Source organism: Passer montanus, unplaced genomic scaffold, assembly GCF_014805655.1.
Source record: "Passer montanus isolate IOZ18808 unplaced genomic scaffold, ASM1480565v1 scaffold66, whole genome shotgun sequence".
Taxonomy (NCBI): domain Eukaryota; kingdom Metazoa; phylum Chordata; class Aves; order Passeriformes; family Passeridae; genus Passer; species Passer montanus.
In genome coordinates, this window is record NW_024371704.1 from 28,582 (window position 1) to 140,558 (window position 111,977).

The window sequence follows — 111,977 nt, forward strand, 5'->3', positions numbered from 1 at the left end:
TGTCCCTGAGGGCCACGTGCCCCTTGCTCTCAGCCTTTGCAACCCAGCTGCAGTTAAAATCCCCTGGCCTAAGGAAATCAAGGAGCTGAGCTGCTGCTCCGCTGAATGAAGCACCTATCTCATGTGTGGCACTGGACAGCTCAGTGGGAACCTGGGAGAGGGAATAAACGGGATTTGCTCTCTGTTAGTGCTCCCCACTCTCTTTCTGCCATCTCTAACCTGTGACAATGCACAGTCCTCTCAGCACTTCTGAGTGTCCTGTGGCACCTGAGAGGTGCAGCTCCCACAAATCCCTGGAAAATACAGCTCCAGGTGTGGAGGAGTTGGCATTCACAGGAGCACAGTGTTCCCAGTGAGCAGCCAGCAGTGACTGAACACAAAACTGAGATCTCCATCAAGTCCTCCTGTTCGGGAGCTGCCTCACCTCAGAAGGAGAACTTTCCATGCTGTTACAACTCCTGCACCTGGAGGAGCTGGGAGGCAGTGAGACAAGGGGTTAGAAATTTAACTTAGAGTAGAAACCAATTTTAGGTTTAAATATAATATGCTCTTGAAATTTTCTTAATCTGTTAACTTGTTGTGCTTACAAAAAGGACTGCAGAGAAAACAAAGGAGGTTCAAAGCTACTTAGAAAAGAATGCAAGCATCCAAGCTGAAGAGGGATAAAGAAGATCCAAATCCTTTAACACTGGCCTCCTTGCCGAGAAGCAGCCATGAGGATTTGACGTGACATTATGATCTTCATGAAGCTTTTGACTGGCACAGGGCGCAGGGGGCAGGTGCACCAGGGGTTTGACACAGAGCAAGATGTGGACAGAGAGATCTGTGAGTAGCTGACATGACCTGAGTAACATTTGGGAACGGTTTCCTGGTTGCTTGCTCTTGGGAAGGCTCTGTTGGCTTAACTGGAGAGATTGCTGCCTTGTGGGCTGAGTAGGAGGGGAGGATCATCCATGCAGCCTGCATCCTCTGGGCAGTGGGAAGGAGCAGTATTGCCAAGAAACATCTCTCCCTTCCCTCTTAACAGTGTAAGATGATCAGGGCAGCTGTGCTTTACAGTTTCTGGTCTAAGCCCACACCACATTTCTTTCAAAAGCGTTCCTATGTCGGGTGCTTGTGGTCCTGCCTGTAAAATGGGGCTTTCTGAGAGCCTTCCTGATAGTCCTCTCTGGTTTCTTTCCTTGTGGGCTGCTACTCTGCTGGTTTGCTTCTAGATTTGCTCTCTCCCCCTGCTTTCTGAACACCCTCTGTGGTAGCCTGAGGTGTGCTCGGGCCTCTCCCAGCTGTTGGTGTGACTGATGTCCCTCAAACATTTTGAAGTCAGTGCAGCACAGAGGGTGTGGGTGGCTTCCCCTTGCATCTGGGCCTGGTTCTGCCACCTCCGGTGACACCACAGTGGGTGCATGGCCAGGCAGTATCCGTGGATTTACTCCGTGTAAGGACAGCAATATCACAGAATCCCAGAATCATCTGGGTTGGAAGGGGCCTTAAAGCTCATCTCAGTCCACCCCCTGCCATGGGCAGGGGCACCTTCCACCAGAGCAGGTTGCTCCAAGCTCTGTCCAACGTGGGCAAGAACACTTTGGGGAAAATTTAGATTTAATGTGAAAATCTCTCTTTTGGTCAGAATACACATTTTCCACTGGAGCCAGGACAGATGGAACATTTTGCCCATTCGTGCAGCAGTGTCTCTCTCCTGACTGTTACTTTGGAAGAATAAGCTTATTTAGGGTTCAGGCTATTAAAAACATCTGCTTTCCCATGTATCCTGAAACACTGCAGGATCTGAAAATGGAGAACATGTATCATGCTTCTCCCAGCCACCATAAAACATCGGCTCCATGGTTTAAATTGTGGGATTCTAATGATGGTGTATCTGTATTATTCAGTCCTGTGTAATGCACTTTTGGTTGTGGTGCTGTGATCTCCCTTCCTGTGTTGGACCTGGGCCACCTAGCCATATTTGCAGTGTGTGGTTAAACATCAAATGCATCAGAATAAGCAAAATAATCACTTCCAGACTAAACACATTTCAGATTTGTTTAGAATATTGAACAAGTTTCATCACTAGGAGATGTCTCTTCTGTGACATCAAGCTACATCGATGTGTCTCTGCTGATGCCAATTTCTTTTTCCCTCATGTTTTTAGACTAAAAGCATAAAATCCTCTGAAAATCCTCCTTTGACTGTGGTAACTCTAGGATGAGGGTCAGTCTGAGCATCTCTGAGCAAAATATCTATCTCTTCCATGGCTCCTGTGGAGCAAAAAGTTATAGACAGTTATCCTTCTCTTTCATGTGGGAAAGCTGGATCATGAACAGAGAATAATCCTCCTCTGTTTAGCTTGGAATGGGTTGGGAGAAGCTGGTGACAGCGCTGGAGGAAAGCAGAGTTTTGGCATTGGTTGAGTTTCCTGCAAGACCCTTACTATTTTTAGCAGAGCTGCTTTCTGGAGATCAGGGCACTACAGCCCTCCTGCTTCCATCTATCCTTCATTTTTGGGAGATGATTTGTCTGTCTCCTTGCTGGCTACACTTGTGCAATTGTGGAAGGAGTTCGTAATGCATCTGTGCTCCTCAGGGATTCTCTAGCTCCCTGTTTCTCTGGAGGGAAGGGTGTCATTAAATAAGAGTCTCCCACCAAACTCCAGTGGGCAATCACACAGGGACCAAACCAGCCCTGACTCAGGCACCAACCACCCTCTGGGTACCACTGCAGGGAGATCCAGCAGGCTCCTTTCTGGACTTGAAAAACAGGGGGAATGCTAAGTAAGAGTGGGATAAACAAAAGAAAAAAGAAAAAAGAAAATAAAAAACAACCCCCCCCCAAAAAAACCCCAAAAACCCCCCAAAAAAAAAAAAAAAGGGGGGAAATGCTAAGTAAGAGTGGGATAAACAAAAGAAAAAAGAAAATAAAAAACACCCCCCCCCCAAAAAAAAAAAAAAAGGGGCCTGCCCTCAGTAGGGGTTGTCCAAAGTTAATGCTGAGCTTCCACATGGCCACGGTGAACGGTGAACGTGGATGCTCTGGAAGAGTCAGCTTCCCATTGGGAAGCTTTCCTTTGAGTTTAACAAGGCATTTAAGCACATGCCTCAGGGCAGAGAAGAGATTTTGGCAGGATCAGACATAAATCTGATCATCTGACTGGAGTCAGCCTGAGATAAGAGTTAAAAAATGAGTTCCTAATTGAGATCTTCCCCACCCAGAGATAGTTTTTATCTTGGACTTCTGAAGTTCTTTACGAATGAACCCTGGCTTCCCCTTACAAAATATTTCATCTTGGATAGCAATGTAGTCAATCATTTCAACCTGCTCTTGGAGTGTTTGTGCTTGCAGCAATTATTTTTGCAAACTCAAGTTGTCATTTTTTTTCCTCTCGTACCTAAATAGTAAAAGACACATTACCATGGATAGCACACAGGGGTTTTTTTTCCAAATCATTGCAGTACAAGAGTGAGGATGGAGAGTCTGTGACAAATTGTTGTGTTGATAAACAAATAGACTCAAAGGAATTAGTTTCCCAAAGTAACTGCAGCCATTAAAAACTCCTTCTGCATATGTTTGGCTTTTCTAAACACATTCTTATCAGTATGTTTAGTTAGAAAAATACTTTTTTATCTACAAAGAAGTGTCTATTCTGTTTTTTTTTTTTTCCAGAACGTGAAGTTTTGAAACTTAAAAAAATAAATTTAAAAGCCTCCATTAATATTTCAAGAACAATCAAGATTTTAATTCAGATGCTGCTTTCTTCATAGATTTAATGTTGTTAAGAACAGGCCATTCAGAGATGAGGTTAGATGAGTTCTTTCATATTTATGAAATCATGGAAGCGTCTGGATACAGTATGGAAATCCTCAACCAAAAACTTACTGAAGTCTCATTTTAATGTAATCATCCAGGCTTACTCCACTAAACAATGTGTTTATTGGATTTGGATGGAAGATGAGGCAAGAATCAAACTGATACTGTGGGATATTGGTTAAGACTGCATAGCTTTGGGTAAATATCCCTAATTGTGAATGTTAATTGTATGCACTTTTCAATATGTGATTGATTCACAGCCATCATGAGCATCAAACAAATCAGCTGGAGAGCAGTAGCTGCTTGATATGAAACATCGAATCAACATCGTGTTGCTTTCTGAAGTATCAGGGAGCCAAGAAACAAAGTAAACTGTGTGCCCCACACTGCAGCATCCCTGGTGCTTGGCTTATTTGGCATCAAATTACCAAGTGGGAATAATAAATAATAATAAAGAATAAAACCTGAGGCACCACTTGGGATGTGTTGTCCCGGGACAAAAAGATTCTCCCTAATTCTCTTTCTGTGTGTCCCTATTGCTGCTAAACCCCAGCAGACAGACTAATTCAGCATGTGTTATCAATGATCTATCCTAATTATTGTTTACCTCCCCACAGGTTAATTAAGGTGCTGAGTAATGTGGTTTTCACTTTTGCCACATAGCAGGGTCACAGCAGCTTTGTCTGTAATCAGATTTACCCGTCTGTGACTATTTCCAAAAGAAGTCCCTGGAGTGATTCAAGAAGTCACTTGAAATGATTCCATGAAGAGAGAATGGGATAGCTATAATATTTATTTCTTCCTGTTTGCCAGGCCAAAAGGAGCTGGAAAGGAAAGGAGGAATGCAAGCAGGTATTCAGGAGTGCTGCTCCTCATGTCAGGACATTTTCTGCCACCAGCCCACCAGGACAGCTGGTGACATTTCACTGGGGATGTTCCAGAGCCTTCTGGACACAATCCTGTGCTCTGGGATGACCTTGCTGGAGCAGGGACCATGGACCCACTGTGGCCCAGTCTGGGATTCTGTGAAACCAAGGCCAGCCAAGGACTGGAGGAGAGTTCCCATTCCCTTGAAATTCCCTCATCCTAGTCCAGGCTTGGGGGATTGCTGGACTGGAACAGGTAAGGGTGACCCGAGCTACCTGCAGAGCTGCTGTGGGAGAATGGCTTTTATTTGAGCTGGAGGCTGTTGGATCAGTTCCCAGCAGCAGCCATGGGGATGGCCTGCAGGAAGCAGCTGAAAGCAAACAAACATTGGGTTTTTACTGTTTCTGAGAACTGTCTGGGTCACCTCCTTATCTGTCATTTGTGTTTCTCAAGAATAGGCTGCTCAACCCTCGTCGTGAGAGGACTCATCGCCTTGGAATTACAGCTGGGAAATGCCTTTGGAAAAACAGAGGATGTGCTGGAGGAAGATAGTGCTGTCTCTCTGGCCTGGCAGGTTTGCATAGGTTTGGGACTTTTTTTTTCCATTAAGATGAGAAATTGATTATATTATTTGGAGGGAGGTATTCCTTGGAAAACTCATGATTTCCTCGCACGCCATGTCTGTGATGTTCTGTTGCTATGACCTCAAAAGAAACAAACAGCTCCCTTGTCAAAAAGCCTCCAGCTCTCTTGAGCAGGCTGTGTCCCAAGAGGTCTGACTGTCTCCCTCCTCCTGAGGGTGTCTCTTGCTCCTTCCTTCAGGATTTCTCCTTAGGTCTTTGTTTCCTTTCCTTTATGTAGGTCTGTGATGGTCTGGTAGATCTCAGAGTCAGGCCACAGCTTCCAAAGTAATCATGGGTTTATAATATTCTGGGAGGCAAAAGATTTTAGCTTGGGAGTAAAACAAGATGATATTTTTACTGACTTCTGTATTGTGTTTGACTTTGGACTGTGTATTGCCTTTTACGTTTCACCATGTGTTATTCCTCACCCCTTGTGGACTATAGAATAGGAGAGGCATAATTGAGGATAACTGCATCAAACCAGTATTTGATTGTGGTTGTGTGATGCTTCTTTCTGTCCTTGGTCTCTGAATTTATAACTGAGGGCCAAGCAGAGCCCAGTGTCAGGGCTGAGTGTGGGGAACAGTGCTGAATCCCAGGAGAGACAGTATCCTACAGCAGGGTGGGATAATCTGCTCCAGGTGGGAGCACGGTGTCTCGGAGCACTGTTATTCCATGCATGATGTTACACGAGAGCATTGCAGGAGTGGATTCTGCTCATTCACTTCAGCTCCAAGGGCTGACAGTAGCGAGGAATTCCGTGCCAACCACACCTCCCTGAGGATTTCTTGGCTCTGGAATTCCTTACGTGCTGGAGTAGATGATCTCCAGCAATGTGGGGATTCCCCTTCTTGGGGTGGCTACTGGGATTTCCCAGCACGTTCAGGAAGAAATTAATCTGCTTCTTGTATGGAAGGCCCATGTCTGCTCTGGATGTACAATGTGTGCACTACTCTGAGAGCTGCATTTCCTATCCCTCATCGTGCAGGTCTCTCAGACACTCAATGAAATCTCTGACTAATGCAGCAAATCTTAATGTTTTTTTTCAAACTCACCCTGTGGGCAGGAAAAAAGCACAAATGGAGAGAAATATGACCTTATCTGACAGGCTCTAAGCTGTGACTGATTTATATTCCGTGGTGCAACATGACCCTGCCCTGAGCTGCAACAGAAGGAAACTTGCCTTGCAATCAGAGAGTTGTTAAAAATGTGTCTATTTCTGTCAACCCAAGTGGGGAAACCTTTGGATCCCATTCAACAGGTTGGGATGACTCAACTCCCAGCTGAGTTGGTCACCCTGCCCCAGTACATCCAGTATGTGACACAAGGATTGATTCTTCTTGGCTCGCTCACTGGGAATTTTTTTTGTGGCATGTTGCAAAATCCTGTACTCTTAACCCCCCAGAAACCTCATGGTATGAGCTGGACCTTCATTACCCCAACATAATGATGAGGAATAGGAAGTTTCTGACCTAATTCCATCATCTCAGTCTCCTCCTTATCACCATTCCCAGGTTCTGTGGGACTTTTCTTTTGACATCTCATCTCTTGTGAGCTCATCTCTTATGGTCTGCAACAGGGAACAAGAGTTTCCTAACCCTTTAGCAGCTGTGAGATGGAGGATGGGATTTTTCCAAAGCACTCACCCTGTGAACTGCCCTTCTGTGGAAATAAGTGGTGAGCAGTCTCAATTTTTGTGGGATCAGGGTCAGAGCAACAACAGGATTTTTGTAGAATCCCACAGATCAAGCCAAGATTTGAGCACTCACCATCCTGAATTCTCTTTGAGGACAAGAAGGGAAATCCCAACAGGAGACCCCAAAGGAACATAACATTTTCCCTGCTCATTTCAGCACACAGTGTGGGAGCAGAGGCCTCTTGTGAACTTGCCTGAATGCTCCTACCTCTGTTTGTTGTGCAAAAGATGGAATCTGAACAAAAATGGGTTTTCTCAGATATATCCATGTGTGATCTTGAGTTAAATGTCTTGAAGTATCAGGGCATTTTATGAATCACCTTTGCTCTAGAGTGCAGACAGTGACATTGGTCATAGAAGGAACAGATTTCTCCCAAAATAATCACAATAACAATCATAATGAAAGGGACCTTAAAGCCCATCCCATCCCACCCCCTGCCATGGCAGGGACACCTTCCACTAGCCCAGGTTGCTCCAACCTGGCCTTGGGCACTTCCAGGAATCCAGGGGCAGCCAGAGCTTCTGTGGACAACCTGTGCCAGGGCCTCCCCACCCTCACAAGGGAGGATTCCTTCTTTTCCTGGCCCTGCAATCCATGTCACTAGGCTGCAGAGTTAAAAGAATGGGGAAAAAAACCCAAACCAAGCCAAAAAAATCCCCAAACAAACAAAAGCCAAAACCCCAACCCCAGCAAAAACAAACCAAAAAAAAAACCAAAAAAAACAAACAAAATCCCCAAAAACAAAAGCCAAAACCCCAACAACAACAAAAACAACAACAAAAAAACCCACAACAAAAAACCCAAACAAGAAAAACCCAACAAAAAACCCCAAAACTGGGTAAGTTCTATTTCTCTTAGTTATTTTAATGAAGAGATTGGGAATTTCAGCCTCTCATTAATGACATGGGAGACTGAAACTTGCAGATGAAGGCAGTGGGTGACTCCTGTCTGAAATATTTGTAATGTAGATAGATCAAGGTGGTGCTGAGGGAGGGGGGCATAAAATGATATATTTTGTTGAACTATAAGTCACCAAGTGGTTACTTGACCAGAATTTCCACCAGAATTCAGCCCAGGTTGATTCATCTGCTAAGGTTGTTTCTCCATTGGTTTGAGGAATGCTGTTTCACTTCCTTGCTGCTGGCTAGCCCAGGGGGCCAAAGCCATGTGTGACTGAGCCCATTTCTTGGAGAAAGGCTGAACTTCAGTTCCACTCCTCCAGGGGCCTCTTCTTGAGTCCCAGCTAGGAAATGTTGCATCCTCTCAGAAGGAGTTGATACAGCTCTTTCCTGCAGCTGATTAAAATAAAGCAGTGTCCTCAATATCACCTGGCTTGGCAAAAACCCACTGAAATCTGAGTGAAAAGCCAACTTTTGTTGAAGTTCTCCCTGTCCCAGATGTGAGGGCTCCAGCTGTGTCAGCAGCAGCAGCAGCACAGAGCTGCCTCTCCCAGTCTGTGCAGCTCTTGGCTCTCTGCGTGTCGGCGTGGTAAAAATAACCCTGTTTGAAATCTAAGTGGAAATATTAAGGGCTTAATTATCATCTGCTTTGGAGCTATTTTTTTTTCAGCTGAGACTGAGGAGATAGGAAGAATTTGGCTGCTGTTCCCTGCTCCTGCACCACCCAGCCACACTGGGAGCTAAAGCAGCTTGGTGGCTCCTGTATTTTTAGTGGCCCCACTGGCAGGAAGGGATTAGAGGGAATTGCAGCTTCTTCAATGCCCCCTTGTTCCAGGCAGGAGTGTGTGCCTGTCCCCAGCAGACCCCTTGGCTGTGTGCAGCTTTTTGTGAAAGAGGGAAAGTAAAATCTATTTTTAGGCAGTCTGAGTGGCCTGTTATTGGAGGCGAGGTTGTTGACTCATGCCCATCTGATATCATTTAAAGGGTTAGATATTGCCAGCTAACAAAAATAAGTGCTGTTACTCCCTCCCAGTCAATAGAATTAACTGTTCTTAGCTGACATTTGCTTTTATGGCAGAAGCTGTGCATCCCCAGGGCCCTCTTAATAATGTATACATGGCTGAGAAGGTGCAAATCTGGATTTTCTTGGGCTTGTGGTGATGGAAACAGAAATATGAAGGCAGCAGAGTTGCCAGGGAGCCTTCAGCTCTCTATTCAAAGAACCTGCAGAAATTATAAAGGAAGGAGACAAAAGGCTGCTCTGTTAACACCAAGGGCTCTTCCCTTTCCATGGTAGAGTCTTGGAAAGCTTCCTCCCTCCTTGTCTTCATCCCAGCCTGCCTCAGGAGCATTCTCTTTGTTAAATACAAACTCTTCTGCTTCCTGTCTGTCGGTTTTTGGTGTCAGTTTTGAAGGCCTGAATTTCTCCCTGGGGATGTGCACTGGAAAACTGATGGGAACTGGTTTCCTATCACCAGCTGAGATGCAATTCCTGGCTCCACTTTTCTAGGGAAAAGTGTACAGACCTGGACAGGATCATGTGCACAGTGGAAGAGACCGAGCAGCCCTCGTGGGCTGAGTGTGTGAAATCCTGAGGCAAATACTTCTTGTAAACTCAGGGCACGTGGGAGATGGGAGGGGAAAACATCAGCCCATAAAGCTTTGCCTGCTGGCTCAGGAGCAGGGAAAGAAATGCATTAAAAAGTGAATATAGTTCTGTTTCTTTTTTAGGTCACAGCTGGAATTACCCATGAGGCATTTAACACTGCAGTGGAAGAGAAGGATGAAACACCAGGAAGAGGAATTACTTGAAAACTGGTGAACCCAATGTCCCTTTTGAACAAGGAAGATGAAAGATTTGCTTGGCATAAGGTCACACTGTCCATAAGATCCTTGTCTTTCCTTCCCTCAGCTGGGATAAGGAAAGCCAGGGCTCCAGGTATCCCACCTGAAATGTGACATTAAGGGGAGATGCCACAGGCAGGTGGCTGTGAGTGAAACAAGCCTCCCAAATACACCTTCCACTGCTTCCATTGCAGCTGCTGTGGCCAGCCTGGCTCTGGGAAACCACAGAAGCAGCCAGAGAATCCCAGAAGGAATCCCAGAATGGTTTTTGTTGGGAGGGACCTGAAACCCCACCTCATTCCATCCCTGGCATGGGCACCTTCCACTGTCCCAGGTTGCTCCCAGTCCCATCCAACCTGGCCTTGGACACTTCCAGGGATCCAGGGGCAGCCACAGCTGCTCTGGGCAGTGCCAGGGCCTCAGCACCCTCACAGGGAAGGATTTCTTCCTAATAGAAAACCTTAACCTGCCCTCTGTCAGTTTAAAGAATCGTTGAATCCCAGAATCCTTTAGGTTGGAAAAACCCTCCACAGTCCAACCTGTGCCCAGTCCCCACCTTGTCCCCAGCCCAGAGCACTGAGTGCCACATCCAGGTCTTCCTTGGACACCTCCAGGGATGGGCACTCCAACACACTCCCTGGGCAGCCCCTTCCAACGCCTGACCCCCCTTTCCATGGAGAAATTCCTCCTGAACCTCTCCTGGCACAGCCTGAGGCTGATTCCTCTCATCCTGTCACTTGTTGCCTGGGCAAAGCTGCCAGTCCCTCCCTGGCTCCTGTTTTAGAGTGAGGAGGTTTCCCCTGAGCCTCTTTTCCTCAGGAGACAGAGCTGAACTCCCCCCCAGAGCTGCCCTAATCCCTCCAGCTGCCCAATTCCCAGCGTGGTGACCATTTCTCCCATTGGAGGAATGCTCAGAGCTGCTCTCTGGGTGCACTCTTTGGCTCACCATAGTGCCTTGATCACACTGTTGCTGTTCAGGCTAATAAACACCAAATGGGGTCTTGCTTTCAGAGCAGATTTTTTTCTGTACCATGATAACAGGAGTAATCTCAGAAATATTCCTGGAAAGGGCTGGTTTTTCTGCCAGATGAAAATGGGGGCAGAGAATGGCATTCCAGAGCCAATATCTGAGTCAACCCCAGCCCTTTGTGGGGTTTGGAAAGACTTCTTTAAAGTGCTGGTCAGTGTCACTGGATGGGTAAAACAAAATTCATGCTGATCCCCAGGTTAGCACTGCACGTGCTGGGATGTGTTCCCTTTCCCCTAACTAGAAAATTTATTCCAGACCTGAAAAAAAAAAAAGCTCTTCCCCAATGTAGATAAATTCCTTTCTAATAAAAACACATTTTATTTTTCTGACAAAACAAGATTTTTCACGAGGGGAGTGGGAGAAAACTTCATTCAAAAACACACAGCAAGAAAGTACATCACAGGAATACAGGCCAAGTAGTCATCAACAATTAGAATAATTTCTTGGAGAGGGCCCCAAAATAGGAAAAAACCCCCTTCTTTATTTGTGATATGTTGATTAATGATACGCTAATAGCTGAGGTATGTCTTTAATAATTATTTGTTTTTTAAAAAAACCTAAGCAGAGCCAGGATCCTCTTTGGGCTGAAGGGGCATTTGCAGTTTTCCAGCAAGGCAGACATTGGGATCACACCCAGCAGCTGCTGGGGACCACAGCCACGCTCCAACACTGCCCAGAAAGCACGTGCCTAACTTTACCCTTCCTCCATAAAACTTGTGGCACACAGTGACGAGGCACAGCAAAAGAAAAGCTGGATAAAGGGAGAAAAGATGGAGTTGGCCAAGTCAGGCAGGAGGCTGCTGCTGGAGCCAGGAGCTGAAATCACCTCTCCTGAGGACGCTCTTTACCATCACTGCCAGAGGCAGAGCTGACCTTCCCGTGGCTCCCTGTGCAAGATCCCAGGCTCCACAGGACCTGACACTCGGTTCCAGCTTCCCACTTTTATCTTTTTTGCTCCCTGGCCCTCAGGCTGCTTTCCGAGTGGACCGTGAGCATCACGGTGAATTGCTGTCAGAGGGCTTTTCCAAGTAGAAAAGAACAAACAAAACCAAACAAACACCCCAAGCTATGACCAAAAACCTTCCCTGAGGGTTTTTTAACCCAGAAATTTAATGCTCTGGTGGAGGACTGTGTTGTGCAGTGTGGTCTGAAAGGTGGGCAGGAGAAGGGAGAGCAGGAATTAGTCCTGTGGCGTGTGGTGAGCAAGATGTTCACCTTGCAGACAGATGCTTTTCAGCAGCTAGTGGGGATGCAGTCTCTGCCTGATTGCATTTAGCCAATCCCTGACCTTTTAGATCAGTGGGAAGAGTCCCAGGCAGTCAGCAGATTTGGGAAAAAAGCCCCAAATGACAGAGAAAATGAGACTTTGGGAGTTTTGAACTGTTATTGTTTGACTCATGGCTGCGGGTATTTTCCTCTCTGTGCAGCTGTTGGGAGAACTGGGGGTGGCTACTGGGAGATGATTGAATCCATGTGACTTCCCTGAGGTAAAAGAGCTCTGTGGTGAGGCCTTAAAATGTTACAGCAATCCCAAGAACCAACAATCCTGACTGGCAAGACTGAGTCTGGGAGAGCTCTGCTGTGAAATTCCTGGAGCTGTTTGGGCAGTGGTGGTGGGAGAGGCCAAAGGGATGGGTTGTTGCCCCCAAGAAACTGCTCACAAGAGAAATGAGGAGCAGAAATTGCTGTTGCAGATTTGAAACAAGAAACAGGAGGGTTGGTCAGAGGCTAATAGCTCCTCTGGCTGCTTTTAGGTGCCTCCTTGGATGAGCTGACTGTCTAAGAAGGGTTTTAATGAGGTGAAAAGGAGCTCGGCTGCTCCAGAAGTTAGGACCAAGGATGGCTGTGTCCTTGTAAATCCTGTATCAATTGTAGAGAGGAAGAGAGGCTCAGGAAGCTGCACGGCTGTGCTGCTCACAGCTGCTGATTCCTCCCTTCCCAACTCTGCTTCCAAGAGGGGTCAGAGCCAGGGCAGCAGTCAAAGTGCCAGGGAGAACTTTCAGCGCTGATAGCCATAGTTTCTCCTCCATCTGCAAAGCTGGAGATGGAGAGAGACCAAGAAAAAGTCTGAAGTACCACAATGATGATAATAATAATCCCCAATTCCCTCGTAGTCAGTCTCATCTCACCCCACCCTTTAGCTCCTCTCCAGAATTCCTGTTTCCCCAGGATTGCTGGCACCCTGAGCAGGACAGATCTGGTGCAGGAGTCATGCTGGGGGTCAGAGAGATAGCATGGGATAGGATGGGATGTGGGTTTCTTTCAGGACAGCAAGTTCAGGTCATGGTCTGCCAGAGGTTTTTCCATGCAACCTTAAGCCTACTTTTTAAACTCCTCTCTGCCTCAATTTTCCAGCAATTAAATGGGGTGGTACTTTTCTCTTTAGCTGTTTGGATTGTCAGCTGTCTAAAGCAGAGGCAGTTCCATCTCCCAGCATGCTGGCTCCTGGCTGCAGCTGCTGCCATGAAATCTCTTTTAATGAGGGAATGAGCCTCTTCCTCTCTCTGCTCAGGACCAGCACCAGGGACGAGGAGCCAGGATTTGCCCCTGAATTGCCAGATCCCAGCACGGATTAGCCAGGCACATTTACAAAAAGCCACAGGACAGTCTCTGCTCAGAGAGGGAGCTCCCTGAAGGTTTTGTCCCAGCCCACACTGTCCCCAGAGCAGCTGGGTCCCTCTGGACTGCTGGGCTCTCACGAGCAGGGCTGGCCCGAGGGCTCTGAGCAGGTGTTGCAAATTTTACTGCTTTTGTGGGTTTTTTTTTTCCCTCAATAAGGACAAGATGTGATGCACTGAGGTCATTAATGGTTTCCAGGATCGCCAGGAAATAGAAAATACTTGTGCAGCCTACGACGTGTAGGGCAAGCTATGCTCACATATGCAGGAGCACAGAGCAGGGTGTAGGGGTTTGTGAAATATTCCAGTGGAGTGGCTTCCAGCGGTTCCTGCCTTCAGGAAGATGCACAGCTGTTCCGAGCTCTCGGGGAGATGAGCTCTATTTGCATGACAAAGGCAAAAACAATGTGCTTGTCTAAGTCACCTTTTGCTCCCTGTGCCAAGCAGGGCTCCCTTCCAGCTCCTTGCTGGGACTGCTTCCACCTGCAGCCAAGGATCTCCCAGGGGTTACCTTAGCCCTCAAACCCACCTGGAGACCTTGGGTGTTTCGGGCTGTAGCCCAAAAATCCAAATGAAAGCCTGCTGGAGCCAGTGGGAATCTTTCCATGGAATGCTCCAGGGTTTGCTTTGGATTTCATCTGCTCTCTGCAAAGCTGAGCCGTGGCCAGTGGAATGACTCTGCTTTGGGATACTCACGCTATCCCCTGGAGGGCTGTTCCAGAGGTTAGGAAGAACCTCCAAGCAGGAAGCAAATCCTACCAGGAGCACCAGGGTCTCCTGGATTTAATCACCCCCTGAAACCTTGATGAAGCTCTTTTATGGGGCAAGGCCACTTGGTGCTGCTGTCACTTGTGCACAAATCCTTCGTGGTCTGGAGGGAGCTGTGGGTGCTTGGAGGAGAGCTGGGATGTGCCTGTGTAGTTTTGCAACTGCTCATCAACATCTGTCTCAGGATCAGTACTCATGGATCAGCTATCAGGAATCTGGATCAAGTGGGAGGCATGGTGATAAAAATGTCTGGATGTTTCATTTGCAGCCAGGAAGGGGAGCTGAGTTTTTCTAGGCTGGCGTGGGTTTCTTAGGCTTTGACAGAACAGTTTTTGTTTTGACACTGTCAAAACATTTCTTTTTTTTTTTCCATTTTGATGGTGATGCTTTTATCAAAATCTAACTTCAGTATGCTATAGACTGTGTGATTTTTATAGTATGTTAGTAGTCTGCTCTACTGCTTAGCTGTTAGTGCACCAAACTATTTCTACATCTTTGAGAAGAGTTTTTATGCTAACAGAAAAAAAAATCAGCTTTACTAAAGCAAACTATACTGATAGTTCTGGGTGTTTTTTTTAGCAATTCACTGAATAATTTCCACAGTTTTCATTTTATTTGCCTTTCTAGGAGCTTATAGAAAAATACTGGGGCTTTCCAGAGACCAAAAATTATACCTCGCAGCCCCCGTGAGTGTGGTTCTTTTTGCAGGATGCATTTTTTGTATCCTTTTGTGAGGATATATTTATTTCACTGGTGAGAGAGTCCCTTTATAAGCCTATTTCATGGTCTGGCAATAAGAAGCTGCAGTAATTTAATGTTACTGATTTTATATCTGTTATTACACGTACCTGACCTCACCCAGGGGGGTTTCACTGACTCTGAGGCTGGATGCCATACACAGCCAGAGGGATATTGTTAATCCTCCCATTATAACCTGGGGAATTTGGGAATTGAGACAGCAATTATTTTCCAGAGGTGGTGCAGGGAATCAAAGGGAGGTGAAACCATGAGCACTGGTGCCAGAACTCCCACACAGCATCAGGACCCCCAGCAGGTCCAGCAGGTGCTACCTGTGTTTTCCATTTGGTCTTGCCAATGTTTTTCCCAGATCCCAGCCTTCTGTAGAGAGGGGCCTTGTAAATCTCTTTCAGGAGCATCCACGCTGTATTGTTTAAAGCTTTGCTCTGTCCTTGAGAAAATGGAGTTTTTCCTCCCTGTCTTGAAACTTGTGCTGTCTTCAGCTGTAGCATGTAGCAGAGGAAATTAATTGACATGATCCTGCATAAAACTGATTTCTTAACAGCTTCAGCCCATCCAAAATCCTTGCTTTCTGACAGTACATGCATATTTTTGAATTTGCTCACACTTAGCAGCTCACCAAGATTGTCCCAAACTTCAAAGCTCAGCTTGGGTGAAGTAAAGGGCTTAAAACAGTTTATTTTGGTCCTGCTCAGGTAAATAAGTGCATCTTTGCAGCCCATGCATGGCTTCTACCCCAGTTCATCCAGAGGAGAGCCTGATTTCTCTGCCAGCAGAGTTTTGACCCCATCTGGGTGAAACTGGATGGAATGGCAAGGACTGGGCAGCCCGATTGCAACAGGAGGGCGGGGGTTGGAATATCTGTGGAATGCCCAAGCAGGAATCTGGTGCACTGGAGTCTGGCTTGAAGTGGAGACTGCAAGCCCTGCCTGCCCTGGAGAAATCCTGCTGTCCCCTGTAAGGAATTGGAGGGAGTTTCCCAGTGCTTCAGGACAGATTTACAGGGGGGATTGGAGACAGACAAGCCTGCAGCAGCCATTGTTTGGGTTTGCAGCTTTCAAAGTGCTGTAATTAAATAATAATAATAATAAAATAATCATCATCATATCTATTAATCAGCTATTCCTTTATTCAAGGAGTCCCTCCTCAAGCTTCCCCAGCCCCATGGAAATCCAGGAGTCTGGGACATTCCAGACTGGCCTTTGTGCTTTGTGATGTCTTGCCTTTTTCAGGAGCATTAGATGCTAAATGTAAAGCAGATCCTAAAGTGAAAGATCTCAGGAAAGGGCTTGCCCTTTCCATGTGTTGAGAAATGCAGTCCATCCTCCAGCTCCTGCCCACATTGCAGCTGCCCAGGCTTAGAATAATCTGGTTTAAGATAACACAATAGCACTCAGCTTTCATGGGGCTGCTTCCTTCAGGTGTTACCCACCAAATGTTTAGGCCAAGCCAGTTCCATCCTTTGTGTTGTTTGGGGTTTGGGTTTTTTCACCATTCCCTGAGCTTTCTAGGAAAAACAGCTTCCTCTGCAACCAAATATAGTTCTAACTGCTCCACTAAGAGCACTTTTGATTTGCTGTTCAAAGCAAATCTTTCGGAGCAGGGTTCTGTTAACAAAACTCTGGAGAAACAGGAGGTCAAGTGACGTGAGTAAATAGACTTCTCTGTCTCTTTGGAGCTCCCATTCAAAGCCAAGAGGAAATTGTCCTGACAAAACCACCGGTTTTAACTTCTGAGATTGCTCTTTGAGCCACAAAGAACTAATTCATGCTAGTGGATTGCATAAAGACACTTATCCACATCTTTCCAGTGCTCCCAGATGTGCCCAGGGACAACGATTTTATCTTTATAAATATACGTTTCCATCAAAAGAATGAAACCCCAAACCCTAAGTCCTACAATTTTTTTGGTGTTTCTTAGGTTCAGACATCATTTCTGAGCCAGACTGGAGCCAGAGGTATTTAATCTGAGGAGGATGTAAGGGTTTGCACAGGATATCAGCTGGCCAGGGCTGTCTTTACCTCTGTTTCTGAGATCATCTGGGCTTTGTTGGGGTGTTCTTTCTCCCCAGAGAGAAATCCATGCTACTGCTTTCTTTTGCACATGGCCCAGTGCTTTTAGCGTAGCTGACTTTCCACCCTCCACATCACTGAGATGTTGCCAGCATGCAAAACACCACATCTTGCGGAAAATTTATGCCCCAGACGTTTTATATGGGACTCACACACAGGTCCCTGGGTGTGGAAAGCCTTTCCTGATGCTGCCACACCCTTGTTTTGCCCAGGATGAAGAACCAGAGGTAAAGGATGGCTGAAAATCTCATTTCACATGGCCCACCCAGCTCTGTGGTTTGTGTCTCCACCTCTTGTCATTCAATAGCCTTGAGCTGCTTGCTGGGGAAGGGACCACCAGCAATGATGGAGAGATGTGTTCACCTCTTGGAAAATATCATTTTCATGTAGCCACAAACCCAGGGCAGTCACTGTTCCCCACCACTTCCTTCTCTCAGTGTCCAGAAGTGACCTTGTAGAGGCCATTTTCAGGTTTTTCAGCCCTCCAGAAATGCAAGAACTTCAGCCAAAAAAAATCTGGCTTTCTGTCCCAAATCTTGTGTGTAACTGAAATACCTTGGCACAGGCGCTGTGGGTCCTCAGCCTGGCAAAATCTGTATTGTGTGCAAGATTCTGGGTGCCCTGAAACCTCAGTCCCAATGTTCCCATGAAACCTGAACTTATGATTTCTGTCAGGAAATCTTGAATTAAGGGAAGCCTGTGGTTTTCTTCAAGAGATGAAAAGGAGTAGGTTGGAAAAGCCCCAGCCTATTAAATATCCACTTGCTGATGGGAAGGGATAGACTCTGTAGGGACTTTCTCCCTTCTTCCCACTCCTTTTGGCTCTGTGCCTTTTGCCAGCAGTTTCCATGGCTGTCATTCTGGTGACATTCCTGTCAAATTCCCCCCTTGGCTCTTCAGATTCACTGGACAAAAATCTTGCCCTGGTTTGGCTCAGGACCTAACTGGTCACTGTTCCCAGTCCCTGTGTGCATTTCCATGCCCACAGCTGCCCGTGGCTTTTCCAGATTTCCAAGCAGCCCTGTGAACCAGCCACATCCCCATGTCCAAGGGGCTTCTCTTTCCTCCAAATGACTCATGGATAAGAGGCCCTTTCTTCCAGAAGGCTCCCAAAGACATTGCAGATGTTTAAAAAAAAAGGGCAAAAGGTTTCTGGAAATTGCTGTATTGTTGGGATAAAATGTAAAATATTGCAAAGTGGGGTTTGTCTTCCCAAGGGAAAGGCAGGCTAGCTCAAGTATACATTCCTTCCACCTATCTTTGGAGAGACTGACTCACCCTGTGGGGCTGCTCCTTCCATCAGTTGCAGAGTCCTGCACATGTAGCTTAGATGGGCATTTAACTTCCAGGATCTTTGAAGGACTCTGTATTACCTTTATTGCTCTTTTCAGGTTGGTAATGGCCAGCCCAGCTCCTGGGCAGCTGACTTGTGCTTTAATCATAAAATGAATCACAGAAATATAGATGGTTTGGGTTGGAGGGAACTCCAAAGCTCACCTCATCCCACGTCTTTCCAGGGACAGGGACACCTTCCACTGTCCCAGGCTGCATCCAACTTGGCCTTGGACCCTTCCAGGGATGGAGCAGCCACAGCTTGTCTGGGCACCCTGTGCCAGGTTCTCACCACCCTCACAGGGAAGAATTTCTTCAGTAATGCAGTGAATAGAGTAAAACATGCAGAACTCCTTGTTTTAAGCCAGGCACAATTACCTGGGTGCATAGCAATGATGTTTGCAAATTTGGGGTTAATGTACCTGAAGGCAGAGTTTGGATTTAAATATCAGTTCTTTGTGCTGAGTGAGTGAAGGCTGGTTTTATTAAAGATACTTTTTGTGGGGTTTTTCATATTTCTCTGACTGCACATCCCCGCTGACTTAAAGAACAGCCCTCACCACAAGCTATTACATCATGAACTTGATATCTCTCCCTGGGAAAAGAAACACTTTTTAGGAAAAAAGGCAAATGGAGTGGGGGGGAGGGGAGAAGAAGGAAGTGTTCAGAGGAGTTCAGAAAGCCTGAGATTCCTCCAGGGTCCCCAGCTGTGCTGTGTGTTGTCCCAGCTGACCACCAGATATTTCCGCTCTGCTCATTAATGCATTCACAGGGAGATCAAAGCCCTGCCCTGGCCGAGCCTGGATGTCCTTCCTCCAAACAGCCCCATCCCAGAGCTCCCAGCCCTTTATCCCTCCCGGGGCTGAGCACGGGCTCTCTGCAGCTCATTGTGGGCAGCTGAAGTGATGGACAATTCTTCCCAAGCTCCCAAGTGGAAGCCGCATTTCGAGTATTTCGGGTGATGGAAGCAATTTTTCTTCCGTGTTGAGGGGAAGGAGAGCAGCACATCTCTGATGGCCCCACCACAGCACGTGTCCTCTGCTGCCACTCTGCAGAGGCAAGTGCTGGTGGGTGGCCTTGGGACAGCCCAGCTCATGCAGTGTTAGGAAGCTGGAGGAATCCAGTTTGGAAGGCTCCTCCAGCTCTCTTGCCCCACAGGGTTGGTTTGTGGTGCAGCCCAGATCAAAGCCACGTCCTTTACCAGTCAGGAAATGCTTCAAGGCAGTATTTTACATCTCCACAGTATTTTTTCAGAGGATGGTTCTGAAATTATAAAATCACAGAGTCGTTTGTGTTGGAAGGGACGTTAGAAACCCTCTTGGTTCCAAGCCCTGAAGAGGTACAGTTTTCACTAAAACCAGTCCTGGCATCTTGCCTTGCTAAGTACCCTGAGCAGCCATCACTGAGCACAAAGGGACAGGAGGATCTGCTGAAAATTGAAAGTGCTGGAGACAGTGGAGTGTGTTGTGCAAGGGCCCTGTCCCTCATCAGCGTCAAATTGCACAAATCAATGTTGGCCAGAAGAAGTGAATAACAGCTCACTTCCTAACATGGGAATATCCCCACATGCTGTTCCTGGCTGAGGAGTGGGGGCAAGAGCAGCAAGGGGCTGGCAGTGGCTGCAGAGTGTCCCTTGCCCCCACAGTGCCCAAGGGAAGGAGAACAGCAGTGTTTGCCACAGATCTGACAAGCACCAGGGCACTTTGCACCCTATAAAATCCCCCTGGTGTCACTTTAAACCCAAATAATGCATCTTCCTTGAAAAGAAGCTGCTGTTTTCTGGGATCCAACCTCTTCTGGGATCCAACCTCTCTTTGCACCCTATATTAAAGTTTAAAGGTCACTTTAAACCCAAATAATGCATCTTCCTTGAAAAGAAGCTGCTGTTTTCTGGGATCCAACCTCTTCTGGGATCCAACCTCTTCTGGTTAGATTCCCTGGGGCTTGAATGTTTCAGGCATGCTGCTAGCACAACAAGTTAAAATGGGAACTTGTAAAATCCTATGTTTGGGGTTTATTTGCACAGTTAAGCAGCAGAAGGCTGTTCTTCGAAAGGGGAGAGCAGTCAAGGTCCATCTGTGCAGTGTGGGGGAAAAGAGTGGTAGGTGCCAGTGGAGGAAACCCAAATATACCATGGGAGTCCTCGCCCTAGGAATGAGCCATCATTCCATCCAGAGGAGCATGCAGCCTCTCTCTGCCTGGCATTCTAAGGCTGGAGGTTTATTTTGATTTTGGTTTTAACTACACTCACCATTTAGCCCTATCCCAAGGCTTTGTGACCTTCCTGAGACCTGAGGTGCTTCTCGTTTTCTGCTCCCACAATTTTTACCTCTTCTTTTTTTTTCCTTTTTTCCCCTTAAATGGCCACAGCTGGGTTGCATCCTGAAGGTTTTTCCAGAGGAGTTATTTATCCAGATGGCATGTTTGTTTAGCAGTAGCTCTGGACACCAGTCCCTCCCAGATGTCCTTGAAGGAGCAGAGTGTCTTGCCCACAGCTCATCAATCCTGCGGTCTCTGCCTTGCCAGAGCTTGTGGACAGCATCTGTCCTGATGTTGCTTCCAATGTATCCCAGCATTTTTATCCATTTAAGGGCTAGGGATTTGGATTGCTTCTCCTTCCATGTGAGTTTCCCCATCATTTTGACCAATGCAAGTTTTTATTTTGCAGTGAACTGCTCCCCTCATTCGTTTGTTCTCTCCGATCATGACTTGCCCACTTAGCACTCCAGAATTTTCCCTCTTGCTCATTCTCTTCCTGAAAGACCCTTGATGGTCTCTGTGAACCAAAACTCCTCTCTTTCGTGAGAGTTTCATGGCTTTCCCCTGCAGTCTAGCTCAGCTTGGCATTTTATCCGTGTCAGTCCCCCCAGCTCTTACATCTCCTGCAGTCTGACCCTCCACGGGGCTCACTGGAGCTTCTCAAGACATTCAAAGGCATTCAAAAAGCAGAGGTTTTTTTTTTTACAGAACTGATGAAAGTCACATCCAGCACACAGATGTTCATGCAGTGGATATTTGCAGCCTTGCCTTCCAGCACAATGAGCTGGGCATGGAGCTGGAGGTGCTAGGAAACCTGAATTTTGCCTGCCCTTGCTCCATGGCAAGACTTCATTTCAGCCTTCCTTCAGCAGTGACTGGCTCAGGTGCTGTCAACAGACAAAGCAGGAATTTCTGCTTCAAAACCAAGGAAAACACTTAATTGGTTTTTCTTTTGCTCCGTTTTTTTCTTTCAGAAATAAGAAAAATAAGAGTGAAAACTGCAGCAGTCAGCGGTTGTGGAGCTGCCTGCTTTTCACAAATAGCTCTGGGATCTGCCCTGAAATCCCAGCTTGTGGGGAGTTCCCAGCCCTCCTGGGGAAGGATTCACAGGTGAATTTCAGCATGAAACCCCCAAAGCCCACAGGAACAAGCAGAAAAAAGATTACATCAATTTTTCTTTAAAACTATTTTTAAGGCAATATCAGGATTTTCCTGAAGTTTGACTTTTTTTTTTTTGTAAGAGCTGAGGCAGAGGTGGAAGCACAGCTTCCCAAGGGGCAGTGGCAAGGCTGGAGCAGGAGACCAGAGGGAGATGAGATCCCCAGCATCAGCTGCTGCAGGGAGGGAGGATCATTGCCATTCCCTTGAGACAGAGCTCACAGAAATTGGGAAAACTGGGAAATACTCAATAACACAAACTTCTTTTAAAAGTCCTCAACTTGTGGCGTTTTCTGATTTGATCACTGGCCTAAAACTGAAGGATTTTTGAATTGGAGATTCCTTTTATTTAACTGAAAGTGTGGCTGTGTGGCTAATGGGATTCCTGGGCTAATTGTGTCCATAGCTCGTTAGCCCTGGGCTGGGATTCAGTCCCTCAAGGGGCTTTGAATGGGGTTGTTTTCATTTCTGTCCTCCTTGGCACAGGGTGGACAGAGGCCATGACTAAACTTTTCTGGTTTCTGTGCCAGTGCAGTCATGTGAGAGGTTCAGGGGCTGAAGGAAATGCTGAGGCCTCTCATATGAAAAAGGAGGGGTTTTTGCACATGGGATGAAAACGAGCAACCTCAGGCAAAATTCAGGGGCCAAAAACCACCCAGCCCTTCCCAGTGCTGGCCACAGGTAGCAGCAAGAGCAAAGGACAAATGCAAAGGGAAAAAAGCTGGAACCAGTGGAAACTGCTGGTCCAAGATCTCCCAGCTGTGTATCTGGCACAGTGCAGGCTTGGGAGACTTCAGCAGCAACCTGAAAATTAAGAAAATTAAGAAAAAATTAAGAAAAGGCTGGCATTGACAGTGAAATCACAGGCATTACAAAGTAGGTACCTCACTTCTGCATTGCTTAGTGACTAGAGAGTCCCTGCTCTAAAATCCTGCACTCAGTGCTTATTAGAAATATTAATGCTTATTAGAAATATCCCTCTGGCCCTTCTCCCTGGTGATGCTGGGGAATGCCAAGGCATTGAGACAAACATGACCTTGCTTGTAAAGTAGCACGTGCTGGCCTTCCTGGGGCTGAGTTCCCCTGAGCTCTTCCAGAGACCTTTGGGAGTGGCTGGAGGAATGTGCCAGTATCCCCTGATGCCAGCCCAGGACCTGCCTTTTGTCCATGTTTTCCTAAAAACCTATGAAAGGCTTCTAAAAACACCACCCTGGCACTTCCATCTTAAACCAAGTCCCACCTCTGCATCCTCCAGTGGCTTGGCTCCAGCTGCGCTCAGCTCAGGCCACAGCAAACACTGCAGAAAGCTCTGGAATGTGCTGGAAGAAAAGGCAAAACCAGCCAGAGGAAGGCCAGGCATCACCTCCTCTTGGTTTAGTAACCTGGTCCCAAATGGGGGCACGGAAAATCCATGTCAACCCACTCCCTGGACAGCTTTCTGCCTGCTGCCAATCCCTGAGAGGAGGAGGCTGAGCTGGGGGAAGCTTTCTTGCCATGCTTGGATGGTCACTGCCCCATCAGCAGCACCATCCGTGCCTCTCACCATCCATCTCCCACCCCCTGGGTTTCCCTTTTGGAATCCCTTTTGGAATCCACCCAGCTGCCCCTCATCTGAGGGAGTTGTGTCCCTCACCCTGATCAAGCTGGGCCATCTTCTCCTCCTTAAAAGCAGAGATTTGTTGGTGCTGTGGCCCTGCCAGCCACGGGGCAGGATGTCCCTGTGTGCACTCGGGGCTGCACGAACCTGTAACAGCAAACAGGCCCCACCCAAGGTGTCCAAAAATGTTATTTTGGAAGCATGTGGCCAAAAAGTAAATACAGAAATAGAAAAATTAGTTTGGGCCTGTGTAGGATTATTTTTTTTCTTTGTGTGGGCATTTTGTGCCAGGCAAATAAACCACTCAATAACATAATCTCAGCAGAAAAAAATAAGTGAGGAAAGCAGTTGGCCCATCAAGTGCTATAAAAGCAGCTTTTACAGGAGGATGTTGTGCTCCAAGGCAAGGATGTGGCATTGCTGCTCTGCACTGGATGGTGGAGCACCTTTAGTCCCTGAGTGACCATCACCCCTCCCTGGGGTCTTTCTTTTTTACCCAGTGATTGCCAGAATAGGATCAGGCTCCCATGGAAATAAATTCCTTCTGACCCTTGCTGCTGTTTGATGATAGTGGAAATGAAGGGGCAGCTGCTGGATTTATGGGAAAGCAGGATGATAAGGAGTCAGGAGAGAGGCTCTGGCTCTCACACAGGATTTTGGGGTAAAGCTGGTGTGTTTCAGCAACACTTGGCAGCCCTGCTTTAGTTGGTGCCCGGCAAACGTGGAACAGAGCCATGCCCACATGGCTCCAGGCAGGAGCAGGATTTTAATGAATTTTAAATTAATTAAATTAAATTTAATGCATTTTAAAGACCTTTGCAGGACTGTTGTGCTGTTACACACCTAGCAACATTAGAGCTGAGCTGAACCAGCCTGTTCCAGCCACCAGAGAGTGCAAGCTGAGTTTTGCAGCGGTGTGAAACAGGATCCTTTGCATGGGTGGGAAGAGAGGTCTGCATCAGGGTGACACTTAGACCTGCAGTGACAGCTTCCAAGCCGTGCCATCCCCCAGTGCAGCATGTTTGGCTCCTTCACCCATCAGTCTGGCCTCGCCAACACATCCCTGGGGATTGCCTGATCCTCATCTCTGGCCATGATGGGGAAGGAACTGGGAAATCTTGCTGACAGCTGGGCATCTCCCCTGTCTCCTCACAATTCGGGAATCTTCCTGCCCCTGTGAGGAGCGTGGCAGTCAGACTTCCACTGATTTGCTTGCTTTAAGGCTGTTTCATGGAAAAACTTGTTTTTTCCTGTCTGCTGATCCCGGTTTTCAGCTGTGGGTGGGATCAGAAGCGGGACAGGGGTGTTTTATCCAGCACAGCCCAGCAGAGTGTGCAGTTACCTGCCAGCTTCACGCCCCAAGTGGCTGCCAGGAAAGTCGGGCTCTCACGCCTGGCTTTGATTTGCTGCAAAATGTTGTTTCATCTGAAAAAATGACAGGGAAAGCTGCCAAAGAGGAAAGCTTTTGAGGACACGCTTTGAGCCAGCCCTGTGCCACTGGGAGATGGAGCAGGAATTCTGGACAAGCAGTTTTCTCCTGTGGTAAAGGCCCCAGGGAATCAGAGGGTGCAAAGTTAAATTAAAGCTTGAGGGTTTTCCCATATTAAGGTATTATTAGATTAAGTATTACTAGAAAGCACTGAGTTTCTTTAAGCCCAGCTTGGGCTGTTTCAAGAAGGTGTTTGGCCGTCCCCGCAAAACACGAGACACCACATGCTGCAGAAAAGCTCTCTGCAGAAAATTGTGTCAGTGAAGTAAAGGAAAAAGATGCTAATTGGAGGAAATTACTCAAATTTCTGCCTTGGATCAGCCAGTACCAACCCCTGCATTTCTGGAAAAGAGCAGAGCCAAGGGCTCGGAGTGCTGGAGGAGTTCCTGGCTTGTTTCCTGAGGATTAGCCACGTTGGTAGGGTTGCAAGGGAATCAAAGCTCATTTAGCAGCCTGGTTAAGGACTGGGACAGTGTGGGAACACTGTGAGTTAAAATGGCACGGGGAGAAAGCTGCAAAGTCAAGGGAAGAAGGATGGAAAAGCCCCATCCCAGTGCCAGTCTCCCACTTTAGGGTAGGATCACAAGCCTGCAGGGGATGGATGGATGGATGGATGGATGGATGGATGGATGGATGGATGGATGGATGGATGGATGGATGGAGAAACAGCCCCCTACTCCACCCCAAGCTCCCCACAGCACATCTCTGATTCCCAGTCTCATGGCAGATGGCTCCAAACATGCTTCAGCCTCGCTCCTCACGCATTTTTCAAGGTATTAGCAGGGCTGGGTTTTGGGAGAAAGATCTCCTTTACCACCTCGCCTCACTCATAAAATCATTCTGGAAAAATCACAGTGCAGCTGGGCTGTAGCTACACAAGGGTTGGGCTCTTCTCAGTCCCCCTGTGTTTGTTTGCTGGCCCTGGGTGTACAATCCCCCTCCATGGGTGTCCTCTGAGTTAGCTCCCACAGGGAGAGTACAGATAAAATCCTGTCCTGCAGGTGTTTTCCCAATTCCCAGAGGATGTTTGAGGTTTATCCTGAGGTGGGGTGAGGACTGCTGGAGTACCAAGGTAGGGTAGGTGGGGTTTTGGTAGTTGAGCTCACGAAAGTTACATTTCTGCCAAATTTGGAGAGTTTTTCTGGAAAATGTAATGGTGTTTTTCCCTGCATGGCCTGGCTGTGACGTGGAGAGGTAGAGGATGAGCTGCCCCATCATCTTTCCCGTGGGATCCTGCTCCATGATGCCATCCCAAGTGTTCAGGAACCAGAGCAGACGATGGTGATCTCAGGAGGACTAAACTTGTTTGGCCTGTTGACAAAAGTCTCCTTTTTTTTTCCACCAGAGCAGGGACAGCAGCCCTAACGTCAGCAAGGGACCTCTTCCAGCTCTCACGCAGGGATTCACGGCCACAAATCATCCCCTTGTCTTAACCAGCCCAGAGGGAAGCCCAGCCATGCAGGGTCTCTAAAAACACTTGGCTCTCCACTGATGGGTTATTTCCTTGCATCCCTCATTGTCTGAGCCAGTGATGCTGTTGTTGCCCCCCCACCAGTGAGCAGAGAGGTCCCTGAAATCCAAGAAGTCCCTTTCCTGTCCCTTTCTCTGGGATTTCCCTGCTCATCCTTGTGTTCAATACACACAGGGCTAAAAGCATTCACAGGGGCTCAAAAGGCATGGAGATAAGACGATTTCTCACACAGTTTGTGGGGTTGGCAAAGGAACAGTTTTCAGCAGAGAGCAGGCTCCTTTTGCCCTGCCCTTGTCCCCATCCTCTTCTTGTCCCCTCTAGGAGTTGCTGTTGATCCGTGTGGACTTGGCCTCGAGGTATTTCTTTATTTTTCTCTTTTTTATTTTAATTTTTTTTCTATTTTATCTTGCTCCTTTTTCCTGATGTCTTTTTCCTTTATCTTTTCTTTCTTATTTATTTTCTTTTTTTGTTTGTTTGTTTGGTTTGGGTTTTTTTCTTTTTTCCTCTTTATTTTTTTTTTCTTTTTCCCTTTCTTGTCTTTTTCCTTCCCCCTTTCCCCTTTCTCTTTTTCCTTCTCCTTTCTCCATTCTTCCTTTCCCTTTCCCCTTTTTCCTTCTTACTTTCTCTTTTCCCTTTTACTTATTTTTATATCCACATATACTTCCCACTCCCTTTTTGTGTTTCCTCTTTCCTTTCCCCCTTTCCCTTTTACAAACTTTATTTAAATACACACACATTTCCCTTTTCCCTTTTCTCCCTCTTTTTTTTCCCTCCCTTTTTTTCTCTCCTTTTTTCTGGTGCTGCCTTCCCTTCCCTCCCTGTCCCTTCCCTGCGGGGCCGGGCTGGCGCCACCCCAGCCATGAGCTCATGCAGCTCCCGGCTGGATCCCGGATCTGCGTGGGAGGCAGGGAGACGCTGCTCAGCCCGGGGCTGGCCACGTTTGGGATCTGTGGGGGCTGATCCCGACATCCAAGTGCTCTTTGTGGCTCTGGGAAGGGACGGCAAAAGCCGGCTGCAGTCTGAGCTGGGGGTCAGACCCAGCTTCTGGATGGAGGAGTGCAAGGGAGAAGCAAAGTGCTGCCTCGTTTGGGATAACCATCCCAATCCATTCACAAGGGGCTTTCCAACATAGCCGACATATCCAGCTTATCCAACATGATGAACTTCCAGCGATGCTCCTTGCAATAAGAGTGTGCCCATTTCAAAAATACAAACATTTATCTCCTCAAGCATGCCCTGTTTGAAACTCAGAGGTGCCGGTTGTGTCTGAGAACAAAAGTTCCCCCTGGGGCTCTCTGCTGATCCAGAAGGGGTTAAACTGCAGTAGAGGGACCTGTTGGACCCTGAGAGCAAATCCAGGACGTCTGGAGAATATTATGGTTTGTGCTTCCCAGTTCTGAGCTTGCCAATCCATGGGAAGCTCACTGCCAGCCTGCAAACCCCTGGCAGCAGGGTGGAGCCAGGGAGGATTGGCCTCTTCCCCCAGGGAACAAAGGACAGGACGAGAGGAAAGGGTCTCAAGCTGTGCTAGGGAAGGTTCAGGTTGGACATCAGGAAGAATTTCTTCATGGAAAGGGTGGTCAGGCATTGGAAAAATGGTCCCAGGGAGGTGGTGGATCCCACACCTTGGAGATGTCCAAGGAATGCCTGGACAAGGCACGCAGTGCTCTGGGCTGGGTGACAAGGTGGGGCTCAAGGTTGGACTCGATGATCTTGGAGTTCTTTTCCAACCTTCATGACTTTTTCCAACCTTAGTGATTCTATGATTTGCTGCTTGGCCACTGCAGCATTGTCTTTTCCAGCTCTTCCAAATTCAAACATGGGCTGCTAGCAACATTCCCAGGCCTTTACAGCTGGGAAATAGCAGCGACCCCCTGAGAGAGCCTGATGTCACAAGACTTTTCAGCCTGATTTCCAGAGCAGTGGTCTGGATGTGCTTCAAACTTCTGACTGCTTTTTCCAAGCAGGGTTGTTGTTCAGGATTTTTGTCTCTCCTTTTTTTCTAGACTCAACCTTCCCCAGCTCTCAGACCTTCTTGTGCAATCCATGTCCCATCGTAGACACGTCTGGGAGAAACGCGGAGATTTCCTGAGAGCGCTGCCATGGAAATTCCTGAGATTTCTGCTGCGGATGGACACGTAGGGAAAGGAGGAGGCAGCCATTTAGGAGGTGCATTTTCCACAGAAATTAATTCTTTCTGCTCACCCTCTGTACCCTGCACCTGCCAAAGGGTTTTTCACCCCGTGGTACCCCAGGACTGAGGGAAGGCTCAAGCATTCGCTGCTGCCCCAACTTTTTGCAGCTCCTTTGTGCCTCTGGCAGGTTGAGAGCTTGGAAATGTGGCTTGGAGCTCTCCCTGCCTGCTGGAAATACCAGGGGAGCAAAGGCATGATGAAAACTCCTGGGGAGGTGGAGGATTTTGGCAGTGGGCTTCTCCCACGCTGCTGCTGAGGCTGGGAAAACTCATCACGTCCGCCTCTGGCATGCCTGGAGGAGTTTGGTGGGATGCACAGTTGTGGGGCATGTAGCAGGGGAAATTAGAGTGGAATTAGATGATCTTTAAGGTCCCTTCCAACCCAAAGCCTCCTGTGATTCTGTGAGCCAGGATGAGCTGCCCCTGCACAGGGAAAGCCATCTGGGAAAAGATTTGAGCCCACACTGCCTCATGGGCATCCAGGGATCAGCACAGCCCCCTTGGAAAAGCCTCCCCTGCCACAGGCTGCCAAAGGAAATGTGCAAGGGGGATGTTCTCCTCCCCATCCTTACGTGACCACCAGCATCAGATGTTCCCAGGATGGGACACAGCTGCAGGGACAGCGCTGACCAGAGTACAGCCTGCTCTTTTGCAAGGAGCTTGGCTGCAGACTGCAAGCAAAACTGCCTTTTTATTCCCAAAAATAAGATTATAAAAGGAAGGCAGCGTTCCAGCTGCTGCCTGTTGCAGCAGCAGGAGAGGAGGGGTGGAAAGGATGAGGAATTTTCAGTCTTCCCAACCCAGCACTGCCCAGAATCCTGGGGCAGGACTGGGGGCTCAGAGTGGGGGCTTTGAATGGAGAGGGGTCAAATGGAGGGGTGAAAAAAAGCTATGGAAAAGCAGAAAGAGCCCTTCTAGAGTGTGAAGTGCAGGTGTTGCTGGTTCCCAAAGAGCTGGGGAAATGCAAGCCCTGGTTAGGAAGAGTCACCATCCCTTTCCCTATGCCCACACCCCTTCCCAAGGCAGCTGGGGCAGGAAAATGGGGCAGATGGGGCTTTGGTCAGACTGGGGGGGGAATGCTAAAACTGGGAGGTAACCCTCAAGTCAGAATCATCAAATCACAGAATATCCAGAGCTGAAAGGACCCATGGGGATCATGGAGTCCAACACCCCAGCAATCCCACCCTGTGCATCCCTGAGAGCATTGTCCCCATGTTCCCTGGGGTCTGGCAGCCTGGGGCTGTGCCCTTTCCCTGGGGGAGCCTGGGCAGTGCCCAGCACCCTCTGGGGGAAGAACCTTTTCCTAAAATCCAACCTAAACATCCCCTGACACAGCTCCAGCCATTCCCTGGCTCCTGTCCCTGTCACAGGGAGCAGAGACTGGAGCTGCCCCAGGGTGAGGCCTGACCTCCATCTCCTCATCAGCTGTTCAATCTGAGACTAACCCCATCCCTGCAGGCCCCTGCCCTGCTCAGCCAGCACACCTGGCTTCCTTCCTCAGCTCCCACTTCCAGGATGGAGCTGGCTTTAATCCCAAACACTTCAGAGCTGCTTAAGCTCTTCCAAGCTGCTGGTATTTTTCTAGCACTTAACAAGGCCTTTGCACTGGGGTGTTAAGCCTGGCTCACCTGCCCTGTCCTGCTGGGAAGGGGCAAAAAGGGGCTCAGGGCTGCCCTAGGAGGATGCTCTGACTTGGCCTCCTTCAATAAATAGCCCCACAGTGGGAAGAGAATTCTAATTCTCCTGTGTCTTACCCCTGTGTGACGAGCTGTGGCTGTTCTCAGACACCTGGGGGCTTGTCCACTGTGGATTTCCAGGGTAACATTTCCATTTGTAGTTTTCCCATTGCCCAATTGCTGCTTTTGATCCCAGATTGACACCTACAACCTGCAGGCTTTGAAGGTAGGGAGAGGGGGTGCAGCTTCCAGGCTGCTCTAGGGGTGCCCTTCTGCCTTTCTCCCATGGCTATTTCCATCCTGGGGGAGAAACAGCATTCCCTGATCCATCCTGGGGGAGAAATAGCATTAACTATAATGCCCCTGACATTCTGGGGCCACCTGCATCCATTGCAGAGCTGAGCTGCTTTATAAGCCCAAGGAGAAAGGATGGAAGATGAGAAAGCAGAGAGAAAAGAAGGAGAATTACAATGCAAGTGAGGATTTTGAGTGATTATTTTGGAAAAAGCTTCTGGATCTCTGACTTTTTGCTGTGTGTTTAGTCCAAAATCCACCCCTTCATAACTCCAAACACTGGGATCTGGATGTTTCACCCAGCAAGCCGTGCAGGGACCCCAGCACCCAGGGCAGGATTTTGCCTTTTCTGAAATAATTTCTCATTTCTAGCAGCTTTAAAAAAAATAAATAAATAACTGGGGCAAAATGCAATGCCATGAGATCTGTGGAGCTGTGGGAAAGGTCAGGCTCACTGTGTGTAACCCTCCTACTGCAAAACTCCTCTTTTAACACTTCTTACTTAGAAAACCATTCTTGCCCCCAAAATCACCAGAATTCCAGGGATAAACGTGTGAGCAGTGAGTGAGCATTTGCCTTGCCTTTCCCAGTGGCACTTCCTGAAGCTCTCAGCTGCTGGGCAGTGAGTGGCACAGCTGTCACCCCAGATTTACCATCAGTAAATGGAGGGATGTTCTAAGGGCTGGAGCAGGGAGGCAGCAGGGGAGCCTGGAATCCAAACACCACAGAGGAGCAGCCACAGTGCTCCACTTATTTCCAAAGGCTGTGTCATGGCCTCTGCAATATTCCAGTCAATCTAATGCAATGCTCATTTTTTTTTCATTAGCCTCCAACGCAACCTCCCCATCTGCCAAATTAATCACTGCTGGAAAGGCAGAGGAGTATTTTAGAAATAACAAACTACTGATTCTGTCCCTAACAACCTCTATTCTTTTTCTTCAGGTCTTTCAGTTCCACTCCAGTTCGTTGACCATGCTCCTGCAGAGCCCATTTGTAAGGCATAAATATAAAATATATATATTTATATATATCTCACACACTGAAATAATTTCTGCCTTTTTTCAAGAGCAATGGCTTATTTGGCCTTTGCCCATTAAGACAAAGTTTCTCCTGATTCAGAGGAGATCCCCAGCAGCACATTGGGGTGCTTTCATTCCAGGTTTGGAAGCTAATTTTTGGTAAGTGAGAGCGGGATGTTATTCCCAGAGTGCTTCCCTGGCTGCAAGGCGTGGAGCTTTGAGTTTGGAAATCAGAAAATCACTGAATCAGAGAATGGTTCAGGTTGGAAGGGACCTTAAAGCTCATCTTGTTCCCCCCTGTGCCAGGGGCAGGGACACCTTCCACTGTCCCAGGCTGCTCCAAGCCCTGTCCAGCCTGGCCTTGGACACTTCCCCTCTGATCACCTCCATGTCCCTCCTGTCCTGGGCACCCCAGAGCTGGGCACAGAACTGTGGTGTCCACGTGGCCTCTGAACAGAGAGAAGAATGATCAAAACAACTCTTATCTCACTTGCTGCTCCTGTGTTTTTGAACAAGTGGAACGTGTTGGAAGGTTGTTTACCCAAGGTGATCACTTAATCAGATTCTGGTGATGGGGCTTTAATTCATTGACCAGTTGGATCCAGGTGTGGGTGTCGGGACTGCAAGCTGACAGTCACAAGTGCCTTCAGTTTAAGATAGTTCTTGTTAGTATAATACAGTGTAAAATAGTTATAGTATAATAATGTAAATGTAATATAATGTAATATAATATAATATAATATAATATAATATAATATAATATAATATAATGTAATGTAATGTAATGTAATGTAATGTAATATAATGTAATGTAATATAATATATATAATATGATATAGTATAATATAATATAATATATAAAAATTAACTTTCTGATATCCTAAAGTCAAATGCACATCATTCCCCCCTGCATCTGGGCTCATCACAAATCCAGTACAGAACTCCCCATTTTGTGCTTTTCCTCTGCAGAGCCTTCTCCCCGCAGGTTGCCTTGGCATCCCCAGGCAGCACCCATCACTCTCCCACATCCCCCCCTTGCACCTTGCTGCCTGGGCGGGAAAAAAACCCCAAAAGATGTGTGTGTGAGCCTGCTGCCCTTCCCGGGGAGCAGAGCCCGGGGCTCATCCCCAGATCATCCCAAAATCAGGTTTTGCGGGGCAGCGCGGTGAGCTCATCGCGGCCGGCCGCGCTTCTCATTTCGGCTCCGTCTCCGCGGCGACGGAGGGGGAAACAAAACACGGGGCTGAGCGAAGTTTCCTGGCTGCTGGGGCTCATTTTTCTTCCTGAGCTGGCTTCGGGAGGCTGCGGAGCGGCCGCTCATGGAAACTCGAACGTCGCTCCCTCTCCCCTGTCTGCTCCCCCAGCGATGGAGATAAAGGTTACACATCTGGTTCGGATCTGCTCTGTTTAACCAAAAAAAAAAAAAAAAAAACCACCCAAAAAAGCCGTCCCATAAATCATCCCGCAGCTGGAGCGCACTCCCGGCTCTCGCCGGGGCTGTTTATCCCGCCACGTCCCACGGAGCCCCGGGGTTTGCTTTTGGGAAGGCTGCGCTTCCCGAGAGCTGCCTGCTGCCGTTTTGAGTGATCCCGGCCCCTGGGCAAGGTCTGAGGAGTTTAAAGTTCTCGTGGATTAAAGTTTTGGGGATTTGGAAGCACCCGGGATGCTCAGCTCAGCTCATGGGAATGGTGCTGGCTTGTTCCCTGCCAGGTGCTGCTCCCCAGGACATTCTGACTATTCTGCCCCCAAACACTTGTGGGGCTGCAAAACATAGGCAGAAAGCAATGGAGCACCTAGAAAATCCAGGATCTTCCAAATCCCTTTCTTTTACCTGACCATCTCCATCTTACTGCAGTGATTTTGGGGTTGGGAGTTGCAGTATTTCCATCCCACAAGCAGCAGATCCCTGGCCAAGGAAATGCCCACATTTCTGTCCCCATTTCCCAAAGATCCTTAGCACAGGCTCAGCTGCTCCAGATTTATCTGCATCTCTGCTCAAGCACGTGGATACAGTCCTAATTTCCAGGAATGCCCTGGACTTTTTCATTTTCCTTGAACTCCTGACCCTGCAGTGTCAACACTGGCCGTGTAGGGCATTGCTGGAAAACTCAGGAAGGATCTGGGCAGGTACATCTGAGCATCCATAGACTTCTAGACTGGCTTCTTTTAGTGATGTAATAAATTTAATACTGGCTAATAAAATGTGTCAGAGCCACTTTGCCTCTCCTTGTAAAGGTCTCCCTGGAAGGCTGTGATTAAATGCAAAGCTGCAGCATTGAGGGAAGCTAACCAAGCACTAAATGCTGATGCTGTCCTAAATTTAAGGGTCTGGCTTCAGTGTTGAACTCCAGGACACATCCTGCTCTTCATTTTTATGGCACCACTGGTACCATAAGTGGTTATGTCTGTGCTCTAGGGTTGAACCCTGGAGTTCTCACCAGCTCGTAGCTTTCTGGTCTCCAAGGGCAGCAGAGTCATCCAGAACCCTCTGGATTTCAACTGGAAAAAGTGAGATTGGACAGTGACTTTTTGTAACAGTTTGTCCCAGGGACTGTCCACTGTCACTCTTTAAGGATGAAGTGTGGGTGTAGGATTTTGTGGCTTCTTCTGGGCAGCCTGACTGTGAAATGCTCCATGAGGAAATTCCCTGTTTTTTAAGGGCTGGTGGCTCTGCTGATTGTGCCTCACCCATCTCCCTTCAGGACCTGAAGGGACAATACAACAAAGATGTAGTGACAGGACAAAGGGGAATGAATTAAAAATGAGGGTTTAGATTGGATATTGGGAAGGAATTCTTCCCTGGGAGGGTGGGCAGGCCCTGGCACACTGCTCCATCCCTGGCAGTGCCCAGTCCAGGCTGGACAGGGCTTGGAGCACCCTGGGCTGGTGGAAGGTGTCCCTGCCCATGGCAGGGGGTGGAACAAGATGAGCTTTAAGGTCCCTCCAACGCAGACCATTCTGTGATCCTTTCCTCGGGGCAGAATCAGCACTCAGATTTGGAGACACAGCATTACACTCCAGGCTCACCCAGACTTTATGCAGGCCCCCGAGGCAGGGTCACCTCAACCTGTGAAGGTTTCCCTGGAAAACTCCAGAGATTTAGAGCAATTCCAGTGACAATCTTCCATCTCACAACGTGCCCTCAGCTCGAAGGGATATTCTAGCCCGGGTCTGGCTTTTACAGCTTTTCCTGGGCAGGGCTGTGAGACTGATCTTTTGAGGCAACTCCGGGGGCATTTCTGATGCAGGAGGTGATGTCTGCAGAATAAATCTGCCTAGAGGGGGGTCTGAGGCCACCCCAAAAGCAGCAGGGCGTGGATCTGGGGGCTCCCCAGCGGCAGCCAGGAGCGGGCCAGGCCGGGCTATTTTTCACTCCTGCTCTGCTCCCGCAGCCACGCTGGCAGATGCGCTCCCGGCTGCCGATGACTTCCATGCGCATCTCCTCGTGGCCGCTGGCCGGGGGCCCGGGGCGTCCCGAGCTTCCTTACAAGGCTCGGGAGGCGCCTGCAACGCCCCGGGGATGGGAGGGGATGAGGGGCCCCTGCCCGAGCCGCCCCGGCATCCTGGAGGGATGCGCGGGCCATGGAAAGCGGCTGCCCCGGGAAGCGGAGGCGGCGCAGGCATGGGGAAAACCTCTCCCGTGCTGCAGAGGGCTGGGAGGACGGAGGGAAGGATGGCTTTAACCTAAGTGCAGCTTTGGAGAGCAGAAAAGAGGGGCTTGGCCATGCCCGGTGCACGGTGAGATGCAGGGCAGGCTCCTGAGTGCCTCAGAGCCGCTGCAAGAGCCAGTTACAATGATAACTAACTAAATAAATAAAGAAATAATTTTTGCCTATTCCCCTCTTTTTCTGATGAAGCCCTTGTGGTGTGCTTGGGGAAGGTGCCAAATGAACAGTGCAGCTTCCCCAGCTCAGCTGCCACGTCCTGGCTCACCCCCATCCGAGCTGTCCCCTGTCCCCGCGTGAGTGGCTCAGTGCTGATGGGAAGTTTTGGGCTCTGGGCTGCTCCTCGTGCCAAGAATGGGATGCCTGAGCTATAAATGCCCACCAGGACAAAGCCCAGAGCAGCCCTGTGAGCTCTTGTGCCCTTGGAACCCCCTGGATCATGTGCAATAATTCAGGCTTGCAAATGGTATACGGAGGGCAAATCCTGGTTGTGTGTGCAACACACGTGGAACATCTCCTCTTGTGGCCCACGGGGACCTGCCTGAAGTGCCTCAGCAAGCAGCAGGACAGCACCAGGTGGCCTTGTCCTTGTGACAGCCCCACCCTGAGCCGTGGAAGAACACCTGGATAAGCCCTGAATGGCAAGGGTCTCCTTATCCAGGATTTAACCAATCCAACCCAGCTCTCCAGAAGTCGGTGCCGTCTCCCAGTTCTCCCTCACTTTACGGGACCAAAACCACAAGGTCAACGGCTCTCCGTGGTATGTTCCTGTAAGGCTCCCTTTTTCCTTCCAGGCACCTCCAGCAGGCCATGGGAAGTGTTATCAAGCCCTGCCTGGGGACAGCAATGGAGCTCAGGGAAACTGAGGACACCAGCCCCACAGCCCAGAGCTGCCCTGTGCCCTGGGTGGCCACTTTCATCTGCTTTCTGCTTTCAGGGGGGTTTTGAAGGGGCAGGGAAATGTGCATTGTTTCTGGGAATTTTATCTTCCTTGGGTGAGCTCAGAGAAGGAGAGGAAGGGTGAAAATCATGGCTGTGGAAAGCGAAGGAGACAGATGAAAATACTTATGGGGTCATTGAGTCACACAGGGACACCCAGGATTGGCTAAGGCCAAGTTGCTAAATGCCATGTCCAGCTCAGTTTAAGGTCCTTCAGAATGGAGGTTTCACATCCAAGGCATCTCTGTTTCCACCTTTTTTCCAAGCTGGAAATCTCCAGGTTGCCAGCAGCCTCTCAGTGCTGTCCCCCTGAAGACCCTTAATACATCTATCCTCCCTTTGAGGAACAGTGGGATTCCCCCCACCCCACAAATAATTGCTTTCCAGACCCTGGAAAATCATTCCATTGATACCCACACTGGCTTTAACAAAGACAAACCCACAAGTTTCTCAAAACCTCCATTAGATTTTATTTAAAAGTTCTTTGTATAGACTTCCTGACACAGAATCCACAATAAAAATAAAACCCCCCCTCCCTCCCACTGCTCCCCCTCCCCAGACTGCTTTGCTTTGTATTTTATAAAACATACAACATCAGAAGGATGCCAGAGGCATCCTACACCACAATTTAAAGATTTGTTAACTGAGGCCTTGGTCCCAGCAGTGCATTTGCATTTGGAAAATTTGCTTCCTTTTCCTTGCTAGTTCGGTTGGCCACATGTGGTACAAATGCATACAAGAGATCTAGTCTGAGATCAAATCCAGCAAAAAGGAGAAAAAAAAAAAGAGGAAGAGTGAAAATGGAACCAATTTTTTATCAGAATCAGCCACTCTCTTACACAAAGGCTTCCCCTGTAAAATTACGCTCAGTTATGAGAAGGATAAAAGCAAGCAGGTAACAAGTTGCAGTGAAATTATGATGATTTTTTTTTTTTTACTCATTTTTATGGTGCCTTAGATAGGCAGACAGCCAGAACTGGGGGGGAAAAGGCTAATTTAGAGACACGTTGGGAGACAATAACAATCTGCACTTGGGTAAATATTTGGCAATGTTGAAGCTATACAATATAACCCGGGCACTTGTAGCACTCAGTCCACAAACAGTTTAGCACCATATTGATAGGTCATGCAGCAAAACCCTATCCTCGGGGTTTGCTTGGGAGTTAAAAGCATGAAATATTACAGTGCAAGGTTGTCTATACCCTTTTAGCTTCTATGGGGGCAAGGTGGCAAAGGTGATGCTGTCTCAGAGGTAAGTGTTGGCCAGCCCCTGGCTCTATGTCCCCATCGTCGTCACCGCGCCGGGGTTGATGGTACCTGGTGGGGAAAGAAGGAATAAATAAGGTTTTGATGCAGGGTATTGAGGGAAGATAAACGAGGCAGCTGCCAGCAGCAGCAGAGGGGGGATGCCAGGGATTTGGCGGGCCCCTCTTACCAGGGGAGCAGAGTTTTTCACATTCTTTCTGCGTGTTGAACCTGTTCTCGTTGCCGCCGCAGCCGCCGTACCAGAAGCGGGCGCAGCTCTTGGTCTCGGGGTCGTAGTACCACTTCAGCACAAAGTTCCTGCAGGTGCCCTCGTCCTTCTGCAGCCGGCAGATATCCATGACTGTGGAGAAAAGCAGGAGCAACAGTGGTCAGTAGCACCCCTGGGTGAAGCACAGCCTTTTCTGAGTGTGTCTGCAGGGCAGGGCTGGAATGCAGGCTGAGAAAGGGCATCCGCAGCTCAGACTGTGCAATCTCCTGATTTAGATGACTAAATCCCATCTCCTTCTTTGCAAAGAGAGCCTCTTTTCCTGGAGGTCACAGGTTTGTTTGTCTCCTCTGTTGCTGCCATGCATCCAGGAGCGATGAAGGCAGAGTGTTGCATGGCAGTGGCTGTCTACAAATCCCTTGGATCTGTAGGAAATGAGTTGGCAGGTCTCAGAACTGGGAGAGCACTGGCTGGGCTGCAAGGCAAGAAGTACTGGCACCACTAAAAGGACTGACTTCATTTAAAAGAGAAATTTGCCATGTGAAGATGCTCCTGGGTCCAGCACACACTGCCCATGGCATCTTGCATCCCTCGCTGGGTGAGCGGGGAACAAAACAACAGAGCACTTGGATGTGGCAAAAAGAAATTGCCAAGCATTTTTATTTAAATGAAATTAAAACACCTCCCTTCACACAGGAAAGCAGAAGGAGCTTGTTCCACCTCTGCTCAGCACAGCATAAACACCACAGATAAGGGGGAGTCAGAAATCAGTATTGACCTTCCAGTCCAGCTTTGCTTTTGGGCTCCTACAGCCAAAAGCTTCCCCATGCTTTAGGCAGGCTCTTTGCCTTTTTTTATATTCAGATTTTCTTTTTCCAAAGCCCATGTCCCTTCTTCCCCACCTTCCAAAACACTGAAATCCAGCAGATGTGAAACACAGGAATGACTCTACCCCAAACCCTGCACAGGAATGAAATCCAAACACTAATCAAAACAGAAGGATTTCTTTTGCTTATATAACCTAATTTGCCCCTATTTCTGAAATGAAACAAGTTTACCCAAAAATTTCCAAGAATTGATGGAGAGCAAGAACTAGGGAGTTAAAATGTGTTTTAAGCTGTAGCAGATTGAAAAGATGGGTAAAGATAGGGTTTTAAGTCATGCAGAAAATGTGTGCCTGGGCTCCTCAATTACACTTAAGAGTTTTGTCATGGTAAAAAAGTTAGTAACAATAAAAAAATAAAACCATAGACTCATCAAGGTTGGAAAAGTCCTCTAAAACCCTTGAGACCAACTCCAGCACTGCCAAGCCCACCACTAAACCATGTCTCGTGTTCCACATCTACACAAGCAAAATTATATTAAAAGTCCATAATTAAAGGGGATCACAGCATTTGAAAGGCTTCCAAAGGGAAGTGGTCTGGTGCACGTTTTTGCACCCAAAGTGCCTTAAGTTTTGGGAGCCCAACTCATTTCTCATTGTTGCACCTGCTGAGGGCTGAACCCAGAGCCTGAGCCACCACCCAGCACCTTAAAAGCTGAGCTGCACTGAACTCCTGTGTCCATTTTCCATGTGGATTCAAGCTCTGGCTTTGCAGAAAATGGAAAGGGAATAAAGCGAGCAGAGCGCCGCGGGCAGAGACCTGAACATCCCTCCAGGGCCCCAAGGCTGCTTTTCTTGACTCTGTGCCCAGGGCAGAGCGGTGCCAAGTTGATGAAATATCACTTTAACCTCAGAAACAGTTGCTGGAAACATCATCAAAGCATGTGACAGTGATCAGAAGGGGCTGGCCTGTGGGACAGGGCTAGCAGAAACACGCGCTCTCCAGAGAAAACCTCATCAGGGAGGCTTCCCTGCTGTCCCAGGGTGGAATCCTGCCCTGGAGTGAAGCTGTGTGCTGCTTCCTCTGGCAGCAAAGTGTTCAAATTACAGCCAGAGGATCCATGATGCCCATTTGCATCCCCAAAGCACCTTGAGATCCCCTTTTGCCACCCCAGACATTGCTGTGGCTGGTGGAGGCCGCCTCCTCCTTGCCTCCACATCTCGGCAGGGCTGCCAGTGACAAAAGTTCCCAATGTCATTTAAGGATCCTAAAATGAACCTAAGAAAGTCCAATGAGGTGGAAGGGTCTGTAATTTGCCTTTTCAAACCCTGTCATGCCACTGCATGGAGAACTAAAGCCCTGCCTTTAGGTACTAGAGCTGTCTTCACTCCTTGGTTTCCCTCCCAGCTCCACAAAGGGCCCTAAAACACCTCTGGGAGGAAAAGGCTGCTCTGATAAGGATTTTCTGGGCTCTTCTTCCATCCCAACACCTTGCTGAACCAACACAGGTGATTTCAAGCCTCTTCTCCCTTCCCAGGTCTTGAAGAGGTTTGCAAACATAACCCCTTAACCTCAGAAACTCCTTGAGGAGAGGAGGGCATCGCTGCTTTCCTGCGGGCTCCTCCCTCAAGCTTGGCTTTTCTCTTTTGGTGATGAAGGAAAACGTCTCCATGCACTGCCCAAGCCCCACGGAGTCACTTTCCATCAGGTGTTTTGGTCACAGGCAGAGAAATGTTGGGAGTTCTCTACATTCCAGCAGAGGGGTGGCACTTCTTGGTCACACAGAGATAACACAAACCGCTTTGGGACCGTGCCACGCTCCAGTTCAGCAGCCCCAGGTCCCTCATGAAATCCAGTGGGCTTTGCCACTCAGGCTGTGCCAACACAGCACATCCTGGTGGGACAGCACACATGCAAAGTGACTGGCTCATGCAAAGCAGATGGAAGGGCATGGTGGTGTGAATGAGCAAATGAAAACTAAGTTTGGGCTACTTTTGATCTGGGGTTGGACAGGCTTGGATGCATGCTGTGAAATGGTCAAGGTGAAAGAATGGGTTTGCTTTGTTTGTGATGATTAAATTTTTTGGGGTGTGTGTTACCTGATGACAATCTTTTCTCAAGGGGTGGCTGCTGCATGGCTTTCTCATCTGCTGCTGGAGGAGGAAAAAGTGCACGGGTTTGGATTTTAAATGGTGTTTTCTCTCGGATCCAAACATCATTTGACAGTAGGACAAAATGCAAAAGGGTGAATCCTCGTGGGGTACTTACATGGCTTTAAGCATTTGTTATAGCACTCAGCTTCGGTCTCAAATCTATTGGCATTACCTCCACAGCCACCATACCAACCCTGGCTGCAGAACTTGTGTTTGGAGTCAAAGAACCACACAATCTGATAGTCCTTGCACTGCATGCCCATGTCAAAGTCCAGCAAGCAAGGGTCTGGCCAATCTGCATGGCAAAAGGTGCAAAGGTTAAGTGATTCTGAGAGGGTTAAAAGCTGAAAAAGCAAAGAGATTGAAAAGAGGAAAAAAAAAGGGAAAATAGAGTCTGGTTCAGGACTGGTGGCATTTCCCTCTGGTGTGTTTTGTCTTGCTTTGCTGGATGCAAACCTTCCTCAGCCTCCAGTTTACCTCTTCTTGCTCTTGGTTTTGTCACAGATCCAACCCCAGATCCTTGGATCATCATAGTGGGAGCCCCTTACTCCCCACTGGGGCACTCAGGAGTGAGCCCTGACACAAATCCCCCTGCCCTGTTTTCAAAGCTCTTTGTCTTGGCAGCAACTTCTAGTCCTTAAGTGTGTTTATCTCTCAAAGCAAGTTGCACCTGGTATATGTGAAGGCTCAATGAAGACTTAAACATATGTTCCTTTCCTGCCCCCAAAAAGATAATTTAGGTCCAAATCCCAGAGTTTTTATTAGCTGTGCTGGGCCATCCATGCTATTTTACCCATATAAGGAGGGCAGAGTGTGGGCTTTCCTCAAAGGTCTCTCAGAAGATTTACACATGGGTGTCTCCCATGAACTGGAGGAGGCTCAGCTAAACCCATCCCCAATTCCCTGCCCTCTTTAGAGTCTTTATCTTGTTCAAAACCTTTGGATTAGCATCCTTGGGGAATGCTCCCCCTGGATTGCTGGCTGCCATAAATCCTCAGGCACAGGTGTTTGCTGCAAGTGGGTCAGCAAATGGAGCTGAGATGGAGAGGTCTGTGTGGAAGTGCAGAGCAAAGCACACAGCACATCCCTTTTCCCCGGGGCAGGAGAAGCCCACACACCTGGTTTGGTGCCAAGGGGTTAAACAAGGGGTTAAACAAAGCCAGGGGTGCTTGTCACCTGGTGGGAACAAGGAGGGATGAGGGGGATGGCAGTGGCAAGGAGAGGGGTCAAATGAGCAGGAGCACACGGGAAGGGAAGGATGAAGGGTCATGCAGGAAGGAGAAACGAGTTGGTCCAGGACAAGCCCTTGGCCCCTCGGCTGCACAAAGCTCCAGGGGTGCCACCAGCCAGGCATGAAGGAGATCCATGCTCATCCCACTCAACACCAGCAGCCAGAGCTCAACAGCAGCTCCACAACTGCTGCTGAACAGCAGCATTTCCCTGTGCTCTTAGACCGCTTTGCGAAGAAAATGAGCCCCAGCACAAGCAAAATGTTTGAAGGAAAACATGGGAACGATGATTCAGGGAGGAGTTTGGGATGGCAGATCCACAGCTGGTGTGCCTGCCGTGGCTGTGCTGCTTGGTGAAGGCTGAGAGCTGTTCCAGGCCCTTGGAGGAGGGGTGATGACACTGATGTACCACTGAGTGTGACAGCACCGGTGTGATGAGCTTGATGCCACCCAAAGCCATGAAAAGAGGCAGAGGCCCCAAAGCAGGGCTCTGACCTGTACTGCCAAGGGTGTCACCAAGGCCATGATCAGCTGGCTCTGCAAAGCCAAGGACCTGCAGATCTCTTGGTGTTAGTGAGAGCCCCCAGCCCAGCAATCCCCCCGTGGCCAGCACTCACCACTCTCAGGCCCTTCCAGTGGCTCGGTGTTGAGCATCATGTTGGCCAGGGGCACCTGGGACTGCACCAGGGTCTCTGTGGGGAGAGCAGAGGGTCACTCAAGCAGCAGCAGCACCTTCAGTGCAGTCACAAACAAACCCCCTGGCCCCAGCTCCAGCACGGGGGCCACATCTGGATCTGTTTAGCCCAGCACACAGATATGAGAAATGTTTATTGGAGGCAGCTGATGGGATGAGCAATCCCCAACTGCCTGGCTGTGCCAGGATGGGATCACCTTCCCTCCCCAGTGGCTCTGCTTGGGCTCATCCTTGGGGGTCACCACAGAGGAGCATCCTCAGGACTCCATGTGACTGCTTTGGATGGCCCCACTCACCCCACAGCACTGATGGGGCAAGCTTCAGGAGCTGGATGTGCCCTCTCTGGAGCCAGTTCTGCTTTGGTCTCCCTGGCCTTGGAGATGGCAGAACAAAATTGGCATCCCTCAAGGGAGCCAATCTATGATGGATCTGTCCTTTCTTGTTCCTTCAAGGGCTCTCTTGGAGCACACTCCTCCCACCAGGCCTCACATCCCTCTAAGATTTATGGTGAGGATTGTCACAGGTGAAAAAAATTCCATGGAGGAGTCTGCAGCCACGGGGAGGGCTGGATTTGCTTTTCTTTAGTGTATGGTTTGGGTGTGGCTCAGGGGGACAATCCTACTCAGTGTCCAGGTCACAGCTTGCCACCACTGCCTACTCAGTTTATTCCCATTCAGGATTTATTCCATGGGAAAAGCAGCTCCACTGGGCTTTGGGAGCTCCAATTCAGCACATGCAAATGTTACTTCTACCCACTGATGTCTTTTCTCAACATTTTTGTGGTTTATTGCTTGCAAAGGTAAGGGACTGGTCCAAACCCACTGAAGCCAGAGGAAAGGCTCTCCATGGGCACTGGGATTGTCTTGGAAGTGCCAGAGGAAGCCAGACACAGCACTGGCAGGACCAGCACAAACTTCACACCACCAAGCCAAGTCACCTTTGTGCCAACTGTATTAAAAAAAAAAAATTGCTGTGTCTTAGACAGAAACTTCTGGCCATGCCAGAGAGTTTGGGGATGGATGTGCAGACATGGAGTTTGGATCCCCAAGGGACTAAACCTTCCATTTCATCTCCTCTTTGTGGGTTTTTCTGGATAGTGTGGGAAGCAGATCAGTAGATGTGGGAATAGCTATTAGGGAAGAAACTTTTCTTGCTTATTTTGAAATCAGGCTGGACTGAGTTTACCAGTTTGACTCATTATTAATTGCAGTAGTGCAGGCTGGGCCCCCACCAAGACCTTTTGCACCAATGTACAAACCCTCCAGCACGTAACAAACCCACTGTGGGACTGCCTTTAACAACCCCACATTCTGTGCTGATTTAACCCCGCTGAAGTGCAAACTCCCATTTTTCAAAGAAACACATTTGCCACATCTCATACCCTGCTGGTGATATCAGACATGAAGTCACACAACTTAGCACAGAGCTGGGATTGTTGGTACCAAATGATTCCCGATCCCTTGGGTTTTTTTTTCCCCTCTCACTTTTTGTGCCCGCTTAATGAAAAAAAAAACCAAAAAATAAGTGCACAGATGTTTTTAAGAGTCACTTACTCGTGCTGAATGAGCCTGTGTAGGTCACTTTGGGCTGGGATTTTTGGTAGCCAGTGATGACCACGACGTACTTCTGCCCGCTCTGGAGCCCGCGGATCACGTGCTCGGTGCCGGTCAGGTTTTGCCTCTGCACGAGGGAGTGGTCGTGTGCCAGGGTGACAGTGACATCAAAGGTGCTGTGGGGCTCGGGGCTGGCCCAGCGCAGCCTGGCACTGCTCTCGGTGACATCTGTGATCTGGATGTCGTGGGTCTTTGCTGCAGGGCAGAGGCAGAGTCAGAAGGGACAGCAGGCAGGGAATGAAGAGGGAAAGATCTCAAGGAAGAAGTGCCTCAGTGCTGCAGAATCTTCTTTGCATGGCAAGTGAAAGCCAGCTTGGCACCTGGCTGTCTCAAATGCCACTGCAGGGGAGGCTTTGTTTTCCATAGCTCAGATGATTCACCAAATAGTTTATTTATCTTTAATAATCTGTTGCAATCTAGCAAATCAAAGCCTTTTTTTAAAAAAAGATTCTCACAGCTTGAAACTCCCTGCACTTTCCCAACCACTGTAAATGTGCCCAGTCAGATCCTTCCTTCCCTAGGGTGCAGTGGATTCACTGAGCTGCTGAGAGACCTTCAAGCCAAACGTGCCTAAGAGTGAACATAAAATCACAGACTGCTTTGGGTTGGAAGGGACCTTCAAGACCATCTCATTCCAACCCCATGCCATGGGCAGGGCCATCTCCCCCTAGACCAGGTTGCTCCAAGCCCTGTCCAACCTGGTCTTGAACACTTGCAGGGATGATAACCTTAACAGGTCAAAGCATTTGTTATGGAGAGGTTTTCCTGCTCTGGCAGATCACTGGATAAGACCTTGATTGCTTGAAGCACTGGTGGAGCAAGAAACATTCAAAAAATTAATTCCCCTCAAGCTGATGAAAGCATCAGCCTTGCAAAAGCTGATTACTTTTATTTATTGATTTTTATTATTTATGCAGGGACTTGCCATCAGGGACTGGATGAGCTTCCCCATGCTTGGTCACATTCTTTGACCTTTGCTCAGCTAGTGCAGATATGCCTTGCAAAATACCCCTTTGTATGAACTGTGCTCAATTGAAAGAGGCTTGGCTTTCCCAAACAGGTCTCCACACCTATCCATGAATGAACTAACTATTCCTGTTAGCTGAGAGTTCAAACAATGTCATTACATGAACCACCATCAATGGCAAAACTTGGCCAAGAGACAATGCTCCAAGGAAATAATGGAAACAAACGAGCCACACTAGAAAGAGAAGCTCTCTGTAGCTGGATGTATTGTTCCTGTGTTTTGCCTAGGGGGGCCCATTTTTGCACAAAATTCTTAACACAAGTTGACAATGCCCCGGCACAGACTTCCTGATTTACACCTAAAACCAAAATTTGGCCTGTGAGTGACTAGAAAGAGAAGCTCTCTGTAGCTGGATGTATTGCTCCTGCTTGTGTTTTGCCTAGGGGTGCCCCATTTTTGCACAAAATTCTTAACACAAGTTGACAGTGCCCCGGCACAGGCTTCCTGATTTACACCTAAAACCGAAATTTGGCCTCTGGGTGCCATTTCCCACAGGAACAATCCTCTCAGGGGGCAAGAAGAGCCACAACCTGCTGTGTCTCAGCCTAGAGGGAGAGCTGCTCACGTACCGCTGTGTCTCCTCCTGCCTCCGCCGGCCGCGGTGGCTGTGGCGTTGCTGGTGGCCCTGGCTTTGGTGTGGGTGGTGGCACTGGCTGCTCCCTGAGCAGTGGCATTCCCCGGGGCCACGGGGCTGGCTGTGGTGGTCTCGGGGGCTCTGGCCTGGGCCGTGGTGCTGGCAGGAGTGGTTCTGGCACGGGCGCTCGGCGCTGGCTCGACGGTTGCGCTGACCGTGGTGCTGGCGGTGAAGGTCCGGCTGGCGGTCGCGTTGGGAGCCACAAACCTGAGCAGAATTGTGGAAATGGAGATGAGCTGACCTAGAAACCACTGGCAGGAGTCTTTGCCAGCTTTAGATCTGCCCACAGTGAGGAGTGAGAAGTGCTTAGATCCAAGCAGTGCAAAGTGCCCCTAGTGGAAGGTGCCCCTGCCCGTGGCAAGGGCTTGGAAGAAGGATCTTCTTTAAGGTTCCTTCCAACCCAAGCTGTTCTGTGATTCTCTGATAAGGGTGAACTCAGCAGACAGATCTGCAGCGTGCCTGACTCCAAGGGGCTTGGCCTTCTAAAGCCAGGACAGCTCTGTGCCACCAGTGAGTCTGGGTGACAACAAGCTTTCACTTCTCTTCAGAAAATATTAGCATGGGTTCTGTGCTGGATTCTGTGTATCAGATAATCCAGGGCAGCCCAGCCTCTGAAAATAACCTTTGGAGTAGAAAGCCCCAAATTAATAGTAATTTCTGGAATTCCTGACCTACATGATCAAAGTCAGCATATACCTCCTTCATATTTTTATACATTTATAAATAAGAAATTTACCCCAAATTTAAAATTATACATCACCCTTCTCTATAAGATATCTCTGTTGCTCTTTTGACACAGCACTGGGGGAACCAGTAAAATTAATTGAAATATTATTAGAGTTATATTAATTAAAAGACAATCTTGATTTTTTGAAAGTGAAGTTGCTTTTCCTTTCCTTTTCCCCAAAGCATTACTCACACTGCTTTCTGCCCGACGAGCACGGGGTGCTGGCTCTGGACTTGCTGACCATTCTGGAGCCACTCACACTGTTTCCTTATCTCTGGAGACAAGTAGAAAGCAAATTCACCTGGAGATGGAGAGAGACATTAAATACTGGAGTTGAGGATGGTGGATACCCACCACCAACACATTACATTTATTTCTTCTTAATTAAAAAAAAAACAAAAACAAAAACAAAAAAAAAAAAAAAAAAAAGGAAATCAGTTTCCTTTTCTTGCTTGATGTTTGGTTACTGCAGTATTTCTTCTTAATTAAAAAACCCCAAAAAAAACAACAAAAAAAAAAAGGAAATAAGTTTCCTTTTCTTACTTGATGTTTGGTTACTGCAACATCCTGGGTTGGGAGATTTGTTATTCCAGTTTACAAACAAGAGGGCCTTAACTACAAGAGGGCTGTTTGCCTGAGTCTGTCACTTATAAACACATTTCTTGCAACAAGGCACTTCCAACCACACAGGTAATGTTAATTTTTTCAAGAGTTAGAAGTTTCCAGGACTTCTGTAAGCAGTAAATGGAAAAAGCAAACGAGATAACCTAAACATTTATTTCCAAATATTTGCTTCCTATTTAGTGCAAGACATTCCTGAATTAGTGGTATATCAGCCCACTAATCTGGTTTTCAGGAATTTTTGCTAAAAACTAGATTTCCTAAAAGATGTGTACTTCTTATCCTTGCTGGACGGGTGTGTTTAGGATCTGTGGCAGCTGGAGGTCCAGCCTGGGTTCTCTGTCTAAGCTGAGATGTAGATTTTCAAGGCGCAGTCAGCACATCCCAAATACAGCAGCTTTATTTATTTCTGAGCAAAGAATCCTGTACATCTGGTCCTGAAATCTGCATAGAGCAACTCCAGATCTCAGCCTGAGCCAGCCAAGGGCCTGCTGGACATGATGTTTAGGCTGAAGTTGGGAAGACAGATTTGCTGGGTGTTCAAGGATCTCCAAGGAAGTGCTGCAAAGGGCCCCAGTGGGATCTATGTGAGAGGCAAGCCAGGTGGGATGAGATCCACAGGTGAGCCCATGGAGACCAAGGCAAAGCACACTGAAGTGCAAACTCTACTTGGAGGATCAACGTGGAAGGGGATGGGGAGGCCAAAGTGAACAAAACCCAGATATACTCAACTAGGTGAAATAAGAACAGCCCAAATTGCACCAAACAGTACAAACCATAATGGGGAGGCCAAAGTGAACAAAACCCAGATATACTCAACTAGGCAAAGCATGAGCAGCCCAAATGGCACCAAACAGTACAAACCATAAAAAAGAGACTAACTTCAGTGGGTCCTGCTACTCAAAACCTTTCAGAGGCCATGTGTTGCCCCTTCCATGACACCTGGGCTGCAGGATGTTGCACTTACTTCTGATAAAGGATGGCAGCAGTGTCCCAAAACGCAGCAAGGGCTCTTCGTGGAGCTCTCCTGGTTTATCAACCAGCTTGAAGAACACGTCGTTTGGCTCGCTAGCGAGGCTGTAGATGTTCTTGGCATTCACCTTCCTGCCGATGCCCAAGACAACAAAGAAGTACCCTTTGCATTTTGCATTGATGACAGCCCTCTGCAGGTGCTCAAGTTCTTTTTTGTTCACTTTTCCAGTCATCATCAGAACTATGACTTTTAGATCCCGAGGGCTCGGCGCACTTTCGAAGACGTGAGCGATTGTGTGTTCAATTGCACTTCCCAGAGCCCTCGTGCCCTGGAGCTGGGTCATTTGGTTGTGGAGGTAATTAATGATCTTCTCTTTGGATGCATAATCAGTTAGTGAGAACTCAGTTTTTACTGGTGGGAAGCTTGAGTTGATTTCGTGTTCATAAGGAGCTTGCTGGAGAACGGCCACTCGGGCGTGGTGCTGGGATACTTTTGGCTCTGAGCTGATTTCCAGGTTAGTTACAATGTGGGAAATGTACTTTCTCATCTCGCTGAACTGCAGGGGGGTGGTGGACTCGGAGCTGTCCAGGATGAAGGCTATGTCTGTGTCCACGTCGGTGGGGGCTGCCCTTCTGTCTCGGAATGCAGGCCTCTGGCCAGTTCCAGCACAGCTGGGATGGGGGTCACACACATCTGGGGAAGAAACACAGCGGGTTTCACCTGCAGGACCTGAACACAACCCTCCCTCATCACTGTAAACATCTCCTGTGTCACATGAAACACCATCGAGTCCAGGACATTCACTGGTCCTTTGCTTGACACCAAAGTCATTTCATCCCACAACACATTCAGTTATGTGTTCAGTATTTTTTAATGTGCTCCTTTGTCCAAGGGGATCCCTGAAGCACACTGTCATAAGTGGCAGAAGGCCATCTTTTAGAGCACTTAGCTATCAGTATTTGAGCTGTAAAAGTGGCAACCAGACAAAAAAGGAGCTTCTCTTTACAAAGCAGAGAACGCCCAGCAAACTTCATTCACAATGCCAATGTTTTCCGCTCAACCCAAGAATCCCTTGTATCCATCAACAAAAGGGCTGACTCCCAAGTTGGGCTTCCCTTCTTACAACTGACTGCTGCGTGGCCAGAAGGATTTGGAACTGTCTAGAGGAGAAATTGGATGCCTTACCCAAACAAATGTGACAAGTCAGAAGCCTCTGAATGGTTTGATTCAGCTGACCGCCGCTGGTTGGAAGAACAATGGCGTGACCAACCGCTGTGTTGTTGATCTGGTGAGATGGAAACAGAAACACACTGAGTCAGTAACGCTGCCTTCTGCTTCTCTCAGCTCAGAGGAGGGCAGGGCAACCCTCAGCTCTGAGGAATTCTCTGCTCAGCACAATGCTCTTGGTGGATCCCTTTTGGAGGAGCCTCATGTCCCCAATGTCAGTTTAGAGTCACAAACTCCAAGAGGGACCACTTGAACCAGTGCTGTGAGTTTATCTGGGGCTTTTTTGTGGTTTTCAAGCTGTGTGTCCACTCTCCCTCTGCCAACAAAGGAATGTACTCCCACCTTCCCACCCTTTGCCTTTCTGTCAGACTTTTCCTTCTGTTTCATCCCACACTTGGCACCCTGGAGCCATGGCCTGGGAAAAGAGTGGTCTCACTAGCATTTCTCAGCATGTGCTGTGGTAGTTATTATTAGGGTTTCTCTCCTAATAGATGGACAAATTTGGTCAGCCTTCCACATTTGAGAGGCTTCTGAAAGCCAAGCATTGCTTATGGCATCCAACACCACAAAATCACACCGAGGCCATGAGCAGAAAATAAAGGATGAAGACCCCAACCTCCAGAGCTCTGGCAAGAACTGCATCCTGCCTGCTGGTGAGGAACACTGGCACAACCCCGGCGTCGTAGAGCTTCAGCACAGCATCGTTGAGCTGGGGGGATGCCCTGGTGTCCCCGTTGCTGAAGAAGACAGCCACTTTCCTCATCAGGAAGCCACTGCGGGCACGCTTGAAGGTATTCCTGGCCACGAAGGACATGGCAGTCTCCAGACTGCGTGGCTTCGTGGTCAGCGTTGCCTGGAAGTTTTGGATCTGCTGCAGGAGGCTGGATTTCTTCCTGGCGTCAGCAAAGCGGATCTCGGTGGTGACCTCGTTGTTGTAGGTGACCAGGGCCACCCGTGCCCCCCGGGGACAGTTGCTCTCGGCGATGGTCAAGTTGTTGACCACTCTGAGCACGGTTTGCTTCATCCTGTTGAAAACCTCCCTCACCACGCCCGAGGAGGTGTCAATAGCAAAGGCCAGCTCGGTTGGGAAGACAGGGCATTCCTTGGGACCTGTTGGGAATGGGCATTGGGAACAAGTCATGCCTCAAGCAGCTGTCAGGATTCAAGGGCAGTGTCCTCAGCAGGGGTAAGTCATTCATACGTGGGGAGAGCAACGATTGTGATATGCAACCACCCTGGGGTTTAAAGGACTGAATGAGACTTACCGTAGCAGCAAGCTGTGGAAAAGATGGAGAGGAAAAAACAGCCTGATCAGTGCCATTCTTGTAACATGATGGGCAAATAAGGGTAGAGACAGGGGCTTAGCAAAGCACTGAGGTACTCACGGCATTTGTCTTTGATGTTCCGCACCAGCGCACATTGCTTTAGGAAATAAAGAAAGAGGGGGAAAGAGATATGTCACACAGCCAACCCAAGGGTGTTCCAAAACAAGAGAGAAATTATGCCACACTTACATCTCTGGATTCTCCTTTCTCGCCTTTAAGGCCCTGTTTCAAAGAATGAAGAGAAGTTGAGTGCAAAACGTATCTCCAGGGTGCCTTATGAATGCTGTCAGAATAACTACTGAACCATGGGTCATGCAGGAGCCAAGGGAAAATCTGTCTGTTTTCAGCTGTGTTTCCATCAACAGAGTACAGGGCTCTTCTGTGTGAGGAGTAAACCTATCTGAGGCCAAACCCACAAGGGAGGCTGGAACTGGATGGTCTTTAAGGTCCCTTCCAACCCAGATCATTCTATGGGTTATGATGCTCCAGGTTCACCTTGGCCTTTCTAGGGAGCCTTGTGCCAGCCAGTTTTTGTCATGGCCCATATCCTTTGTGGGGTGGTGAATGATAAAGAGATGAGAGTCCTCTAGAAGGAATTTTAAGGGACAGATTGCCATGGGGAACTCCTAATGCCTGGTAAGAGCATGTCTCTTGACTTTTTCCTTTGGTTTGAGGAAGGGTAAATATTTGTCAGCAATAAACAGCTGCTTAAAAATTTATAGAGACACATCCAAGACAAATAAAGAGGGATTTCCCCAACTTGAAATCAGCAGGAGATGGTGATGGACTTATTTTTCAACCCCTGGCACCCACAAGACCATTACATGAAGCTAATCAGCAATGCAAGGAACACTTACAGATGGCCCAGGGTACCCAATCTCTCCTTTCTGACCAGGTGTCCCAGGTACTCCTGCATTTCCCTAGAAAGAGAGAGCAGAGAAGTCCTCTCCATGAACATCTGCAGGACTCCCAGGAGCTTACAGATGGCCCAGGGTACCCAATCTCTCCTTTCTGACCAGGTGTCCCAGGTACTCCTGCATTTCCCTAGAAAGAGAGAGCAGAGAAGTCCTTTCCATGAACATCTGCAGGAGGACTCCCAGGAGCACTTGGAGGAAAAGATGTGTCCATCTTTCAGGGCATTCATGCAGAAGGGAAAATTTGTACCATGGTCCAACTTACTCTGCGGCCTCTGTTTCCTTTGGGGCCAGGGCCTCCAGGAACACCACGGTCACCAGGTCCACCCTAGGAGGGGAAAACCACAAACAGCAGCTCTAAACCTGCAGAGGCCCATGGAAAATTGCTTGGAAATAAATGCACAGCTGATGGGCTGCACCTACCTTTGGCCCTGCGTAACCTACGAAGCCACGTTCTCCCTGAAACAACAGAAAGGTTAATTTGGATATGTTCTAGAAAATGCTCTCATCCATGTGCACTGGAGATCTTGGCTGCTTCCTTGTCCTTGTTGAGGAGGTGGGAATGCTGAGCATACACTCACCTTCCTGCCTTTAGGACCTGGGCCACCAATTCCATCTCGCCCATCATCACCCTAAAATTGGAAAGCCAGAGTCATTAACATGTAAATGATATGTGATACGTAAACAACTTAAACCCCACAGGTCCAGCAGCACCAATAGAAAGAACCCACTGAAGCCACAGGGCTTTGTGAAACTCTTAAATGTTCCTTGAAGTTCCTAAAGTGTCCTTGGAGGTGTGAGGGCACGACCACACTCACCATCTCTCCTCGTGGGCCTGGTTGTCCATTCGGCCCTTTGGGTCCAGGGTTTCCAGGCTCACCCTAAAAAGAGGAGCATCTGTTAAAGCACATGCTGAAACTCCAGGCTCTGAGCCTTCCCCACCCCATCAACACTGGTTTCTTCTCACAGAGCAGTCTGCAGCACCCCACGGGGCAGAAAGGCATGACTGGACCTACACAGCCTGAAATGCTGCCATGTGCATGCACTTTTGTGGGACCCTTGGTGATTTCAGGAAAGGAAAAACCTTCCCACCTGGGCATTTTCTGAGAATCTGCCCAGGAAAGTTGATTGGGAATCTCAGTTGCTCAGTTCACTGAAATGGGAGCCTAATTAGACAATGAGCACAGACTTGCTTCTGTCCACACAAGCCCAAGGGGTTCATCTCATGTATTTCTTTAAGCCCATGCAAAATCCACCAGCTTTTCAATGCAGCTTTAGTTGCTGGTGCCCAGGGCTCCTGAAGACATACCTTTCTTCCCAGGGGACCAATCCTGCCACGTTCTCCTGGGGGTCCTGGAGGTCCACTCCCAGCCTGGAATGGAAAGGGGGAGAGGCCTGTTGGCAACGTTCAAGGAAACTTGGGAGCCAGGAACTAGGGAATTGGATGACCATAGAATCATGTATTGACTACTAGGGCTGGTGTCTCTCCAAACACTTCAGGAAATTCAGAAGCCTGCTTCATGTTTGGGAGGAGCTGGAGGTCCAGCTCAGTTCAATGCAAATGTCAGCAGCAATTTATATTGTCCTTAAGAGAACACCCACAGAAAAGCAGGAAGGGGAAAATCATGCCGGGGGGTGGGTAAATGCAGTGTGGCTTTGTGTCAAAGGGTGTGGCTGAGGAATGCAGCAGGAGGGAGAAATAAATACATGGGGTGGCCCTTGCAGGCATGTGAGATGGTCATGCTCTGGCTTCAGGGGATGAAACATCACAGAGATGCCCCACCAGTCTTTCAGGGATCCTCTTTAACTAAAATTGCAATAATGTGTCAAACGCTGAAGTCCTGACCCCTCTGTGGTTGATTTTAGTTCTTTTTCCTCTGTAACTCTTGATCAAGAAATCTTGAGCATAAGTGGAGAGGAGAATCATGCTGGAAGAGTGTTAAAAGAGAGTGGAGCAGAGCTGGAGCCCTAGGAGAGGGGAATGTGAAGACACATTGGAATCTTATTAGTTCGACAACAGTGTAGTTTGCCCAAAGTCTGGGAAGCAGCAGAAGGATTACCCTGGGTCCAGGGACACCCTGCTCTCCTCTGATGCCTGGAGTGCCAACCTGGCCGGGGGGACCCTGCGTGGGAAGAAAAGAGAGGCTGTCAGCACACGTGGGCAGAAACACACCAAGATCCAAGGGGAATCAAATGCTGCAGCGTCTGAGGGATTCTTTGCAAACACATCACACCTTGGCTGGTGTGAGCACTATGGCAGGCAGGACAGCCAGGCCACAGCACACCCCAAAACACCCAAATCCCAGCAGTCTTTGTGGCTGAGACCCTCTGGGGAAGTGCCTGTGATGAAGTGACACCATGAGGCAAGGCCTTTCCTCTGCTGTGACCTCACTGACCTGTGGCCCTCGCATGCCTTGTTCTCCAGCTGGCCCTGGCTGACCAGGCGAGCCCTTGGTGCCCTGGAAGTGAAAAACAGCACAGTGCAGGTTAGCATGGCAAGATGTGGTCAGTACCATGGGAAGGGAAAGGGGAGATCAGGCTATCCACACCTGCACAAAAAGCAGGAAAGAGAAGATTTTCAGTTGGGTTTTTTCCTTTTTTTTTTTTTTCAAGATATGGTGTTAGCAGACAATAAGCCCAGTGATGGTGGGAGCAATTTGTCTCCTGCAATCACTGGCTATCAACCATCATGCCTTGGCCCTGTTACACTGCCCCAGCAGCACATGGGGACAGAACATCCAGCCAGGGAATGCTGTGGGAGAAAGGCAGGCATGTGGAGAGTTTTTCTGCACCGAGTTCAGCAAGGAGCGCACGGGAAATGAGCCTGAGGAGGAGGAGGAGTTGGGAAATTTGGAGGAGAGAGGAAGAAGCAAAGCCTGCATGTGCCTTCTCTTGGCACATCCCTCTGGGTGCTGAGGCTGCCTGGCCCATGGTGTGGCAGGAGCACCATGTGTTATCCCATCACCACCTACCTTTACTCCTATGGGTCCCCTTCGTCCTGCCATGCCCTGCAAATGAAAAAACCATGAGGCTTGTTGATCTAATGTAAGCACACCTTTCCCTATTGCTTTTAGATCAATGCTTCTTGTCAACGTTTCTTATAGTCCAAAAATTACATTTTAAATGTTTTAAACTACTGGGGGGAAAGGGAGAGGGAAATCCACCTGGTCAGATCTCTTAAATCAGACTTGGGCATGTTTTTTCTTCCTCACATCCCCCACATAGGTGAGCTGCTCCCTCATGCATGTCAGGACTGTGTCACCCTCCCTGGGACAGGAGTGACACACAGCAGGGAGCACATCCCAATAATCCCAACTCCAGCTCAGTTTTTGACTTTCCAAAACCAGCAGCCAAATGCAGATGCATATCATGGAATCACAGACTGGTTTGGATTGGAAGGGACTTTCAAGACCATCTAATTCCAATCTCCTGCCATGGGCAAGGAGACCTTCCACTAGACCAGACTGTTCCAAGAACCATCCAACCTGGCCTTATATACAAATCATGTGTAACTCCACTGATCTGAGCACTGAGTTATTTGTGTGGGAAGAAATTCAACTTTTAAAGTCTCTACAACAAGCCAGGAAGCCATGAGGCATTTTCCTTTTGAGAATTTTGTCTTTTTTGGAGGGTGGCTTATTAGGTTTTGAAGTTGAATTCCTGATATTTGTGAAACAAAATACATGGAAAGGAAGGAGGGGGAAAGTTATGGTCAGTCTAAGCTTGGGCCTTGGTGACTGGAGGTCTGGCAACTCACCCTCCTTCCCACTTCACCTTCTTGGCCCTCCAGCCCTGCTGGTCCAGAATCTCCCTAAGGGAAAAACAAAACTCAAGTGAGAGCCCTGAGATGAGCAGCACTGAGAAAACAGATTCAGTTCTCAAAAAATGGCTCCTTTCATGCTTTCACACAAGATAAAAGTCCTGCCTTTGGTGGGAATCCTTCTAACAACTCACAGAGAGTTTCCATCAAGTTTCTGAGCCAGCAGAAATCAACATTCCTATTCTTTGGGAAATGCCTTTTGACAAATTAAGATGTATTTTTTATTGTCAGCTGATGTGAAAACAGATGGGTTTTGAAATTTTTAAGGAACATGTGGGGATTTTTTTCTTGCAAAGGTTTCAGGTGAATCAGGAGGTTTAGATTAAACTGATTAATCTAATCAGTTCTCTGCTTTTGTATACAACCCATGAGAACACACGAAGGTAATTTCCAAGTATAAAGTTCTTTTCAGAGACAATATCCCAAAAAGGCATTGTAAAATAATAATAATAATTTTTTTTAAAGGTGCTTTTTACACAAAACATCTTCTAAACTGACATCTTCCCAGAGAAAGTTTTGGTTGCAAACCAACAACATTTTCTAGCGGAAAAAAAATATTCCATCTGACAAGGCACAGTGAGTTTAAGGAACTTGCATCTTTTTGGCAGCATCCTTTTTTCTCCCTTTCTCTGGCCCATTCTGTTGTAAAAACCAAAAAACAACACAAAGCAACAAAGAAATTTTACCATTGGTCCAATTTCACCCTTTTGTCCTCTGGGGCCCCGTTGAGTATTATCAGCTCCTGAATCTCCCTGGAAGCAACAGAGCAATGAGAAACATCTGTGTAAGTGGAACATGAAAATCAAATCTCATAAACTGAGAGAGTTCTCAGCTAGAGCTGAGAACCAACTATTTTTTCTTTTTTTTTTCCTTTTTTTGACTAAAATAGATGAAGTCTTGCTGCTGTTTTCAGACAGACACAGCTTTTCAGCTGAGAAGTGATACTGAAGAAGACAAGGAAGGGGAATTTTAATATGGTGAAGCGGTAATTGATGGGCTGGTATCACGTGCTACCCACATGTCATCCCTGAGTCCTTGCTCTATCATGGGACCTGCCGCTGTCAAACAGCATTTAATAAGCCAGAGCCACCCTCTCTGCTGACCCCAGGATCAGTGGGAAGGGGGTGGAAAATCAGGAAGGTGCCTTAGCAGTATTTACCGGATCTCCGCGGAGCCCACGGTCGCCTCGTTCCCCTCGTTCACCCTTAACTCCCTTATCTCCCTGAGGGAAGAGATGGAGAGTTAGGAAAAGCAGCCCTTGCTTGTTGAAAGCATCTCTGCCCAGCCCTCAGCCCTGCTGAGGCTTTCCGCCCTCTCCTGGCTCAAATCCACCTCTATGCCATCATTTAGCCCCAATGTAAAAGAGATTAAAGCCTACCCTCCTGCCAGAATATCCCTTCTCTCCAGAGGAGCCAGGCAAGCCCTTGTCTCCCTAAAAAAAAAGAAAAATATTTTAGAATATTTGCCACTTCCAAGGTGCTTTTTAGATGCTTCACTGAAGCATCAAGTCATCAAGAGAAAAACAATTAAAATTACTGACCTCTTCTCCATCAATGCCGTCCAGACCCATTTCTCCCAGTTCACCCTGTGGAAGGGAGGCAAGTGGCAAATGCTCACTGAGAGGAAGGGGGAATGGGGAGGGGGACACTGATGTGCCACACACTCACACTCACTGCTGTGGCATGAGGAAACAGCTCCCTACCTTCTCTCCTGGGAATCCCCGAGACCCCTAAGGAGATAAAAAAGAGAGTTACTCCACTTTTGCCCAGCTCACTGCCATAGCAAACAGTGGAGAAGGAGGGCTGGGCTTGGTGGCAGACCCAGAGCCACGACCAGGACAGGACTTTCTCTAATTTCTCTTATGTTTGTCTTCAGCTGTCTCCCCAACATTTGTGTCAAGATAAAATATGTGGGGCATGGGGGTTAATCCAGCTGATCCAATAAAATATCTCACTCCTTGCCACAACTCTTCCTTCACTGATTTTTTGTTTCTTCCTGCAGCCATTTTTATGTTGATCTAGAGCTAGTCTTAGTGCATTTGTCCAAGGCTGAACAGATTTTTAATGAGACTCAGTGTCTCAGCTAATGGGCCTGGTTCATGCATTCCTCTTCTTCCTGCCAGAGGATCATGTGGCCAGAGCAAATGGTAGGAAACATCCCCTTAATTTCACTACTTCCCATAAACATTATATGTTTCACCACCTTTTCTGGCCTGGAGTGCAGCTGCTGTCCTGGACCATTAGCTCAAGGTTGCTCTTTAAAGCTTCAGCCATGGCTCACTTGTCTCCCTCTTCCCCAGCAGCAGAGTTCCACCCACTCACTGTCCCAGCCCTGTGCCAAGACACGCACATCCACCTCTTCCCAAATCTTTCCCCCAGAGCCAGACTGCAGAAGAAACATCGTCCTTGTCTGTGGATTCAGCCTGGGTCTCTGGTGTGCCTTTTTGCTCTTCACAGCAACACCAAAGCCACAACAGCCTCTGAAAGCCCTGGTGCCTGGCCAGGTGGGCACAACCACTCAAGGGCCCGTGGCAGAGGTTGTGTGACCTGCTGAAGCAGCAGGAGTTACCCCAGGGGGACTCCCACCCACTGGACCCTGGGTCTGCTCTGAGCAGGCTTGTTCCACACGTACCTTTGTTCCTCTGTGCCCAGGGCATCCCTGGAAACCTTGTGTCCCATTCACACCCGGTGGTCCACGCTCACCCTGGTGCATAGAGGGGGAAAAAACAACAGTCAGGAGTTGCCTGCTAAGCCTGTTTCTGTGGCTGCCTGTCACAGGAGGTGGCTGGGAGGCACAGAGCAGCAGGTTTTGCCTGGCCACCTCACCATCTCTTGCCCACAATCCTGCTAAGCCTGTTTCTGTGGCTGCCTGTCACAGGAGGTGGCTGGGAGGCACGGGAGCAGCAGGTTTTGCCTGGCCACCCCACAATCTCTTGCCCACAACATTCCTCACGTAGAGACCAACTGCAGGTCTTCATCATCATGAAGACAGAAACATCCTTCCCCGTCCCTCAGCTGTGAAAGAGCTTTGTGAAATTTCTCTTTCGAAACTAAAATGACAAGATGAAGCCCTCAGAGCTCTGCACAGATGTCTAATCCCATCCTGACCTTCAAGCCCCAGGAAAACAGTGCCTGGCATGAGATGTCTCACAGCAGCCTTTGGCCCCTGCCTGTGCTGTTGAAAAGCCATGAGCACCGTCAGCCCCTTGGCCTCAGCTTCAGCCCTTGGGAGTGATGCATGGAGAGATGTTTATTCCAGGGCTGACGTGGGATTCACGCAGAGTTTGGATGAAGAGTGCTAGTAAGAATTCATGGGATTCACATTGTCTGCCGTGAGACAGATAGGAACATCACTCTTGGTTCCACTTTTGGACTAACTAAAGTCTTTCAGCTGTAGGTGGTATGGATAGCTTTGGCATAGGCTGCAGATTTGATGAAGTTGAGGATTTTATTTGCCTTGGGGAATAGTGCAGAGGTGGGTCACATCAAATAGTGGGAGTTGTTCCCCCAGATAGGAACATCACTCTTGGTTCCACTTTTGGACTAACTAAAGTCTTTCAGCTGTAGGTGGTATGGATAGCTTTGGCATAGGCTGCAGATTTGATGAAGCTGAGAATTTTATTTGCCTTGGGGAATAGCACAGAGATGTGCACATCAAATAATTGGAGTTATTCCCCTATTATCCTTCTCCAGCTCTCGAGAAGCTCCCTACTGACTTTCTCTCGGGAGAAACTGGGACCAGCAACTCAGCATGTCAGGTGTGGGAAATTCGGACTTCTGCTGTCTCTTTTAACCCACATCCACGTTCCCAGCAGAAAAAATGTGGAAGTTTTTCATTTAGTGGAAACACCTCCCAACACCTGACTATGGTGAGGTCTCCATTTGAACAGGGGCAGTCACTCACCGGTCCTCCTTCATCACCAGGGTACCCTCCGTAGCCAAGATCCCCTGTGACACCCTAGAAGACAACAAACAAAATTGTGAATTTCCTTCATAGTTCTGTGATTGATATTCAAGGTTTTCTTAGATAAGGACAAAGCAGCTGCTTGGCCATATGTGTTAATGAGAGATATAATCTCCTTTTGATGTCCCTAAATTGTTTCACAGGACGGTTCACCCTGTCTTTACAGCCATTTATCTCTGCCCTCTTGGATGTTTTGCAGCACTGAGGCTGTGGGGAAAGGGAAGAAGAGCAGCCCTCAATTGCTCTGCATGTCCCAGGGTCAGTTTTCAAAGGGGAGGAGTAAAAGGAGCTGATGTCCCCATTAACATCACCCACTGCACCTACATGACCTGCATGTCACCACCAGGTTCCCGTGCACAGGGACCCTGAATCCCCAGATGAAGCAACCTACCTTTGGTCCTATAGGGCCTGGCACACCTCTGTCCCCTCTCTGTCCTGAGCACTTGCAGGGGACCTTGCAGCACGTCCTCTCTGCGATGTTGTCCTGCAGGAAAAATGGGAAGTGAAAGAATTAGAAACCTGCCAGAGCCCCAACACATGATTTTGGGCACCAGAGGGAAGGGTTTAAACAGAAACTGCGTGGGGCAGAACTTGTCGAGTGCATGTAGCAGGACATCAGTCCCCAGAGCCGTGCCTGTCACTGAAGAGAGAAATCCCATCTCCAAAGGAAAATACCCAGGCTGTGGAGCAGGCCATGAGAAAGTCGCTGCAGTGAGCAGCTCACCAGCAACCCACAGGCTGAGAACGATTTGCAAGCACACAGTAAAGGAGAAAAAAAAAGGTTAAAAAGAATGATATGGACTCAGAGAAACCACAGCTTGGTTTTACATCATCCAACAGAAAAAAAGAGGGAAAAAAATCACTTTCTTTGCCAAGTACATTGCTGGCTGCAAACATTTCCTGCCAGCTTTGCACATTCACATTTTGGAAAGATTTTCCTAGGCTGAATTACCTGGGGAGGGGCTGAGGACCAACTCTTATCCCAAAACACAAGGCTCACTCACAAGCGGCTGCACTTTGATTTGTGGGGAAGGGCCCAGCAAGGTTACCACAGGGACCAGTGGTTAAGCCCAATCTTATTAAATCTATTGGAAAAGGAGCTCAGTCGTGCTGGTAGCTGCTGAGAAGTTGGGAGGAACTGCACATACTGAGGTTGACAGCAAATTAACTCAACACTCGAGAGGGACTATGCATTAGGAGAGAAGTAAACTTATGAAGAAGAAAGAATCATGGAATGGGTTAGGTTGGAAGGGACTTTAAAGGGTAACTCCTACATTTGTTAAAAGCATGTCTAAAATACAGGCAGTGCATGAGATCAGGGAAAGAAACCTCGAAAGCAATGCTTCTACAAGAGATTTAGCACTGACCAGGCACAACAGGGCATTACTGTAAGGTTAAAAAAACCAACAGTGTAAACACAGGCAGAGGGCAGGTTTTTGGCACTGCAGCTTTTGATGGCATCTTATCCCATCCCGTTTGACCTAAAGCCTTGGCTGGAGTAGGGTTCCTTCAGGAGTGGGAAGAGACTGTGATCTGCCCTGAGCTTTGTTTGCTGTGGCATCTGTGAAAAGAGCTGACGTGAGGCAGGGAGGGGAGAGGAGCAGAGCCAAGAGGGTGTAATCCAGCCACGGCTCAGCCCCGCAGGAGATCCAGCCGTGGGCTTTCCTCCAGCATTACAAGGCAGCACTGCCTGTGCCAAGTTACTCACAAGCTGCTCTGCCAGCTCAAAGTCCAAGTCCAGCAGGTTAACTCTGAGTGGTCTGTTGTAGGTGAACCCACGGCCAAACTCCAGCTGCATCACTCTGTCAAAGTTGGTCACTCGGTCCAGCCCGACGAAGATGAGAGCGTTGACTCCTGGCAGGGAGAAGCAGAAGGGGCTTTGTGATGGGGAGAGGGGTTAACCACGTGTTATCACCCTCCCCTGTGATAGCACATGGTTATCCACAGCTCTGATTGCAAACAGAGCCTTTTCAACAGAGAACAAGCATCTTCAGACACTTCCAGTGTAAGCTGCCCACATGCTTAGGTGGCAGCAGGCAGCTAAACATCACAGGAAGGCAGCGAAGAACAGCAAGAGCATGTAGAACTCACAAAATCCTTAGCCCTTACTATCAAAAGCAGATGAATTTAGGAGAAGTAGTGGTAAAATGGGCTACATGTTAACATGGACTATAATCACTGCCTGGAAGAGCAAAAAAAAATTACCTTCTGAGTGTAAAGTAGATGAAGCAACCTCCAGCTGATTTATTGGCTCATCTACACCATCAGTAAAATGGATTATGACCTGGGAGAGAAACAAATTTCTGTCAGGACCCAGAATATTTCAGGTGTGAAACGCAATCAGTGTACAGCCTGAAGGGCCTTTTTCCAATGCTTCATTTGAGAGAAGGTGAGGGGACTTCTACACCTTTTCCAGGCCTTGAAGATCAGCATTCCTGTGCCAGGTTCCTGTACCTTCCTGTTCCTGTACATCATAGGTGTTGCTAGAGCACAGCACAGGAAATATCTGGAGAGCAGTAATTTGCAGCTAAGCAGTGACTGTGGGAACTGGCTGCAGTGATGCTCATCTAATTGTCAGGACCTTGACAACGCAGGGAGAGTGCAGCAAACAAGTAGGGTTTAAGTGACTAAATTTATGGTGAGTAAATTCAATTAATTTAATTAATTTTTTTTAAATTATGAATTTAGAGTTTCTTTACCAACTAAAGGACACCAGAAGCCAGCTCTGCTGGCCAATACCACCTTGGCCCTGACTCACCTTGGTGCTGCCAGCGGGTGAGGACCGGAATTTGCTGAGGTAGGACCTCAGAGTGTCTGCCCTGAGGTAGTAGGGCCCGCGGGTCCGCATGTCCAGGAACCTCTCCAAGAGCTCGGGCCGGTACTCGGAGAAGTCCAGCCCCTCCACGGGTCCCCCCTGGGCCTGGGCCATGATGGCCACCCTGACGTTGGGTGCCTGGTTGCCAGTGCAGCTGATCTTCTGCATCTGGGTTATCCTGTTCAGCACAGACTCCACCCTCGACTCCAGGCCTCGCTGGGAACTGAAGATGTTTTGACCGGGCCCAACATCACTGACATCAAAGCCAATTATCACTTCCAAGTCACAGTCTGAGAGGGGAATGAAGAAAGAGAGAAGAGCATCATGGAGCAATGCAATGATTGGTTTTCAATTTCTAGTTACTCTTTCAGTAGTTAATGAAGACACTGCATCAAGAGCTGACACCACTTGCTGCACAAGTGCCTTCTGCTTCCTTTCACATAGCAGTGATAACTAGGAAAACTTGTGTTTTATTAATTTACTTTTTTTAATTTTAGCAATGGGATGAGCTGTCTAAACCAAGTCCAAGATAAATTTGCATTTTCATCAGGCAGCTAAGACTGCTTCTCTCTCTCCCCAGCACATGGAAAGCTGTCAGTACTTGTACAGTGTGCACTTCTGCCTGTGCTGGAAGTGACACTCAGAGAATCACAGGGAGGTGTTTGAATTCTCTTTGGTATTAGCCTGGTTAATATCTTAACCACACTTGGGATAAGCTAATACCACCAGCAGTGGTTTGCTTTTCCCAGCATTCGGTTTTTCTTCTCAGCTGGAGCAGCTGCTCAGCTCTGGGCTGTTGTGCCTCTCCTTCCACTTCTCCAGAGGTTTAGGAGATGCCTCTGCTTAAAGTCAGAGGGCTGAGCCACGATCAGCCGTGCTGGGAGTAGGACTGGCTGCAATGTAGTAAGTAAAACCAGCTGCTGGGAGCCTGATCCGACAGCAATACCAGCTCACTTACTCACCACAATTCCCCTGCTTGGCTTCTGAAGTAGCCAAATCATGGGATTCCTTCTTAAGGCAATTTTACCTTGAACTTCAACCACTCATGCCCTGTTTTTTTTCCTCATGTAGCTGTCATGAGATCAGGTGGGCATCCTGGATGATCTGACAATGGAAATTCTGTTTTTCCCCTCCATTGTTTAAAGGGGTTGCAAGACAGCTGGATATAGGCTTTAGACAAGATCTTGGAGTGACAGCAGGGGAATGGCTGCAATGTAGTAAGTAAAACCAGCTGCTGGGAGCCTGATCCGACAGCAATACCAGCTCACTTACTCACCACAATTCCCCTGCTTGGCTTCTGAAGTAGCCAAATCATGGGATTCCTTCTTAAGGCAATTTTACCTTGAACTTCAACCACTCATGCCCTGGTTTTTTTTCCTCATGTAGCTGTCATGAGATCAGGTGGGCATCCTGGATGATCTGGCAATGGAAATTCTGTTTTTCCCCTCCACTATTTAAAGGGGTTACAAGAGAGCTGGACATGGGCTTTGGACAAGATCCTGGAGTGACAGCAGGAGAAAATGGCTTCCCACTGCCAGAGGGCAGGGTTAGATGGGATATTGGGAAGAAATTCTTCCCTGTCAGGGTGGGCAGGCCCTGGCAGACATTGCCCAGAGAAGATCTAGCTGCCCCATCCCTGGAAGTGTTCAATGCCAGGTTGGTCAGGGCTTGGAGCAACCTGAGATAGTGGGAGGTGTTTCATGGCAGGGAAGTTGGAATGAGATGGCATTTGTGGTGTCCTCCTACTCAAACTATACTAGAATTCTACGATTCTGTGATTTCCAGCATACCATGCATGCCTGAATGGCCAAAAATTCCAGTTATATTGTAACAGACACAGGGAGGGGAAACAATGACCATCACTTTTCATTTTGGCAAGAAACAAGTTGTTCTGTCAAGGTAATACTGGTATCATGTCCCTGTGAGAAAGTCCAAAGTGGGATTTAGTCCAAAGGCTAAATGTGGTGGTAGGATGCCAGTGATTTAGTGCCTGGCTGTCACATCTGAAATGAATTCCACCACGGTGTCACCTCTGTGGTGATGTTACTCCAGTCATTCACAGGCTGAAGGCCATGGACAGGCTGCTCTTATACCAAAAGTTTGCAGTCTCCATCAGATTCCTGGAGGAGAAATGAGTCCATCCTGCACCTCAGGACACAGGCAAAGCACAACAGAAGGACAGACAAGTCCATCAAAACACACTTGACACTTGACCCCTGAGAATGACCTGAGAACAGAACGTCATGAAGGGATTGTCCTTACCTCTTGTCACGTCTGTTGTTCCTGGGCACAATCTCTCCTCCATGGCAGCTTCCAGCGTGACCAGGACCTGCTCATTCAGCTCGGACAGCTCCTGAGCTGTGGCTGCTCTGAAACTCATGGCGCTCTCACTGGCCAACAGGCTGACCTCCTTCAGGTCAATGTTCCTCACTCCTACTGCGAACACCTTGACGCCTTTCTGGGTGATTTCCAAGGATGCCTTCGGCCCATCATCCGTAGACTTCCCACCCGTGACGATGAAGGCGATCTGGGGAACCCTCTGGTCAATTCTGCTGCCAGCCTCCTTCACAAAATGTTTTTCCTGGATGTGCCTGATGGCCGCGCCGGTGTTCGCCACTCGCCCGCCTTTGTAGATGACTTTGTTAATAGCATCTAAAATCTGAGCTTTGGTGGAGTAGTCCTTGAGGAAAAACTCATCGGTGACATCCGAGTTGTACTGGGCCAGTCCTACCTGGATAGAGTCGCCATCCCTGTAAATGGCATCCACCACAGAGTAGACAAACTGGAGGACTTCTTGGAAGTTATCTCTCCCCAGATTGATGGAGCCATCCAGCAAAAACACAATGTCGGCCTGCTTTTTCCCTCCTGAAAAGATTACGAAGAAAACATGGTTGTTAGTAATTGTTTGCAGCATCTATAACATTTAAGCTGCTCAGTGCTTTGTGAAGTAGCACTTTGCAAATGAAATTGCCCTCTCCTTTCTATCATTTTAATTTAATTGATCCTTGGCAGGATTTTACACCCATACAAGAAAATGTTTGCATAACACTTCATACAGCATTACTTCTGATAGTCACCCTCATCTCCTTTCAGATTTAATTATAGTCTTTCCTAATTGAACAACTTCAAAGAGTTCTTTTAATCAATGCAACTAAAGGTTTGAGAATCAAAAGGTGTTATTACAGCATCATTTTCACTTTGTACAAATACCATCTATACTCCGTTCAGAAAAGTCTCCAGGACGAATAGCAGCCTTACCAGGTAAGAATGGCCCAGGTGAGTCTGTTGTAGGTATTGGGAGCTCATCAAGAATGTTCTGCACCCTCTTTTCTAAGGTTGAGAGTCCCGTGAAGTCCTGTACCACAAGCACGCGCCCGGGATCATTGGTAATGACCTGCAGTTGGTCCCTGTCCACATTCCTGGCTCCGACACCCAGAGGTTTGATGTTTGTGGACGTGATCACTCTGGCAGGTCTGTCCACGTCATCCTGGGACCGGTCTCCAAGGATGACCACCAGGTGCTGGGGCACTCCATCTTCTATCCTGCTCCCCGCAGACTTGATGAAGTAGTTCTTCACCACGAAGTCCAGGGCTTTGCCAGCGTTCAGGGGGGACCCACCTCTAAGCCTCAAGCGGCGGATGGCTTCCAGGACGGAATTTTTGGACTTGTGGGTCTTCAAGTAGAACTCAGGGAAGACACCATTGCTGAACTGCACCACCCCAATCCGCACTTTGTTCGGCCCCACTTCCAGCTGCTGGACAATTCTGCTGATGAAATCCCGAATATGAGCAAGCCCGTCCGGCCGAACGCTGTCAGAGCTGTCAATGAGGAAGACTATGTCCTTTTCATCTCCAGAAACATCTGTGGGAAAGCGAGAAGAGAGGAAATTATTGGTGTTTCAAGCCTTTGCTTAAGCTTTGCTGGAGGATTTCTGTGTGATCTGCTGTCACGTGAGGTAGAACCACGTGGCATATTTTGGCCAACTTTAAGCATGGTGCTTTGGGAGCCTCTCCAAAAGGGCCTGTGTGCAAGTGGGAATGTGTGTCTGCCTGGAATTTGAAGCATGCATTACTCAGAGCCTTATCTGTTTCATTCATTAAAACTCTTCTCTGGATTTTACCTTTCTCTGGATTTGTCAAGGTTTCCAGCTTTATTTTGCCCTGATTTATGCTGTTTCCTAGAGAGCTGCTAAACAGGAACAGGCAATTGTATACATTGCGTATTTGAATTGAAATTGACCCAAATAGGTGTCATGTTTAAAGTACTTGACTTGAAAATCATAGGTTATGATGTATTTAGGTACTTGGACAGAATTGCCATCTGTTTAAAGCTTTCCTTCATAAAATTGTATATGTGCTATGACTTTGGTTTTAACTAAGGAAAATCTTGACTTAAAGAGAAGTGTTTTGGGCAATGTTTGTTTGAGTAGCAGCCCAGAGAGAGCCGGTGCCTTACCTATGGGGGGCTGCACATCTCCCAGCAGCCGCCTGATTTGGTCCACAGTCAGGGTTTCAATTGGAGTCAGCAGCTTCTGCTCAAGGCTGGGCAGTTCCTGGAAGCTGGAGACTTGGAATACATATTCAGGACTAAGGGAAATCTGTATCATCTCTTCAGTATCCACGTTCTTTGCTATCATCATAGGTGCCACCCCCACCTGCTTGACTTGGAGGGCTGGGTACTCCAAGTCATCGTCGGACTTGCGGGAGGAGAGGATGACCAAGAACTGAGGGACGCCCTCCTCTATGCGGCTCCCGGAGGGCCGGGTGAAGATGGTCTTGGCCACAAACTCCAGGGCCTCCCCCACGTTCACCAGCTGGCCACCTTTGGACCTCAGCTGCCTCACGGCGCTCTGCACCTCGTCCTTGGTGGAGTGGGTGTTGAGCAGGAACTCCACGTGGGGATGCTCGCTGAACTGGACCACCGAAATCCTGGTGGTGTCGATGCCCACGTCCAGGTTGTTCACGATCCTCCCGATGAGGTCGCGGATGAGGTAGAACTCCTGGGCTGCGGAGCGGGAGCCGTCGACCAGGAACACGATGTCCCTCTTCACACCCGCTGCAGGAGAGAAAGCTTTGGTCAGGAGAAGCACCAGGAATTGCTTATGGAGGGCAGCTAAGCTCATCGTCTACACCACTGACCCATGCCTCTGGCCATGGGGATGGTACTCCTCGTTTCCCTGACTGGGATAACTCCTAGGAGCCCCAGCAGGAAGCTCTGGGCTCAACCCAAAGACATGACCAGTCTGCTAGGCCCATCCCAGGGGGTGTAAGAACAGCAAATTCTAGAGTAAAGGAAGTGAGAGGGAGCAATGGGACACCTGGAACAGTAATTCCTTGTGAGATCTCCATCAGAGAAAATGTAGCCTGGTGGTAGTCCTTACTCAGGGCAGGTTGCTTTACATTCAGAATCACCCCTCTTTCTTTGGCTTTGCCCTCCAGGAAAGATTTTGTCCTATTATTCTCTCAGCTTCTGCCTTTCCAGGATGATTTTTTGATTCCTAAAGAAGTGTTTTCTGCAGTGGTAATTCAGGTAATTCAGAGCCTGAATTATTGCAGAATATCACACACTGAAACATGGGGATGGAGGAAAGTGGTCTGGCTTAGAAGGGAATGAACAGAGTAGGACAGTGAATTTCTAAGGGACTTCTCCGGGGTGGATACTCTTCATCCCAGACATACGCTGGCTGGATTTCACGCCAAGGGAGACCAGAAATGTAAGATCTGATCCTGATGCCTGCCTCCAATTTCCCTTTCTCCAGTGAATGAGAGAGGAAAAGTAGGAGAAAACAGCATGTCTTACATTTAGCAGAAAGCTGACTTTGATTTATAGTGGTGTGAAGGTGCCCCTGTAGCATCTAAATGACACAATTTCCTTCCATTCCAGAAGGAACAGCATGGACTTAAAATCCACCCACTTAAGATTAAGGCAATAACTTTCACTTTGTGGGTCTTCCATGTGGATACAGCATGAACCACCTTGAGGAGCTGGGCTTAAAGGTGGCTCAGTTTAACTGCACAGCTCCTACCAACCCTGAGTGCACCAACAGGGAGACCACGACAGACTTGGAGTCTTAGCTGTGATCATCTTTGATTTTCTCAGTTTGTGTTGCAGCCATGATGTTACTAAACATCATATTTTTGCCACTGGCTCTCGGTGCAGACACAAACATCTTCTCACCTGGGCTGGGTGATGTAAAAACCAGGTCAGGGGCAAGAGATTCTATTTCTTGCTTGGTCAGCCGGATGACTCTGTTGGAGACGACCTGCTGCACCGAGTCCAGCTGGCTGAAGTCGGGCACAGAGATAGCAAAATCTGGGAGGAAGGAAATGGTCTGCAGCTCTGTGAGGTCGGCATTTCCGATCCCAATGCCAAAGGGCACCGTGCCACTCGTCTTCAGGACCACTGAGGGCCTCCTGACATCGTCCTGGGACCGGTCAGCAGTCAGCAGGATCAGGAACTGCGGGACGCCCTCTGCTATCCTGCTGCCGCTTGACACCGTGAACACGTTCTTGATGAGATAGTCGAGGGCTGCCCCCGTGTTCAGGGGAGACCCTCCCATGAGCTTCAGCTGCTGGATGGCGCTGACGAGATCTGCTTTGTCCTCGTGGGTGTCCAGCAAGAACTCGGGCTGTATGGTGTTGCTGTACTGCGCGACAGCCACGCGCACCTTGTCGCGGCCAATGTCCAGGCTCTCGACAACTCTTTGGACAAACGTCTTCAGCAGAGGGAATCCTCTTCTGACACCATCCGAGCCATCGATCAGAAACACCACATCCTTCTTCTCACCTCTCTCAACTACTGTTTGAGACAAGTAAGGGAAGGGGGGGGAAAGTGAGACTCTCTTTTGCAGTGGTTAATATTCTCCTCATACATTGAACCGAAGGAGAACAAAGCTCGGGGAGGGGAAGGCGAGGTGTCAGTAAAGGTGGTTCGGTTCCTTTGCCACCGGATGCAATCCCTGGTGGGGAGGCAGATGGGTGGAAGTTGGTGGGAGCTGGAGTGCAGAGCATTCCATGCCTTACCCACCGAGTCATAGAATCATAGACCCATGGGAAATGGGGTGCCAAGGGACTTCTGGGTGCCATCTGCTACCTGAGGCTGGGAGAAGCCAACAGCTCCCAAGGGACATGGGAAGGTGGCATTTGACTTTGCAACATGCAACAGGAGCCTGGGATCTTTTGTTCCCAAGAAACAATGAGTTTCTGGATGAAATGGCATATGGGGAGTGCTCACAGGGAGGTGGTGAAGAGAGGGACAGGAAAGCTTTTCTGGCGCATTATTGAACTTAGAAATAAATACTTCTGAAAAGAAATTAAGAAATCACTGGAGAGGACATCCAGCTAAAAATGCTGAAATGCTCTTCTAAAGTGCTAGATACTGATCTCTGGGTTTTTTTCCTTACTATCTTCAGGCAGGAAAAAAACATGCTAATTGTGACCAAACTATTCTTCTCAAAAAAAAAAAAAATCTAATAAAAACAAATAAAAACCACAAAGAAACAAACAAAAAAAAATCTCAAAATCAAGACCATGAAGTGTCCAAGATCAGAGAACTTTGACCTGTTATGCTATTGACCAACAGAATTGCAAAGCTTTGGCTGGGCCAAGCAGAAAACATCACTGTCTCTCAAACACAGCAACTGCTGGATGACATCCCAAAAAGTACTGTTGGCTTGTTTAGAGCAAGGTCGAGTGGGACAAGCAGGAGCATGATCTGTCCCTCTGAAGAAAATATTAATTATCTACTTAAGAATGCTTAGCCATATAAAGAGTTGACAAGGACAGTTAAATTCTTAATGCAGACTTCAGATCAAATTTATTTCATAAAGGATTGTTGGAAATTTGCATAGGAGAGGAATATTAATATAGGTGGGGAGAGGGAAGAGACATTGCCTGGTGTATTCGAGTTTCCTATACTTCCTCTAAAGTTCAGGAACAAAGGAAAAGTCCTATTAAAAGTCCCTGTGTAGCAGCTAAAGAAGAAAAAAATACAGTTGCTCCTATGGGTTGGATGTCTTTAAGCCAAGAATACTAAGAAAACTGGGTGAATGCTGCTGTCTCTGTGCAAATAGCACAATTATTAATAGTCCTTGGTGGTCAAAGGAATTCAAATGGTCTGGACAAGACAGAAATGGTTTTAAAAGGGAGGATGGAATTCAAGAGCACTGATTGCACAAGTCTTGGTTGAGACAGAAGCTGCAAAAATATGGGAAGGGTCATGAATCTGCATGGAAAGGATGGGGTAAGAGATGACCAGGGGATGCCATTGTCACGCTGTGGTCATTTGGAGGAGGTTGATGCTGGGGAGGCAAGGGTGAAAATGTAGAAGAAAACCTACAAGACCTACAAGGAAGGATTGAATGAGCTGGGTACACAGCTGGTGACATGAGGACTGAGACAAGACTTACAAGTCAAGCCTAAAGTAGATGAAAAGGCTGCAGAAAAATCTAAAGTCTTTTCATCTGTCTAAAGTATATTAAAAGATGAAAATGTGGAAGCAAGTTGACATCTGTGTCCTCTTCAGGTTGAAGGAGATGTAGAAGACTTCAATTATGACTAGGGAAACAGAAGTGTGACATGAAAAGAAAGTGTTGTCTGGTAAAAGCAACTGAGCAGATTGGCTATGGAATCTGGGAAGTCTCCCCCAAACGGTTTCCAGAACAGATTAGATCAATGTCACCTAATTCTGGAAAAAAGATCCTGCTAGGAACAAGGGCATGTAGCAGATGGTACCCTGAGATTCCTTCCAGCCCTGTTTCTTTTTCATGTTTCTATGATTCTAAGTCCATCTGCCCCTTTAGGGAGAGAAGAGATGGATGTTATAACACTTTTCCTTGTTTCCACCTCCTGTTGGGAGATGAGTTAATGCTCCAATTAGGGCTGTCTCAGGAAATCACACAGCTGGACATGCAATGTGCATACTGCAATGTGAATTTGTTGTTGTGGCCATGTAATTCTTTTGAAGACCTTTTAAAAATCATTCTTCAATTAATCCATCTCATCTACTGAGCTTGCATGGTAACTGAGTCAAGAGCATCTGATTTATTGGTGTGTATGTAGAAAATGTAGAAACTGCCATCATATCCTGGAAGAGATAGCAGAGCAAGAGTGAATCCAGTGTGCTGGAATCCACTCCTCCAGAAAAGGGAAGACTGAAAGAGAAATTGAAACAAGCCAGTATTTGTTTCCTTTAGCCCTTGCCCAGCATAGCACATCAATTAATGCAACATCTCTGGAGCAACAACATCCTGTTATTTCAGGTTTGTCCCATGTTTTACACACCGGAAACAGCACCAGCTGAAGCTCTTGCAGCTGAACAAAGGCATTTTCCCCACTTATCATCAAAATTTGGGTTGGCACTTAATGCTTTGCCGGATCAGAGCATGAGCAGAGGAAACTCCAAGTACAACAGCAGTTTCTACACAATCATTTTGAACACCACCAGACCCAGATGCTCCAGTTACCAATTGAGCAGGGCAAGTAAGTCATGTCTTTCAGCTTCTTGGAAACCCCGAGGTTCCCTGTACCTGTTGGCTGAAGCTGGACTGTTCTCAGCAGGTTAACTATGCTTGGCTGAAGCTCTGAAATCCGCTGGAGGGATTCGACATTCAGGAGGAATTGAGGGGCATAAACAATCCTTTCCAGCTCTACAGGGTCAGCATTTTTGGCTTTGATACCAAAGGTTACCACTCCAGCGTGCTTCAGATCATCTGATGGCTCCTCCACGTCGTCGGTTGATCTCCCAGCCACAAGGAGAATCAAAAACTGAGGAACGCCTTCTTCGATCCTGCTTCCAGCTTCCTTCACAAACAGCCTCCTTATAGCCTCATCAAGCGCAGCTCCAATGTTCAGCTGCTTCCCAGTTTTGATCTTCATCCTTTTTACCTTGACAAGCATATCTTGCTTGGATGAGTATTCGGCAAAGTCAAACTCAACTTGGACGGTGTCACTGAACTGAGCTACAGCGACTCGCGTGGCATCGGAGCCCACGTTCAGGTCAGAAATGACTTTGTGTACAAAATCCCGGACGGCAGGAAAGCTGCCCAAGAGGTTGGCTGAGCCATCAATCAGGAATAAAACATCCTTCTTGCTTTCTAGAATAAATTCACAAATGAAAAGAGGGGGGAAAAAAAAAGAAATGAAAGCATTTTTCTTCTCATACGTCATCCTAGAAAATTGTCTGCAAGTTAGCTGGGTTTTGATCTTTCAATATTCTCATTTACCAAAGTAGTCAAAGTCTGCAGAACTATACAGCATCTGAGGAAGAAGGGAAAGCAAGGACATGTCTAGCCTAAGACTCAATAAATTCAGACACCAGACAGAAATATCATATATTGTATCACATCAAGTCACATCATGAATTGGCTGGTTCAGTGATGTTTTAGGTCTAGCAATATGTTGACAATACAGACATGAAGTAAAGCAGCAGTGGAGGGTTGGTTGGGTTTTTTCCTCTTTAAAGGCTCAGTAGAAAACAAATACACAGTTCATGCACATGTACACAAAACATTTTCTGGATCTTCTGCCACCTGCATCACAAGGAGCATCTAAATCCATAAAAGCCTTTCACCTGTTTCAATTTGATGCCCTTTAGACCTCATTGAATACCCAAGGCAAACCAAGCCTCTTGTACCTTCATATTAATCTCAATGGTCTCCTTTCCATACTAACCCATCCCAGTTGTTCCTATGTCTTCATGGGTACATAGACACAAAAATGAAATTAGTGAGAAAATACCTGTTTAAAAAGGATTAAACTTGCCAAAAGCCTTTGGGTTTAATACTGGAGGATAACTTTGAATTTCTGGAGTCAAATCCAGCCTCTGTGACAGCCTGATGACATCCCTTTGACCAAGTGTTTCTGGGGATGGATTTTTCCACCTGTTCCTGGCTAGACCTCTGCTCCCGTGTGCTCTTTGGCATGATTTTAACCTTTCCACACCACTTCTTGTGGTCAAAATCTCACGCTCCCATTGCCTGATTTACTGCACATGATGCATTTACAGGTTATGGCCCTATTATGGGAGCAGCAAGGGAACATCAGAGACAGGGACTGGTGGGCACAGACTCACTCAGGTCCTCCTTTGGTCCCGGCCTACCAAAATACTTAAAACTGTGCTTTTAGGGTGTGGTGGCAATGACTTGAACAAAATTAAGAGCTGCCAGTGTCAAGCCATGTATTCATAGAATCATAGAATGGTTTGGTTTGGAAGGGACCTTAAAGATCATCAAGTTAAGCACAGCCATAACCACTTTGATGACTCAGGCTTGAACACGTGTCAAGGCGTACAGTGGAAACAAGAAATTTACTTAAACAAGATCAACTTCATGCAGTCAGCATGCAGGAAGGTAGGCATTACCTGTTGGGGCGAGTGGAACCTCTTCCACACCTCCACTAACATATGTTGTTATAGGCTTATTTAACTCCTGGGGTAAAGCTGCCAGAGCACTGAAATCATCCACAAAATACACCATTCTTGGATTAAAGGCAATCTGTTCGAGTTCTGCCTTATCCGCATTGCTAACGCCAACAGCAAAGGTCAGCACTCCGGCCCGAGCTAATTCATTGGAAACTTGGAGGAAGGGATCGGCAGAGCTCCCTGCCGTCACCAGGACTAGCACCTGGGGCACTTGTTCATTTATCCTGCTCCCACCGGCCTCCGTGAAGTGATTCGAGAGCACAAAGTTCAGCGCGGAGCCGGTGTTCAGCACCGACCCCCCCTTGGGCCTCAGCTGCCCCAGGCGCTGGATTATGTCAGATTTGGTTTGGTAGGAGTACAGGGAGAACTCGGTTTTGGGGGTGTCGCTAAATTGCACTAAGCCAACTCGGATTTTGTCACTGCCGACATCAAGGTTGTTAACTAGGGTGGCAACAAAGTCCCGCACAAAGGGGAAGTTGGCATTTCCGACGTTGAGTGATCCATCCAAAAGAAAGATGATATCCCTTTTGGTTACTTGAACTGCAGTAGAGCACAGAAAACAACATGAGACATCACACAAAACAAAAAATGGAATTTTTTTTTTATCATGTGTGCATGCAGCGTACGCCGTACACGCATGTGAACCGTGTTAGGGTGGAGAGAGAGAGAGAGAGGAGCAAGGGTGTGATCAGCACAGAAGTAACAAGGACCTTGCTGGAAATGTCTGAATTGGGCAGGGAAGGATCAGCAACTCTTTTAAATTTCAGGCTCAACAGCCACCTGAGGATATCTGCCTTATTTTGCTCTGCACTTTACCGTCTGTTTTCACAGACATCCATTTTGTGGGCTGTTGAAAGGGAAGAAATTCCCCACATTTAGCAGCTCTTAGTTTCTTTTTTTAAGGTTAAATCCTTCCTGGGCCATCTTCAAGCATCTGAGCTCCAGGATGTAGGTCTACACCCCAAAGACACCACAAGGTCATCACCCTGTGCTCTTATTTTTCACTTTACCGTCTGTTTTCACAGACATCCATTTTGTGGGCTGTTGAAAGGGAAGAAATTCCCCACTTTTAGCAGCTCTGAGTTTCTTTTTCTAAGGTTAAATCCTTCCTATCCTCAAGCATCTGAGCTCCAGGACGTAGATCTACAACACAGGGTCATCACCCTGTGCTCTTTTTTTTGCTCTAAACATGTCCAGATCACAGACCAAAATGTCAAGCTTTTAAATAAAATCTTAGAGAACTGATGTCATCCAAGACAACCCCCTAGATGCCTTCCTCCAAATGTGTTATTCAAGGATTTATTTATGCCCATTGCTAATTCTGCCCATTATATTTCTGTTTAAAGCACTTCTGTCTAGATTCATCCATTCTCTAGCGTGCCTTGCCCCTGTAAGTTTGCTGTCCTGTATATAAAATATATAAATACTGAGCTATTCAGAACAAAAAAGAAATAAAAGGCTCTTTGGAATACAGGGATTGCTCTCAGATTTTACAGATTGTCTTGGTTTTCTGTATTTTATATTTTTCCCAGAAAAGTGCCATTCAAGGCCCAGGGTGAGACAATAGCCAGTTAAAATGCAACTGCCCGGTGTCAAAATCAATTTTGTTGCTACCAATAATAATTTGTAGGGCAGGATACAATCCCTTACTTATTGTGTCTGTGAATAGCTGTGAGCACAAAAAAAGGACTGGAAAAATAGAGAAGCTGCATGAATGACCTTTAAAGAACGAGAAAACACAGAAACATTTTTAATTTACATTGAAAAATAAGCACATCAGCTTTGGTGTATAGCCATGCAAAACTGTATTAGTGGGAAACACACTCTGAAACAAAGCTTATTAAATTATAGGTCCTGTGACATTCATCTTCATTAAGGACAAGTGTTGGTAAATTGATTTCAAAATGTCTTCTTTTCATGTAAATGAGACACATGCTTTAATTCTTTCAGGATTCTTTCCAAACATTCTGTTTCTTTTCCACTGCGGTTTATAATTTTAAATTACGTGAGAAACTAGAAAAAAGATGGACACAATTCAACAGCTACTTAAGCCAGTGGGAACCTCACTATTGATTTTACTGGGATCTGGAAGAAATCCTGGTTTTCTAATGCTCATATGCCGTGAGACAGAAATACAAGGTTCAAATATGATCTAGTGCAGCATGGATTTCACCTCTAGCCTCTCTATTATGAAGAAATCCTGAGAAATTTGGTATAAAATCTCTATGCACCTAGAACATCTCTTGAAATGCAGTGGGAAATTCCTCAAACGCCATGACCCTATCAGCTGGTTTCTTCCAAAATCTACTGATGTCAATGGAAAGGACAACTAAAAAGAGCCCACTGGCCTCGTGGAGCTTTGGATCATCTTCCAAATGGATTAAACGAAAATCAACACTGAAATATCCTTTCATGCTTCTTGGGCTTGAGGGCTTGAGCTGAGTAATCATAAGAAAACTAAATATGTTCTTAAAGGGTGAGTTTCAGTCCAACAATGTCAGCCCTGAACGTCTCCACAAACAAACTGGCTTATGTTCTTTACACTCCAAAGAAACCTCTACTCTCCTGAGCAAACACCCACTGTGGAAGATTCTCAAACTGAAGAAGAGACTTTAACACTCACAGGTGTCCCATTCAGAGGCTACACAGACCCTAAGAAGAGCAAAACCCTCCACTGAACAATTTGGGTACCTAACTACTAAAGCACATCTTCCACATCATCCAGGCTTTAAACAGTGGTGACAAAATGAGAACAGGACAAAAATCTCCAGGGAGGAACCATAAATCTGTAACAAGAAGCACACTACCAAGTTCACTGACCTGTTCATGCACTCACATTTAACCATGCTGGAACATGCATTTGGTATGGTTTTCCCCATTATCTGTACATGTCATAGAATAAGAACTAGCAAACTTATAAACCACGTCTCCATAATTAGAAAAAGGCCTTTAATTACCTGAGGGTGGCTCTGGGACGATTGGTCCTCCAGAGAGTGTCCGGATAGGTGACAGCACTTCAGGAAGAATGGCTTGCATGAACTGAAGGCGGAAGTCGTTGGGGTTGAACACAAAATCTCGTTCATGAGCAATTTCTTGAAGCTCTGCCAGGTCGGCGTTTCTCGACCCAACGGCAAGGGTCACTATCCTGTTCCTCTTCATCTCTGCTGCAGCTTGGTCAACAGCATCCCTGGACTTACCCCCAGTGATGAGCACCAGCATGGGGAGCACCCCTTCCTCCATCCTGCACCCAGCAGCACTGGTGAAGAAGTTGTTCCTCACAAAGTCCAGTGCCGAGCCAGTGTTGAGTGTCGTGCCACCCATGAGCTTCATCTTCCTCACATTGGCCATCACATCCTTCCTGGTCTGGTGGGTGTTAAAATAAAACTCTGGCTTCACAGTGTCTGCGTACTGTGCCACCGCCACTTGGATCAGGTCGGGTCCAACCTCCAGCCTTTGGACAATTTTGGCAACGAAATCACGAATTGCGTTAAAGGGGGCGGCCCCCAAAGCAGTTGAGCCATCTATCAGGAAGACTATATCCTTCTTGTTCACTTCAATAACTGCAAGTAACACATGAACATCATGTTAGCCTTCAAAACATCCGCATCTATTCTGTGCCAACAGCTCAGCACTGTGCAGGACCTCCTGTTTGCTTGGGGTACTGTTACTCTCAATGCCTTTAAAAAGGTCTTGCTTTCTAAACAGAAATTTTTTAATGCTCTAGCAGAGGACTAATAGTAAATCTGACTGTCCCTTTCTAAAACACCAAAGGGTTGGCGAGTTGCAAAAACTGTGATTTTTTTACACGCTTGAATATTAAAATACATGTACATGTTAAAGCAAGAATGAAAGGTAGGAAGGAGAAATCTTGGCACTCAGAGGGCACGTGACATAAAATAAACCGGTGACGCTCCTTCCATCTGCAGAGTAACCACCTGAATGGTGGTGTTTGGTGTGAGAAGTATTCAGTTCCTGAGAGCAATGATACAAGGAAAGAACAGTCACCACCTACTCAACATACCTGGATTTTGGGTCTTTGCATCCTAAATCTTATTCCTTATCTAGCAAAAACAAGTTATGGTTTTTCTTGGCACAGCTGGCCCAGTCATGGATGAGATAGATTATGTTCTGGTGGCCCTGTCTTTAACAAACAGGTTCCCCTGGCTTGTAACTTCTGAAACTTTATTATTGATGATGGCACAGGACACAGAAAGGGCACAATTAGATTTCCAATGCCCTGGCTAAGTTTGAAGAAAGATGGTTAGGGAGGAAAAAACCCCTGTTGTGTGGCATCGGAACCAAAGCATCATGATATTTAACACAGCAAATATATTTTTTTAAAAGGTAGATATTAACAAGACCAATATTTTTGTGATAACAGCATTATAAGTGATTATCATGATGCCTGACCTTAATACCATCTTTTAGACAAATCCTCTCACATCATCACCTCCCTGATCTCATGCCATTGATGTGAGAAAGGAAACTTTGTGTTGCTTCCAAGTTATGCTGGAGCGCTATGAATCATTGCGTTATGTTGGACTTGGGGTACCCTTAGATCACCCATCCCCCTAAGGGCTCCTGAGGTGGGTTCAGGCTTCAAGGAGGCAGGTCCATCACCTCCCAGGCTCACTGCCACAGCCAGTGCACAGCCTGCTCCCGTGGGGATCTCACACTCCCGGGGCAAGCGGTAGCAAACACTGCCTTGCCCTGCCTGGACGGAGAGGAGCAGCCCCCAGCCCATCAGGGCTCCTCTGCGTGGAGGCTGTTTACTTTGGATTTCAACAAAGAACAAAACTTTGGCTGCAGTCCTCCTTGGCCAGACACCAGCTGGCCGTGGATAGCCGTGCTCCCAAAGGCTGGTGCTGGTTTCTCACTATGGGTGAGTGCCATGAGACTGGGCTGCCCCGAGGGGTGACTTGGAGTGACATTTGTGACTCAGCTGCCCCTCTGCCCAAAGATCCTGAAAGACCTGCCTGCCTTGCAGAACCTTTTCAAACACCTCTCATGGAGTCGTGCTAGAAATAGTATAATTAAGGAGCAACTGTAAAAAATGGAAGTTTGAAATTGCCTGCCATGGTGCTGTCAGGAATAAAATGATGAGGACATGCACAAAGCAAACCTGGTGGTGTCCTCCTCAGGCCACAACCTAAAGTGAGCTGACAGGGTCTGCAATTGGCTGCCCAAGCTGTCAGAACAGAACTACGGAAAAAGCAACGAGGGTTTGTGTAAATGATCCCTTTCCCAGAGCCATGATTTCCAGCATTCATCCCTCCAGCCAGGTTTTATTTCCTCCTCAGTTACTCCAAGGAGGAGAGGGCTGAAAACAGGAAACTTTCCAAATGGATAGCAAGGGCTGACATCGCTGCTTTGTGTGACCCAGGAGAAATGTCCAAAGCACATCCTTAGCTTGTCAGCAGCTAGAAACCCAAAAGTGGAGAGCCTGGAAACTTTTGACTTTTGGGGGAAACATCAAAGGGGCTTTGGAAAGATGAGGGAGGCTGGGAAGGAAGAGTTCCCTCTGCTTCTCATTCCTGTTGCAGCTCTCAAATCCTGCAGTATTTTTCCTCAGAGGAATGCAAGAATCAAACCCAAAACACACAGGAAGAAACAACCCACGGTTATGGTTTGCATGGACACAATTAATGCAAAAGCCTTTGAGCAGGGCTGTGCACATCTCATAGGGTTTAATCCAAAGCCCTGTAAAGCTGATGGCAAGTCTCCCAAGAATTTCAAAGGATTTGGGATCAAAGCATTGTATCTTTGACTCTCAAAGTTGGGAATGTTGGAGGGTGTCAGCACTGAACCCAGCCCTGCATAGTTCCATCCCCATTGCCACGTCAGCTCTCTGGTGAAGCACCTCATCTAACTTCATCATCCAGGCTCCCCCAGTGGGTGAAGGAGCAGAAAGCCACTTTGGAGGCTTTGGCTGGAGAGCTAAAGGGAAGCGACTTCAGCATTTCACAGGAGCACTTGGCACCTCAGAGGGTTTGGCATCCCTTTTGGGCTGCAGCGTCTCCCAAACTGCTTTACACTGCAGCCTTCCAAGCTGTGGATGCCAATCAAGCAAACCAGTCAAAATTGATTTCCATGGGTTCCAGGGGAAGGAAGCTCCCTAAAGATCCTTGGAAAATAATCTACTTCCCCATTTAGCACATCCATCTGTATGTAACTGAACTGTACAGGCTGACATAGCACATTCCACAAATGAGCTGGAACTTTAAGTGAGAAATATGGAAGTGCAGATGAAACAAAATGTAGCAAAATTTTTTAATCTTGCCATTAAAACTGTTAAAAATCTAACAAGAGGAAAGAGAGATTTTCCACTGAGTTGCACAGATCTCAGCACACATATTTTAGCTATACATGCTGACTTCATATTATTTGGCTAAATATGGATCTTGTATGGTGCTACACGAAAAAGTTCTTAGTGTTCTTTCCTGGAATAATCAAGGCAAGGTCATAAAATGATCTTTAAGGCAAATTCCTCCCTTTGATTTGAGCCACAGGATAGCAATCATGTTTAGGCATGGATCAGCGAAGACATCTGGAATGCAGTTTTATATGTCAACATACACCATGAGGAACAGTGTGTACAGAGCTCCAGACTGACAAGGGGATCCCAAAAGTGCTGTTTGCATTAAGCATCCTGTTAATTGAGTGCAGCAGCTCCAGGCTGGCCCCTTCCAGGGGCCTCTGCAATATGTCATATTGTGTCTTTCATAAGTCACTTATTTGCCCCATAAATCCAGGCATTCTTTATCCTACCACACTTGAGCTGATGCTAGTCCAGAAATAATGTCAATGGGACTTGTGGGTGAAAAAGTAACCCAAGTGGAATATTAACACCTGCATTTTTAATTCCCATGGTCTTGTGGAAACCAGTAAACTTTCCCAGCTGATGGAACAAAAGTAGGGATTTCACTCAGAAGAACTAAGGGCTGTTTGGTTTTTAAGTTCAAGAACACAGGGATATCACCCTTTTACCAAGGGCAGCCCAGAGTTTCAGTGAGTTGTGGAATTTTACTGCTTTAGCAAGCAGATAATTTCAACTCTGGTACATAGGGATCCATTTAGCATTCCTGGTACCTTCCTCAGCCACATTTTATGGTCATGACACTTCCAACTGACATATAATGTAAGCTTACATGGCATAAATATTTTTATTACTGGCAGTGCTGCAGTGTTTACTCCCAGGGTGCTTAGATATCCCAATAAGGATTATATGAGCTTTTTTTATGACACCCTTTTTTTCTTATACTCTGCTCCTGTCTTTTAAAGCACGCCATGCCATGCCAGTTATTGCAACAAGACCTCATGGTTTTTGAGAGATGACCCACTGGGCCAATGCACAGAAACACTGCTTCTCCATAACCAGACTGGAGAGATTAATTGAAAAAAAAAAAAAATTAAAAATACTTAAAGCTTTAAATATGCTCATAAAGCATGCAAAAAGCTCAATCATTCATCGATTCACCGAAATGCAAGGGTCTAGAGAGGCATACATACCTTCAGTCACAATGGTTGGGGCCGCTAACAAAATGAGTCTTTGGGCCACTCCAACAATGTTGGGCAGTAATAATTCTTGAAGAGCATCAAGGTTACGGATATCCAGGGCAGTATAGGCGAAGCTTCCATCAGTAGCAATCTGCTGCAGCTCTGCACTGTCAGCATTCAGGACCCCAATGCTAAACGAAAATATACCAGCTTGCTTCACCGCTAACAAGCCCTCTCGGATATCATCACTAGACTCTCCACCACTTATCAGCACTAAAATCTGAGGCACCGCTTCCTCTATCCTGCTGCCTCCCGCCTGGGTGAAGAGGTTCTCCACCACAAACTCCAGTGCCGCACCGGTGTTCGCTTCCTCGCCCCCGCGGAATCCGAGTGCCTTCACGGCATCCAGGACATCCGCTTTTGTGGAGTAGCTGTTCAAAGCGAACTCGGTTCTGGGTTGATCACTATACTGCACCACCCCAATGTGTATCTGCTGAGCTCCAACTCTGAGGGTTTCAATCAAATTTACAAGGAAATCGCGTATGGCTGGAAAATTGACACCTCCGATGTTGTTTGATCCGTCAATAAGGAAAATTAGGTCAGCGGACTCTTGAGCTTTAAAAAAAAGAAATGCAAAAGGTGAAAGCATTAAAATGGGTGATTACATGCAGTTGTAACAGTGTTCTGACATGTTTCTTGGAAAACCAGTGAGAAACACGAAAATGAGAAAACAAAACAACGTGATCACTGAGGAGGTGACTTTTGCCTCTTAGTTCTGCATTCTGATTGAATATGAGCTCTCAGGCCCTTCCCAGTAGCATCCACAACCCATCAAGGGAGGGGTTGAGTGGACACAACACGAGCCAGTGGCTGTAGTAACATGGGGTCAGCATTATTGGCATGCATGGAGAAACCTCAGCAAAATACAGTTTTTGGAAATCTGGATACATTCCATCAGTGGCCAATACTGTCCAAATATTTAGACAGAGCCAAAAGAAAAAGGTGGGCTTTGGTGGCAATTCACAGTGAAGGTAGAGGGTGAGGAGGTTTTCATCATTGCTGCCTTCTATTTTTTTGAGAGGAAAAAAGCCAACATTTCCTGGATGCAGGGAAAGTTTCAGCTTCTCTGTCACGATTCTGCTCTTTTGCTGGTTAAACACAGAAGCTGAATATATGGGCTTCTCCCACCATGAATAAATATTATTTAAAACACATTTGTTAGGAACAATTGAAAAGGTTTTAGTTATTTTTCCTTGACTGTAACTCTTTGACCAGCTGCCAGCATCCACCTGAAGTTATGCCTCTAGCAGGCTGACCCACACAGTTCTCAACCCAGGCCACGCAAAAATTGTGTCACTTTAAACATTTTGCACAAAGATGGGCTGATCATTGCCAGAGGGTTGTCTGGTCTGTATTTTTCATATGGATTCTGGATATTCAATCAAGGAATGCAGAATCAGGTTAAAAAAAGGGTGATGAAATCAGTCATGACACAATTATCCAACTCTAGTTGTTGTGACCATACCCAGATGATCTCAAGCATTTGCTGAGAATATACACACACCAAACAAGGCTTGCACATGGCATGAACCTGGTGTTGAGGGGGAGTATCTTTGAGACTTACCAAAGCAGACCCAAAATGGTGTCTGCTCTTACTCCTTTTGCTCAACTAATTTTACCATCGACATCACCAAGAGCTGTATGCATGCAAAAAAGAGGGGGGGAAAGAACCCCAAAGCATGCTTAGATGTTTCCATGCTGTTACTCTCCACTCACATTAAGAACTCAAATTTCAGACTATTTGCAAATGACTGACAAACAACATTTGGAAATCTCTCTGTCAGCTCTCAACTTTTGAAAGCCAAAGGTGAAACCAGCAGCAAAGCTGGCTTGTGGTTTAGCAAGGCCAGGAATAAACCTGAGATCTTCGCTATTAACCAGTACTGCCAGTAAATTATTTATTTATTGCCAATTTAGTTGTTTTTCTAGTACATATTTTCATAAACCAGGAGATTCAAATAATGCTGCAATTCCAGTGACAAAGGAGAAGGTCTCCAAGTCACCATGACTCCCCTGGACCAACTCAATGGCCAGTGTTGTCTCAGAGGAAGTCACCAGGGTTCAGAATTTCAAGGAGCTCCAGGATTTATTTTTCCATGCAGGCAAAATTTAGGAGTGCTTAGGCTTGGTTTTACTGAGCCATTTTCAGTTGGGATGTACACGCTCCACTTCATGGTAAAAATGAAAGGGAAACCCCACAGTGGTTTTACCCAGGGATGCTTTAGATAATCCTGGATATCTTTTTGGAGGAACAAGATTCCAGGCACTAATGGGTTGCTCCCACAGAAGAGAAAATAGATATGAAACAGATGCGTTGGATAATTTGTCATCACTGTAAAAAAACCTTGTACTTCAGTGCACATTTATGGAACAAGCTGGTGTGGAGAACAAATAAAAGCATGCTGGTTACACAACTAAGCAAGGAGGGTCAGATGAGACAGACAGCTCAGATTTAACAAATACTTCAGGGCAAACTCGGGGCTGACTGCTCTACTTATGTGAGTCAGCCCCAGGGACTGCCACAGACCAACAGTTTTGGTTCTCTTTACTAGAACCACTACAGGACTGGGGTTTTTTTACACTTCCATTTCACATTAGGGCTCATTTCTAACATAGCATCAATGGCAGTTTTAAACATTTTAATGCCACATGTAGTAATCAGCTGAATAAATGACATCTTAAACTCTTATGCAGATATTTGTACCACGTTTTGCATACTGTTATCGTCCAAGGTTTAGGATCTGTAACATCTTTTCCCATGTTCAACAATACTCTCTATATCACCCATGCAAGTCACGCAGGGACAGCACTACAACAGTAGGATTAACTTAAATTTGTGTTATAGGATGGGAAGGAAATCCTTGCAAAAAATACCTTTAAGCAGAAACAAACTTGGAAATGCACGATATACACACAGTAGGAATTTGGCTTTAAAGCTTTTAAGGGAATGTCTGTGATTCCAGATGTTTCCATTCAATGGGGTTACCTGCTGGCATGGCCCAGAGGAGGACAGCCAGCTTCCAGAGACCAATTTCCCAATTGATTTCAACAGGGAAGAACTAGAGTCCTTCATGGCTAAGATGCCCAACAGAGTGCTGCCAGCAGGTTGGGTGTAACATCCATTTTCCACATATATTGGTGTCCTTTCCTTAGCACTGGCAAACCTTTTGTTGTATTTGTGGGGCAGCTACTCCCCTGTGGCTTTCCTGTGACCTGGATATTTGCCCTGTCAAGCGCTTTGCACGACAAAAAACACACATGAGCACGGCCTTTTGGTGTTGCTGGGTGTCATGCAGTGATGGAGAGCACCCAGTGGGACTGGCGTGAGGGTTAATCAGGCAAGACAACACAGGGGGATTAATGTCACACTGCCTCATCACACTGCTGCGGCCTTACGTCGCCCCACAAGCTCTCGACCTTCAGATGGAGTCTCAGGAATAAAAAGAAAGGTTTGATCCCCGGGACTTCTGTTTTGAAAAACAACAAAGCTGCTCAGAAGGCTCTTGCCATGCTGGAATTTCATAAACAGAGAAGGGACGGAGGAAGGCTGCTTTGGGGTTTTCTTTTTTTTTTTTTGGGAAACTGGGGCCTGTGTTGCAGTCAGTGCAGGTCTGTTGAAGCCAACGTGGTTTGCAGGGAGGTTTCAGTTATGGGAAGGGTCCAGTGCTCCAGCAGGTGGAAGCCATGGGCTTGTAGAGAAGACTTTTCAACCACACACCTTCTCCAGGTGCATGAGGAGAGAGGTTAAGGGACAGATCAGGGGTAGACTTTCAGCAGAGAAATTCCCCACCCAGCTTCTTTTGCTGTCTTCAGCCAAGAAGGGAACTTTCTGGAATGGCACACTGCCCAAGAATGTGACTTTCTGGAATGGCACACTGCACATCTCCCTGTCCCCCACCTGGTTCTAAGGGGACATCCATCATGGTGTCCCCACAACCAGCAGCAACCTTCTCAGTCTCCAGAGGATTTTCAGTCAGGGTCACCATCAGGTCTGGTGTGTTCACCCCTTGTTTCCCCACCTTGGGAGTAAACAGGACAGGGCAGTTTACTAACTCTGCAGAGCTCCCTACGCTTCAATTTCCATGCCATATGTGCCAAAGGATGGCCACAAGGTGCCACTGCCCATTCAAGGATTCCTGCCCTGACTCCTGGCAGCCCTGGCTCAGTCTGCAAACATCACCTCAGCAGCTGCAAACAGGGGGCCACACGCTTCAAACCTTTATTTTTAAACCTCTGAACGTCCATCTCAGTCTTGCCCCTACAGAGTGGCAACGCCAAACAGCACAGCGCCAGCAGATACCACCAGTCAGCCATTACCTGTGATGTCTTTAACCAGTCCTTTGGCTCCAGCCTTTTCTGGAGTCATGGAGGAGCGGACACTCGCCACTAAGTCCCCAACTATGCCGTGGAGAGCGGTAAAATTCTCCAGGTTGAAGCGGTGCGTATCGAGGCGTCCGCTCGCTACTTCCTGCAACTCCCCTTGCGCCGCGTCCTGGACGCCGACCGCAAACAGGTTTACACGGGCCGAGTCAAGGAGAGGTGAGGGCAGAGCCACATCACCCCGGGGCCGTCCGTCTGTGAGCACTACAACAACCTGGGGCACGCCTTCACTGGCTCTGCTTCCCGCAGCTTTAGTGAGGTGCTTCTCGATTAGGTACTCTAATCCTTTTCCAGGCTCGGCGCCTCCCCCCACGTAAGTCATGTTGGCAATATGGGACAGGACGTCCTGGGTGGAGGGGTAGGTATTTAACTGGAACTCTGTGTGGGGGTTTCCGCTGAACTGGACCAGGGCAAAGCGAAAATCATTTCCTCCCACATCTAAAGCTTTTACAACATCATACAGAAACTCTCGAACGAGTTGGAAGTGTTCCTTCCCAACGCTCCAGGAGGAATCCACTAGAAATATTATATCAGCCACGGCAACGGTTTTGACAGCTTTAAAAAAACAGATGGGGGGTTTAGGATTTTCTATCGGTCAGCACAAGCATGCCTCCTCCTCCTCCTCACCCAAAACAACCAACAGCCTCCTTGGCATGGTGAAAGTGAAGCTCAGCTTCCCCTTATTGCCCGCAGCAAAATGAGAAGTGCTGGAGAACAACCACACAGCCACCAGAGCCCTGGCCCCACAGGTGCTGGGGGACAGCATGCCACCTGCCCTGCCCAGAGAGGGGGAGCTGAGGTGCTCCTGCCCTCCTACATCCTTGCCCATGGGTTTGGACACCAGCCCTGAGCCAGACAGAGACCCTGGCAGCTTCACCTGTTAATTCAGGCTCATTCAGCTTCTAGCTGCCTGTGTCTCTTGCATGGTTTTTGCTGGCTCCGTGGTAGTGCTCAAGGAAGGAAGGACAGCTTGGTTTAAGCAGCCTGGCATGAGTTTTCTTCATTTTTCCTGCTGTCACAATTGGTGACACCAGGTCCAGTCCCAAAGGCGCCAGCACACCTTTAAACAGCCTTTCTGCAGGTCAGTGGCAGTGCTCTTCTCACTGCTAAAAGCTCCTCCTACACATGCAGGGAGGGCAGAACAGCTCTGCCCAGGAGAAGACCCTCTCAGGACCACCCTGAGTGCAGGTCCCCCACGCTGGTGCCCTGCAGAGCATCCTCCAGAGCACAGCACCAGCCAGTGTCATGCTTGGGGAGGCCCCGTGAGTGTTGGCCAAGGCCCGTGTCCCAAGGACCCTCAGCAAGGTGGGAGCTGAGGAGCACAAGGTCATCCATCCACAAGATCCCACGGACATGCATGTCAAACACCAAACAGTGCCGATGAGGGCCAAAGTCAGCTGGAGCAGCCCGGGCTTACCTGCTTGCTGCTGAGCACCAACCGAGCCAAAGCCTGAGAGCAGGAGGCAAAACATTGCCACGAGGGGCAAATGTCGATGTTTCCTCATTTTGCTCTTTTATGAGTTTTCCTTTTATTCTCTTTGTTTCAAAGCACCTGACGTGAGACCTAAGGGGAGGAAAACAGGGAGAGTGAGAAATAGCAGCAGGGCTAGCCAGGCACAGATGAGGTAGAAAAGCCAAACCACGTGGGTTACAAGGTTTTTATGGCACTTTGGAAGGAAAAATAAATTCTTTGCTGCTGGACAGAGTGACAATTCACATAACTGACCTTTAATCACCTCTGTGGAATGATATGATTTTTTTTTACCTGTGCTGTCCCAGACAACATATAGGAAAATGCTTGGGTTTCTCTACCAAAATACACAGTGGCCTCCCACCTGCCCTCCCCACCCATGGATGACCAGCTGATACATCTTTGCCAACATACCTCTTCTTGCTGTTGCCTTTTCTCACTTTATTTCTTCCAACCACCACAATAATCGCCCTGAACATCCCCCCTTGCCTCAGCTCACCTTTTCAGCTGTCCCAAATATACAAATGGAAATTTAAGCACTCTAGACCCAAGTGAGCCACATGATCTGACTGCACAACAAAAAGCCCTTGGACTCCCCCAGGCTCAGAGCCCCGGTTGTGGAATAGCCTGAGCTGGCTGATCATATTTTGGAAAGGCACCAAGAATAATATTTTATCTGCTGGAGCCAAAAATATAATTTAAGCAAGTTTCTTATCTGTGATCCACCTGGCAAGCCTTCTGAAACAACGTCCCCACCATGAAGGCTGTGTTTCTGTTGTCATAGAGATGACCAATTGATTGTTTAATCTTCATTTCCAAGCCTACAGAGCAAGGCTTGCTTAACTGGGAAAATATCCTCCCAAAAGGGAACACAGTGATTTAATACGTTTCATTCCCCAAAGGGGATCAATTACTCAAATCAGCCAAAAGTGACTCCAGTACATCAAACTGTTAACCAGGTCATCATAAAAGAAAAAAAAAAAAGTGATTCCGTTTTCTTATTACCATCCTTGCCAATTCCATCAATCCAGAGAGTTAGGACCAATACAAGAGCCTAAGAGGGCTAAGGGGAAGAATAAGTTTTATTTTTGAGGAAAACTGTGATAATTACACTGATGGTTATTACTGGCATGGCTGGAAACAGAACCAAGAGTTGGGAATATGGGAAAATCTGGACATAAGGAGCTAATCCCACTTTTGCTGAAGAGACACTTCTCAGGGATATCAGAGGGCAGTTCTGTGGAAAGGAGGGGACAACTTCCAACTGGTTTCCTGAGATCCAGTGTGATCCTGACACTTCCTCTGGCTCCCTGTCTGTCAAAGCTGGGCTGGGGTCTGGTCTTTCTTGGGAGAAGAGATTTGCAGCATTTGGTCTTTCCTGTGCTCCACATGGAATTTATGAATGCCCTATAGCATGAGTCTGGCAAAAGCTCTCCTCTGGCTTTCCCCAGTAGTAATAATAATAATAATAATAATAATAATAATAATAATAAACACCAGATAGAGAGACATTGAACAGGCCCCCAGAGCCAACAGTTAGCACACAGTATTAATCAAGACATGGCAAAGTCTTCCCTTTTATTGGCAACCCCTCAATTTATAGAGGCAGCTGCTGCAGCCCAGAGGTATCACTGTCATTCCTAAAGAGATTAAACCATCACCTTTGTGAGCTGGCAGCCATCCATCCCCCTGGCTATTCCAGTGCAAGCCAAACCTCCCAGTGCCTCCAGCAGGAGCAAACCTGCTCAGATGGACTGTGTCCCTGATGGGAATCTTCCTCCCAGATAAAACAGTTTCTCCCAAAGGACTCATGGGAGAGGGTTTGTCCCCTGAGCACACAAATCCAGAAGGGTCTGTAGGTCCTAGGCCTTTTTTTCTGCAAAAAGCACCAAGCTCATGACAGCCACTCACCCAACCCCATGGGAGAGTCTTCCCTCTGGGAGGAAATTTATGGAAGAGCTGCAAGTTTTTGAGTGGGATTCTGTTTGCAGCATCCATTGGGATTGTATAGGAGCCTGGAGAGCCTAAAGTGCTGGACAATGCTCTCAGGCATAGGGTGGGATTGTTGGGATGTCCTGGGCAGGGCCAGGAGTTGGATTTTGATGATCCTTGTGGCTTCCTGCCAGCTCAGGTTATTCCATGGTTCTCTGATTCAAGATGTGCATGTCTCAAATCCTCGCAGCTGAGCAGCCAACCAAGGATCACTGGTGATAACAACCAAGGATTGTTGGCAGTAACCCACTCTGGGAAAGAACAGGATGTGGCTGGAGAAGGGGCCACATGGAGATAGGGCAGCATTTTATGTGACAAACTTCCTTATTCTGGCTAGGGGGGATAAGCACAGCATAGGGATGATGTTGAGAAGCAGGAAGGCCTCCAGAGCCCCTTGACCCATTTCAAGAAAGGTCTAGGAAAAACTTGTTAGCTAATTTGTTTAGAAAGTGAAAAAATTCTCTCCAGGGAGGAGAAAATGTAGCTATTAAAGGTACAGCCACGAAGCTCAGGTGAATCTGTGCCCCTGGACACCCCATTAGCTGGATCAATGCTGGAGTCAGGAATGGTGATCTCTCTTTCTCACTTCCTTTCTGTCTCTCCCTCTTTAATCCATCACCCTCTCCCTCTTCCCTTCCACTCTGTCCTTTATCCAAAAGCCATGTGCTTATACTGAGATCAGCGACTAACACACCAAATTCCATGCCAAGTGTCTAATTTGTTAACAAAACTTTGCAAGCTCTTGCAGGCCCTCTCACTTTTGTCTTTCTTTCAATCACCAGCATCTACAAACCTTGGGAGCCCCCTTCCCCTTCAGGGTGGGATGCCACAGAGTGAAAAGGCTGCTAGCACTGAATGAAAAACATGAAATAAAATGCATGCTAAGGAAAACAGCCCACTAAAGTAATGTGTGCTGTAAAACTGCTCATATTTCTTTCCCAAAATGCAGGAAGTTATGCTATCATCCTGTTTATTAGCTGCTGGCAGCCAATCCCTCTTCAGACACAACAGCTGGGGATGAGCAGAGCATCAAGATAAACCAGTGAAAATTGATGTCTTGCTGGCTAAAAAGTGACAGGACTGAAGCAAACATTTGGGGGCTTTTTTGGTTTTAACATCGAGCAGCTGCTCAGAGCCTGTTTACAGCCACAAGATGTATCCAAAGGGAAAAGTGAAACTCCCTGAGGCTGTGGAATCTCCCCTACCCACAGGATCACCCATGACCTCCCATAGCAGTGGGAAGCTGAGATTTTCCACAGAACTTCTTAAGGTGGAAAAGACCTCCAGGACCGAGTCCAACCTGGGGACCGATTGCCACCTTGTCACCCAGCCCAGAGCACTGAGTGCCACATCCAGGTGTCCCTTGGATCCTTCCAGGGATGGAGACTCCACCACTCCCTGGGCAGCCCATTTCACCTCATTCCCCATTTTATCTTTTAGGAGGCCTCCAGATCTATCTCCACCTTTCTCTGTGACCCCCATCATGGTATTTATAGCCCTGTGCAAGTAGGGGGACTTGTCCACCAACAACAGATGAGTTTTAGCATCACACAAAACCATCCCAAAGTCACAGGAGCCAGGATTAGTCACCAGAAGGAAAAAAGCAGCAGGAAGAGGCACCTTCTCTTGCAGGAAGAGGTGATGGGTGTATCTTAGAGACTGACAACTTAAGGAAAAGAAGAGCTTTTAAGAGGAATTGCTCCTGAGCAGGGTTTTCTCTCATAGGCCCCTCTCCATGGCACTCATTAGCTAATGAGGAAGAGTTCAGTGCTTGCAGAAAGGGGTGGGCAAAGAGATTATTTTCCCGTAGAAGATGCAGCAAGGACAGCAACTTTTTTCATAAAGGTAATGTAGTGGGGGCTGGATGGGTAATAATAATAATAATAATAATAATAAACACCAGATAGAGAGACATTGAACAGGCCCCCAGAGCCAACAGTTAGCACACAGTATTAATCAAGACATGGCAAAATCTTCCCTTTTATTGGCAACCCCTCAATTTATAGAGGCAGCTGCTGCAGCCCAGAGGTATCACTGTCATTCCTAAAGAGATTAAACCATCACCTTTGTGAGCTGGCAGCCATCCATCCCCCTGGCTATTCCAGTGCAAGCCAAACCTCCCAGTGCCTCCAGCAGGAGCAAACCTGCTCAGATGGACTGTGTCCCTGATGGGAATCTTCCTCCCAGATAAAACAGTTTCTCCCAAAGGACTCATGGGAGAGGGTTTGTCCCCTGAGCACACAAATCCAGAAGGGTCTGTAGGTCCTAGGCCTTTTTTTCTGCAAAAAGCACCAAGCTCATGACAGCCACTCACCCAACCCCATGGGAGAGTCTTCCCTCTGGGAGGAAATTTATGGAAGAGCTGCAAGTTTTTGAGTGGGATTCTGTTTGCAGCATCCATTGGGATTGTATAGGAGCCTGGAGAGCCTAAAGTGCTGGACAATGCTCTCAGGCATAGGGTGGGATTATTGGGGTGTCCTGGGCAGGGCCAGGAGCTGGATTTTTATGATCCTTGTGGCTTCCTGCCAGCTCACGGTATTCCATGGCTCTCTGATTCAAGATGTGCATGTCTCAAATCCTCGCAGCTGAGCAGCCAACCAAGGATCACTGGTGATAACAACCAAGGATTGTTGGCAGTAACCCACTCTGGGAAAGAACAGGATGTGGCTGGAGAAGGGGCCACATGGAGATAGGGCAGCATTTTATGTGACAAACTTCCTTATTCTGGCTAGGGGGGATAAGCACAGCATAGGGATGATGTTGAGAAGCAGGAAGGCCTCCAGAGCCCCTTGACCCATTTCAAGAAAGGTCTAGGAAAAACTTGTTAGCTAATTTGTTTAGAAAGTGAAAAAATTCTCTCCAGGGAGGAGAAAATGTAGCTATTAAAGGTACAGCCACGAAGCCCAGGTGCATCTGTGCCCCTGGACACCCCATCAGCTGGATCAATGCTGGAGTCAGGAATGGTGATCTCTCTTTCTCACTTCCTTTCCGTCTCTCCCTCTTTAATCCATCACCCTCTCCCTCTTCCCTTTCACTCTGTCCTTTATCCAAAAGCCATGTGCTTATACTGAGATCAGCGACTAACACACCAAATTCCATGCCAAGTGTCTAATTTGTTAACAAAACTTTGCAAGCTCTTGCAGGCCCTCTCACTTTTGTCTTTTCTTTCAACCACCAGCATCTACAAACCTTGGGAGCCCCCTTCCCCTTCAGGGTGGGATGCCACAGAGTGAAAAGGCTGCTAGCACTGAATGAAAAACATGAAATAAAATGCATGCTAAGGAAAACAGCCCACTAAAGTAATGTGTGCTGTAAAACTGCTCATATTTCTTTCCCAAAATGCAGGAAGTTATGCTATCATCCTGTTTATTAGCTGCTGGCAGCCAATCCCTCTTCAGACACAACAGCTGGGGATGAGCAGAGCATCAAGATAAACCAGTGAAAATTGATGTCTTGCTGGCTAAAAAGTGACAGGACTGAAGCAAACATTTGGGGGCTTTTTTGGTTTTAACATCGAGCAGCTGCTCAGAGCCTGTTTACAGCCACAAGATGTATCCAAAGGGAAAAGTGAAACTCCCTGAGGCTGTGGAATCTCCCCTACCCACAGGATCACCCATGACCTCCCATAGCAGTGGGAAGCTGAGATTTTCCACAGAACTTCTTAAGGTGGAAAAGACCTCCAGGACCGAGTCCAACCTGGGGACCGATTGCCACCTTGTCACCCAGCCCAGAGCACTGAGTGCCACATCCAGGTGTCCCTTGGATCCTTCCAGGGATGGAGACTCCACCACTCCCTGGGCAGCCCATTTCACCTCATTCCCCATTTTATCTTTTAGGAGGCCTCCAGATCTATCTCCAGCTTTCTCTGTGACCTCCATTGTAGTATTTAAGTTCTGTGCAAGCAGGGGGACTTGTCCACCAACAACAGATGAGTTTCAGCATCACACAAAACCATCCCAAAGCCATAGGAGCCAGGATTAGTCCTCAGAAGGAAAAAAGCAGCAAAGTCTTGCAGGAAGAGGTGATGGGTGTATCTTAGAGACTGACAACTTCAGGAAAATAAGAGCTTTTAAGAGGAATTTCTCCTGAGCAGGGTTTTCTCTTATAGCCCCCTATCCATGACTCTCATTAGCTAATGAGGAAGAGTTCAGTGACTTTTAGGAGGCCTCCAGATCTATCTCCACCTTTCTCTGTGACCCCCATCATGGTATTTATAGCCCTGTGCAAGTAGGGGGACTTGTCCACCAACAACAGATGAGTTTTAGCATCACACAAAACCATCCCAAAGTCACAGGAGCCAGGATTAGTCACCAGAAGGAAAAAAGCAGCAGGAAGAGGCACCTTCTCTTGCAGGAAGAGGTGATGGGTGTATCTTAGAGACTGACAACTTAAGGAAAAGAAGAGCTTTTAAGAGGAATTGCTCCTGAGCAGGGTTTTCTCTCATAGGCCCCTCTCCATGGCACTCATTAGCTAATGAGGAAGAGTTCAGTGCTTGCAGGAAGGGGTGGGCAAAGAGATTATTTTCCCGTAGAAGATGCAGCAAGGACAGCAACTTTTTTCATAAAGGTAATGTAGTGGGGGCTGGATGGGTGGAGGTAATTTATTTTTTCTTTCCTTAGATGGGGGAGTTCACCCAAAACTCTACCCAGCTCTGTTTTGACAGAGCACAGTCTGTGGCTCAGCGAGAAAAGTGGGTTTAAGACAATGAATAATGTGATTTTTATTGCTTGGCTTGCCTCAGTGAGGCACAACAAGTAATTTCCGTTGCTCAATGTGTTCTTGCTTTGTGTCCCAAATTACCAGCAGTCACAGAAGCTGGAGGTGGCACCAGCTTGCAGGGGATGGGATGATAAAACCAGAGATGTGAAATCATTTTAATACTTGGTTATGGTAAGTATTTGTGTTGCAACTTTATTCTCTAGCATTGTTGGGTTTTCAATAATGTATTTTCAACAAGGCAATTTAATTGTGGATTTCTTTAATTTTTTTAATTTAAAGTTCCCTGCAGGCCTGTGGGGTGATAGCTCTGGTGAAGCTTTTGCTATATCCATTTCAAGTTGGAAAAATATACAGAAAAACCTGACTCCTTTCCTTTAGGAAAGGAAAGAGTGCTCCTGAATTAAGTTAGCACCAAAGCCTGGGGAGCCAATTTCTTCTTGATTCATGTGTTAAAAGATTAACTCCTGTAGCCTTCAATAATCTGAAAGTTTTATGTCTGTCTAGAGTTTATATAGTGTGTGCCGACCTCTTAATACTACAGTATTTCATCAGAAGAAATACATCTGTTCCTAATACTGCACTCAAAAAGTAATCATTTCTACCTCTGACACAATGAAGTGATTTCCTTAAATATTTTCCCCAGCAGCTATTTTTTGCATATATTGCATTCTTTTCTGCACATAAAATTTGACATTTTACTTTTTTTTTTTCCTTTGAGTGGATGTTTTAAATTCACTTTCTAAGCTGTTGTTTGCTTGAGTGTGTTGGGGTGGGTTTTTTCAGTAGTGTGTAGTTAGAATAGATGGGATAATGGGAAGAAATTCTTTCCTGTCAGGGTGGCAAGGCCCTGGCACGGAGTGCCCAGAGAAGCTGTGGCTGCTGGAAGTGTTGAAGGGTGATGGAACAAAATGGTTTTTAATGTCCCTTCCAACCCAAACCAAATTGTGACTGCATTTATGACATTTGTTCCCATAATCTCCCCGCTCCTGTGACACATTCAGCTGGAAAGCTGAGCAGCCTCTGGGAAGGAGCAGAGCATGGCAAGCATGGTAGGCAGAGCCACGACTGGCACATTTTCTGGGGACAAATGGCCTGGATTTGGGCCTGGCCTTGTGCAGCTTTCCCAGCTGGCACACCCAGGGACCTTTGGGATGCCTTACTGCCCCAGATCACAGGATATCTGGTCCAGTTTTCCTGCCCAGCCATGCAGCATCCACAAAAAATATATTGACTAAAAACCTGAGAAGCAATTGCAGCCCTTAATTCCCTTGTGCATGTGGGGTGGGTCATGCTTTTCTCGTGGAAAAAAGAGCTGGGTCCAACAGCTTTTCTGAAAGGGGAACAGGGAGAGCAAAGCATCATCCCACAGCTGGTGCAGGATGCTGTGAGCATCCTGTGCTTTTCTCGTGGAAAAAAGAGCAGGGTCCCAACAGCTTTTCTGAAGGGGGAACAGGGAGAGCAAAGCATCATCCCACAGCTGGTGCAGGATGCTGTGAGCATCCTCTAGGCCCCCCTAGAAATCTCTCACGGGGATGTCAGAACCAAAATAAAGAGGCTTCTGCCTTCACCTGCATTTGCTTTGTGGGGATTTCCCGTTGTCCATCATCACCCTGTTTCCCAACCAAACTGCTCAGCCTCAAATTCCCTCGGCTTGGCTGTTCTCTGCTGCACCCACAGCCGTGGGGGGCAGCAGTTGTAAACCCTGCCAGAGGCTTGGAATTGGACACCAGGCACCCAGAACAACTAAATTTTTTTGCATCCCCAGCAGTGGGGTAAGATTGCAGTCATGGCTGTGCAGTGAGCAGCTGGGAGAAGCAGCTCCCAAAATCCTGATGTGGAGCCAGGGAGCTGCAGATTGCCCTCTGGAGGTGAGGCATGCTCCTCTCTCGCCTGGATGAATTCCCCCTCAAATTTCCCTGAGCTGGGGAAAACGTTAGCCAAAAGCCACTCCCAGCGTGATTTTGAGGCTGAATACCATTATTTTTTCCATAAAAAAAAAAAAAAAAGCTTGGTCACCTTTCCAAGGGACAGAAGTGTCCCATGCCTGGCCACCCCTTCATCACAGAACTCTATTCTGCCTGGTTCCACAGCCCTTGGGAGAAGCAAAGCTATTTCCAGAGACTCAGGATGAGCTGAGCAGGACAGACCCTGGATTTATTCATGGCTCCAGGTGGAGACATTAAGATTTGTCTCAGCTCTTTTGAAGCGTAAACGTTGCTGCCAAGTGCTACTGGAAAGGTGAAGCTTGTGGGGTTGAGGGCAGCCCCTGAAAAAATTTGTTCCTACAAAGGCAGACCTGAACATTAAAAAAAAAAAAAAAAGACAGAAAGGGTGGGAAAAAATCTCCCTGCTTTTGCAAGCCACTGGAGGTCTGATTTTTGAAAACCAGTATTCAGTAAAACAATAGAGCTACGGTGCTTCCATATCCTACCCAGGCAAGTTCCCTGGGTGCTAGAATTTAATATGAATCACATATTCATTTCTGTCCTTCTAAGCACGCTCTTGGCTTAAAATCTAGTTGTTTTCTCCATCCAAAGACTGAGACCAAAATAGAGTTGTTAATAAGAGGAAAGGGAGTATTTGCTAAAAAGAAAAAAAAAAAAAGAGGAAACTCCCTCAAAGATCAATGACTCTTTATGTATAGTAACCAGAGCCTCCCGGAGCCTCTCCACCCAAACAAATCGGCTCCTTAATGTGGAACACAGATCACTTAAAAAGGTGGAAAAAGTGATGGGCATGTGGAGGGGTAAGGCTGGCTGTGATTCACGGCGGGGAGCAGGCACGCAGTGCCACCCGGCGCCGTGCATGCCCAGCACAGGGCAGGCTCACCCCTTTGCTGGAAATCCAGTGGGGAACACAATCCAAGGCTGGCAAGGCTGTGCAGTTACCACAGCTCGTACTGATGGAAGGAATAAGATGTTCCCTCCTGTTCCTGGACAGGCACGTAGCAAAAGTAGAGGAGGAACGTTATTTTTTAAAAAAAATTTCCCCCCCTTCCTTGACATGTGGGAATAAAGCAGGGGCTGGTTTAGCTCACCCTGAAATCAGGGAAAGTTACTGTGTTTGAATGGAAAATCGTAGAGATGTTTGAAAAACCAGAAAGGGGACTGGGGAGGGTGCTGGAAACTGGAAAGGGAATGAATGAACGATGGTGTGGTGGCAGCAAGCACGCAGCCCTGCACTCCTGTCTTCAACACTGTCACAGCCCTGGTCATGGTCAACCTCGCTGCAAAGACAGGGAAAGTTTGGGGAGGAAAAGCCTGTTTCCCTGGGCTCTGACTGAAGGGATGGTGCCAGGGAGATGTGGAGTTGAGTCTCCCCTCTGCCACTGCATTCTTACATGACCTTGGAGGAATTCTCCAGTTCCCTGCCACAGCCTTAGTCTGGAGGCACCTCTCTACAAACCTCCTGAACTGGGTATTTGTGCCCCAGAAGCACCGTAATTACCCGACCACAAATACTGATTCTTTTTTCCCTAAACCAAAAAGAAATGGGGCAAAGCCAGAATTTTGAAAAACGCCGGAAGGATTCCTCCCCCAAAGGCACACATGAATCATCACAGCAACCAGAAACCAGCTGAAAGTTCCCCACTGCACTCACTGGAACCAAGAGGGGCTTTGGCTGCCCCCATTCCAGCCAGTTTTGGCCCTTTTGCTTGGCCAGGAAACCAGTTTGGCCACCACAAGCATTTCTCGCCCCAGCTCTTCTTGGGAAGGGAGGGCTTTGCTGAGCCCAGCGGGATGGTGGCAGGGTGTCTCCAGATTAGTCATAGCCACCCCCTCAGCACGCCCCAGGAGGCTGAGGGCAACTGGGGCTGTGGGGGGAAAGGGCTGGGGAAGGCAGGAGGGAGAGCAGACGGGAGCTGTGGAGAGGGACAGTGGCTCCATGCATGGCTGGAGAGCCCTTTCCCTTAGGGGAAAAGCTGCTGTTTGGCTAATTTCCCTCTCTGTGGATGACCACGAGAGGATGGGGATTATCCTTGGAGCCACATGCCGGCCCACCCCAGAGCAGGCAGGACCTGAATTGGCAGAGCTGAGCACCTCTGCTGGGTTTATCCTACTTCAGCTTGGGGCAGGAGGTGTGAGGGCAGCTATTCAACACCCCCCAACCCTGGGAGCAGGAAAGGGGCACTGAGACACCCCCTCAGCACGTTCCTTGCAAGGTCCCACTGATGCCCCTTGTGCTGAAAGATCTTCCCAAAGCACCACATGCCCTCCTTGGGGCACTGCTTCCCGAGTCATCCTGCTCCCATCGCATCACACTGCTGCTGCAGCAACTCCCAGGCATCTAATCCGAACACCACGCTGGGGCAGCAGGGGGAACGCACTGCTCTGTGCTTTTGAATGGGTTTAATTCCCCTGCAGCGGCGGTGACAGGAGCGCTCCCACACACCTGCGGCGCATCAGCTCCGGGAGGAGCTCAGGGGCTGAGCAAGCCGGCAGCACCGCTCCGCTTCTCCAAGAGCCATGCAAACCTGGGGATGGCTGAAAAACCCCAAATACTGCCACGGCTTCTCCAAGAGCGATGCAAACCTGGGGATGGCTGAAAAACCCCAAATACTGCCACCCCACCAAGGAGAAGAACCATGCCTTATAGCGCTGCCGAGCTCAGGCTGAGGGCTCCCACACGCAAAGCAGCACTCACCCCTGAGTGAACCTCCAGAGGAGCTGCTTACTCCAGGCTTTTCCGCTCCGAAGCGCCTCTCACCCCTGCTTCATGGCGTGCGGCGCTGCCCAGCCTTCCCAGTCCCCTCTGGCCGTGCAGGGATGTGCAGGGATGAGGGAATGGCGGGGCACCGGCGGGATGAAGGCGCTGGAGGGACGCTGGTCCCTGCGCGGCGGCTGCCGTGGGTCTGAGCGAGGCCGGAGGAGGCGGCTGGCTCGGGAATGCCGGGGGGCCGGGCGAGCCGGCGTCGCAAATGGGATCCAGATGGTTGGGGCTGGCGTTCCCGGGGCTGAGGTCAGAGCTGCTCATCACACAAAGTCGTCCCGTCCCCCCCCCGATTCGGGGGACGCCTCCGCGCCCTGCGGCTTCCCCCTCTCCGCGCTGGCCCTGCCGCGTCCCAAGCGCGGCTGCCTTGCTGGTGGGAAATCGATGTTAACATTGAAATAAACCAAACAGAATAAAAAGAGGGAAGATTTAAAAGAAAAAAAAAAAAAGCCCTGTGGGATTGGTGGAAGCTGATTAAACCATGTCTTTTAGATGTTAACATTGAAATAAAAAAAACCCAAACAGACTAAAAAGAGGGAAGATTAAAAAAAGCCCTGTGGGATTGGTGGAAGCTGATTAAACCATGTCTTTTGGTGGGGAAGGGCTGGTCCTGGATGTTTGCAGGAGTCGGGATGTGCCAAGGACCGGACCAAGTCAGGCAGGGCTGCGGAGATGCTCGAGGCTGGGTAAAGCACAGCCCCTCTCCCTGACAAGGGGAGAGAGGCTGTTCTCTCTGCACCTTCCCACTGAAATGGAACAGCAGGTTTTTGTATCTACCCGGATGGGGAGGCAGAAGTGGGGGATTTGTGTTATACAGAGCTTATAACACCTTAGCATAAGGATATGTATTTTAAAATTATATATAGGTTTAAATGGAAAAGTGTAAAAGGCAGCAAATCCAGTCTGCAAGCTCCTGACTGGCAGTTTTAATTCTTTTTAAACATATGTAAATTGAAACGCTTTAATCTTTCATTAAACAGAGCCTAATAAATTTGGGGCTAATTTTATTCCTGTGTCTTTCCTGACTGGCAGTTTTAAATTTTTTTTAAACATATGTAAATTGAAACACTTTAATCTTTCATTAAACAGAGCCTAATAAATTTGGGGCTAATTTTATTCCTGTGTCTCGAGCGACAGCAGACCACTGGCCAAAGTTAAACATTTCAGGCTGGACTGGGTTGTGTTTTGCAATAAGCACTGGTATGGAAACTTTAACTCTTATCTCCTGCTCTTGCTTGGTTCCATATAAGGCTGGAGTGGAGATGGTGTCCCTGGCATCAAATAGTCAAGTTCTTTCCTTTTCAAAGGGGGATTTATGGTGTTTGGTCTTGGGTTTGTGCTGTTTGAAAGAGCAGCCACATAAAGAAATAGCTGGAATGCTTCAGGGGAGTGCTGAGCCCTTGGACTGAGGCAATAACTCCTTTTAGAAATTGTGCTTGGCTTGCTGCTGGCAGAGACTGAAGACACAGTGGAGAAACTCCCCAGCCTCGTGCCCAAAGGCAAGCAGGGCGTAATGCCACCCCTCCAAAATCTGTCAAGCTGCAGCTTACAGGCAGGGAGTTCCCAAACAATAACTGAGCCTGGCAAAAGGGAGCTGCAGCTCCTCACTGGATGTCAGTGGGCACTGAACAGGGGGTGGTGGAGACAGGAACTGCTGGAAAGCCATGACAGAGAGCTTATTTTATTTTTTTTAATTTATTTTTATTTTCGCCCAGGAGGAGGGACAGCTGCTATAAGATAAAATACATATGATGGAGGAGCATTATGTGGGCAAAAGCATCCAAACCAAATTGATTGGATTTCCAGGTGATTTCAGCTGCTGGGCAGAGCTCAGCTGGGATGCCCCATCCCTAGAAGTGTTCCTGGCCAGGTTGGGCAGGGCTTGGAGCAACCAGGTCAAGTGGAAGATGTCCCTCCCCATCTCAGGGGGATAGAACAAGGTGGTCTTCAAGGTCCCTTCCAACCCAGGCAATTCTGAGATTCAGTAAAGCAAGAACTTGAGGCTACAGTTGCTATTGTAATGAAGAATTGCATCCACCAGTGGTTCCAGTTTGCCACCACCAGTGGTAACCAGGATGCAGCTGGGATCTGTGTGGCCTTTTCTTCAGATCTGCCTGGAAAACCAGAGTTTTCTGTGTGGCAGTGAGGGAGTGCAGGGAAACACTTTAATTGGCAGAAAAAAAAACCCAAAAGAACAAACCACAGGAAAGCTCCACGCACCCCCAGAACAGTAGTGAAAAACAGCCAAGTCAGAGAATTCCAGATAAATAATGTAACAGCACTGGTGAAACGTGTGTGAGCTGTGTTATGTGCCTATCACAGCTCAACTGAGAACATTATTAACTTGGGAGTTACATTGATTTCTTTTCATGCTGTTAGCATTTCTTTTTCTTTTTTTCCTTTGTCTTAACATGGTTTTAATATTGAAGTGACTTTTACCAAGTGCTCCAGTAATAAAATGAGGCTGCAAGAGCTCTTCAATTCCCATCTGACTGCCTGTGTGGCTGCAATAACCAAGCTGGAAGATTTTCCTTTCCAAAAATGGGCTTTATCACTGACACATAGTGGGGGAGCAGCCTGACAGGATGCTCAGGGCATTTTGGGGTGGGGTTATTTTTTCCCCCCTTTCACTCACAACCCTTTACAATCTTTCCTTTAGCAGTTCTCTCTCCATTTGTGTTGGTGACTCCCAAAAAAGTGATTCCCACCCATCCTGGGAACCTGGGCTGTGGCTGCTGTGGCATTCTGGGGGTGGGTGATGCCCCTGGGGAGAGGGTGACATCTGCAGGGACAGACCACTTTCCACCCCCAGACATCAGAGAAACCCTTTGATAATTAGTAAAAGACTGGATCACGTCACACTGGTAATTTCTAGAGGCAGCTGGGACTAAGTTCAGTAATATTTCCTCCCTGGTGCATTAACAACTAGACATGATTAATGCCATGAGTCAGGAACAGGGTTTTGAGGAATTCTCTTTCTACCCATGAAAAAAATCAAAAAACCTGTGTGCTACATCATCTCCAGGATGCAAAGGTGACTTTGACATCCTCCCACCGCCAGAATGAGGGTCCCAGCTTAAAAAAAAACATCCAGTGAAACTGGCAGAGAGTGGTTAAATTTTGCAGTTCTTTTCTCATGTGCCTCAACTGGGCAATTTCTACCCTGACTTAGGAAACCTCTGTGGATTTCGCCCGTGTGTGATTCAGGCAAAGCACAGGGTGGCTGGCTGTGGGTGCCTGGTGACACATGGTGACACCCAGGAACATCCCACCCTGGCTCCATCCTTGAGCACCATCTGCTGGCTTTTCCTCCAGAGACTCCTCAGGCATCTTCCAAACCCAAAGACACCTTTTTCCCCTCAAATAAAAGCTGCTCCTGCAAGCTTCTTGCTCTGTAATTAGGGAGTAACACCAAAACCCAGGGTTGCCTCACTATTTTCCCATCATCAGCTGAGCATCTGCACAGCAGATCAGGGGTGCAGGATCCCACCTCTCACAGCCCTATTTTAAAGAACAAACCCTTTGTCCTGCTTGGAAATCAAAGCAAAGAGCAGCTCTGCTGGGACAGAGGGCAGGGCTGCAGATTGCATTTTAATTTTGCCTGCAATAGATGGTTTTCATTAGTTCCAAAGGATTTGCTATTGCTTTTATCTGAATGCCTCCCCAGCACCCTGGTTAGGAAGTGGTCCAGGAAATATTTTCCTGAAGTTCTCTTGGTTCTGCTTTTCTCCTGTGCTTTCTGTTGGTCTGTCTGCCTTCATGCAAATATTTCTTGATGTATTTTTGTCTCATCAAATTACTTTGGAACAGCCAGGGAAAGGGGCAAGAGCATCTCTAGATGGGCAGGTCAGAGTGGGAATTAAGAAAAGATAAGAGACATTTGTATCTGCCCTTCCCATGCTGCAGCACTGGCCAAAAAATTTAAAACATCTCTGCAAAATCTCCCATCTTCCATCCCTGGAAGTGTTCAAGGCTGGGTTAGATGGACCTTGGAGCAACCTGGTCTAGTGGGAAGTGTTCCTGTCCATGGCAGGTAGTTGGAACAAGATGAACTTTAAAGTCCCTCCCAGCCCAAACCATTCAGTGATTTTATGATTCTATGGGGATTTTTTCCTCCCTCTCATAAAAAATCTCAGCAAACAAGCCCACACCAGGCTGTGTGCATTATCTGAGTGTATATACACACACTTAATCCACGGCCTGCAACAGAGATCATAATTCAAAAGGTGAAACCTGGAGCTCTAACCAACCATATCCTGCAAAAAGCTCTTCTGCTAGAAGGGATTTTGTAGAAACTACACTCAAGTATGTAAATAATGTGGATATCAGCTTCTGTGATTGCAGAGAACAAAGTACACTCAAGTATGTAAATAATGTGGATATTTTCCCCTCTAACACAATGCACAGCCTGTAGGTCAGTAAACTCTGATGTGAACTGTGATGCTTGGCTTCTAGGAAAGATAGCTCAGCTCTTTTTCAGAATAAAAGATAACTCAGGGAGCATGAAATGCATTTTGGCCAACTCAGACCTTGCCAGCCTTTGCTTTGGGTTACTCTGTTTTCTTGTTTTAGCGCCTTCCAGGTGATGCCTTGCACAAGAGGATGAAAAAAATCTTTCCAAGTCTTGGCCTCAATGTCCCATGGCAACTTGTGCTGCACAAAAAAAAACTGTTAGGAATGGGCTGGACTTCAACAGTTCAACGAAACTTCCAACTTTTGTGATGGAAAAGCCTGTTACTAATTACAGGGAGAGAGGTGAGGTGGCTTGAAAAGAGCTGGAGTGAGAAAAACGGAGAGGCCAGAAATACTCACTGCCCACACGGACAGGATGATGTAACGGCCGACGAGCCGAAGAGGAATTATAGGGAATTATTTGTGCTCAAAGAGGAATTGTAAGGAATTATTCATACCCATGAATGAGTGTTGTGTTATTTGGGAAGATGCAGAGGGGAAAAATAGACCTGGGGGTTTGCTGTAGGCTGTTCCTTGGAAACCTGTGGTCATTGTGCCCCAGTGCTGAAGAGAAGAAATCATGTGTAATGGCAAAAGGGAGAGGAGAGCCCAGGAAATGCAGAGCTCTGTGTTGGTGTGCCACACATCCCAGGCCCCAGGGGGATGCTCTTGCTAGGGTTCCCTACTAAAGAAATGAGAAAATACATTTTTTTATCTTGCCTCCCTGGTTTTTTACATGATAGAATATTCCATGGCTTTTCTTGCCTGTGGGTAGGGTGAGATGGAAGTTGTGGACCAGCAATGCAGGAGTCTGAAATGGCCTGTGGGGATCGTGGCCCACACCCCAACCTTCAGGGTTTCTGCTTCTCCCCTGGGGCACCAGGTCAGCCCTGGATGTGATTTCCTGACAGGGGGTCTGTCCAAAATGCTGCTGCTTTTTGATCTTTGGGGCTAAGTTGAACAGGTTTAATTCAGCTGTGAAAAACTCTCCTGACTTGAATTAAGGGGTGGGAAAATCCCTAAATTCTGCTCAAGGTGAGCACAGGGGTTTGAGGCAGATTGAATCCACTCTGCATCTCTTTCCATGAAATCACAGAAGGGTTTGGATTGGAAGGAACCTTAAAGCTCATCCAGTTCCACCCCTGCCATGGGCAGGGACACCTTCCACTAGCCCAGGTTGCTCCAAGGCCCATTCAACCTGGCCTGGAAGACTTCCAGGGATCCAGAGGCAGCCACTCTGGGCACCCTGTGCCAGGGCCTCACCACCCTCACAGGGAAGAATTTCTTCCCAATATCCTATCAAACCCTGCCCTCTGGTAGTGGGAAACTGTTTGCCCTCACCCTGTGATTCCATGCCTCTCCAAGTCCTTCTCCAGCTCTCTTGGAGCTTCTGTAGACACTGGAAGGTGCTCTAAGGTCTCCCTGAAGCCATGGGAGTTCCCCTGGGTGGGCACAGGGATCCAGGCTGCATCATCTCTCTCTCTTCCTTGTAAACTTCCCGTCTGTTGATGGGGGAGCTTACATAAACATCATCTCCATGTCGTGGCTGTTTTGTTTGGAGCTCATCTCCAAAAAATCCCAGGAAACAGCACGTATGTGGTCGGTATGTATTTATTCCTGAGGGGCTTGTCCACAATTTATATGGAGCATATGGAACAACTTGTGCTTGAGATGTTTGCCTTGAGATGTTTGATACATCTGGAGACGCAGAGTTTCTAACAAGGAGGGAAATCTTTGGAAGCTTAAAAGCCAAAGGTTTTGCCTTTAGAAGCTCACTTGAAGCTGGTCTAGGCAATTTTCAGAGAGATGCATTTTGCTGCATGACAGCTCTGTTGGAGAATTTTTCTTAAGGCAAACATCAGCACTGCCAGGTTATTCCCACGCAGTCAAATACAAACTAGTAAGAAAGTGGGAGACCTTAATTTGGTATTGAAGTCATTTTCAAATTGTGAAAAACAAACCAAATTAATCTGGTACAGCAGCACAAGTTACCAGGTGTAAGCTCCTGCTTAAAATTGGTGTAAAAGGAGTAAAAAAAGAAAAAAAAATAGAAAATTACTTTCCTGAGGAAAATAATGTTGTTTTGTTAATTTTCCTGGCAAGTGGATTTGTTGCTTGTTTGGGTTTTGGGGGGTTTTTTTGTTTGTTTGGTTGGTTGGTTTTTGTTGGGGTTTTTTTGGGGTTTTTTTGGGTTCTTTTTGTTTGTTTGTTTGTTTGTTTGTTTGTTTGTTTTGCTAAGGAAGCCAGCTTGGTTTTACCAAAGGAGAAGTTGAATCTTTTTGTCCTGTAGTTCAGTTTTGGGGAGGAAACAGAGACTAAGGAGGTTGTTATTGGGAAGCATCTCCAAATTAATGGGGAACCTCTAATGAACTTTTCCCCATATTTAGGCATCTCTTTGGGCAACCAGCACCTGCAGCTCTCACAGTGCCTGGATCCTGCTGCAGCCCCTGGGCTGGGGATGTCCCTGGATGTGAAAGATCAACCTGTGCTGGGACAGGAAGAGGTGGGGATGGCTTTGCATGGTTACAGTTGCTGTTTATCACCCTTTCCAACCACTCGTGGCAGAAGGAGTGGAAAAAATAGCCTTCAGCTCTCCGTATAAAACCTGGAGCCAGCAGCCTTGCCAGCCTTACAAAGTATCCTCTGTCAAATGGCTCATTCATTCATTCTGCAGCAGGGACACGTGAAAATCACATCATTTCCCCAAGGTGGAACAGCAGCGTGCTTGTCCCTAAAAAATCCCGGTGTGGCAGCAGGTCACCTGTCACCTACAAGCAAGCTGGAACAGGGATGATCTTTATGAGAGTGAATATCTGTGGGAGTAAAGCTCAGGCAGAATGAGCCTGAGTGCCAGCAAAGCCTGATGGAGACTTCTGGTTCCCTGAGGAAAAAAAAAAAATAGCATGGCCAGGAATGCTGTCCCCTTCCCTCTGGGTTGGCACATCACCATGCCAAGGGGAGGAGGTGCATGGAGAGGATGAGGTCACAGTGGGTGATGGCCTGTCCTAATCCCTTGCTCCCAAACTGTGACCAGGCACTCTGCACTGTCACCCCCAAGGGTGTCCCTTCCATCTGAACCTGCTCTGCCAAGCTCAGATGCCAGAGTTTTTGGAGTAGGGAGCCTGTTCCACTTCCACAGGGAGTATTTTATCCTCTTGAGAGCAAGTCCAGCTGCCTAGTCCAACCCCCTCCAAATATATGGAACCTGTCCCTTTGGCAAACTGCTGCTGCCCAGCCACGTGCCAGGACAAGGCTCTGCATCCAAGAAAACTGATGCTCCAGCTCAAAGCCCAGCTTAACCTCCATGGGATGCATGAAAACAGAGTGGGAAAACTCCCCAGCTGCTCCTCCTCTGTAGGGATGGGTCCCAAAGCTTGGCTTGTCTTGCTTTAATCTGTGTGTGGTTTTTCCTGTTTTATCTAACACTCAGGGGTCTCTGGTCCTCCAAGCATCAAGGAGAGGGATGGCAAGCTCCCAACAAGCACCACCCACAAACACCAGCATTTCTTTCACAGTTAATCTGCATTAGGTTCCCTCTCTGCCTCCACAGCAACCTAATTCTTTGGAAATTTGGGGTTTTGCCATCTGACATGGCAGCTCTGATTCATCAGTCCATCAGGCTTATTGCCCTTTAATTAGGAGGACCTGCATCCAGCCTGGCCTCTGCTGAGGTTATCACTAGCCAGAAAATCCTTGTGCAATTATTGGGTGAATATGATCCTTTTTTTATCTTTGTGAAGTTTTACCCATCTTAATGTATCCTGCAAAGGTACAGGCTGCAGCACTGAGGCTCTAGGCAATCCCTCAGTTTTCCATACTGCCATTCCCTCCCCAGTTTGGGTGCACACACCAGAAGGTGAGCTCTGGCAGGGCACGTAAATGACCTGGTGCCTTAACAGTGGGAGTGCAGGAACAGGATACCTGGAAGGAGTGGCTTTCCCTATGGCATCATCCTGGCAGCTGGATAAATCTCTCATGGAAGGCAACAAGCTCAGGGATGTTCAAAGACCATCACTGTGTCCAACACCTCCCAAGACCTGCTGACTGCTTGTGATGTTTTGAGGGGGTTGGGGTGCATTTTGTGGCTTTAAACTGATTTGTGTGGCTATAGAGACATGAGGTTCTGTATCAAGGAATGCCTTGAAGGCAGTGGTTTCCCCCAGCTGTGCTTTGGTGGAGCCCAGGAGCAGACATATGGCAAAAGGGGCTCGAATCTTCTTTGGGATTTAACAACAGGAGCTATTTTTACACAAACGACCTGAAACTGCTCATAGAAAAGCTAGTTTGGTATTCAGCTAGGAGGAGAAATACCAGAGAGACAGAGAAGAGAGGAGGAGATTTGGGTTTTTTCCTCTGTTAGAGGCCAGCCCTGGCCGGGCTCCACCAGTCATGGGATAGCAGCTGTGGTTTTCCTTCTCTATCAGCAGAAGGAACAGGGAGGAGAAAACTTTGATTTTAAGCCTTCCATGGAGGGGCTGTGTGTGTGGAAAAGGTCAGGAAAGATGAGTGAAAAAGAGTGGGAAAGATCAAGGAAAAAGGGAGACAAAAAAAAAGACAAGGAATATGATGGGGAAGGGGCAGGAAAAGGTAGATAAAATGAGGGGGAAAGGGCTGGAAATGTGACGTGGAAAAGGGTGGGAAAATTAAGCAAAAAAAGAGTAGGAAAGATCAGGGGGAAAGGGAGACAAAAAACGGGTGAGGAATATGATGGGGAAGGGGCAGGAAAAGGTAGATAAAGTGAGGGGGAAAGGGCTGAAAACGTGAGGTGAAAAAGGGCGGGAAAAGGGCGCAATAATGGCGGAAAGGGTGAGGGGGAAGAGGAAAAGAAAAAAAAAGGTGGGAAGATGAAAGAAAAAAGGGCGGGAAAATGAAAGGGAAAAAAAAAAAAGACAAGAAAGATGAGGAGAAAAGGGAAAGAAAAAGAGCCCCAGCACGGTGAGGACGGACGCTCCCAAAGCGGAGCTGCCGTGCAGAACCTCCCAGGGAAGCTTGGGGTCGCTCCAGGCCTTGGGAACGCAGCAAACCGGGGCGGCCGGAAGGGAAAGAAGCCGGGAAGGAGCCGGGCCGGACCCTCCGCGTTCCCAGGAGGGCTCGGAAGGAGCTGGGACACGAAGGGCTGGAGCTGGGACACGAAGGGCTGGAGCTGGGACACCGGCCCCGCTCATCCCGTCCGCGCCATCGCGTTTCGCTCTGGAGAGGGATTCTACTTATTTATTTGTTTCCGCGGCGGAAAATAAATAAATAAAGGAGACAACTCAGGCGCACAAGGGAAATAAAAGAAAACAAGCAATCTAACAAAGAGCCACGCTGGAGACTCTGGCCGGTCCGGAGCGCGGCTGAAGGGGAAGGGGTCGGTGGTGTCGCAGCCCGGCCGGGCCCCAGAGCACGCCCGGCCCCGGGTGAGGGATCTTAAACAGATTTAAAGTCAGTTCTTCCCCCCGGAGACCTCTCCAATGGGAGACTAAGGGGTTTTTATAGAATATATTTCGTTGGGAGGGATTTCAAAGCTCATCTCGTTCCACTCCTCTGCTACAAGCAGGGACACTTTTCCCTATCCCAGGTTGCTCCAAGCCCTGTCCAAAATGGCTTTGGGTGCTTCCAGGGATGGGGCAGCCACAGCTTCTCTGGGAAACCTCTGCCAGGGCCTCCCCACCCTTACTGTAAAAATCTTCCCGGTGTTTATATCTATATTGACCTCTATCCTTCAGTTTAAAACCATCGCCCCTTGTGCTGAGGGGTGGGGCAGCCCCAGGTGTGGCTGGTGAGTGGGACAGCATTTGGGGGTCCTGGGAAGATCTTCTTCCTTTCTCCTCTCCATTTCATCTTCCCCCATCCCTCACCAGTGCGTCCCAGTGCCCCCAGTTTCTCCTCAGTGCATCCCGGTGACCGCAGAACAAAGGCAGAGAGTTCAGGGGGAAAGGGGTTTAAATTGAGGGGAAAACCTCCTTTTCCATTATTATTTGTATTTACACTGGGGGGGAAGACCCCTTCACCTGTGATGTAAAGGTTATAAATTGAAGGAAAACCTGACTTTTCTGTGTTTGTAGAGGTATCGATTAATTGACCAGGAATTCCCATATTTCCGTTTAAATGGAAAATAAAGATCTTTTTTTATGTCATGTGTTGGGTTTGAATTGAGGGCAACACCCCCCCCCACCCCCCCCCAAATTTTAATAATATTAAGGTTTAAATTGAGAGGAAATCCCTGTTGCCCCTCACCTTTTTAGGGTTTAAAAATTAAGGATATCACCCCATTTTCCCATCGTTTGGGTATGGGTCCTATGGGGTTGTGAGGGCTATGGGAGCTCTAAGGCCTGTAGGGTCTGTGTAGGCTATGGGGTCTGTAAGGGCTACCTGATATATGAGGGATGTGGCAGCTATGGGGTTTGTTAAGGGTTCTGGGGTGTGTTAGGGATGTGAGGGCTGTCAGGGCTTTGGGGTCTGTTTGGGGTACGTGGGCTCTGAGGTGTGTGTAGGGTATGGGGGCTTTGGGGGGCTGTCAGTGCTGAGAGGCTCGTGGGGTTTTTGAGGATCTGTGATGGCTGTGGGGGCTGAGAGGGCTCCCTAATGGTCACATTGGTTGAGAAAAATATCCTTATGTCTTCAACCCCATAAATGATACTCCACAAACTTTGTTTTCATGTTCTCAGTGATAGTTTCCTGATTGCTACAGATGTCAGAGCATCGTTATCCGTGACAATTAAAGTTGAATGGTTATTTTCTCTAAGTGAGGCTGTTGGGGTCATTCCAAATGAGATGTGGTCATGCCATAGCATAATTTAATTGCTGTATTAATAGATGAAACCCATGGCAATCCCTCGTGAGTCACATACACAAATAGCAGCGGCATTGTACGCTCCTTCCCTGTCCTGCTTGCTCCAGTGTGATGGTGGTGATAAGGGGTTGTAAAGCTGCCAAGAAGCTGAAGGGAGTAGGAATGCCATCCCAGCGAGATCTCATGACTTGGAGATGATTGCAGGAGGATGGGGGGAGAGGCAGAGGCACCCAGGAAACTCCTGGGGTCAGCAGCAACGTGCTTGTTGGGGAGCTCCTGTTTTTGTTATGCTCCTGTGAGTAAGGGTCCTGTGGCTTTGAAATGGGCTGGAGCTGCTGGTGGATGTTCCTGCTTTGACTCCATCTGGCTTTTGGAAACTCCTCAAGCTTGGCCAGGTGTTTGGGATGACCCTGTGTTGAGGGAAGCCAAAACACCCATCAGTGGTGTGGGAGTGAGAAGCAAAGCTGGAGCTGACTCCACTTTAAATCACCATTTCATCACCTGGTATAGGCACATCTTCCCTCTGCAGCACTTCAGGCACTGGAGAAATTGTTGGGGTTTGGCCAAACAGGCCAAACCTCTTCAAACCTTCTTCAGCAGGAAGAAAATGAGGATGTGGGAGTGTTGGGTGGCTTCACTGAGGTGGTGTTTGCTGTCTTTAGAAGCAACTGGGTGTTATCTTCTCTCATCTCTTTTGTTGAACTCTGATTATGGATTTGCTTGCAGTTATCAAGTTAAAACATTGTGAAATGAATGTCTGGAGGAGGGCCAGGCCACACATCCCATATATATCAGTTCACAGTTGTCTTACAAATAATTACCAAGAGCTGCAAAGATAACAGCTCATGTGACTGTTATTTTTAAAAGTGGCCCTGCAGCTAGAACTGCATTTCTCTTAAAGATACCCCAGAAATCCATTCTTTTCCTCACATGGCAATAATGAAAATCAGAAATGGAGCCTGGGATCCATCCATGCCTGGTTTCCCAGGACAGGCTTAGCTTATGACATTTCCCTCTCCACCAGGTTGCCAGTTCAACTGCAGTCAAGGTCCATTTGAGCCTCCAGCTAACAGGAAATGCATCACTTTTCCTTTACATCCCTGCTCCTGATCTCCACCCCACACATGTATGGTCACTGCAGGGGCTGGTGGACTTAGGCAGACATTTAGCATCATCTGGCCCTACAACTTGGAATCATAAAGGGTGGAAAAGTCTTCTAAGACTGACCCCAACCATTAACCTAACACTGCCAGTTCCACCACTAACCATGTCCCCAAGTGCCACATACACATATTTTTTGAAGGCTTCCATGTGACAGTGTCTGCCTCAGAGGTTCTGCATGTGTGGTTGGGTTTTTTTGTTTTTTTTCTTTTTCCTTTTGCATGAGTTTGTAAGATTTGGGAGCCTTTATTCAAGGTTGTATGAAGGGAGAGGGAGCTGTGGGTGGGCAGGTTTGATTGTCCTCCTTAAGGCAGGAGGACTGCTGGAAGCTGGTGATTGCTGGGTCTGAACTGCTACAAAATCCAACAAAATGCTTTGAACAAGGAAAAAAAAAAAAGAAAACAATTCTATCTTTCCTGTTATACACATCAGTGAGCTGAGGGAGGAGAGTTTTCCTGACAAGATTCTGTTCCCAGGCAATAGTTTGCCAACGGAATACTTTGAATTTGCTCCTGCACCCGGGACATTTCCCTTGAGGTGGTTTTCAGGCTGAGCCAGCCCTTTTTAGGGGGCATTAGCACTGCTGAACACTTGCATTTTTCCCCATTTTCGTTGCATAGCAGGCCACATCTTCCTGATTTAACGCAACCCCCTTTATCCTTTCGGAGGAGGCTGTGTTGGGATCTGGGGCGGTGGGAGCTGCTGGCTCCCTGGAGCGGGAGGCCCTGGAACAGGGTCTCGTTGTGATGTTAATTAGTAGCTATTGACCGCTCCCTGTTCGGGTGCAGCGGGGCGCAAGGGCTCTCAAACACGCTTACATAAGGACCTGCCCGACTGATGTCTGCCTCCTGCCAATAAACTGATCGCTTTCGTCGGGACCTCTGCTGGACCAGGAGCTGGAAATCAATTTCTGCCTTCCAGAGAAGATCATGCATTCCCGATATCCAAGCTCAAACGCTGCAGCTGTAGGCATCACCTTTCCTGCACAAAATCCATCCTAATTTGGGTTCAAAATGCTTTTCTGGCTCTGTAGAGTTTAATCTAATCTCTGTTTCAAGTGAGTTACCAGGGTGGATAATTCCCTGTACCCCTGGCTGGGCAGCAGAGATTTTAGTCCCACCAGGCAGAAGTTTTCCTCTTTGGTCTTGCGGTCTTGCTCCCTGTTTACATTCCTGTCAGGGTGGAAAAAAAAAATATATAGAGTACTGTCAATGTTTGCTCTGATGAAGGTGAGAAATGG

The 111,977-nt window shown here is 47.6% G+C and overlaps 1 protein-coding gene across 4 annotated transcripts; it reads right to left on the bottom strand.

The window, feature by feature from the left end:
- Window positions 1-36,624: 36,624 nt before the first annotated feature.
- Window positions 36,625-98,626, bottom strand: COL6A3 (collagen type VI alpha 3 chain). 4 transcript variants are annotated; one of them, XM_039728747.1, is made up of 46 exons: window positions 98,284-98,626; window positions 86,875-87,021; window positions 85,395-86,012; window positions 81,030-81,632; window positions 76,478-77,080; window positions 73,461-74,060; window positions 71,629-72,195; window positions 68,280-68,900; window positions 66,558-67,157; window positions 65,361-65,963; window positions 64,365-64,967; window positions 62,046-62,392; window positions 61,493-61,571; window positions 60,996-61,141; window positions 59,679-59,771; window positions 59,228-59,281; window positions 57,956-58,027; window positions 57,027-57,053; window positions 56,865-56,909; window positions 56,703-56,756; window positions 56,484-56,546; window positions 56,011-56,076; window positions 55,262-55,315; window positions 54,477-54,512; window positions 53,901-53,963; window positions 53,565-53,627; window positions 52,814-52,876; window positions 52,323-52,385; window positions 52,086-52,136; window positions 51,928-51,963; window positions 51,770-51,832; window positions 51,448-51,510; window positions 50,780-50,812; window positions 50,651-50,687; window positions 50,531-50,542; window positions 49,882-50,375; window positions 49,224-49,323; window positions 48,033-48,731; window positions 46,637-46,745; window positions 45,653-45,924; window positions 43,997-44,251; window positions 42,367-42,441; window positions 40,636-40,815; window positions 40,467-40,520; window positions 37,508-37,678; window positions 36,625-37,389 (listed from the first exon to the last, which is right to left on the bottom strand). In XM_039728747.1, exons 2-46 carry the CDS (start codon window positions 86,960-86,962, stop codon window positions 37,349-37,351), a joined length of 9,639 nt encoding a protein of 3,212 aa, XP_039584681.1. In that variant the 5' UTR covers window positions 86,963-87,021; window positions 98,284-98,626; the 3' UTR covers window positions 36,625-37,348. The 4 variants fall into 4 exon arrangements, with proteins under 4 accessions (XP_039584681.1, XP_039584682.1, XP_039584683.1 ...); XM_039728748.1 differs by lacking the exons at window positions 51,448-51,510; window positions 73,461-74,060 and adding an exon at window positions 51,572-51,634 and having other exon boundaries at window positions 98,284-98,625; XM_039728749.1 differs by lacking the exons at window positions 51,448-51,510; window positions 73,461-74,060; window positions 81,030-81,632; window positions 85,395-86,012 and adding an exon at window positions 51,572-51,634 and having other exon boundaries at window positions 98,284-98,624.
- Window positions 98,627-111,977: the final 13,351 nt, after the last annotated feature.

Coding starts and splice junctions, on each gene's coding strand:
- COL6A3 (XM_039728747.1), bottom strand. CDS start 86,962: ATGAGGAAACATCGACATTTGCCCCTCGTGGCAATGTTTTGCCTCCTG. Junction 52,137..52,322: donor CAGGCCCACGAGGAGAGATG/GTGAGTGTGGTC, acceptor TTCCAATTTTAG/GGTGATGATGGGCGAGATGG. Junction 42,442..43,996: donor CACAGGCTCATTCAGCACGA/GTAAGTGACTCT, acceptor CTCTCCCCACAG/AGACCCTGGTGCAGTCCCAG.